Source organism: Sphaeramia orbicularis, chromosome 16 (genome assembly GCF_902148855.1).
Source record: "Sphaeramia orbicularis chromosome 16, fSphaOr1.1, whole genome shotgun sequence".
NCBI lineage: Eukaryota > Metazoa > Chordata > Actinopteri > Kurtiformes > Apogonidae > Sphaeramia > Sphaeramia orbicularis.
In genome coordinates, this window is record NC_043972.1 from 12,447,333 (window position 1) to 12,581,859 (window position 134,527).

The following is a 134,527-nucleotide window of genomic DNA, read 5'->3' on the forward strand; positions in this document are numbered from 1 at the left end:
TTTCTTGAGGCTCAGTGTGTGTGTGTGTGTGTGTGTGTGTGTGTGTGTGTGTGTGTGTGTGTGTGTGTCTGTCATCCTTCTGTATTTTTACTCAGTGAACAGACTAGTGTAAACAGTAACAGTTGATCGGTCCAATATTTTGTCAGATCTTATTCATCTTTAATCCAGTGTCCTTCTGATCCTGTTTCTATGTCCAGAACACTTTGGCGGTGACTGTTGGACAAATGTACAAACACACAACAGAATAAAAACGACCACATGTAGAACCTGTGGATCCAAACGGGTCAGTGCACTGGTAAATGTATGAACTCAGCTCTGATCAATGTCACCACTTTTGCTTGTACATAAAAACAGCCAACTTGGTTGTAGATCATCTATTAGTAAAAAAAAAAGAAAGAGACAGAAACAGCAGAGTGTAGAAACACATCAAATAGAAATAAGCCCCACCTCCAGCATGGTAAATCACACCTCCATCCTCAGCCTCAGTTTGGTTTGGGTCAGTTTGAGTCTGACTCCTGTTCATGCAGGTTCCACATACAGAACAATATGATCTGAAGTGGGTTGGACCAGAACAACAGGAACACAATAATCTGTAAATAATGTCAACTCCAAACCTTTGTCCATGTTTTAGAGGAAAAAAAGGAAAACTGCATGGTGAAAATGTTTACATCAACAAACTATCCTTTAGAAAATGTGAATAACATGAATCACCATGAACAACCTACATTTACTAAGAAAAATAATTGCAATTTTAACAATATTTAGCCTCAGTTTATCATTTATACATGTTTATTCTAACCCACAGATACACTGGATCTACAAATACACATTTAATAAAAAACAGAATATTAGAACTATTCCACTGGTTTAAATGAAGACAGTTCAGGTTGGTCAGATTTGTTCAGGTTTTTCCACATTTTTTTTGGAATGATATTGTTGTTTTATGTCCCATTTGTACTGTCTCACATATGTGTATAATATAATAATGTATATAACAGCTTACAGAGTTTTGTTATTATTACTGTTATTACAGTCAGACTTGGTACAATAGTCCAATTAAACTGGAAAACCATGCAAAAGGACAGGCATAAGAAGTGTCCAAATATAGACACAATAAAATCTAAAATATAATACAGAAGCACACACACACACACACACACACATACATATATACACACCCATATATATATATATATATATATATATATATATATATATATATATATATATATATATATATGTGTGTGTGTGTGTGTGTGTGTGTGTGTGTGTGTGTGTATATATATATATATATATACATATATATATATATATATATATATATATATATATATATATATATATATATATATATATATATATATTAGTGCTGGGCAACAATTGAAATTCTTAATCACAATTAATCACATGGATTTCTGCGATTAATCATGATTAGTTGCATAGTTATATGCGGGGGGGGGGGGGGGGGGGGGGGTGGCACATCAACAGCATGTATTGCCTTTAAGTGATATTTCACACTCGAAGTACTGCGGTGATAAAAAATAATTCCACATTGTAGTGCTTACAAACAACTTTGTCCTTCTCAACCCCACCATCTGAAGACATTTAAAACAAAAATGTCCATGGATATGACCGGTACTTTTCTCCATGTTTATGTCCCCACTAGTTTATTTCCGGTTGTGAGTGATTGACAGGAGTCTTAAGCCCACCCCAAATGCTGTCATTGGTTGAAACGTATGATGACTCCGATTGTCAAACCAACCCTGATCAACATCCCCCTCTTCCTGTGACCCATGGTTTACCTATGTGTATTCACAGAACCAGAGCAATGGACTTTCAAAATAATATGTGATGTTTAGTTATTAAAAGCAGCAAAGGGGGCCCTCTAGTGGTCGGAATAAATTGCACTAACGTATGTTTTGTACTTGCGGTGTTACCGTAGCCAGTTCCGACATAAGAAGGAACTAACAGACACGTTTCTTTCACTCTGTTTGTATTGCCCGAAAAACGTTTGCCTGTGAGTATTTTATGTTCAGTTGTTGTAAGAATGAATAATATAAAATATTTCTGATGTGAACCTTTGTTGCTGGATAAAAAGACGTTGTAAATCTTAAATTAATCTGTAAATGCTAATCGTTAGTGTGTCTATGGATTTTCCCATTCAAGTTAGCATTGAGCTAGTGATCTTTTTCCCATTCATTTAAATGTATAATGCCATGTAAATGTGCTGAGGCAATGACCAGAACTGAGACATATTTTGCATATATCCTGCAGTTTTACAGTGAGTCTCGAGTAAAAGATTTGGAGCGAAGTTTTCGGCATCCGGCTTTTCTTGGGAAACCTGTTGTCTATCTGCCAAGCTAATCGCTACACGCACACAAACAGGGGCAGAATAATGAGTTATAATAAAACGGCATTAACATGAGGTTTAAAAAAATTGTTGCCGTTATTTAATGAATGCGTTAACACGGTAATAACACATTAACTTGCCCAGCCCTAATATTTATATATATATATGTATATGTATATGTATATGTATATAGATAGATAGATAGATAGATAGATAGATAGATAGATAGATAGATAGATAGATAGATAGAGTATGACACAAGCAGAAAACATTTAATAACAGGTAGAATATTGTTGAAATTTCACTTATTTTTCATTACATATTTCATGTTCATATTTGTTCGGGTTTTTCACATTTTTGTAAATATTTGTAAATGTACATTTTTTCTTAAAGTCATTTTTATGTTTTTCCATTTGGAGTTGTCATTATTTCTCTATTATCTGACTGCTGGTCTGATCCACCTCAGATCCTTTCAGTCTGTATGTGACCAATGAAACTCAAATGATTGTTAGTATCTTCAGTGTTTATCTTCAGGGTTTGGTCCGTGGACCGAAGGTCTGACAGCTGGTCTTTTGACATTGATGGTTGTCATGGTAACAGTAGAGGGATCTAAAGCGGTTGAATGAAATTAATGTTAATGGTCCGTCCGTCTGTCCATCAGCCTTCGAAGGCCACATGTCAACACCTAACCAACCTGTCTGTTAACCCATTAACCAGTTAACCAGCCAAGAGGAGGCGTCAGTCAAAGCCTGTCTCATCAGGTTCAGACTAGTTTTACTGAAGGAAATGTGATCAAAAACCAAGTCCAAGTGGACAGACAGGGACTGGGGCTGGTGTGGACAGTGTGAACAGTGTGGACGGTGTGGACAGTGTGGACAGTGTAGACAGTGTGGACAGTGTGGATGGTGTGGACAATGTGAACAGTGTGGACGGTGTGGACGGTGTGGACAGTGTGGACGGTGTGGATGGTGTGGACAGTGTAGACAGTGTGGACAGTTTGGACAGTGTGGACAGTGTGGGCGGTGTAGACAGTGTGGATGGTGTGAATGGTGTAGAAAGTGTGGATGGTGTGGACAGTGTAGACAGTGTGGACAGTTTGGACAGTGTGGGTGGTCTGGACAGTGTAGACAGTGTGGGCAGTGTGGACAGTGTGGGCGGTGTGGACAGTGTGGACGGTGTGGACATTGTGGACGGTGTGGATGGTGTGGAAGGTGTGGACGGTGTGGACAGTGTGGATATTGTGGACAGTATGGATGGTGTAGATGGTGTGGACATTGTGGACGGTGTGGACGGTGTGGATGGTGTGGACAGTGTGGACATTGTGGACGGTGTGGATGGTGTGGACAGTGTGGACATTGTGGACGGTGTGGATGGTGTGGACGGTGTGGATAGTGTGGACTTTGTGGACAGTGTGGATGGTGTGGACATTGTGGACGGTGTGGACATTGTGGACATTGCAGACATTGTGGACGGTCCATGTGGATGTGGGTGTGGAGACACAGCCACTTCTCTTCTGTAATGGCCCAGCTTCATTTCAGGCCTGGTTCTGGTTCTGGTCCAGGTGGTTGGTCTAATGCGGTCCAGATGGGAGACGCTCGGCGTTCACTGGACACATTTTTCCAGAGTTTCGGTCGAACCGGGGCTTTGCTAATAAAAGCAGAGGAGATTTTCACAGTTCCGCAGACAAAACCTCGCATTTGAATTCTCCAGGGGGAACGGAGAGCGAGCGAGACCGCAATGTTATACTTTGTTTTTATTAAAGGCTGTGATTGACAGGTTGGAGGGAATTTTCCAGCATTAAAGCAGCGTCTTATTGGAGAGGACGGAGCGCAGGGACCTGACGAAGCCAAGCAGCGCTCTGGCAAACAGCTACTGACTGGAGGCTTGGCTTACAACCCCCCCATCCGCCCCCCCAGCAGCCCCAACCCTCCCCCCATCCACTCCTGGGCCTGAGCCAGGAGGCCAACCCCCCTCCAGTCCCGGTCCTTTATGGTTCTGGTTCTGAACACCGGCATATTAACACTTGCCTTTAAGTGGACTGGAGCTGGACCCAGACTGGTCCTCTGCTGTTTTTCCTCGGTCTTTGTGCTTCTGGTTTTCAGTCCAGGGACGGGGGCACGTGTTGGGACTTGGATCCGACAGCGCTGCTCATAAAACTTCCACAGCCTCCGGATTCACAGAACCAGTAAAAGGATGAAACGGGTCAGAACCGACCGCTGCATGTCTTAATCTGTCTGGATCCTCCTCCCAAGGCCACCAAAGACCCCTGGACCGGGTCAGGTCTGGACCTGGTTCAATCTGGACCTAGATGGTACATGTTCATCTGTGAACTAAGATAAAAGGCAACGGAAACAAAACCATTAAAACAAAATTCACTCAAACAGTAAAACAATTATTTAATAAAAGTAAGACAAATGAACCAGAATGGTGGGTTAGAGTTAGTAGGGTTAGGGTTAGTAGGGTTAGTAGGGTTAGTGGGTTAGAGTTAATAGTTAGAGACAGTAGGGTTAGAGTTAGTAGAGTTAGTAAGGTTAGGGTTAGTAGGGTTTGGGTTAGTAGGGTTAGTGAGGTTAGAGTTAATAGTTAGAGACAGTAGGGTTAGAGTTAGTAGAGTTAGTAGGGTTAGGGTTAGTAGGGTTTGGGTTAGTAGGGTTAGTAGGGTTAGTGAGGTTAGAGTTAATAGTTAGAGACAGTAGGGTTAGAGTTAGTAGAGTTAGTAGGGTTAGGGTTAGTAGGGTTTGGGTTAGTAGGGTTAGTAGGGTTAGTGAGGTTAGAGTTAATAGTTAGAGACAGTAGGGTTAGAGTTAGTAGAGTTAGTAGGGTTAGGGTTAGTATGGTTTGGGTTAGTAGGGTTAGTAGGGTTAGTGAGGTTAGAGTTAATAGTTAGAGACAGTAGGGTTAGAGTTAGTAGAGTTAGTAGGGTTAGGGTTAGTAGGGTTTGGGTTAGTAGGGTTAGTAGGGTTAGTGAGGTTAGAGTTAGTAGGGTTAGAGATAGTAGGGTTAGAGTTAGTAGGGTTAGTAGGGTTAGTAGGGTTAGGGTTAGTAGGGTTAGGGTTAATAGGGTTTGTAGGGTTAGTAAGGTTGGGGTTAGTAGGGTTAGAGTTAGTGGGTTTAGTAGGGTTAGGAGGGTTAGAGTTAGGGTTAGGGTTTCGGCTTCTCCTTCTTCTTCCTTTCATGTGTACATTTCAGTTTTTGGGGCTGTTCTTCTTCTTCAGTTCCATTTTGGATCACCATCATCATCATCATCATCATCATCATCATTTGACCAGACTGAGTTTCACTGTTTCACACATGAAACAAACAATGAGTTATAAACATGTACTTCAATACATATATGTCTGTTTGTGTGTACCTGTGTGTACTTGTGTGTACCTGTGTGTATTTGTGTGTACCTGTGTGTAGTTATGTATACCTGTGTGTACCTGTGTGTACTTGTGTGTACCTGTGTGTACCTGTGTATACTTGTGTATACTTGTGTGTACTTGTGTGTACCTGTGTGTACTTATGTGTACAGACTGACCACCTGTCTTTCTCTGGTTGTAGTTTTAGTGTTTTCTTTCATCCCCAGCTCAGAGCCTCTACCTCCTACTGTGGACCATGTGTGTGTGTGTGTGTGTGTGTGTGTGTGTGTGTGTGTGTGTGTGTGTGTGTGTGTGTGTGTGTGCGTGCGTGCAGCCCAGACTAACGTTCCTAAAGGAGCGTTCCTGTCTTTCCTCGTCGTTCTCCATCTTTGTTCTTTTTGTTTTATGGTGACAGTCGGAGCGGAGGCAGGAAGTTGGACCAACGCACCAGCGACGCCACAGGAAACTCCGACTCCAAAGTCAACAGGAGGCCACGCTTCAGGAGGAGCAGTACTGAGCATCCATCTTTAATTAATAGGCCTTATCCACCTGGGGAACTGTGAGCAGAATAGCATGGACGAGATGGAAAAAGAACAGGAAGAACTCCTGTCTACTCCACTGAGAAGAAGGAGGAGAAGGAGGAGAAGAAGGAGGAGGAGAAGAAGGAGAAGAAGAAGAGGAAGAAGAAGAAGAAGAAGGAGAAGAAGAAGAAGAAGGAGAAAGAGAAAGAGAAGAAGGAGGAGGAGAAAAAGAAGAAGATGAAGGAGAAGAAGAAGAAGAAAAAGAAGAAGGAGAAGAAGAAAAAAGAGAAGAAGGAGAAGAAGAAGAAAGAGAAGAAGAAGAAAGAGAAGAAGAAGGAGAAGAAGAAGAAAGAGAAGAAGAAGGAGAAAAAGAACAAGAACAAGGAGAAAAAGAACAAGAAGAACCTGTTGGAGAAGAAGAACAACCTGTTGGACCTGTTGGACCTGGTGGACCTGTTGAACCTGTTGGACCTGTTGGACCTATTGAACCTGTTGGACCTATTGGAACTGGTGGACCTGTTGGATCTGGCGGACCTGTTGAACCTGTTGGACCTGATGGACCTGTTGAACCTGGTGGATCTGTTGGACCTGGTGGACCTGTTGAACCTGTTGGACTTGGTGGACCTATTGGACCCGGTGGACCTGTTGGACTTGGTGGACCTGTTGGACCTGTGGACCTGTTGAATCTGTTGGACCCGGTAGACCTGTAGAACCTGTTGAACCTGGTGGACCTGTTGGACTTGGTGGACCTATTGGACCCGGTGGACCTGTTGGACTTGGTGGACCTGTTGGACCTGTTGAACCTGTTGGACCTGTTGGACCTGTTGAACCTGGTGGACCTGGTGGACCTGTTGAACCTGTTGGACCTGATGGACCTGTTGAACCTGGTGGACCTGGTGGACCTGTTACTAAAAGTGACTAATAAATCCACTAACGAAGCCCCTTCACCAAACAGACCTGGTGTCAGAGGACAGTTTGAGTCTCAGCACAATGTGAGTCACATGTGCAGAAGCATTTATCTGTCGGCCATCTTTAATGAGTCACCATGGTAACCCATCCAGGACAAACACTGTTGTATGACTCCAATTGTGGTCCAAGTACAGAGACTGGACTTGACCTTCCAGGACTGTCTTTGTAGTGGTCAGGGGGTCTGGAGGGTCCGTTTCTGCGCCTGCTTTGGGTTTCTGTCACAGGTCACAGTTCAGAGCCGATCTAGCAGATAAACGTTTGGATCTACATCTTGGGGGAAACTGTGTGTGTGTGTGTGTGGGGGGGGGGAGGGGGGGGGGGGGGGGGGGGGGGGGGGCTGGCGCTATGACGATGACTGTCCTAGGGACGATGTCGTAGTGAGTCATTAAAGACAGATAAATGCTCTACACTTGCACCAGAGCCTTTGATATACGAGAGTCGCCACACTTCCATAGACTCCAGGTGGAAAAAATGGTAGATGAAATATGGACCTCCTTCCTGTTTCTGGAGGTGGGGCCAATAGTTCCTCCATTCAGTGTAATGCCGTCTGAACACATTCATTTGTATTTGTGCTGATCTACCAACTCCAGCTCTAAGTTGATCAGATATGGTCATCTTTCCATTGGTTCAGTGTATTTTCCTGTATTAGTGACATTTCTGTTGTAAATTCTGTTTTCTTTGCTCTGTGTTGGCGTTTGGATCCATTTCTATCTGATCCAACTGTTCTGTTGGATTTTCAGCTGTAGTCCTATAGTTCCATAGTTGGACTGGTCCAGCTGTTCACATGGAACCACTAGAACTAGAATAATGGAGGTTCTAAGGTAAGGTACCGTTAGTCCAAATGTGGTTCTGTGGGTTTGATTGGAGTTGTTCTGCTGAACCTGCTGGTGTTGGGTTCAGTTTGTCAGATTAGGTCATGTGATCATTGGGAGGACAGTTGCTGTAGAGCTGAGCTCTGATAAATAAAGTTCATTAAAGTTATTATTCATGAGTTAAAGGAGGACAAACTTCTGTCACTGCATTTGGAAGATCCGACTCATCCTAGAAGAATTCTGTTGAGTTTGATAATGTTGAGTTTTTACTGAGTTTATGGTCCATGCTAACGCTAACATGCTAAGTTAGCCTGTGTACCATCCTGTGGTTAATGCCTTATTGTGTGTGTGTGCTAAGGCTAACATGCTAAGTGAGCCTGTATGCTATCCTGTGGTTAATGCCTTATTGTGTGTGCTAATGCTAACATGCTAAGTTAGCCTGTATGCTATCCTGGGGTTGATGCCTTATTGTGTGTGTGCTAACGCTAACATGCTAAGGTAGCCTGTTTGCTATCCTGTGATTAGTGCCTTATTGTGTGTGTTACCAGAGCAGAGCTGGGCAGACACACAGTGTTCACAGATAAACACTGTTTTCTGATTGGACCACAGTCCTCCAATAGGAAAACTCAAATGGTCCATTGTCTATCTCCATACCAGTCCAGTCCAATGACAGAATGAATGAACTGGTAAAGTTAACACCATTCATGGAAGTAGCCTATCCAAGCTAACACCAACCTTTAGCCCTAAATGTCAGTTTTCACAGTAATAACGTCAGTCCTTTCAGTGGTCAACCCCACTACTCAGAAGTAGAACACCCACAACAGTACACATAGTAGTGACACAATGGGCGGGTGGGGCTTATTTTAGATTTACCATCAGTAACACACCCACTTCTGTCTGTTCCACAGAAGAACATGACAGCAGGTTTGTTTGGAACTATTCAGACTGTCATGAACCATGTGATCACCGGAGCAGCCACATCAAAGTGTGTCGTAACTCTCTTTATATGGCTCTGGCATGTGTGACTCACATCGTCTGCAGACTCAAATCATCCCTTGACAAAACCATCAGATGAGTGACTACAAGGACCATAATGCACCTCTGCCTCAGGTCTTTCATACTTAGACCTGACAGTGAAAACCCTTGAACTGTTTATTCCTTGGATTCTAATAGTTTAGTTTCATCCTATTTCATTTATTTTAATGAAGCGTTATAAAGTTTGTCCTAAATGTTGTTTGTTAAAGGTTCTGTGTGTAGAATGTGTTTACAGTGGATTACAGCAACACCTTCTGTCTGAATCGTTGGTGTTTTTAAGGAACACAGACTCCATTTCCCAGGAGCACTAGCTCCTACTGTCATAAGGGCAGAACTGTGTCCAAGGTGCTTTGAAGTTAATGACTGCAGAGTGGACCCTCTTTCCAACTCTGCATTTCTTTTTTTCCACACAGTAATTTTCAGGTGCAAAGTGACATTTGAAACGAGACAACAAACAAACTTCATAAAGTCCGTTTGTGTCATAGTTTAGTAACCGGAGTGAAAACCAGCGTGAACCCAAACTGTTAGTCCGAGTCCTGCTTCTCAGTGTGTTTTCTTCTGGAGCTCCTCAGTGTTCCTCACAGACCGCTGGTTCACACCTGTCCCAATAATATCCATCTGCTGTAGCTTTAACACAAAGTATTCAGTCCTTTTCCTAAATGCCTTCAGTTCTTCTTCATCTTTCTCATTGTGCATTAGTTCAGTTCAGCTCTAGCTGCCTCAGCCTTCTGCATTCACAGTATTCTACTGGGAGAATGGTCTTGTTCCTGAGGGACACTTTAGTATCCAGGCCCCGGCATCAACTTTCAACTCCACACCAAGGTTAGAATAGTTTTGGATTTTTCATTATAGTTTAGTTTTATTTAGTTTTGACTTTTTTTTTTCTCTAATTCAGTTAGTTTGAATTCGTTTTTAGAGCAGGTTTGCTAGTTTTTATTAGTTTTCTTTTTTTTCCCTAAATGCTTAGTTTTAGTTTAGTTTTAGTATTCATTTTAGTTTTGTCGTATCTTTTCTCTTCTTCTCCATGGTATTCAAATAAATCCCAGACAGGACTCTGCTGCTTTCTCCCAACTTTAGTCTCCATGTTTCCAGGTAGAGTGGGGACCAGAAGATGACTACAAGTGATGGACCGTGACGTGTCATATGGTGCCAACAGCTAAAATGGCTCAAGTGAAATAAATCACTTTCATATCAATCCGACAGTGACAAAAGACAGAAACGAAGAGAATTCTATCCATAATTTTTATCCATTTTAGTTAGCTTTGTAAACACACAATACAGTTTCAGTTAGTTATCATTTTTTTGTTTTAATTATAGTTTTTATTTATTTCAATTAACAAAAAGGTTTTTTTCAATTCTAGTTTTCGTCATTTCGTTAGTTTTCGTTAACAATAATGACCTTGGTCCATCCAGAACTATTTCAGTGGTACCTTCCAAAGCCCTTAGTTTGGACTGAACCAATGCTCCAAATCCAACAGATTAGCCCCGTCCATCACAGAGCTAACCCTGTGGCTAACACACCAGTGTTTACCAAGTGTTGGACTGAGCTACCAACAGACACTAGAGTCCAATCCAATGTTCACATGCATCTGTGTGAAGAACAGAAGCATTCTATACCTGTGGAGAAGGCAGAGGGGAAACTGCAGCTGTGTTTTCGTTCCTTTAACTCTATCCTTAGTTCTATCCATGGGTTCAATGCACAGGTTTCCCTCTGTTTGAGTCTGGGCTCGTTCACTCTACCCTTTAGTTTTCGGTTTCTTTGTGCCAGTCCAGCTCCAGTTCCAGTGTCCACCATTACAACTAAAGAAATCCAACTAATCCCTTTGTTTAGTTCAAAGGACAGGTCTGACTCCTCACTCGTTCATCTTACTTCTTTCTACTAAATTCTGTCGGTCGGTGTGTTGTTGTCATAGTGACGTAAGTCTGCCATAAATCAGTCCAGTCTGGTCCAACCCGACCAGGGAAGATGGAAATAGCATTTGGAAATAACCTGTTTAGGTGACGATAACTTCATTTTAAACTGTGGACTACGATCAGACATATATATAAAAATAAGACTTTTACAGATCAGATTGAAAGTCTGAACAGGACCTTTAAACACACATGGTATTATTTCAGAACCAAAGGGATTCTACTGGATGCTATTGGATTCTGCTCTGTTTTCGTTACAGCACTCTGTGGTTTGGTAGACCAGATCCACCTCAGACCAGGTCCTCTGATCCTGGATCCACCTCAGACCAGGTCTTCTGATCCCAGATCCACCTCAGACCAGGTCCTCTGATCCTGGATCCACTTCAGACCAGGTCCTCTGATCCCAGATCCACCTCAGACCAGGTTTCCACAGGTCCATTATATTGTTACTAAGAGGCGGATGCTGGTCCCGGCTCCGGTGGCCCCCGGTCCCGGTCCAAAGCCGCCCCCTCCCTCCTTCAGTGGATCCACTTCCATGGATGTGAAAGCCAGAGCTCATTAGGGGCTGATCTGAATCCCAGACCCGGGTGAGGGTCCGCTGGTGCAGACGCCGGAGTGTGGAAAGGCTCATCTGTGTGTAGGCGGACGGAACCTGATCCGGTCTGTGTGGGCGGAACCGGTTCCTTTTCCCCTCGTCTCAGACAGACGTTCTGCTTTAGAGATCAGACCCAGACCAACCGGACCAGGACTCGTCAGGACAAAAACCTCCACAGTCCATTATCTGGGCATCAGGACCCGGACCCACGTTACCAGATGCTGGGCCTGGACCCTCCAGCCTTTAGGTTCAGCTCCAGTACCGGGTTTGACCCAAAAAGACCCAGTTCTACTTTAGTGTCAGTTCCAAATGAAGTCTTGTGTCTTTAACTTTTCTTAAGTCCTTTATCTGCATTTATTCTAATATTCTCTATATTTTGTGTTTTTTCAGTTTAAATCCTGTATTTAATTCACTGATTATTTAGATGTTCATTCAAATGAAGATGAAAGTCAAAGGTTTTAAATAAAAACAGAGGAAAATGAAGAAACAATGACTTTTTCCAGTCCAATCTGTCATTAACTGAACATAAACTTAAGGATTAAAGGCGGACATTTGGGTCTTTAGGGGTTAAAGTTGGACATTTGGGTCTTTAAGGGTTAAAGTTGGACATTTGAGTCTTTAAGGGTTAAAGGTGGACGTTTGGGTCTTCAAGGGTTAAAGGCGGACGTTTGGGTCTTTAAGGGTAAAAGGCGGACGTTTGGGTCTTAAAGGGTTAAAGGCGGACGTTTGGGTCTTCAAGGGTTAAAGGCAGACGTTTGGGTCTTTAAGGGTTAAAGGCGGACGTTTGGGTCTTTAAGGGTTAAAGGCGGACGTTTGGGTCTTCAAGGGTTAAAGGCGGACGTTTGGGTCTTTAAGGGTTAAAGGGGGACGTTTGGGTCTTCAAGGGTTAAATGCGGACGTTTGGGTCTTTAAGGGTTAAAGGCAGACGTTTGGGTCTTTAAGGGTTAAAGGCGGACATTTGGGTCTTCAAGGGTTAAAGGCGGACGTTTGGGTCTTTAAGGGTTAAAGGGGGACGTTTGGGTCTTTAGGGGTTAAAGTTGGACATTTGGGTCTTTAAGGGTTAAAGTTGGACATTTGAGTCTTTAAGGGTTAAAGGGGGACGTTTGGGTCTTCAAGGGTTAAAGGCGGACGTTTGGGTCTTTAAGGGTTAAAGGCGGACGTTTGGGTCTTTAAGGGTTAAAGGTGGACGTTTGGGTCTTCAAGGGTTAAAGGCGGACGTTTAGGTCTTTAAGGGTTAAAGGCGGACGTTTGGGTCTTTAAGAGTTAAAGGCGGACGTTTGGGTCTTTAAGGGTTAAAGGCGGACGTTTGGGTCTTCAAGGGTTAAAGGCGGATGTTTGGGTCTTTAAGGGTTAAAGGCGGACGTTTGGGTCTTCAAGGGTTAAAGGGGGACGTTTGGGTCTTCAAGGGTTAAATGTGGATGTTTGGGTCTTTAAGGGTTAAAGGGGGACGTTTGGGTCTTCAAGGGTTAAAGGCGGACATTTGGGTCTTCAAGGGTTAAAAGCGGAAGTTTGGGTCTTTAAGGGTTAAAGGGGGAGGTTTGGGTCTTCAAGGGTTAAAGGCGGATGTTTGGGTCTTTAAGGGTTAAATGTGGATGTTTGGGTCTTTAAGGGTTAAAGGTGGACGTTTGGGTCTTTAATGGTTAAAGGCGGACGTTTGGGTCTTTAAGGGTTAAACAGTTCCATGGGTGGCTGGTTCTGGTTCTGGGTATTCTGGTTTTTAAGGGTTAAACAGTTCCATGGGTGGATGGTTCTGGTTCTGGGTGTTTGGGTCCATCCTTGTGACCAACAGCTGTTTACATGTGACTGAACGGTGGAAAACACTTGGAGATGAGTGTGGTATGAACTGAACAGAGTGAAAGTCCAGAACCAGAACCTGGAGAACGGGTTTAGGGGACGGACATGGCACCGAGAGTCTGGAAGGAAACATGTGACCACGAGTCTGAAAAAACCATCTGTCAAACCCTGATCATTTTCCATAAAGGCAGTGGACAGAGGAGGAGAAAAACAACAGACAGAAAAGACAGAGACAGAAGAGACAGACAAAAGAGGCAGACAGAAGAGACAGAGACAGAAGACACAGAAGAGACAGAGAGAGAAGAGACAGAGACAACAGAGACAGAACAGAGACATGCCGACAAAGGACAAACGGAAAAGTCTGGAAGGAAAGGAGACAAGGAAAGAAAGAAGGAAGGAAAGAAGGAAGGAAGGGAAAGACAGAAAGTAAGGAAACAAGGAAACAAAGAAAGAAAGAAAGAAAACAAGAGAGAAGGAAAGAAAGAAAGGAAGGAAAGACGGAAAGAAAGTAAGACAGAAAGACAGAATGAAAGAAATAAGGAAAGAAAGAAAGGAAAAAAGAAAGAAAGAAAGAAAGAAAGAAAGAAAGAAAGAAAGAAAGAAAGAAAGAACAACAACAGAAAAAAGAAATAAACAAATAGAAGGAATTCTCATCAGTAAACATGAAAGTACAGAAGCAGACTGGAAACCCATCAGCAGGCAGACAGTACCCTGAGGAACCCCAGGGAAAAGAGAGGAAGAGGAGGGAGGGAGGGAGGAAGAGGAGGTGGGGGTTAAGGTAAGGGGGAGGACAGCAAAGGGACACGGCACACGTCCAACAGTACCTGCAGATTCCATTGACTGTTCTGTCCTCAAAGACCTCAACCACCCAATACTTCTACTAGTACAAGTGAGTACTTCTACTAGTACTACTGTAGTAGTCTGAGTACTTCTAGTGGTACTCCTCTAGTAGTCAGAGCACTTCTAGTAGTACTACGGTAGTAGTCTGAGTACTTCTGCTTGTACTACTCTAGTAGTCAGAGTACTTCTAGTGGTACTACTTTAGTAGTCTGAGTACTTCTGCTAATAATACTCTAGTAGTCAGAGTACTTCTAGTAGTACTACTGTAGTAGTCTGAGTACTTCCAGTCTAAATATTACAAAGTAAAGCTTCCTGTATGAGTCTGATCCCGCCCCTGCCAGTGGAAGCTCCGCCCACTGTTTGTTGCCCTTTGACTTTATTTGACGTTTCCAGAAATGCCTTTCCCTGTGTGGCCATGCCCACATTTGAAAACTGTGTGTTTATTGGTTGGAACTGGAAGCATTAACACCACCAACATATGAATGACATTTATTTCCACATATACAAACACTTTATTGGTCATGTTGAGTTATTTTCCAGCTTTCACAAAAGATTATTACAAATACCAGCACAGTCCCAAAGCACACGCCCACGCCTCCCATCCACAGGCCCTCCATGTTTGTACTGAAGCTGGCATAAACGTTAAATAACATGTTTCATTGTATAATATTATGTCACATAAATATACATTTATATTTCAGTTTAGTTTCATAATAAAACACAGCGTTTGATGAAGACTCATTTGTCCGTCCAACGTCTGTCGTCCAAAAATGTGCCACAAGAAAAGTCTGAACAATAGACGAGTCGATGGCTTATCACAATGCCGCAAACAGGTCCAAGTACCATAAACGGGTCCAAATACTGTAAATGGGTCCAAGTACCGCAAATGGGTCCAAATACCGCGAACTGGTCCAAGTACCGTAAACGGGTCCAAATACCGCGAACTGGTCCAAGTACCGTAAATGGGTCCAAGTACCGCAAACGGGTCCAAGAACTGTAAACGGGTCCCAGGACTGTAAACGGGTCCCAGTACCGTAAATGCTCCGGTAAAAGTGGACAAATGGAACTGCTGTGTCGTGCTCATTAAAGTCCTGAAGTGCTGCTGAAGTCTGAGGAGGACGGGGGTCCACCGGGGGTGCACCGGGGGTCCACAGGACATCCTTGGAGGTCGGACAGATCCAGGGTCCTCCTGTTAGCTCCGGATTGCAGACTTCCTGTCTCTGTCTTTATTCTGAAACAGAAGAAGACAAAGCGTCAGCATGACGTCCACTGACAAACACAGACATTTATTTAAACACTGATGAATCTACGAACAGAGGCTGAAAATGAACAGTTTATTCTGCAAGAACCAATGGAGAGAAAACAAAACTAGAAATACTATAGAAATACTTTATAAATACTTTATAAATACATTATAATACTCTAAATACTTTAATACTTTATAAATACTTCATAAATACTCTATAATACTCTATAATACTTTATACTCTATAAATACTCAATAAATACTTTATAAATACTCTATTAATGACAGTGAACTGCAGACATTGAATAAACCTCCGGTCACAGAACCCAACCATCTGAACCCAACCATCAGAACCATCGAATGATAAAGAACAGAACAGACACAAACACATTGAAACGGATTTAATTCTGATGGTTGAAACCAGGGAACAAATGTCAGGTTCTGGGTTCGCTTCTAAGACTAACGTCTTCTTACGACAAAGTTCAAAGTGTCTCAGAACCCCTGGACCTTCCAGTAACTTTTGTGTCTGGTTCTGGTTCCATAAACAGTTCCTGGACCTGCCCACCGTCCCTTTAATGGTTTTACCGTCAGATCAGTGACTTCATGAGCTGACGAACAATGGCGGAACCCAATTGGTTCTCATTTATCTGTGGAATCAGAGCACAGACCTCGGGTTCCTGGCCATGGACCAGACGTTATGTATCGGGCCAGGAAAATCACATCACAGTTTCCTCCAACTCACCTCTGACCCAGCGGACCGTTCACTACTGTGGGACAGAACTGACCACAGGATGGAACTAACCATGAAGAACCAACCATGGGACAGAACCAACCACGGAACAGAACTGACCATGAAGAACCAACCACAGAGAACCGACCACGGGACAGAACCGACTATGAAGAACCGATCACGGGACAGAATTGACCATGAAGAACCAACCACGGAAAAGAACCAACCATGGAGAACCAACCACAAAACAGAACCGACCATGGGACAGAACCAACCATGGAGAACCAACCATGAAACAGAATCAACCATGGGACAGAACCAACCATTGAGAACTGACCACGGGACAGAACTGACCACGGAACAAAACCGTCTACAGGACAGAACCAAACATGGAGAACTGGCAACGGAACAGAACCGACCTTGGGACAGAACCAATAGGGCTGTGCCAAAATAACTGATTCATATAAAAATCGCGATTCTCATTTATTACAATTCAGAATCGATTTAAAATGTCCCAAAATCGATTTTAAAAAATAAAACAAATCCGCCGGCAGTCTGCCTCCGTTTTGTACGTGGGACGTTCTGACGTCATCACGCAGCCGGTTCTGGAATGTACGCATGTGCAGTAAGCACCAAAACAAAGAGGAACCTAATCCAGGAAGGTAGGGTTAGTGGTTAGCAATTAGTGGTTAGCGCATTGACATGCCATCAAATGCCGTTAAATAACACATGAAAGGATGAAAATGCATACGTATAACACAACAAATACAATAAAGTGTGGTCCCATCCAACAGTATTTCATGAGCTTAGTCTGACAGCTGCATCAGCCACAGTTTAAGAACACTGTGACACAGTCAGACACCAGAGGAAAACCAACACATTCTGATGGACCTCAGCAAACTCCTGCCAAGCATGGATACATGTTTACAACTGAATACATATGAAACAGACATTTGAATGTGTGCCTTTGTCATTCTGCCTTTAAATCAGACTGGAGTAGATCATGAGGATCATTTACACACCTATAGACTGAAGCACCAATCAGTAGGAATCAAATCACTTTGAATCGGAAATCGATTTTGAATTGGATTGTAGCCTCAAAAAGACTTATGAATTGTGGTGGAAATGAAGTAGATCAGCTAATGAATCAGGAACAAAACAAAATGAAACAAAACCAAGAGTGACATGAACAGAGAAGAGTGAAGAAAAATGACCAACATTAGCAAACACATCCTGTTAGCATCCAGCCGCTAGCACCATTTGGAATATACTGCAGACTGAAGTTGTTCACTCATTCATTCATTCATTTTCTGAACCCGCTTTATTCTCACTAGGTTCACAGGGGTGGAGCCTATCTCAGCTGCCTGTGGGTGAAGGCGGGGTTCACCCTGGACATGTGACCAGTTCATCACAGGACAGACATATAGAGACACATTCACGCCTATGGACAATTTAGATTAATTCATGAACCTATCAGTGCATGTGTTTGGATGGTGAGAGGAGCCAGAGAACCTGGTGAGAACCCACGCAGACACAGGGAGAACATGTAAACTCCACACAGAAAGGCCTCGCCCCCATGGACTGGTGTTGGAATGGAACCCAGGACGTTCTGTGTGACACCTGTTTTATCCACTGGACCACCGAGTCCAGACTTAATATGTTATAAACAAAAACTAAACCTTTTTAAATGGCTCATATTACAGTATTACAGACTTCATTTTTAATAAACCAAATATAATAATAGTTGGACTTCTGCAGGGTTGCCCTTTGTCACCAGTTCTGTTCATAATTTTTATGGACAGAATTTCTAGGTGCAGCCAGGGGCCGGAGATTTGGGGACCACAGGATTTCATCTCTGCTTTTTGCAGATGATGTCCTGTTGGTCTCATTGAATCCGGACCTTCAACTTGCCCTGAGGCGGTTTGGAGCTGAGTGCAAAGGGAGTGGGATGATGATCAGCACCTCCAAATCTGAGGACATGGTTCTCGACCGGAAAAAAGGTGGTGTGCCCTCTCCGGGTCGGTGGGGAGTCCTTGCCCCAAGTGGAAGAGTTCAAGTATCTTGGGGTCTTATTCATGAGTGAGGGAAGGATGGAGCGTGAGATACACAGTCGCTGTATCAGTTGGTTGTGGTGAAAAAGGAGCTGAGCCGAAAGGCGAAGCTCTTGATTTACCTGTCAGTCTACGTTCCTACTCTCACCTATGGTCATGAGCTTTGGGTCATGACTGAAAGGACAAGATCCCGGATACAAGCGGTCGAAATGAGTTTCCTCCGTAGATTGTCTGGGCGCACCCTTAGGGATAGGGGGAGGGGCTCAGTCACCAGGGAGGAGCTCAGAGTACAGCCAGTGCTCCTCCACATCGAGAGGGACCAGCTGAGGTGGATCAGGCATCTGTTTCAGATGCCTCCTGGACTCCTCTCTGGGGAGGTGTTCTGGGCATGTTCCACCGGGAGGAGAACTCAGGGAAGACCTAGGACACACTGGAGAGACTATGTCTCTGGGCTGGCCTGGGAATGCCTCAGGGTCCCCCTGTAAGAGCTGGAGGAGGAGTCTGAGGAGAGGGAAGTCTGGGCATCCCTGCTTAGACTGTTGCCTCTGCGACCCGGCCCCGGAAAAATGGAAGACAATGGATGGATGGATAATAATAGTGTCATACAGGCTGTTCAAGAAGGTCTGTTTTAGGGTGGGGGGGGTCAGGTGGGCTGGTGAGTTTTTATACGATAAACTGGTCCTTGGTGTGAAAAAGGTAGCGAACCCCTGTTTGAGTGAATTGGAACCACAGTCTCCATATCCCAGCATTCATAGCAGCCACAGGACTGTGGAAGGTTTGGGCTAAAAGAGAAAAAATAAGAAATACTGAGTGTTTTAGTCTCATGATGTATAATCTGATAAAGAATGATCACTGAGGATGAACCAGAGGACAGACACACAGGTCATGTAATCAGCATGTTGACGCGGCGGTCGTTTGGATCAGATCTGGTCCCAGTTATTCTGATAATATTCGCATCAGTTCTGTCAGACTCATGTTAGTTCTGGTTCTGTTCAGTCCAGTTGGATCTGCAGTGGGCCAAACCAGGAACACAGTACAGAATCTATGAAGAATGATGACAAGTTTTACTCTGTTTTAGTAAAAAAAACCTCCCATTAATTTCAGAAAATATTTATATTTTACAAAAAGATGTGAATAACCTGAAAAAACAGAAAATTAGAAAAATTAGTGCAATTTTAACAATATTCTGCCTCGACTTATTATTTCTACATGTGCATTTACTGACATTATTCCACAAACGTGGAAACGGACAGAATATTATTAACATGTTGGAGTTTGGAACTAAAATAAGACCAGTTTCTATAATATTAGAGTTTATTATGAACAGAACTTCCAGATCAGTGGATCTACAAATGCACCAAACATTTAAGAACACACACAATATTAAAACAATTACACTTTTTAGGTTGGTCATATTTTTATTTATGCTTTTTTTTTTGCATTTTATTGTGAAAAGATAATTTGTAAATATAAATATTTTCATAGTGTAATGTTTTTGTTTTTTTTCACTTTCATTTTTTTCCACATAATTTTTCCAGAAGAACATGTGCATTTGTCAGTATTTATAGGTTATTCTGTTCTTATTTTACTGTCAATCCCATCGGTCTGTATGTGGAACCTGAACTCCAATCATTTGGACACTTTTGACTGTCCATGTCTTCTGTCTAACGTTTGCACTTTGGTCCTGTGGGCCAGACTGGACCCTTTGGTGGGCCAGATCTGGACCCTTTGGTGGGCCAGACTGGATCCTTCTTTGGGTCGGATCTGGATCCTTGTTTGGGCTGGATCTGGCCCCTTGGCCTCATGTTTGACACCCCTGTATAGCATCCTTTGTTGAGGATAAATGTCCCAAACCCAGACTTTCCAACTGTTATATCTGCACAAATGAAGAGTACAAATAAACTAGAGCTGTCAAAGCATTCAAATGTTTAATCAGATTCACCACAGGGCTGATGTGGATTAATTTTGATTAATCATGATTAAATATCCTTTATTTTTAATCTATATTAACTGTGTTTCATTTTCCATGAACAGACTTATTACAGAAGTGAACATATATGAACTTAATGTGTTTGTCGTTAGCTGGTTGACCCATTAGCCGTAGTACTAACAGAACCCAGACTAAGGTATGTTAGGTGTTAAGGTGGTATTTAAAGGTGGAAGTGCTTCAGTGAATATTAACCTCCTTGGTGCAGAGTGTGTCTACTCCTTTGTGTGGGTCAACTGTTCCATCTTTGTTTTTTCTCCTCATATTTCCATCTGGAGGGACAACGGGCTGGTTCTGTTCTTCCATCTTTATGGGTCAGTTCTACTCTTCCATCTTTATGTGTTGGTTCTGCTCTTCAATCTTTATGGGTTGGTTCTGCTGGTTCTGCTCTTCCATCTTTATGGGTTGGTTCTGCTGGTTCTGTTCTTCCATCTTTATGGTTCGGTTCTGCTGGTTCTGCTCTAACTCTAACTCTACGTGGACAAACTGACCCAAATGTGTTGGAGCAGATGTTCACAGTCATTCTGCTGTAGATGGTTCATGGAGTTCACATTTACAATCACATTAACCAGGACGATGGATTCATCTGAGTTAACGGGTTAATTTGGACAGAACTATAAAGACAAAGACGTAAAGATGTGAAAACCATCTGAAACAGTTTGAAAGTGAATGTTTGGAGGCTGGGAACACTCGTCTGGACCAGGGGACATTCACTGGGTTGGACGACAGGTTGGAAAAACCTGAGGATTTATCAAATAAAATAGTTTGATGCATTTGAAAAGACACAGATCTGTGAAAAAAAGAAACTAAATCAGAAACTGTCCATGACCACATGACCATGAACCATGAAATGACCGTGAAATCACTGACACGCCCCCAACGGCGGCAGTTTAGGAAGCACAGCTGTGGATGCTGAACCCAGTGGGGTGGGGGGGTGTTTTGACTACCAGGCTTAGAGGACGTGGACTAAACACAGACACATACCAGCTGGACCCTGGGGACACATTAGTCCAGCTCTGATACCGTCACCTGATGACGGCGGCGCTGACACCCGTCACAGTCGTGGACGGAGTCGCTTCTTTACCTACAACTGTGGATTTTCCATCCACGTTGTGTCAAACACAAACATCTAATTTAAGCTCTGGCTGCACGAGCAGACGAATGACTGGGTGGAAAAAATAATTCCACTTGGGCAGCGGCCTGACAATCGTATAAGGAGATTGGTATTCAGGCATGGACTGAAAACGGAGAATGTCCCTTTGGTTTATCGGCTGAAAAGATGTGAATATGAGTCAGAGTCTGTGGTGTCAAACAGACGCTGCAATTAGTCTCATAAACGCTCGTCAATCAGCCTGTAGGCGATTATAGACAAACCATAAAACACAGCAGGAAACAACACACATGGACAATGAAGCTAAAGGACACAGCTAACGAACACAGCTAACAGAGACAGCTAATGAACACAGCTAACGAATGTGGCTAACTGACACAGCTAATAAACACAGCTAACAGACACAGCTAATTAACACAGCTAACAGACACAGCTAACGAACACAGCTAACTTAACATAGCTAACGGACACAGCTAATTTAACACAGCTAACAGACACAGCTAACTAAACACAGCTAACAGACACAGCTAAGGAACGCAGTTAACAGACACAGCTAACATACACAGCTAATGGACACAGCTAACTTAACACAGCAAACGAACATGGCCATTGTGTGTCTCGGCCTCATCAGGAACATTCACTGCTTTGATAACACACGTCCTGACGACTTCTGAAAAACACTTGTTTTCTCTTCGGTTTTCTCTTCCGTGCTCAGATGTCGTTAACACTGCTGCCACACATGGACTTAATTACTGCCACTGTTTAATAAAGCCCTATAATGCCTGCCTTTATTTTGGGGGATGTCTATGACTTGGACCTGGATGTGACCTCATTAGTGGTGACATAACGAGGTCTTTGTGATGACACTCGACTGTTTGGTTCATTTCCATGGTTTACGGGTTTGAATGGATGAACCTGTAGATGGATTTGGACCCAGATGTGGATTTGGGTTTGACTGTGCCCACTGAGCGGCCCCCCCACCCCTGACAGCAGACTGATAGTTTTACTAATAGATTTTGTTAGTTATCTGAGCCCGCTCCTTCTGCTGGTGTTAAATTAGGCTTTAACTGCTTCCATCTGGTGGAAATATGCAGACGAGTGGATGAACGAGCGGAGGCTCAGGTCGGACCCAGACACAGACGTGGGTCCAATAGATCTGACATCCTCCTGCTGCTCATTAACAGAACCTCTTCAAACCAGTGACTGCCAGTCCACGCCTCATTATCAGTAAATGACACTCATTTACTGGGACACGACGCTGACGTCAGGGTTTTTTCCAGTACAAACTGAATCCAGCCCAAACCGCAGTCGTTAGTCGGGTCCCGTGGTCTGGGTGCGTTTAGGGCCTCATAGGTGAAGGTTCCTTTGACTCTTTAAAGAACCCGAGCAGCGCCAGCGCAGTGGAAACCCAACAGGACAAACAGGAGGCTGATGATCCCTCTGAGCCGCCGCTGCCTCGCTCCCTTCTCCATTTCGGTTTCCACAACTTCCTGCACACCATTAGTTCACAGAGTGTTGAAAGCGCCGTCGCGTCCACAGCTGCTTAACGCACAAATCAGATGCCTTTTTTTTTTGTCTCGAAAGCAGCGGCGAGCAGCAGAGAAAACAGCCGAGGCTGAGGAGGTTCCTCTGGTCACCAGGGCGTTCCATGGCGGTTTGTGCAGCGTTGCCTTCAAAGAGTGACGGCAATGTGTTTCTAATCACAGCAGCTGAATTCAACAGACGAGAACACACCAGAAATTAAACACACCAGCACTTAAACACACTAGCAATTAAACACACCAGAAAGCATTTACACAACAATTAGCTCATTTGTTACAGCGCTTTTGTCTGTCTATGACTCACAGACTCAGACTAGAGGCAGTCTGGCCACTGGGTGTGTGTGTGTGTGTGTGTATGTATCTGCACAGTTCTGATAAATGTAGATGTTTTTTTTCTGTACACACACACACACACACACACACACACACACACATACATATATATATATGAACAATTGGTGAAAATGGGAAACAATCACAACCAATCCAGATGTTTAGACATGGTGTGTGGGGTTCCACAGGAGTCACTGTTAGGTCCCAAATTATTTATCATGTAAATCTATGACATATGTAAGACACCACGAATACTCACATTCATCTGATTTACTGATGACACAAACATAATTGGTTCAGGTGAGAATTTACAGCAGCTTTTGGACACTGTCGCTTCAGAATTCATCAAAATCCAAAACTGGTTTGATAAAAACAAGCTGTCACAAAATCTGAGCAAGACAAAAATGATGGAATTCAGTAACAGAGAAATAAATCATTAAGTACGAGTACAGATATAAGGTGTTGATTTGGAAAGAGTACACAAAATCACATTCCTTTGGATGATAATAACTAACACGATCTGCTGGAAGTCTCACATTAAATACATCTGCACTGAAATATGCACAAGCATCTATTTAAGGGACAAAGAAAGACACTTTTAGACAACAGATCACTAAACAAACTAAACAAACCACTAAACAAACTAAACAAACAACTAAACAAACTAAACCACTCAACAAATTAAACAAATTAAAACTAAAACCACTAAACAAACTAAACAAACCAAACAAACCACTAAACAAACTAAACAAACTAGTAAACAAATTAAATAAACAACTAAACAAACTAAAACCACTCAACAAATTAAACAAACTAAAACTAAAACCACTAAACAAACTAAACAAACCAAACAAACCACTAAACAAACTAAACAAACTAGTAAACAAATTAAACAAACAACTAAACAAACTAAAACCACTCAACAAATTAAACAAACTAAAACTAAAACCACTAAACAAACTAAACAAACCAAACAAACCACTAAACAAACTAGTAAACAAATTAAACAAACAACTAAACAAACTAAAACCACTAAAGAAACCACCAAACAAATTAAACAAACTAAAACCACTAAACAAAACAAAGAAACCACTAAACAAACTAAACAAACCACTAAACAAACTTAACAAACTAAACAAACCACTAAGTCATGATCATTTGTCAATGGGTATTATTATATTAGTGTATACAGGAATAAGGATGCATTATTATTATTATTATTATTATTATTATTATTATTATTATTATATTCATATAAAATAATTGCTATATAGAGATCATAAGGAATACAGATTGGGGGTAAGAGTATATAAGTGTTTACTTCTTCCTACTCCTTTTTGAGCATGTTTAATTTTATTTATTTAATTTTATTTATTTTTCTCCTTTTGTTTACTTATCAAACTTTTATGTATCATTACTGATATTTTGTTGGTTGATTTTGTTTTGATTTCACTGTCTACATGTTCCAAATAAAGATTTCAATCAATCAAAAAAATAATAATAATAATAAAAATAAATAAATATATATATATGTGTGTGTGTGTGTGTGTGTGTGTGTGTGTGTTGAACACACCCCGTGGTCTGTGCACACACACACACACACACACACACACACACACACACACACACACACACACGGTTGTCTTGTGTCTTTAACTCCGTTCAGACTCTGATCCTCCGACATCGTCCCATATTCACCTTCTCCTGTTCCTTCATGTTCATTAAAACTCTTCATATTAATAAAAACTCTGCTCATCGTCTCTGCTTTGATCATTTTACACATTTTTTTAAATCCCCAGAAATTCCAAATAAATCTCCTCCTTGAAGCTCCAACGACCCAGAGCTGAGTTCATTCATCTAAATTTAACCCTTTCAGTGTGTTCACAGCAGCTGCTTCAGTCTGAGGATGGCCGTTAATCGTTAATGGTGCCGGCGTTAACGGTGCCGGCGTTAATGGTGACAGCAGACATGCCCACTGTGCTGTTAAATGACTAAACAAACCCAACTGTCCCCTGATGGTTCTGAGTGGAGGAGGTGGACGCTGAACCCAAACACCTGAGGCTCATTTAAGGTGAATCTAAAGCAGATACTGAAGCTGAAAAACATCTGACAGTTTCATCCCATGTACGGGTCAGAACCAGGACCTGAAACCTCAGTATCACAGGCAGCAGAAAACCAGATCCAGACCAAGATCCAGACCCAGACCCAGACCCAGATCCAGTTTGCTCCACTTTTCTAAATGTAATAACACTTAAGGACAGTTCAAGTGTCCCACCAGCAGCAGATCCTTTAAATGTCTGATCAGGGAACAAAACAGCTGGTTTTCCTGCAGCGTCGACTGTCGAGTTCAGCAGTCGCAGGTTCAATCAGATCTGGATCTGTTTTAGTCACAGTTTTATGGTGAAATAGGCTGACTCTCGTCAGAATTAAGTCACTGTGTGTTTTCACTGTTCGACTGAATCTGGACCAAAGCAGATACAGTCAGACTGGAAAGGGGCGGAGCCTCAGCGGCAGCCTAACCCTATCTAACACTAGACAAGTCAGCTCAAACAACAGAAAGACCCGCCAAGACAGCATTCAGAACCAGCACTGACCCGACCCACAGAGAACCACTGACACTCCGGTTCAGGTCGCAGATGGAGAACACATGGAACCCACAGGATGGACCGTGACTGTTCTACGTCAGAAATGAACATGGATGACCGACCTCCCAACACAGACACACACACACACCCCCCATCAAAAATAAAAAGACAAAATACAACAAAAAAACAAACAAACAAAGGTTGGAACAACAAACAGGTTGGAAAAGCTGAAGGTGAAAACAAGGAAACGAGTCTGAACCCAACCCTGGATCAGAACCACAACCACAACCAGTCCCGTCTTTCAGACCCTGAATTGTTTAGCGACCTACAGCAGGTGTAAATATTCACGTCACCGTTTCTTCTGATCAGATCTGTCCAACTGGATTCAAGCCGTTCAAGCTGCTCAGACTCAGGTCAACATTCAGGACATTATTGATCAAACACAGACGTTCACGTTTGATCAATAAAAAGGTTCACTGTGAGATTTGGATTTTATTATCGTCATTAGTCTGAGTTTTACACTGCACAAAATGAATATCTGACAAAGATAAACTGACTTGAATGTGGAATATTACAATAATAAGATCATATTTTAGATGTATTTACTTATTTAGACTTAATCTTGTTCAGATTATTTGACTTGTTCCAAGTATTTTCATCTTGTTCTACTAAGAGATTACAACTGATTTAAACAATATTTATAATAAAACCAGCTCTATTAGTGTGGAGGACACAAGAACCGTGTGTGTGTGTGTGTGTGTGTGTGTATATATACACACACATATACATATACACACACACACGTATATATATGCATATACATTTAAAAAAATCTTACCATGAAGACTTGAAACGAGTATATCATGCTTAAAATCACAAATTTCTCTTTCTATAATCCTTAGGTAATATTGTCTTATTTTAATTTAACTTAATAGGTGTAATTTTTCTTGATTGTAAGATTCTTACAAAAATTTTAGCAACACATTTACAACTGGTCTTACCAAATATTATTCACCACAATCAGGTTGGTTTCATGAAGAACAGAACTTCAAAGGATAATGTTAGACTCCTGCTACACTTAATGTGGTTGAGTCAATCCCAAAATGTTCCTATAACTGCTATCTCTTTAGACGCAGAGAGGGCCTTTGTCTCATTTTGGCTTCAACTCTAACTTCATTAAATGGATAAAAATATTGTATAAAGAACCTAAAGCAGCAGTGATGACAAATGGAGTAATCTCCCCTTTCTTCAATCTGACCCGGGGAACTAGACAGGGATGTTCATTGAGTCCATTATTGTTCATCATCTTCTTAGAGGTTCTAGCAGTGTGTGAGAGCACACCCTGGAATAAGGGGAGTACGGGAAGGAGATAATGAACATAAATAATTATTATATGCTGATGATATTTTAGCAGTAGTATCTGATCCTTTAACCTCTCTGCCACATCTGATGGACACTATACAATCCTTCTCAAAATTTTCAGGCTACTCCATTAACTGGAGCAAATCTGAGGCAATGCCTCTCTCCAAGTCATGTATTTCATCTATGGTGGAGAAGTTTAATTTTAGATGGGTATGCAAGGGAATGAAATATCTTGGCATCAAACTTTTTGAGGATATAGACGAAACTGTGGCACTAAATTTTAACCCCTTACTTCAGAAGATAAAAACAAACCTTGATAAGTGGGGAAAATTAAAACTCACATTGTGGGGAAAAAATAGTGTTATAAAAATGATAGTTACCCCACAGTTCAGTTATGTGGCAATGATGCTACCAATTAAAATCCCATCTACTATTTTTAGACAAATGGATGATGTAATAAAACATTTTTTAAGGGGTGGGAAAAGACCACGAATAAAACTAAGAAAGTTATGTGCACATAAAGAGAGGGGAGGGCTGGGCCTCCCAGATCTTAGATTGTATTATTTAGCTTTTGAGATGGCCAAAATAGCAAGATATTGGCAAGCTACTGAGGATAAAGCAGCTGGGATGGAGGCAGAGAAGGGGATATGCTCAACTTTTCAACCTATGGAGGTATTATCACAAAAAAGGTCTAATATCACAAATCCAATACTTCTACATTCAAAGGATGTCTGGAGCAGAGTACATAAAATGTTTAAATTGACACACTCTACAAAGATACTCATCGTTGTGGTATAATCCTGATGTTTGTATTGGGAAGAAATCTGTATATTGGAAACAGTGGCACACTGGAGGTTTAAGAACCATTAATGATGTATTTGAAGATGGGGTGTTTTTGTCATATGATAAGCAAAAGCAGAAATTTAATTTGGTGGGAAAAGATAACTTTTGGAAATTTTTGCAAATAAGGAGTTGCATTTTCTCAAAGAGATACAATATTACTGATAACATGGTGATAGAATATGTGAAACTTCCACTTGGAAAATGAAAAGCCTCACAATTTTACAAAACTGCTAAATCTTCTCTCACCAATGACTAATGACTCTAACCAGTTAAAGATGATTTGGCAGAGGGACCTTGGTGGAGAGACTGAAAATGATAAATGGGCAATAATTGTGGCTGATTGTGGTAAAGATGTGAGAGGGGCAAGGGGTAAACTTACGCAAAATAATGTAATGCATAGATCCTATTACACACCATCTAGATTGTATAGGATGAAACTATTGAGTAGTGATTTATGTTGGAAATACCAAGAGAAAACTGGAACTTTCCTTCATTGTATGTGGGAATGTGTTTGAATCAGACCCTTGTGGACTCATATTCTAAATATTTGAAGTAATTGGCTCGGAGCAGAAATCTCCTCAAACTCAGAGCTCTGCTTACTGGGGGATGAATCTCAGTTACCCAGTATAACCAAATGTAACCTTTCAGTAATTTCAGTGGGTACAACAACAGCTTGTCGAGTCATTCTAAGACACTGGAAAACATCAGAAACTGTGGAGATGAAAGAATGGGTCTGTGCAATGACTGAAACTGCATCCTATGAATGTATGCTTAGATTAAGTGATGACAGAGGGATATACCAAGCCTCTGAAAAGTTCAATAAAAAGTTGAATTTCAAAAAAAAAAAAAAAAGGTGTAATTTTCTTCCTGCACCGACAGATAATTGGACTGAAATAAGACATTTGAAATAAAAGAGTTGAATTGTCTTATTTTTGTACAAGCCTTTTTTACAGTGTCAATATATCAAAATAAATTAAACTGAAAATATGTGAAAAATGTAAATGAATAAACAGAATCAGTGGATAAAATGTCCAGGTATCAGTGCCTTTGAGCTGATTCTGTAAATTCGTGAATGCTCTGAGTTCCTTCTGTTCAAAGGGAATGAGTTTAATGGAAAACAGTCGAATATGTGACTGTGAAGAACGGTGGACTTTTGGACGTTTTTCAGTTTGTGGGTCATTTTCTCTGCAAGCGTTTACATATACTGTTACAGCTCCGACTGACAGCACTGACCTCCACTGGGGGGGGGGGGGGGGGGTCAGGACTAGAGTCCACACAGCGGAGGGAAGGTCTGGGCTGATTATCTCAGAGGTGGGGGGGGTCTGGGTTTGGACACCGAGGATGTCTAAGTTTTAGGGGTGTGTGTGTGTGTGTGTGTGTGTGTTTTGGGGGGGGGGGGGGGCTCTCCCAGCTGAAGGGTCTCTGGGTTTAGACTCTAAGGAGGGTATTAGCTTTCACACACTGCTGGGGTAACGGGGGAGTCTGCCAGATGTCAGCTCCTTACCCATAAATCCTGCTAAATGGGCAGCGGCCACGTTAGTGGGGGGTGGGGGGGTCACCTCTATCATCTTCTGCCGTGTTTGTTGAAGTCGGCACTGGACTCACATAAATTTGATTTCAGTCGGTCATGGAAATCCAGAGGTGATTTCCTGTTATTTTTCATGGGGTTGAGTTTGTTCATGATTACGTGTGTTTCCTCAGAATCCATCAAAGACCAGCTCCACCCCTCCTGAGACCCCCCCTCCAGATTTTAAATAAAGACAAACAAACGCCCAAGTCGCAGTCCAGCGACTTTGAAACCACCTGCCTGAGCAAAACCCCTCCCACCGGGCCCATAACCCCACCACCATTCCCTCCGATGGGACCCTTTAAAGAGGCGGTGCTTTGAACGTCCCTCTGGACCAATCAGGTTTACAGCCTCGGTCACTGATCCGAGGTCAGCTTTAAACACCACACTGACCCCAAACACCGCCCACCTCATTAACCTGAATCACACGCCGTCTCTCCTCATCAGTGACATCACTGATTCATGATTATTACGGTCTGGAGGCTGGGCGGATCCTGTTCGGACACATGTAGGTTCTACGGGTTCTGTCTTCTTACCATTTTCCTTTGGTTGCTGAGGCAGAAGGTACAGATGTGTTTGGGCTGAGTCGACTGGTCGGATCCTCGGGTGGGGGAGGAGTTCACATGGAAGAACGGCGGTGAGGGGGCATGGCAGGGCTGTCCATCATGGAGACCCTCCCCCAGGAGCAACACGTTTCCCAGGTGACTGATGTAGCTGCTTGCCAAACGTAGAGTCTCAATTTTCGACAGTTTCCTGAAAATCGAAGCAAAGACTTAATCTGATGGATCACATGACACGGAACCGCAGATAGGGCCATTGTACAGTAAAGAACTGATGGAACTGAACTCAGAGCCACCACCGGACTGTGACGCTCTAATAGGAAAGAACCAGAATTTTAATGGAACAGAACCTGAACTTTAACATAACAGAATCAGAACTTTAACGGAACAGAATCTGACCTTTAACTGAAAAGAATCAGAACTTCAGTGGAACAGAACCAGAACTTTAATGGAACAGAATCAGACCTTTAATAGAACAGAATCAAGACTTCAGTGGAACAGGCTTCATAATCAACTGAAGAGTAAATCAATTCAATTTGTGTCCAAGAAACCCACTGTCAGTGACAGAACGGACTCCAGTTCTGTTGTGGTTCTCTGGTTCTGTTGTGGTTCTATGGCTCTTTCTGTTTTCGTGGTTCTGTGGTTCTATGGTTCTGTCTGTTTTTGTGGTTCTCTGGTTTTGTTGTGGTTCTATGGTTCTGTCTGTTTCTGTGGTTCTCTGGTTTTGTTGTGGTTCTATGGTTCTGTCTGTATTTGTGGTTCTCTGGTTCTGATGTTCCTACCTGTCTGCAGGTTCCGTGGGGATCAGCGTGCGCAGTGCTGTGAACGCCGTGTTGACTGAGTTGGTGCGGTCCCTCTCCCTGGCATTGGCGGCGGTTCTCTGGCGAACCTCTGTGGGCATTGTGGGAGGTGACACTGGGGGGCCCAGTCGGCCGACTCCGCCCCCGCACAGCTTCCTCTTCCTGTTCACCTTGATGTGGAAGGCAGATGGCGAGGATGATGACAGCCGGAAGTTGGAGGAGTTGGGGTTCCTCTCGTCGGAACCTGACCCTTCGCTGCCGTTCTCATCGTCGTCTTCGGAAAGGAGGGCGATGTCACCGTACAGGAAGCGGCCCGCGGGGGGCGCCGTGCGAAGCATGGCAAATGTCATCTTCACAGAATGAATGACAGTCTGACAGCTGACAGTTGCCGGGGCGACGTCCTCCTGCTGATTGACAGGTTCCTTGGCGTCTCCGCTTTGCGGAAACTGTTGTCAAATGTGACGCAGATGATCCTGAAGCTGCAAAGTTTCAATCTCCGATCACGGATCTGGATCTGAGGATCTGGACCCTGAGAGACCGGACCATAGACTGGATCTGAGGAGGTTCAGGTCCAGGTTTGGATCAGAAAACCGTCCACGTCCACGGGGTCGAAGGTCAGAGTCAGGGTTCTTCCTTTAGTCCCTTTGAGGATAATTAAAGGTTCTCGTAGACGTCAAACGACTGTCCCGTTTCCCTCCGTCTCTGTCTGTTTCAGCCTCCACGTGTGCTTCTGTCTGAATGTTTCCGTCCGCCTCTGGTCTTATAGGCGGTGGGAGGGGCCGGCACACTCCTGGGCCCCTCCCCCTGGGCACCTCCCCCTGGGCGGCCCGGTCCCTGGGCTGCCGTCTAGTATCAGGCCAGAGACCGGAGGCAGGAGCCAAACTTCAGCCGGAGTTTGTTTTGGCTGCAGGCGCACGGTTTCAGGGGAAATCCACCCCAAAACAGAACTCACATCAGAGTGAGTACGGGGTGGATGGACGACCCCGGAGGACAGGGACGACCCTGGAAGACAGGGACAGCCCTGGAGGATTACCCCAGACGATGAGGACGCCGGTGGGGGTGGAGCAGTGGCGTCCACACAGAAGGACAGGTCCAGGTTGCGTCCCTCTGCTTCAGTCAAACTGATGGTGTTTGATGAACTCAGACACCAAAGGTTTAATGGGACCTGATCCACTTGTGTTGGAATTTAAGGGTTTAAGGTTGAACAGACGTAAAAACTAAAAAATAAAAAGACCAAAACAAAAAACAACAAAGACACCCCCCCCCCCCCCCCCAAAAAAAAAAAGAACCTCAAACCTCCTCCAGGTTTCCTGTTTCTTCTTTCCAGACTTTATCTTCCAGAGGTAAATCCTGGGCTTCAGCTGCACAGCGGATGTGCTGTTCAACCGTTTTCTGGACAGAGGCAGACACGTTGGAGTTGCACCCCGCACCCTCCCATTGACTTGACCAAACACTTTTATCTGTAAAAGTTGAAACACCGGAGGCAGTGTAGCCTCCAGGGGTGGAGAGGTTTGGGTGATGAGGGTATATGTGTGTGTCTGAGGGGGAGGGGGGCTATCTGTGTGTGTGTGTATATTTATATGTGTATGTGTGTGTGTGTGTGTGTGTGTGTGTGTGTGGGGGGGGGGGGGGGGGGGGGGTTGGAGCTGAGGTCCACTCACTTACACCCCTGTTAACAATCTGTCTCCTTCTGAGAGGAAAGAAATGAAAACAGACAGTAGAAGGACTGAGCAGGATGAACAAACCAGAACCCCCCATCTTCCCCCCAACCTCCATATCTGTCGTGTTTAGTGATTCTTCATGCTTCTTTGTGTTTTGCGGTTCTTCGTGTTTCTTCATGTTTTGCGGTTCTTCGTGTTTCTTCGTGTTTTGCGGTTCTTCATGTTTCTTTGTGTTTTGCAGTTCTTCGTGTTTTGCAGTTCTTTGTGTTTCTTCGTGTTTTGCGGTTCTTCATGTTTTACAGTTCTCCATGTTCCTTCATGTTTTGTGTTTCTTCGTGTTTTGCGGTTCTTCGTGTTTCTTTGTGTTTCACAGTTCTTCGTGTTTCTTTGTGTTTTGTGGTTCATCGTGTTTTGCAGTTCTTCATGTTCCTTCGTGTTTTGCAGTTCTTCGTGTTTTGCGGTTCTTTGTGTTTCTTCATGTTTTGCAGTTCTTCGTGTTTCTTCATGTTTTGCAGTTCTTCGTGTTTCTTCGTGTTTTGCGGTTCATCCTGTTTCTTTGTGTTTTGTGGTTCTTTGTGTTTCTTCATGTTTTGCAGTTCTTTGTGTTTCTTCATGTTTTGCGGTTCTTTAGTATGTCCTTCGGTTCTTCCTGATCTTTGTCTCTGTACGGGGTGTGTTTCAGGAGCGGGTTCTCTGACTGTGGTCCATCATTACATGCGTTCTCATAGCCGTTCTCCAATTTGCATGTCCTCTGGGTTCCGCTGCTGTTCTAACTCTGTATCTGTTACCTTCCGAGTTGTTTCCCCGAGGCTGAAAAACATTTCCTCTGAAATAGCCTTTTTACAATTGCACTGGGCTGAAAGGCAGAAGAACCAAAATCAGAACATTAGAACACAGTCATGGAGACATTTCCATAAAAGTCCAGTTTATGGAAAATAAAAACCTGAAGTGAAACCTACACGCTTTATGACACGGAACAACAGAGCTCACATTATATTTCCAAAATATTACTGAACCAAGAGTTGGACCTGGTTCTATTCTGGTTCTGTTCTGATGTGACTCTAAATGACACCGAGTTTATTCAACATTATTAACGTTTTAAACAAAAACCTGTTGTTTCAGATCAAGGCAACAATTGAATATTAATAAAATTATGTTTCGATAAAAGTATTTCAATTTAAAAAAAACACATGAATGAAACAAATGAAGCATGAATAAAAGCATCTTATGATGTAGATTTGACGTGTCCGGTTGGATATAAACTCCTGGACCTGACGAACTTTTACACAGAACGTAAATATTACTGTCACCAATGTAATATTAATATGGAGATGAAACATGTATTTATACAGAACCATATGGAACCATGAGAAGCATGAAGGAAAAACAAAAGACACTAAATAGACGCACACACTCAAGAACCACATGTACTATCAGAAAAGTAGTCCTCAGTTCCATCATCGGTTCTGTCATAAGTTCTCAGTTCTGTCATTGGTTCCATCGTCAGTTCTCAGTTCTGTCGTCAGTTCCATCGTCCGTTCTCAGTTCTGTCGGCAGTTCCATAGTCAGTTCTCAGTTCTGTTGGTGGTTCCATCATCAGTTCTCAGTTCTGTTGTCGGTTCCATAATCAGTTCTCAGCTCTGCCGTCTGATTCCATCATCAGTTGTGCCGTCAGTTCTGCCATTATATCCGCAGTCGGTTCTGTCATTGGTTCTGTTGTTGGTTCCGTCATCGATTTCATCATTGGTTCCGTTGTCAGTTCTGTCGTCAGTTCTCAATTCTGTTGTTGGTTCCATCGTCAGTTCTACCGTCATTTCTGTCATCGGTTCCTTCGCCGGTTCTGCCATTGGTTCCTTCGTCGGTTGCATCATTGGTTCTGTCATCGGTTCAGTCGTCAGTTCCATCATCAGTTCTTCTGTCGATTCTGTAATCTGTTCTGTTGTCAGTTCTGTTATCGGTTCTGTCATCTGTTCTGTCATCAGTTCTGCTGTCGGTTCTGTCGTCTGTTCTGTTGTCAGTTCTGCTGTCAGTTCTGTCATTGGTTCTGTTGTCTGGTATTTTTAAAGCCTGTGGTGGATGCAGTTCAGGGTGGATTAAACCCCATAAGAAAACAGTAAATATTCTAAACTAGAGGTTTGTACCTTTAAATGAGGCGTCATGGGTTCATTTAGTCCCTGTGGTTCTACTGGAATCAGACGGTCAGTTCTACTGTTCTACTGGACTCTGAATGGTTAAGGTTTGTTGACGCTCAGATCCACCATCATCATGATTTTTCAGATGGAGGAGTTTCCCTTTAAAAACGCAGCAGCAGCAGCAGCAGAACAGTAGTAGGACACCATCTGATAGTCATTAGCCCCCCCCATCCACATCCCCAGCCCCTCCCCCTCCCTCCCCCGGCCCCTCCCTCTCCTCTGTCCTCCTCTGGGCTCAGACGTATTATTCATTAGTCTGATGAAAAACACCCTCGGCCTTCGCCAGGCCCCGCCCACACGAACCACTCTGGCGCGGGTCACGGACCTGTCAAAACTCGGAAGCAGGTCTGGACCCGGTACTGGTCCACAGTTACCGCCGTCTGCAGCCTGAGTGACAGAGAAGGGGGCGGAGTCTGTGGTCTGGACCGGAGCCAATGAGCAGACGTCTGCAGAAGGTCATTACCAACAGAAACTGACAGAACGAGGAGGAGGAGGAAGAGGAAGGAGGAGGAAGAGGAGGAGGAAGAGGAAAGAGGAGAAGGACGGAGGGGTAAGGAGGAGGAAGAGGAGGAAGGAGGAAGAGGAAGGAGGAAGAGCAAGAGGAAGAGGAGGAAGGAGGAGGAGGAGGAGGAAGGAGCAAGAGGAAGGAGGAGGAGGAAGAGGAGGAGGAGGAAGAGGAAAGAGGAGGAGGAGGAGGAGGAAGGAGGGGTAAGGAGGAGGAGGAAGAGGAGGAGGAAGAGGAAAGAGGAGAAGGAAGGAGGGGTAAGGAGGAGGAAGAGGAGGAAGGAGGAGGAGGAAGGAGGAAGAGCAAGAGGAGGAAGGAGGAGGAGGAGGAGGAAGGAGGGGTAAGGAGGAGGAAGAGGAGGAAGGAGCAAGAGGAAGGAGGAGGAGGATAGAGGAGGAGGAGGAGGAGGAAGGAGGAGGAAGAGGAAATAGAGTGAAGAGGAAAGAGGAGGAGGAGCAAGAGAAAGAGGAGGAAGGAGGAGGAGGAGGAGGAAAAGGGAAGAGGAGGAGGAAGGAGGAGGAAGAGGAAAGAGGAGGAGGAGAAGGAGGAAGGAGGGGTAAGGAGGAGGAAGAGGAGGAAGGAGGAGGAGGAGGAAGAGGAAAGAGGAGGAGGAAGGAGAGGGAAGGAGGAAGAAGAGGAAAGAGAAGGAGGAAGGAGAGGGAAGGAGGAGGAAGAGGAGGAGGAAGAGGAAAGAGAAGGAGGAAGGGGAGGGAAGGAGGAGGCGGAGGAGCAGGAGGAGGAGGAAGGAGGGGTAAGGAGGAGGAAGAGGAGGAGGAGGATAGAGGAGGAGGAGGAAGAGGAAAGAGAGTGAAGAGGAAAGGAGGAGGAAGGAGCAAGAGGAAGAGGAGGAAGGAGGAGGAGGAGGAGGAAAAGGAAAGAGGAGGAGGAAGGAGGAGGAAGAGGAAAGAGGAGGAGGAGAAGGAGGAAGGAGGGGTAAGGAGGAGGAAGAGGAGGAAGGAGGAGGAGGAGGAAGAGGAAAGAGGAGGAGGAAGGAGAGGGAAGGAGGAAGAAGAGGAAAGAGAAGGAGAGGGAAGGAGGAGGAAGAGGAGGAGGAAGAGGAAAGAGAAGGAGGAAGGGGAGGGAAGGAGGAGGCGGAGGAGCAGGAGGAGAAGGAGGAGGAGGGAAGGAGGGGGGAGGAGGAGGAAGAGGAAAGAGAAGGAGGAAGGAGAGGGAAGGAGGAGGAGGAGGAGGAGGAAGCAGAAGGAGGAGGGGGAAAGAGAAGAAAGAGGAGGAGGGGGAAGGAGAAGGAGGAGGAGGAGGAGGAGGAGAAGAGGAAGGAGGGGGAAGGAGGAGGAAGAGGAGGAGGAAGGAGGAGGAGGAGAAAGAGGAATAAGGAGGAGGAAGAGGAAGGAGGGGGAAGGAAGAAGAGGAGAAAGAGGAGTAGAAAGAGGAATGAGGAGGAGGAAGATGGAGGAGGAAGAGGAGGAGGTGGAGGAGGAAGAAAATAGAGTCTGTGGTTGGAGACGGAGGGAGAAAAGCAGGAGAACGGTGGTGGTGGCGTTGGCGTCCTGCCAGCTCTCAGACTACTTGGTGGATTGTATAAGGAAAATGGTCGGAAGTGCTGCCCCCCCTCCCCCCCAGACGGAGCTGTGTTCCCAGGAGAACCAGACTCTCCAGCTGGCCTTATTAAACCCAGAGCAGAAAAAAGAGGAGGTCACACAACTGGAAGACATCAGCTGAAGGCTCCACTCTTTCCATTCATAGAGGTTTTATGACGGACTTTCTCACAAACAGCCGCGGTGCAGCGGGTTCACACACGCAGGGACACGCTATTGTTTGATTGGACGGCCCTCAGACCGCCGTCCCTCAGACCGCCATCATATAACAAAGCAAATGCTGGGAAATTAAAGTCTGTGACTTTTATCAGGTTGGTCTAAGGGCATCCCAACAGCGCCACCATCTGTCCTAACGCTGCCGTCCATCCATCGGTCCCAACTCCACTGCTGTCCGTCCGTCCCACAGGTCTGGTTCTGGTCCATGATCCACTGTTTGAATTCACTTCTTTCCACGAGTCCAACACAGTCACACATTCAGCTTTGTCCTTGTACAATTCAAACATTACATATAAAGCACAAATAAACATAGAACTATTCATATATTCGTTCTAGTAAATATTTACCATCATCATCATTAGAAGCATGACTTCCTCTAACTCTGACCCAGGAGGTGCTGCTGAGCACAGGGAGTCAAAATTCTACTGAAATCATCCTCCACAAACACCTGAGACAGAAGACATCTGGGTCCACCCCCTCAGTTCTTCTGTCCAATGAGAACAGTTGACAACTTTAATAGGGATGTAAGGATTAGAGGTTTCGGTGCTACGATCATCGTCAGAGAAATAATTGTGGTTTCATGATTACTACGATTATTTTGCGGGGGTTCATACGTGGGGGTGTGGTCCAGATGAAACTTAATGTGTGATACTAATTGGTCTCCACCTCCTGGTGCTGTCAATCATCAGACTATTTCAGTTTGTGATCAGAGTGTGTTTCCTGCATCAGTCCACAGGTTCACCTGCTGAAGTTTGTGCAGAAGATCGGCCTAACTGGACCAACACTCTGCAGACACACTGGTGGAAGGGGTTGGACCATGGGAGCCTGAAGCTGTGCAGATGACGGCAGAGAACAGAAACTGAACGGAAACTAAAGTGAGCCCCCATCCAAAGCATATTTATGGTCTGAACTTCAGACACGTCTGTGTCACACAGACGTCCGCTGGTTCCTTCTGTTTTCACTGGTGGAACATTAACGCAGCTTCTGGAATGTTGGTTTGGTTCTGTGCTGAAGCGCCTATTGGCCTGTCTTTGGTTCCACTCTTCATCATCTGTACTTAATGAGACAGTTTTTGGCAGGACCTGGACCATTAATTAACCGCGATGCCTAAAACCCCGATTAATCGTAACACCATGACATCATTACAACTCTAGGGTTTAACGTATGATGACGGACCGTGACATCATCCGTTGGTTTTGAGATGATGTTTTCAACACATTCATTTTCAGTGTGTTTGTCACCAGAGCTGGAAGTGACCATATTTGGGCAAAAGGGGTGGAGCAACAGTAGTGATCAGAGGTCAACTGATGGTAAACTGACTCAGTAATACAGTAAACTTCACCAAACACTGAGCCAGAAAGTCATTTCACAGCTCGTTAGTAGAACCTGTTAATCAAAACTACAGTGGAGCTGTCCGTCACGTGAAAATCCCGACTCAGCAAGCTGTCAATCACATGTGAAGTCCACCATGGCAGTGACAGCCTCTACTGGTGGTCAGCGGTATTACAGCTTTAACATACGATGCCCCTGCAGTTCAACCCAAACACTCACATGACCATGACTGGACATCATAAACAATAAATAAACAATAAACAAACAACCGCAGGTACGGCACAGATCCAGGCTGATGACCACAACACCAGACTGCACATGTGTGATCAATTTGGCCCCTCCCCTATTTACTGGCCCCACCTATCTATACTGGTTCCTCCCATCAGTACTTGCCCCTCCCATCTGTACTAGCCCTTCCCATCAGTACTTGCCCCTCCCATCACTACTAGCCCCTCCCATCAGTACTGGCTCCTCCCATCTGTACAGTTAGAGTGAATCTGGATGTTTCTAACCACTGATCCCAGTCTAATACCCCTTTAGGTCAAAGGTCACATGTGTACCAGTGGTGTGGACTCCTGGATGGCTTGTGCTCTGAGTACATGTTTTGTGTATTTGTATTTGTGTACCTCTTGTATTGTTACTGTGCTACTCATGTACCTGAGGATAAATGTAAATTCTGTGTTTTCACTGGTTCAGACAACAAAAACACTGCAGCTACAGTCGGAGGCAGAGCAGCGGTGGCACAAATCAGCTCTGATGTCATCAGTGCCGATGAGGCAGTGGCACCGACACGACCTCCTTAGAGTCTTATTTATAGGTTATTCTGCCTATTCGAAAAAAAATCAGTGTCATTGGACCAATATTCTGTCTGTTATTAAAGGTTGTGTGCATTTATAAATCCACTGGCATCTATAAGTTATAATGAACATGTGTAAATAATCAACTAAGGCCTAATATTGTTAAAATTACTCTTATTTTTCTCAGAATGTTCAGGTTGTTCATATTTGTTCATGCTATGTTCATGTACAGTTCGTAAATGTAAACATTTTCACTATGGAATTGTACTTTTTTCACTCAAAAACACAGTTGACATTATCAGTTCTTATCCTATTGTTTATTTTATTTTATATCATATTAGGCTGAATGTAGCCCTGAATCTATACATTTTGTCATTTCATAAGAACTCCCACTTCATTACACATGTTCTTTATTTTGTTTTCATCTCATAAAAGTCAGCTGGGGTTCTTTTTTAAGACATTCTTTTTTTTCTTTTTTTTTTATGTTGTTTGTGTCTTTTATGTCATTTTCATCTTATCGTCTGAATCTAGTTTTGTATGTGTTGTTTTCGTTCTGCCGATAAGAGGGAGGTGTTAGTGTGGGGGTGGGGGGCGGAGCCTGGTGGGACGGAGGAAAGTGAGAAGCAGGAGAGTAAATGTGATGAAGTTGTGAGCGTGTGTTTGATGAGTGTGCATTTGATGTTACAGTCTTGTAAAGCGACAGCTGGAAAGGGGCGGTCCCTGGACAAACGCCGCAGACGGCCTATAAACCACACCCACACACACATGCAGTCTTTAATAAAGCTATCACCAGGGAAACGGATCAGACCAGCCAATCAGAGGCTGTTTTAGGGTGAGGGTGAAACGGTCACGCTCACATTGGTACAGATTCACCGGGAAATGAGTAACAAACGACGGCAACCAAAGAAGAAGGAGGAGGAGGGAGGAGGAGGAAGAAGAAGAAAGGAGGAGAACGAGAAAGGAGGAAGAGGAGGAAGAAATATGGAGGAGGAAGAAGAAAGGAGGAGGACATGAAGGAAGAGGAGGAGGAGGAAGACTCAGATGGACTCATTATTAAAGCCTACCACCTGTGACTTTAGACCTGGACCCAGACCTGGACCCAGGTTCTTTAGGGTTCTTTTCTGTGGTTTGTGTAAAAGCAGAAGCAGGTGCAGGACAGTTAGTGTTTATGAAGTGACTCTGTTCAGACTCTGATCCAATTGAGTCAGAACCACCAGAACCTCCTGTTTGGACCTGAACCACAGCTCATCAGTTCTATTGAATGACATCATCTGCAGCTGACGGCGTCCAAACAGTCCAGTTTTAGAGCAGGGCGATGATATAACCCAGTCCACATGAGTCCACAAGAGTCTGTCCAAGGATGGTCTCATTATCACAAACGATGCAGCTGGACCAGTGTGTGCAGGCGTGTGCCTGCATAAATGTGTGTACGTGTGTGCATGTGTACATGTGTGTGCATGTGTGTGCATGTGTACATGTGTGTGCATGTGTGTACATGTGTGTGCATGTGTACATGTGTGTGCATGTGTGCGCATGTGTGTGTACATGCGTGCACATGTGTGCACGTGTGTGCCTTTGTGCGTGTGTGCATTTGTGTATGTGTGTGCATGTGTAAATGTGTGTGCATGCGTGTGCGTGTGTACGTGTGTGCATTTGCGTACATGTGTGCACGTGTGTGTGTGCATGTGTGTGCCTTTGTGCATCTGTGTACATGTGTGCATTTGTGTGTACGTGTGCATTTGTGTGTGCGTTTGTGTGTATGTGTGTGCATTTGTGTGTGCGTTTGTGTGTATGTGTGTGCATTTGTGTGTACGTGTGTGTGTTTGTGTGTATATGTGTGTGCATTTGTGTGTATGTGTGTATGTGTGTTTGTGTGCACACTCGTGCAACCGTTTCAACTCCACGCTTCGTTCAATCCCCAGTAAATGAGTGGTTTTTCCTCTAAACACACTAATGACATGGTTGGGGTTCAGGTTAGCGGGGGCTGGGTTGGACCGAAGTCCTGGACCCACATGTTCCATGTGCATGAAAACAGGGGTGGGGCCAGATGAATGGGGGGCGGAGCCAGAGGGCTGGGGGGCAGGACTGGACCACCACTAGTTTTATCAGTTTGAATGTGAGTCGATGTTCTAAATATGGTTTAAAACCACAGAAGAAGAATGTACACAAAGTCCAAACATGTTGCTTCTGGGAAAAGAAAACTAAGGAAATAAATGTGACAGGATTTTCATCAGAAACAGTAAACTAATGAAAAATAAAACTGATTTAATCCAATATTTCATCTAATGCTCAGATACACTGAATGAATATGTCCTTACTTTAAAATATGAAGTGTGTTTTAATGGTTTCTAAAGGTCGATCTTAATGTTATATGGGATCAGATAAATACATGTCAGCCTTGTTAATACTTGTTAAATATCCTGTTCATCAGTGTAATTACAAACCAAATGAAATCTCTTTTATATAAAACTACATCATAAAAAAGTTATCTGATGACACTTTACCTTTAGAGGCTGGTCTAAACCAGACTCTTAACCCTTTATCGGGCAAGTGACCATTTTTGGTCATTTCTTCCAACATTAAATATGGGTCCAGTCCTGTGCCTCATGTTGGTTTTAATAAAATTCTACCGTTTCAGATTCTATAAACATGCTGAAGCTGTAAATAGTCAATATGAGTGAGTTTGGTTCGTTTATGAGTTTAGAACAGCTGGTTTACTGCATGTGTTTACGTTTTACCACAATATATTATGGCAAGAGGAGGAAGACTGTTGTCATGGCAACCAACAAGGAAGTAGATGACGACGTCCAGTTTCAGAGTATTTCAGTGAGTGTCCTATAAAGGGTTAAGGACGGTGAAGGGACAAAGTCCTGAAGGTCTGACGTCTGTCCAATCAACGAGGACACATCAGTAACACCACCAACCAGGTTTAATTCACCTGTACTGGTTTAATTCATCTGTACTAGTTTAATTCACCCATACTAGTTTAATTCACCTGTACTGGTTTATTACCATTGTCTATAGTTGTTTGGTTCAGTGGTTCCTCCGTCTTTCCGTTGGTTCTAGTCCTGGTTCTGGTTCCTGACCCGGTTGTAGGTGTTCCTCAGGTGTTTCCAGAATAATTCTGATTAATTTTTATTGGCTCTGCTGTTGTTCTGGTTGAAAGGAGGAACGTTAATGATGTTCATTGTGTCTTAGTCTGTTTTCTACCACATTCATCAGAACGTTTCCCTTCATAGTTTGTTTTTTTTTTTTTTTTACTTTTGGTCTTTAACTTCAGTCCTACTGTGTAAATGTTCAACATGTGTTTTAGACAAAAATTTCCAAAAAAGATCAGGTCCAGATGAATGAGAAGATGATGGTTGACATGGGTTTAAATGTTCTTTAGTCTGTTGAGTGGTTCCATCAGGTCAAAGGTCAAACAGGAGCTCAGTATCATATGTTTGGACCAGGAACACGTTTCCTGTTGGAGTTTACGTCTGGACTTTGGTTTTCTGTCAGAACATTCAGGTCAGTGTTTCATCAGGAGTTCGGAAAAGGAATACAATTTATTTAAGGTGTCCTTTAACTGATTCAATAAAGGCAGGAGGAGGAGGAAGAAGAGCAGGAGGAGGGGGAGGAAAAGGAGAAGGAAGAAAAGGAGGAGGAAAAGGAAGAGGAGGATGAAGACGAAGAAAAGGAGGAGGAAAAGGAGGAGGAAGAGGAGGAAGAGAAGGAGGAGGAGGAAAAGGAGGAAGAGGAGAAAAGGAGGAGGAAGAGCAGTAGGAAAAGGAAGAAAAGGAGGAGGAGGAACAGCAGGAGGAGGAGGAGGAAAGAGGAGGAGGAGGAAGAGGAGGAAACAGAGGAAGAAAAGGAGGGGGTGGTGGAGGTAATAGGAGTAGGAAGAGGAGGAGGAGGAGGAAAAGGAGGGGGAAGAGGAGGAGGAGGAGGAGGAAAAGGAGGAGGTGGAGGTAATAGGAGGAGGAAATGGGAGGAGGTGGTGGAGGTAATAGGAGGAGGTTCTGTGACAGTAGCCTAGCTCTGACATGTTCCTTCATTCTTCATTCAGTCCAAACTGGGAACAGCTGGTAGAACCATCAGCACCAGACAGAACACACACATGTTTAGTCAGTTTCAAACAGGAAACGAATGGCCTTTACTCACATCAGACGCACACTGAAATGGATGCACTGACACAGACACTGAAACAGACGTACTGACACAGACACTGACACAGATGCACAGAAACAGACACTGAAACAGAAACTGAAATAGAAACAGACACTGAAATAGAAATAGACACTAAAACAGATACTGAAAACAGACACTGAAACAGAAACAGACACTGAAAACAGACACTGAACTGAAACAGACACAGAAATAGACACTGAAACTGAAACAGTGAAACAGAAACAGACACTGAAAACAGACACTGAACTGAAACAGACACTGAAACTGAAACAGACACTGAAAACAGACACAGAAACAGACACTGAAACTGAAACAGACACTGAAACAGACACACACTGAAACAGACACTGAAACAGACGCGTACTGAAACAGACACTGAAACAGACTGAAATTGAAACAGACTGAAATTGAAACAGACGCACACTGAAACAGACACTGAAACAGACTGAAATTGAAACAGATGCACACTGAAGTGGAGCCAAGTCCGAGCCACATCCTTACATCAATGTGTCCTTACGTCAGTGTGTCCTTACGTCAGTGTGTCCTCACGTCAGCGTGTCCTTATGTCAGCGTGTCCTTACGTCAGTGTGTCTCCTGTCGATTGAATAAAGGTTTGCAAAGATAAGAGCAGCATCTGAGCGTCTCCCACACCAGACCCAGTCATGTGATCACTAGTGATGTTACGGCATGTGCTGAGGCTTCGAAGCGTGTCGACTAATAGAGGGGGCGTTTACACGAAGCGCGTATCAAGGCTTGTTTCATTTAGGGGAGGAGCCGAAAATGATGACGTCCAAAGCCTCGCTGCCTGGCTGTACCATGTGACTGCATCACAAAGTAGTTCAGATTTAGCCGCGAGGTTTGACAGCAAAATAAACCCTCAGGCTCCACTCAAATTGTGGGGTTTTGATGGAGAGTTACAGTCAGTGCAAAGTCTGGATCAAGTTTGGACAGAGTTTGGATAGAGTTTAGATCGAGTTTGGAGAGAGTTTGGATAGAGTTTGGATAGTTTGGATGGAACTTAGATAGAGTTTAGATAGAGATCATTTGGAGATTTAGGAGTGAGGACAGGTAAGTGCATGGAGCTAAAAAGAGGAGGAGTTCTCCTGTGTGGGAACATTCTGATTTGATAACTCCTAATAAGGTAAATTAAATCTAACATTATTTCAGAAACATATGGTTTGTTTATCTGGAGTACTGGGAGAGACAAAAAATACTGTACCCCAATTTATATAATGTTGCTCTTGCGTTTTTGTGCGTCTTCTGTACCATGTGAAAGAGTGTTTTCAAAGGCTGCAGAGGTTGTGTCAAAAAAAAAAAAGAAAAAGGAATCACTTCAAACCAAAAACTGTTGAGAAACTGAATAAAAATGAATAAAGTCTCCCCTGTCCTGTACGTCATTGTCCAAGTTCCACAAGCATCAGTGCCCTCTTCCTCTGCCTGTTTAAGTTCATGACATTTTCCTAAAGTGACAGAAAAACATTACACAACCTACCATTATGGGCACATTTACACAGAATACATTCAAAAATATTTTCTTATACATATGTGATCATTTATGTAGAGAAATTATTTGGTCATGCATGTTTTGTTATTCATACTCATTCCCAAGAGCCATAAAAGACACAAAAATTCAATCCATCACATGTGGTTCAGATCCACCTGTCCAGTAGGTGGGTTCATGTGCACCTGAAGCTCCGACAAATGAACCCTTTCTGGACCAACTGGCTCAAGTGGTTCAATGCTTCATGGGGCTTCACCTCACCATCACTAGTGATCATGTTTGACACTGACGTAATGATGAGGCTCCACTTGGTTCTTGGCCGATGGAAACGCAAACCAGCTCTTTGGAGGCACCAGGTTGGAACCATGGTTCTAATAGTTTTGGATTTTTCATTATAGTTTAGTTTTATTTAGTTTTGACTTTTTTTTTCTCTAATTTAGTTAGTTTTAATTAGTTTTTAGAGCAGGTTTGCTAGTTTTTATTCGTTTTCATTATTTTCTAAATGCTCAGTTTTAGTTTAGTTTTAGTTTTTTTTATATCTTTTCTCTTCTTCTCCGTTGTATTCAAATAAATCCCAGACAGGACTCTGCTGCTTTCTCCCAACTTTAGTCTCCATGTTTCCAGGTAGAGTGGGGACCAGAAGATGACTGTAAACTGCAAGTGACGACAAGTGACGGACCGTTAAATATCATATGGTGCCGCTAGCTAAAATTGGTTGAGGGAAATAAATCAATTCCGTATCAATCCGACATTGACAAAGACAAAAATGAAGGGAATTTGATCCATAATTTTTATACGTTTTAGTTAGTTTTGTAAGCACACAATACAGTTTCAGTTAGTTATGGTTTTTATCTTTTAACTATAGTTTTTATTTATTTCAGTTAACGAAAATGTTTTTACAATTCTAGTTCAATACAGTTTCAGTTAGTTATCATTTTTTTCTTTTAATTATAGTTTTTATTTATTTCAGTTAACGAAAATGTTTTTACAATTCTAGTTTTCATCATTTCGTTAGTTTTCATTAACAATAATAACCTTAGTTGGAACCAGTTCAGCACTGGTTCCAGCACCAGTACCGAACTAGCACCAGATGTTTTTGGTAGAAAAGGGGTCTGGGTCTCCTCCTCAGTCCACTGCTGCTGGTTTTTGGCGTCTAGAACTCTTTCTCTAAAAACTAAACAAAAAACCCGCTGGTTGTAGTTTAAAAATGCCAGTTTATAGCTTTCACTCTTCCTGTATTGGTCCGTAAACCCTGCCCATGTTGCGCTCTCCGCCCGGACGTTCGAGGGACATGGCTGCGCTGTATGTGGTGTTGAAATAACAACGAACTCGTTGCGTTTTTCTCACTCGTACGGTGTTTATTCAACAGCCGCCATTACAACACTCACCTTCACGGTGCACATGCGCACAACTACTTCCTTCCAGACAGTATAAATCGATCAGATATGAAACATCGAACAAACTGTATTTTACTTGTTTTAAACAAAACCTTTTCTAAATGCATTTAATTTTTAAACAAAATATGTAACGACTTTAATTACTAGTTTAAACATAAAATTTAATTTATATAAACCTATATATTCCCTTATTAATTAAATATAAATGTAATTATACAGTACCTGTGTACTTCAGCAATGACACATATAAATCTATAATAATAACTGAAAACAAATAAATGTATTAATGACCTATGAAGAACATTTCAAAAAAAATTAATGCGCCAAGGCATTTTAACCTGTCACACCCACTGATGATGCATGGGGTCGTGTCATTGGTTCTTAGTCTGGCTCCGGTTTAGTCTAGCTGGAAGTTGTTTGTAGCATATATAGTACTGCAATTTTGTAATAATAGTAGTAGGATAGGCTAGGATCAGAAGTATTAGGTTCAGCTCAGAGGACAACGGTTTAATCAAAGACAGACACAATACTGCAGTGCTCCATGGTCATGTACTTTACAGTGGAAGATATTAACATTTACAATATGTACAAAGTGTACTTCAAGTTGCACATAAATCCAACATAAGACACAGTTGTATTGTTTGAACCAAGATCCCCAAAAAGCTCCCATACAGCCACACAAAACTCAGAGTTCATGTCCATCTGGGGCAGGTGTGTATGTGTGAGTGTATGTGTGAGTGTAGGTGTGATGGAAGTAACTGCAGTGCCTCCTACCACACCGGTCCAAGCCTTCCTTCAGTTAGGGCTGGTTTCTTCAGGCTCACGGCTCCAACGACCTGGTCTATGCAAAACAGAACCAGTAATCAGTAATACAACGTACAAGTACCAAGTCACAATTAGTCAGATTATAACTTAAATTTCAGAATCATGTACATGAATAAAGTTTAAACATGATATCATGAATTGCGTACAGATAACAAACCACTTTTAATTGGCGTATTATCTGTATGATTATAAGTTTTCAGCATATATATTTACGCCGCATAAAATAACACGCCATCAGCGCAATTAGCAGTTATGGGATATGGTTAGCAGTTAGCGTGATTAGGATTAGCGGCTAGCACATTGACATGCCATCAAATGGCATTAAATAATATGTGAAATAATAAAAATGCATGCGTATAACACGCCAAATGCAATAAACTGGTGTCACATACAGTGTGATTTCATGAGATCAGTCTGAAAGTTTAAATACTGCACAGAGCAATATACACGCATTTCCACAAAAAGAAAATGAAGAAAAAAAGGACTTGTTAAATAGATTTCACAAAACAATGCAAACACAGTACAACTAGCGTCAGCACCAGCTAAAAGGTTTACATAATACACAGGAGCATTAGCATGTTAGCTCCAAACAACAAACCATGGTAAATGGAAGCGCTAGCATTAACATGTTAGCTACAAACAACCAAGAGCAAATCTTACCAGTTCTTGACACTCATTAAATGAGACCGTGCAGCTTTTCTGGACAGTGAAGACATCTAAACGGTTGGCAGGCATAACACCACCAGACCGTTAAAGAATGACGGGCTAAATGCCTACCGGTAGCAGCTCTAACCTGCCGGTTCCACACCTGCGTGGTATTCGCGGCAGCCCTATTTATAAAGGTTAGCGGACCAAATCTCGCGATAATTGTGTAAAGTCTCGCAATATAGTTTAGACATAGCGCAGGGACCGACAGGAAAGACAGATATGGACCAGAACACCGAATGACTTGGGTCACAGGGTGTTTGCCTGGAACCTGTTTGGAACCACTTTGGGACCAGACTGAACCGGTGCTAAATCCAACACTGGCTCCGAACCGGCTCCGAACCAGTTCGGTAGAAAAGGGGGCTACAGGGCCCAGCTTCCACAGACTGTGGTCTGGCAGTTTGGGAGTGTCTGAGCCCCTCCCTTACTTTTCTTTTTTTTTTTTAGCCCCTCCCTTACCTTTTTTTTTAGCCCCTCCCTTACCAGTAAATGGATCACAGACTTCCAAACTGCCACATCCAGGTGTGTCTGACCACAGCATCACAACAGGAAGTAGCAGGTACACCAATAATGAAAGACAGGAAGTAGTGGAGCTGTGCTCAGAGCTGTATGACCCAGTAGACCCCCAGACTGTACCAGACTCACAGATACCCCCTTAAATGTTTTGTATATTACGTGTCGCTCGGTTCGCTTAGGTTCAATGTGCTGAATATTAGAGGAAATGCGTCCCATGCGTTGCCTACATGGAAAGCCTCAGTCCAGCCTGTCTCACTTCTGTCCTCCTGTGACTCAGCTGTGGAAAAGGTGGGATGACCCCCTCACCTGTCTGATGTCTGTGTCAAAATGTCCACAGTCTTCATGTGCTCTTTGAACCTTCTATTTTTCCTCCGTTTTCACTGTGAATCATTTTTAAAACCTGAGACTAAAGGTCAAAATGTCAAAACAGACACATTTAGAAAATCCCTCCTTCTGTGGATATATGTTTGATTGACTGAAAGTGTTAAAGTGTTAGAAGAACAGATGACGGACCAGGCTGTGGTTCCGGATCCTTAACTGAGTCCAATCCTGTGACTCCACGGATCAGGAATGTGTCCTTAACTCAGCTGCTCCGACCAGAACCTGATCCTAGTCAGCCCGCTTGGACGCCACTCAAAAAGAGATGTAATTTTGTGTGCTGCCACTAGACGGGGAGGGGGGAGTGGGGGAAGCGCCAGCCCATAATAACCACCAGACATGACTCATTCAGCGTGGAATACCAGCGCAGCCACAGACAGGTCTCTGGCAGAAACCTGAGCCGCAGCAGTTTGTGAATGAGACGAACTGAGAGAAAACAGCAGAAACCAGCCGTGGTGCGTTCACGGACTCAGGACTTTGACAGAGTTGACAGTGTTTGGTTTGGACGGAGCACATCCAGCGTCTACCAGGAGGAACACCGCATCCTGAGTCCGTACCTCGCATGGGTCTGGGTCTGGGCCTGGGTCTGGGTCTGGGTCTGGGTCTGGGCCTGGGGCCTGGGTCTGGGATCTGGGTCTGGGCCTGGGTCTGGGAATGGGCCTGGGTCTAGGTCTGGGCATGGATCTGGGCCTTGGTCTGGGTCTGGGTCGGGGGCAGTGCTACTTTTATGGCACTTCCCAAATGACTTTTCTCTATATTTAACCCTTCTGAAGTGATTTATCTCCATTTATTGTAAAATTTTTATCTTTATTTTAGATTTTTTTTTTTTCAGTGAAAATCATATATTTACTTATATTTATTTCACTGATAATGTAGATCACGGGTCAGTAACTGTTGCTATCTGAACAGCCATCTTTGGACAGAAATTGAAAAAAAAAAAAAAAAATCTATCTGGAGCCAAAAAAAAATCCATCTTATTTCTGCCTCAAAGTGGTGACAGTGAGAAGGTGTGAAGACGTTCTTTGAAATGGAGTAAACAGACGAATGCCCTCAGTGTCATTAACACTAAAAGAGTAAAAAAAGAAAGTGTAGAAATAGAAGACTTTGGATTCTAGTCGACATTCTTACAACTGCAGAATATCAGAGTGATTGAATGGATGGAACAATAAAAGCACAATATTTAAAATATTCATGTTGTTCATGAGTCTGGATCTGGATCTGAGTCTGGATCTGAGTCCACTGGACCACAAAGTCCACTTTATTTTATCCATGTGAATCCATACGTTCCGTGTACGTTCCAGTGTCGTACCTGAGTCCAGCTGAGAAGATGGTCCTGGGCCTGGACTGCGTGGACTCCAGAACAGACTGAAGTGACCTGATCACCATGACAACCACAGATGGCGTGAACACACCGTACCGGTTTCATCCACTGTTGAAGCTCAGACTCATCTTCTGGACTGACCCGCTCTGGGACATTTGAGGAATGAAGGTTCCTGTTCTTGTCTCTGTCCAGAACAGTAGGACACATGGACAAGTATCTGTTGGAGACACATGTTGGAGACACATGGACAAGTATCCGTTGGAGACACATGTTGGAGACACATGGACAAGTATCCGTTGGAGACACATGGACAGACCCGTCCCTCAGCTGATCACAGGAGGGTTTGTCACTTCCACATTTGTCCGATGGCATCAGAGCTCCTCCCATGGCGCCACCTACTATTTCTACGGATGGAACCATAAACTCAACTCATGATTCAATACGATTTCCGATTCTGGGTTAACAATACGATTTTCTCACGATTTTTTGAAGAGAATGGATTTACAGACAAATTATGACTGAAAAATATTCCTGAGGTTTGGGTGGAACTGCAGAACCCAAACTATGGAATGAATGCACATTAAAAACATATATATTTAATTATATAGAAAGAACGGAATATATTTTCTCTAATCTTTAACAAATGAAGCAGAATTCCTTTTTATTTGTCGGAGGTAAACTGTGCAAAGACAGATTCAGTGTTTGACAGCTGACGTCACACTCACATAAAACTAGTGCATCGTGGGTAGTTGTGTCCATTTTGAAGGTAAAGTGATAAACCCAGCTGTGTCACAGATCACATGACAGAGTTCAGGACTGTTTGTTTGTGTGTTATAAAAGAGCCCTGTTCTGTTTGGATCATATGTTCACATGTGAACGTCCACCTCCAAATGCTTTAGTGCATATGTATGAACACAAACAGACCGTCTTCACTGTTTACAGGTCACACACTGACCTGGTTTTCTGACCTTTACTCTGACGTCTGTGTTCGTATACTTCTGTGGTTGAAATGAGTCCAGATCCGACAGCAGTCGTTGAAGTGCCCATGAGCCTCAGGAGGTTTGTCCTGTTTAACCTGTTGAACAGAGTCAGTCCTTCTGCTTTAAACCTCATAGTTCATGTCCATATCAGACAGAGGAGACACCAGTGCTGTGTCCTCTTTACAGATGTTTGTTTCAGCTTCTACCGACAGGTGTAGTTTAAACAGACATTAACTGAACACAGAACTAATCCAGGACACATTTGGGAAGTTTCCCTTGATTCAGTATCTGTTCGTTCTATTTCCTTTCTTCTCCATTCATAAACAGTGTTTGGCATTGTTCGCTGACCCACTGAAATGGCGTCGGGGGCATGTCTGTGACATCGGTGTCAAAGAATTGACACAAACCTACAACGTAGAACAAGTGAAATCAGAAGTAGATTACACCCTCTGCGGTTTAAAAAGGCATCGTGTTTAATTTTTTGTCTCAGCTGATTTAAATGGTCACACATTTGTATCAGTTTTTAAGTGTCTTGGTTCATCGTTACATCCAGAACTGTTTCCCCCTGGAACACCCACATGTTTGTGAATTCAACATCTGCAGGAAACATGTGATCACATCCAGGTACAGCACAGACCTGGACACTCAGTCTGAAAATGTCCTTAGAAGCCAAATGTGGCGCAGGAACCACAGGTTGAAAATCTCAGATGTAGATGTTCATTAAAGCTCAGATTAAAGATGAGGATTTTACATGTATTTATATATACACACACACACATATATATATATATATATATATATATATATATATATATATATATATATATATATATATATATATATAAAAACAGATCAAACTGAATAAACAGTGTCTTTTTCAGTCCAATCTGTCATTAACTGAACATAAACCCAGTGTGTGAAGATGACAGTGTTTCCATGGTAACTACGGAGCCTCTGAATGTCCAAATATGGTCATATCTGATGACCATGAAAAGATGAACTGTATTTTACACCAATTATTGACATGGATTGATAGGATTAGTGGATCAACAGGAATTAAACAGTTTAGATCAGTAGATGGTTTAGGTTAAAGGTGGACTTTGGGTCTTTATGGATTAAAGGTGGACGTTTGGGTCTTTATGGGTTAAAGGTGGACGTTTGGGTCTTTAAGAGTTCAAGATGGACGTTTGGGTCTTTAAGGGTTAAAGGTCGTCGTGTTCCTCAGACTGGAGAGAACAACTCAACCTGAAGACTAACACATGTTGGATGGTCCAGTCCTTATTTGTGTCCGTGGAGTCGGTCCAAGGCTGGGGGGGGCTCGGGGAGGGCTGGGGGGCGGTTGAGCCAAGAGTCTAATCTGTGGGCACAGGAATAACATAAGAATCACATATTGGACGACTTAAAGTATGGCAGGGGAGCGAAGTGAGCGCGCTCACATTACATGAAACCAGCAGGCAGGAAGTGTTTTGCAACAGCGGAAAATCTTCAGGTCCAGTCGACCACCAGACGGTCACACTTCATCTGGAGGCTGCGGTCGGCGGCGGATGCCTCCGTCCGACCCATGGATCCACTCGTACATTTGCCTCCTTCTCTGTTTTCCCTTTTTCCGTCAGAGTGGACCCGAGCTCTGACAGAACCAACACTTATCCAGTCCTGCTCTGCTCGGTTCTTCATCAGTCTTTTGTTTCTCCCTCCTGGTGTTTTTCCTCCTCCTTCTCCCTTTCTCTCTCTCTCTTTCTCCCTCTCTTTCTCTCTTTCTCCCTCTCTCTCTCTTTCTCTCTATCTCTCCCTCTCTCTTTCTCTCCCTCTCCCGCTCTCCCACTCTTTCTCTCTCCCTCTCTTTCTCCCTCTCTCTCTCTCCCTCTCCTTCTCTCTCTCTCTCTCCCACTCTCTCTCCCTCTCTCATTCTCCCTCTCTTCCTCTCTCTCTCCCTCTCTCTCTTTCTCTCTCTCTCTTTCTCCCTCTCTCTCCCTCTCCTTCTCTCTCTCTCCCACTCTCTCTCTGTTTGTGGTCAGTCACACTTAATCTAGCTCCATCCATCTGTTTCTCTTCATTGGTTCCGTCGGTTCTGTTTCCTATTAACATTACATCAGGCTTTGACCTATTAGTGCGCTGTCGTCCTTTTGAAGTCATTGTGTGGTTACAGGTTAAAGTCAAAGCCTCAAACACTATTCAAGGAGGTTCTTAAAACCCAGACCCAAATGGATCCAGATCATTAAACCCTCGGAGTGTTCTCGTCATGTGGAGGCAACTCATAATCCCACTGAGCGATCTGTGAACTGGAGGAAAGTGGAGGAAAGTGTAGGTTGAACTCATATCCTGCGGACTGTCGTTGTGTTTGACGGTCGATCTCTGGTCTTTATTAAAGTTCAAAGTCCAGTTCTGTTCCCACCAAACACAAAGACGTTTCAGATCCAAATTAGCGACAGAACCACTTCAACGAACATTACATTTATTAAATCCATTTAGTCTACACCTGATCCCAGGTGGACCGGACCTAAAGTGGTCCAGGTTCTGCAGATCCTTGGTGTCACACCTTCTCCGTCAGGTCAGGTCCAGTTCGTCGTCTCCCAATGAAGGTTCCATGAACAACCATCAACTCAAACCTTCAACCGTGTGCCATCATTACTGCCGGGTCAGCGCCGGGTCAGTGCCGGGTCAGCGCTGGGCTAAGTAGCCAATTGGCAGCGTCCTGACGCTAAACTGACGTTTATTGGCCGATTGGCAGCGGATGTTAAAGTCGTTTAGACTCATCAGGGTAAGTGGACTCAGTCGGACTGTGGGCGGGGTCACATCTGGGCTCACTATACATTAATCGAAACCAATGGGCCTGGATCCATTGCAGAACCCAACGGGTCTGGGCAGTCCATCACCGTGGTCTCCATGGAGACGTCAGAGTGCAGCAAAGGCATTATACGTATCATTACTCCATGACTAAACTAATGAACGCTCAGATGTTCATGGTTTGTGTGGGATGGGAACCTTCAGCTGGACACAGACGCATCAGCTGGACACAGACCCATTAGCTGCGTACAGACGTATCAGCTGGGCACAGATGCATCATGGGTAAAACTTCAGTTACACCTAGTTGGACATTTACTGAGTCAAACTTAACGACTCCTCCTCCTCCAGCAGATTCACTCAAAGGTCGATTAGATCTTTGACAATCACCTGTAAAACCTATGCATTCAACATCGACCAGAACCCAAGTGTTCGATGGTCAAAGAATTAGGAGAGAACCTGGAACCTGTAGAACCGAGGAACATCCAAAAGGAAACCCTGTATGGTTTGACTGAATGTCAAATGTAAGAAAATCCACAGATGTTGTCGTCAAATGTCGCATTTGGTCAAAACCTGACAATATTCAGTAATGATAAAATAAAAACAAATAAAAACAATTGGAAATGATAGAAATAGTTACTGATTAATTTCCGAGTCAATAGCTGATCAATAAATCATAACAATGCAGTTCTAAGATAATTCTGTTTAGGAAAAAGAATGTTTGAAATCAATGGATAATGAACGTTTAAAAAACAGTTCACAGACAAGAAGAGTTCTATGGCATTATCAGATGTTCTATGTTCTATATGTTCCATATGTTCCACATGTTCTATATGTTCCATATGTTCCACATGTTGTATATGTTCCATATGTTCTATAAGTTTGATATGTTCCATATGTTCCATAAGTTCTATATGTTCCAAATGTTCTATAAGTTTTATTAATCCTATATGTTCCATATGTTCTATAAATTATATATGTTCCACATGTTCTATATGTTCTATATGTTCTATATGTTTCATAAGTTCTGTTTGTTCCATATATTCCATCTGTTCCAAAAGGTTCTATATGTTCTATAAGTTCTATATGTTCCATATGTTCTATAAGTTCTATATGTTCCATATGTTCTATATTCTCTTCCTCCTCCTCCTTCTCCTCCCCTTCCTCTTCCCCTTCCTCCTCCTCTTCCTTCACTTCCTCCTCCTCTTCCTCCTCCTCCTCTTCCTCCCCTTCCTCTTCCTCCTCCTCCTCTTCCTCCCCTTCCTCTTCCCCTTCCTCCTCCTCTTCCTTCACTTCCTCCCTCCTCTCCTCCTCCTCCTCCTCTTCCTCCCCTTCCTCTTCCTCCTCCTCCTCTTCCTCCCCTTCCTCTTCCTCCTCCTCTTCTTCCTCTCTTTCCTCCACCTCTTCCTCCCCTTCCTCTTCCTCCTCCTCTTCTTCCTCCCTTTCCTCCACCTCTTCCTCCTCCTCCTCCTCCCCTTCCTCCTCCCCTTCCTCCTCCTCTTTCATCCTATTGTCGACTCATCACCACCTGAACTCGTCCGTTCTGCTCTCGCTGAATGAACAAACTGGAAAAGGTCAGTGTTAGACTGGATTCATCTGCTTTTAATCCTCATCGCCATTTTATCCTGGTTTGTCCTGGTTTATCCTGGTTTGTCTGGTTTGTCCTGGTTTATCCTGGTTTGTTTGGTTTGTCCTGGTTTATCCTGGTTTGTCCCGGTTTATCCTGGTTTGTCCTGGTTTATCCTGGTTTGTCCTGGTTGCTCCAGATTCTTCCCAGAGCTGGAGTCAGTGGAGATGTGTCCAGGTGGAGGTGTGGTCCTTCTGTTCTTCATCCTCACAGCTTTACCAGGTAAGAACCTTCAATATGAACCTAAACCTGGACCTAAACCCTGGACCTAAACCCTGAACTCAGCAGATGTTTGACTGATCTTCACCTGTTTCACACCAGATTCTGTGAAAAATGTGGACTTAAATGTGTTTGTGTGTGTGATTGTGTGTGTGCGTGTGTGTGTGTTGCTCCAGGTGCCCTTGTCTTTACTCTCAGGTTATTTATAAGTATTGATTGTCTTTTGTGCAGCGTAGTCAGTCAGACAGGATTCAGCCTCACACAGCGACACACGGGCTGCACATACACCTCCTCATCCACCCCCTCTTGCACCTCCTCATCCACATTCTCATGCACCTCCTCATCCACCTCCTCATGCACCCCTCCCCCCTGTGCACCTCCTCATCCATCCCCTGATCCACCTCCTCATGCACTTCCTCATGACCAGTTCCAGTGAGGACAGTGAGTCCCCAATCTGAGGTCCAATGTGATCTCCAGGGTCTGTAAGGTCCAATGTGATCTCCAGGGTCTGTCAGGTCCACCTGTGCATGAACAGTGAGTGGACCTGCTTTGTTCGGTTCCATGAAGTAATGGAACTAATGTAAGGAATGATGTTCAAAGGGATCATCTGGATGTGGACAAGGGGTCTGGACCAACACGCATGGGGATCTAATGGGACCAAAGGAAGGTTCTAATAGGACCAAAGGAAGGTTCTAAATGGACCAAAGGAAGGTTTTACTGGGACCAAAGGCAGGTTCTAATGGGACCAAAGGAAGGTTCTACTGGGACCGAAGGCAGGTTCTAATGGGACCAAAGGAAGGTTCTACTGGGACCAAAGGCAGGTTCTAATGGGACCAAAGGTAGATTCTAATGGGACAAAAGGAGGGTTTTAATGGGACCAAATACAGGTTCTAATGGGATCAAATGCAGGTTCTAATGGGACAAAAGGCAGGTTCTAATGGGACCAAACACAGGTTCTAATGGGATCAAATACAGGTTCTAATGGGACAAAAGGCAGGTTCTAATGGGATCAAATACCAGTTTTGTTACTGTTGGGTAAGGAACCAAATATGGTAACTTCATTAACCTTGATTTTCTGCATGACAATAACAACATTTGAAAAACTTTAAGTCTATTTGTGTCCAATAACACACTAAGGGTGGAATGTTGAACTATAAAGGGTTAACGTCATTGGCATGATGAAAACATTTACATCTACAAACTGACCTTCAAGCTGAAACAGATTAAAATCAGTGTAATTGGACCAATATTCAACGTACAGAACCAGTGGATCTCCAAACAGAACCAGTGGATCTACAAACAGAATATTGGTCCACTTTCACTGGTTTATTTTCACACATTTCAGGTTCAACCTCATTTTGAATTTGATTCTTTTTTTAAAGGATAATTTGTAAATGTCAATATTTTCATGTGGTTTTACTTTCTTTTTTGAAAAAACAAAAACAAGATAAACATATGTAGTTGTCATTATTTCTAAGTCATGTTCTTATTTTCCTGGTTCTGATCCACTTTAGATCATGTTGGTCTGAATGTGGAACCTGAACTAACATGATTCTGACACATTTATTAATATTTTCAGTCTCATTTTTTCATATCACCTTCATCCCATGGGCCGGACCGGACCAGATCAAACTGGACCGGATCGGACCGGACTGGACCAGACCGGACCGGACCGGACCAGACCCCTTGGCGGCCAGTTCTGGCCCATGGACCATAGATTTGACCTCTGTGTGTCTTGCAGGAGGCCACAGCAGGTGGAGCGTTTCATTTTCCAGGAGGGAGATCTGCGTGTGGGCGGGGACAACTGTCACTCTGCCCTGTCGCTATGACTACCCATCAGGTAACAGCAGACACAGAGATAAAGCCCTGCCCCCTTGGGTCACATTGGGGGGGGGGGTTTAAACCAGAACCGTTAAACCAGACCAGAACCGTTAAACCAGACCAGAACCATCCAACCAGTCCCACAGATCCAGGTGGTACCTGATGGGTCGCTGTTTCCTTGTTTGACTCTAAATCACATGTTTATTAAACTCAGACAAACGTTGTTCATGTAAATGTCAAGGGTTCCCATCTCTGCTTTGACAGACATTCATATTGTTTCCAGATTCAGTTCCCATCATGCACAGCGAAGGGGGCGGGGCTTCAGGTCTGTTCATTTCATCAAAACACATTAGACTTTGACTGTGATGTTTTTAGACCAGAGTTGATCGATATTTGCCAACGTACGCCTTAAAAACACAGAAATGTTCTTTCATCAAGATCAAACTAATAAATAGTAAAGAAACGTGAAACTGAACTGTTTACAGATGGCAGTACTGTGTACTGTGTGCAATGTACTGTGCACTGCAGACCGTGTACCGTGTACCGTGTACTGCGTACTGTGTACTGCGGACCGTGTACTGTGTATGTGTACTTCGTGTACATGTATGTTTGATTCTCAGGACACACGGTGAAGCGGGTCATGTGGTTCCGAGTGTCGGCCGAAGGTCAGAGGGAGTTCACCCACCACACCGACAGGAACCAGATCAGCCCATCGTACCACGGACGCACACGGTACGACAAACACAACTGCCACAGAAGCATGAAGTACACACACATACATGGACCCACTAGAACCAGTTACAGAACCAGCTACAGAACCAGTTACAGAACCAGTTACAGAACCTCCAGAAAACACCAATGTACTGTTCACAAAGACACAGAACCATAAAACCATGTGATCTGAACAGAAAAGACACAGACACCACTGGATCAAACCAATCAGCATTCTTCAACACATAGACCCGCCCCCAAGAATCTGAAAAGTCCCACCCTCTACTGGGAACTTATTTCAGTGATAATTTGGGGTCAAAGGTCATGTCAGTGGAAATGCACTGAGCTGTTTCAGAGTCCTAGTAGATGTGTTGGAAACGGTGCGTTCAGGGTCCTGTGGTTTTATCGTGAACCCGCTGACCCGGTTCCAGGTACATCGGGGGCAGTTACTCCAGCTGCTCAGTCCAGATCCGAGGGGTCCGACTGAGCGACGCCGGTCACTACCACTTCAGGTTTGAGACAGACCAACCGCTGGGGAGATGGACGTCCCCCGACACCATCACCCTGGACGTAACAGGTAGGTCTGCACACAGGCTGCAGGTCAAAGGTCAAAGGTCACCTGCACTGACATGACCCTGAAATGTGTCCCCCAGACCTGCAGGTCCAGGTCCACCCGCCCAGGCCCAGCAACATGTTTGGCTTTGGAGAGACCGTGTTTGTGGGCTGCCAGGCCCGAGGATGCGGCGCCCCTGGGCGGAGCCTCGCCCTCTACAGGTGAGAGGAAGTAGAGTACGACGCCACATGGAGGGCGGGTCTATTAGACGTTACGCAGAACCATGTGATCCATCCACAGGAACGGACTGAACCTCGGCACCCACGACAAATGGATGACCATCAACCGCTTCGACCAGCACCACGTAGGCGTCTACACCTGTCGACCAATACCACCGCAGAACGTCCAGTCTCCGCCCATTACCATCGCTCTGGATGTGAGTACACAATAGGACATGCCTCCCCACCCCTGACCCCCCCAGGGTTAGGGTCATCTGTATTTTTCTTCAAGACCCCCAGCAGCTCTCTGAGCCATCTCCTCGGTCCCCTATCCTCATCTCCTCTGTCTTCATCTCCTCTGTCCTTGTCTCCTCTGTCCTTGTCTCCTCTGTCTTCATTTCCTCTGTCCTTGTCTCCTCTGTCCTCTCAGATGCTCCTCGCTCCACCTCTATCACTGTCTCCTCGGTGACGGAGGTGACGGAGGGTCAACCTGTCACTTTGAGCTGCAGCAGTGACGCAGCTCCACCTGTGGAGAGCTTTGCATGGTTCAAAGGTAAGACCGGGTTTAAGACCAGCTTTAAGACCGGGTTTAAGACCAGCTTTAAGATGGGCTTTAAGACCAGGTTTAAGACCAGCTTTAAGACCAGCTTTAAGACCGGCTTTAAGACCAGCTTTAAGACCAGCTTTAAGACCGGCTTTAAAACCAGCTTGAAGACCAAGTTTAAGACCTGCTTTAAGACCGGCTTTAAGACCAGCTTTAAGACTGGCTTTAAGACCGGCTTTAAGAGCAGCTTAAACCCTTTAACACCAAACGTATCATATTTGATCCATAAGTTTTGAACCCTCTACAGCACAGGTGTCAAACATGCGGCCTGGGGGCCAAATCTGGCCCGCCAAAGGGTCTAATCTGGCCCCTAGGATGAATAACACTGAAGATATTAAAAATCAAAATAATTTTAATTCAGGTTCCACATACAGACCAATTAGATCTCAGTTGGGTCAGATCAGTAAAATATTATCATAATAACCTATAAATAATGAAAACTGCAGATTTTATCTTTGTTTTAGTAAGAAAAAGTTAAATTACATCAAATGTTTACATTAATAAACTATCCTTTTACAAAAAATGTGAATAACCTGAACAAATATGAACAACCTGAACTGTCTTAAGAGAAATAAATGCAATTTTACAAATATTCTGCCTCTTACTAAATGTTTTGTGTATTTGTAATTGTAATGTAAGTCATAACGCACATGTATAAATGATAAACTGAGGCAGAATATTGTTAAAATTGTACTTGTTTTTCTTAAAACATTTCAAATTATTCATGTTATTCAGATTTTTGAGGAAATGTTGTCGATGTAAACATTATCATCATGTAATTTTACTTTTTTCACGGTTTTTATTTTACTAGTTTGGCCCATTTGAGATCATATTGTGGTGAATGTGGCCCCTGAACTAAAATGAGTTTGACACCCCTGCTCCACATGGATCAGTGTGATATTTAACACCTGTTCCATGTAATACACAGATAATCCACCAGGGGGAGGAGTTCACTCACCAGAGGCCTTTCAGTGACACTACAAGATGGTTATTAATGAGTAAGAACTGTGAGCATTTATAAAAGGAATAATTAATTAATTAGACATGCTTGTGTTCTATTATGTTTTAGTTTGTTCAAAAATAATAATATTTGAACATTGAGACCTGATGGATCAAATATGATACAAAACTGAAACTCATACATGGAAATTGATGTCTGAAAAATGTTTTTTTTTGTTGTTGTTCTGAAGGACCAATAAATGCTCCAGGTTCAAAGAACTAAAGCTTTCTGTCAGTGAGTTTCTGGTCCAGACTTTCCAGGGTTCAGACCAGGTGGGTCCCAGACCTTCATCCAGGCCTGCTGTGTGTTTCCTCAGACATGGACACTGGAAGCATCCCCGACAGTTTCAGGCCTCAGCTTCAGCTTTCACGAGTCCGTCACAGCGACAGAGGAGAATACGTGTGCGTGGCCAGAAACTCCCTGGGGAGCGACCGATCCAAACCACTGCTGCTCAACGTCACATGTAGGTCCAATGTCCATGTCCCTGAACTAGGATGCACATCTACAGGAGGACATGTGGAGGAGGCAGAGCCTCATGACAGAGAGTTAGTCTGGGAGGTGGACTGAGGAGCAGGTCTGACAAAGGACTAAAAGGGTTAGGGGTTAGGGACAGGGATAGGATTAGGAACAGGGACAGGGTTAGGAACAGGGACAGGGTTAGGGTTAGGAACAGGGACAGGAACAGGGACAGGATTAGGGTTAGGGTTAGGAACAGGGACAGGGTTAACCTTAGCCTTAAGCCTAAGCTCCTTTTGTTCATTTGTCATTTTGTCAGATTCTCCAAAGAACACTCGTGTTGTGGTCCGTCCCCCTCGTGACATCAGAGAGGGGGCATATGTTAACATGAGCTGCATAAGCCACGCCTTCCCACCTGCCAACAGGTATGACCCCTCTACACAGGAACCACATGTTTCAGACTTCAGTCATGTCTTCAGTGTTTTTGGAAACACTGTTGTGATGTTTGACCATAGTCCATGTAGGCGGGGTTTCAGGTGCAGGGTCAAAGGTCAGAGATAAATGGATGACACTTGACTGTGAGAATGAATGCAACTTTGATGCTGTTGTCTGGTTCCAGAGGAGGTTGGACAGGAAGTTGTTCAATTACCAGAAGGTTTTAGCTCCACTCTCTGACGTAACATCCTCATCCAGTCAGACCCACCACTCACCTCATCTTCATCACCTCCTCCTCCTCTTCATCTGTAGGTTTGCTTGGTATCGTATCCATGGCGACCAGGTGACCGCTAAAGGGAACTTCCAAAACCTGACGTTCCCATCAGTGCACGCTCACCACAGCGGTCAGTACTACTGCACGGCGTGGAACATGTTGGGTTCCCAGACGTCGCCACCAGCCGCCCTCATGGTCCTCTGTGAGTAGACCTGGACCCTCATGGTCCTCTGTGAGTAGTCCTGGACCCTCATGGTCCTCTGTGAGTAGACCTGGGCTGGGTGACCTTTGACCTGGTCTTGGTGGTCTCTGTGGGTCCTAGTTCCATTAACCCTTGGTCTCTCCGTGGTCTCTGCAGATCCTCCTAAAAACACCTCAGTCCTGGCCCGTCCATCCAGTGTGGTGGACGCCGGTCGACCTTTGACCCTGACCTGCAGCAGCCAGGCCAACCCTGCGGTGGACAACTTCACGTGGCACCGTCTGGCCCTGGACGGAGGTTCTGTTCAATGTGAGCGTCACGGTTCTGCTCAGGGCCGGGTTCACCTGAGGAAACCTGAGAAGTAAGTGTTGGCGGCCTCTAGTGGCAGGAGATGCTAAAGGTTCTGTGTGTGTTGTCTAGCCTGGGGGGGGACCAGGTCCGGTCCAGTCTTCACCTTCTCTGAGGTTGGACCTGGAGAGAGTGGACAGTACTACTGCGAGGCTCGGAACCGGATTGGCGCCCACAGCTCCCCAGTGCTGACCGTACGGGTCAGAGGTATGACAGCGCAAAACACAACACAGCATAACACACAACACAACATAAAACACAACACAACAACAAAATGTGATGCAAAACAACCCAATGAAACACATGTTCCAACAGTCACTGTCTGTTTCAGTAAAACTGAAGATCAGATCAGTTCAGATCAGATCAGGGGCGACACGGTGGTGCAGTGGATAGCACTCGTACCTCACAGCAAGAAGGTCCCGGGTTCGATTCCAACACCAATCGACGGGGGGTGGGACCTTTCTGTGTGGAGTTTGCATGTTCTCCCGGTGTCTGCATGGGTTCTCTCCGGGTACCACAATCCAAAGACATGCCCTGATAGGCTAATTGGTTAATCTAAATTGCACATAGGTGTGAATGTGAGAGTGATTGTTTGTCTCTATATGTCAGCCCTGCGATGAACTGGCGAAATGTACAGGGTGTACCCCGCCTTCACCTGTAAGTAGCTAGGATAGGCTCCAAGCGACCCCCGTGACCCTAGTGAGGATAAAGCGGGTTCAGATAATGAATGAATGAATGAATGAAGATCAGATCAGACTATGGGGACATTTCCCAGTTTAACAGCAGCACAAACAAACACACAAATGTAAAGAACACACAGGTTGAAACAAAAAGGTGTTGTTCACTGTTTTGTCATCAGTCAAAGATTTCTTCATGTACTCTTACTTCATACTTCGACTCCACTGTACTTTAACTTCATACTCTACTGTACTTTTACTGTACTTTTCCTCATCTATGTCCTAGTCTCTGTCCTTGTCTCCGTCCTTGTCTATGTCCTCGTCTCCGTCCTAGTCTCTGTTCTTGTCTCCGTCCTAGTCTCTGTTCTTGTCTCCGTCCTAGTCTCTGTCCTCGTCTCCGTCCTAGTCTATGTCCTTATCTCCGTCCTCATCTACATCCTAGTCCCTGTCCTAGTCTCTGTCCTCATCTCCGTTCTCTTCTACATTCTTGTCTCTGTCCTTGTCTCTGTCCTCATCTCCGTCCTAGTCCCTGTCCTTGTCTCCATCATGTCCTCTTTTTTCCACATGCGTCTCTTGACCTTTTCTCCTCTTCCAACACAGGTCGTCTGAAGGTCATCGCCTTGGCGTCGGCGGTGGGCGTGTCCGCTGGACTCATCACGCTGACAGTGGCCGTTATGATCAGGTGACCAGATGACTTCCACTTACATCTGTACCGTTAATGAACAGGTGTACCGACTTTCTTCTGTTGATGAAACCGAAACAGTGACTATATTTGATCATCACATCATCTCCAAACAGAAAACGACATTATCATCAGTTTATTTAACAGCAGTTTTACAACAGATGAAATAAAAGTGGATGTGAATCTGCTGAGGTTTATATTCAGACCATGATTCCAGACGATTTTATCACTGTTTGACCTTAATGTTCATGTGTAAGAGGCGTATGTCGCTCATGTTTGTCATCACAGCGTCTGACGAAGAATCCAAATGTTTTTAAAGATCCACATAGAAACAAAATCCACAGGAAATGGAACTGAAACCAAACATATGAGCAGCTGTTCACATGAAAGTTAGACCCTGGTTAGACCCAAGTTAGATCCAGGTTAGACCCAGGTTAGACCTTGGTTAGTCCCGGGTTAGACCCTGGTTAGACCCCGGTTAGACCCTGGTTAGACCCAGGTTAGACTCCGGTTAGACCCTGGTTATATTCCGGCTAGATCGCTAAAGGTCCTGTAAGCTCCATCTGAGCTGAAGTTCTGGAATAACAAACAGAATAGTGTTGAGGGGCGGGGTTCTGCAGGGGGGAGGGCTTTATTCCAGAGACTGTTCTGTGATAAATTACGAATGCCTTCAGGGACGTCTGTCCGTTTGTCTCTGCTGCTGTATGTCTGACTGTTTGTTTGTGTTTGACAGTAAAAACATGCACAGAGTGGACATGGAGACGATGGACGTCGTATCCAAGGTAACACCTATGGTTTCTGACCAAGTCACCCCTTGGCCCCTCCCCCTTGGCCCTCCCCCTTGGCCCTCCCCCTTTAACCCCAGTTCTAAGGGATAGTGGTGTAAAACATTCCTCTCTGAAATTGTCCAACCCTTCCAGATCTGTTCCGTCATCGTCAGTCATCGATGTCACTATAAACAGATGTTCTAACTTTGTTTGGGACAGAATTCTCCATGTGGTCAGCAGCTATAACCGTCTCTGTTATATGGGCTTTGGACATCTGTTTACCACTATCAACCACAAACCACACAAATGTGATCTATAACACACTGAAACGACATTAAATGGACAAACACATGATTCAGTTATTTCTGTAGTAAATCTGTCCATTTGTGTGTTTCTTTGGTCACTGCTGCTCTGTTTTGCTGTGTTTACCTCCATCTGATCCATGATTGGAACTGAATTATGGGAAATTTATCAGACCCCTGTGTTTGGAGGGTGGTCCTGTAGAGGGTCAAACAGCCTCTCCCCCTTAGCCCCTCCCCTCAGACTCATCAAGAATCGGGACACCCATACCCCTTCACGTGAACATGCAAAATGGAGGGGCCAAAGGATGAATTGGGATTGGGCCTTGGACTTGATGACTCCAGAGCCCCACCCTCATGTCCACTGTTTGTCTGTTGTTCTGTCTGTCCAGCGTCCGTCTGTATCAGATGACACCGTCTTCTACGAATCAGACCATCAGACGCTTCCAGTGAGAAAAGACAAGATGGCCGACATCCCGGTACGAACGCCAGCGTGTCGACATAAAAACTAAAAAAAGACAAAATGCATTAAGACTGCCTAAAGTTAATCTGAGTCTAAATATGGGGTTAATCTGAGTCGAAACATGAGGTTAAACTGAGTCTAAACATAAAGTTTATCTGAGTCTAAATATGAGGTTAATCTGAGTTTAAACATAAAGTTTATCTGAGTCTAAATATGAGGTTAATCTGAGTCTAAACATGAGGTTAATATGAGTCTAAATATGAGATTAAACTGAGTCTAAACATAAGGTTTATCTGAGTCTAAACATGAGGTTTACCTAAATCTAAATATGAAGTTAATCTGAGTCTAAATATGAGGTTAATCTGAGTCTGAATATGAGGTTAATCTGAGTCTAAACATGAGGTTAATCTGACTCTTATTTTGGGTTCTTGTGAGTTTACAGGAGGAACCAGAGGACCTGAGTGACAGTTCTCATCCAGCCATCGTCCCTCTGAAAGACGCTCCACCAATCACAAAGGACGAAGCCTGCGTCCAGTCACACAACTACATCACCGTCCATTACTCGAAGGCGTCCAGGTAAATGCAGCACAGTGTGGTTCTCATGTGGTTCTGCTGTGGCTCGGGTATGGTTCTGGTGTGGTTTTGGTGTGGTTCTGTTGTGGTTCTGGCTTTGTTTTGGTGTGGTTCAGGTGTGGTTCTGGTGAGGTTCTGGTATGGTTCTGGAATAGTTCTGGTGTGGTTTTAGTGTGGTTTTGGTATGGTTCTGGTGTGCTTTTGTTATAGTTCTGGTGTTGTTTTGGTGTGGTTCTGGTGTGGTTTTGTTATAGTTCTGGTGTGGTTTTGGTGTGGTTCTGGTGTGGTTTGGGTGTGATTCAGGTATGGTTCTGGTGTGATTCCGGAGTGGTTCTGTTGTGGTTTTGGTGTGATTCTGGTATGGTTCTGGTGTGGTTTTGGTGTGGTCCTGGTATGGTTCTGGTGTGGTTGTGGTGTGGTTTTGGTATGTTTCTGTTCTGGTTTTGGTGTGGTTCTGTTTCATATCATCATCATTTACTCAAACATACATGACACAGATTTCATTAATTCGATTGGATGAGTCATGCTCTATTTGGAGATGAAGGCAGAGTCAGAAGGAAAATAAACCAATCAGTGCCCTTGACTTGTATCAGGTGGAGCCTGTGTGCTCAGTGGTGCCCTCTGCCATGAGGCAGGAGTCCTGTCGGACCCACCAGGGCACGGATGAAGTTTATGACTGACCAGTTTGACCGGTGGCGTCCAAGTCCATCAGAGGAACCAAAGGCAGAACCCACTGATACAACGGAGGTTCAGGTTCGACGGCACCACCTATGAAAATAAAAACATCACCTAAGAAAACAAAAACACCACCAAAGAAAATAAAAACACCACCTAAGGAAATAAAAACACCACCTCAGAAAGCAAAAACACCACCTAAGAAAATAAAAACACCACCTAAGAAAACAAAAACACCACCTAAGAAAACAAAAACACCACCTATGAAAACACAAACACCACCTAATAAAAACACCACCTAAGAAAACAAAAACACCACCTAAGAAAACAAAAACACCACCTAAGAAAACACAAACACCACCTAAGAAAACAAAAACACCACCTAAGAAAACACAAACACCACCTAAGAAAATAAAAACACCACCTAAGAAAACACAAACACCACCTAAGAAAACAAAAGCACGACCTAAGAAAATAAAAACACCACCTAAGAAAACACAACCACCTAAGAAAACAAAAACACCACCTAAGAAAATAAAAACACCACAGAAGAAAACACAAACACTGCCCAAGAAAACAAAAACACCACCTAAGAAAATAAAAACAAAAAGTCACAAAATATGGAGATAAAACCCACAATTTTATTAGAATAAAGTCATCATATTTTGAGAATAGAGCCATAATTTTATGAGAATAACATTGTATTTTAAAAACAGGTGTATAAATATCCTAATTTCCAGAATACAGTCATACCCACTGGTCTCCTAATGAAGAACTGTGAACATTCTCTGAGGTTCTACTCTCATTTGGGGTTTACACACAAAGGCTAAATACTGAGCCTATTGGCCCTGTCCACAAAATATTGAGCCTATTAACCCCACCCACCAAATACTGAGCCTATTAGCCCCGCCCACCATTAGTATTAGTCATCCGCTCCAACAGAAGTTGATGCTTTATTTGTTGCGTTCGCTGTAACTGGAAACTCTGACATCAATAAGGACTATGACTTAAGATTTAGAAATGAGGACTTTTCATTGCACTATTGAGAATTTATTTTCAAAATATTATGACTTTAATCTCATAAAAGTACGACATTATTTTCGTTAAATTATGGTCAACCACCTAATGATTAATGAATTAATCAATAATTTGTATCCCAAATTTACACCAATTTATTTCAAATTTAAATATTTTCCCCCAAATTTAAAACAGATTTTAAAAAAATAATAGTAATAAAGAAAAAGATCATAAAATGGAAAACAGCCTCAGCCTCTTTCATATTTTCATTCCTTCCTTTCTTTACACACCTGGAATTATGTGTTCAGCTTTTTGACCTGTGGTAGGACACACCCCCTGCGGTAGGACACGCCCCCTGCGGTAGGAGTTGTGTTGAGCAGAGGTTCTTCCAGCTGCGGTGGTTTAACGCTTTGGTTCCGTCATGGTTCTGCTGTTTCAGTGTTTATTGGTGAATGATGATGACATCAACGGTGTCAGCTGAACCTGTGCATCCAGACACTCATACACACACACACACACACAGACACACACACATTTATATACACACACTCACGCATACATACATATACACATGTACATTCAGTTATGACACTAAAAAATAAGTTTATAGAAGAGAAGAACAACAAATATAAACACGTGTTTGATTTAACCATGATTTGTTTTTGTTTTGTTTTTTTAATTTGATGACAGTGAGGCTCTGCCCCCTGATCCTTACGCCTCTAACAGCTGCTGTTTGTGTCTGCTCATGTTCAGTGTGGACCAGGTACAGTTCACCAACCTGCCACTGGGGGGAGACAAGAAACCAAAGGATTGGACCAGAGTTGGATACACTTTACTGTCACAGCATCAGCACTGAAGGAGAAGAAGGAGGAGGAGGAGGAGAAGGAGGAGAAAGAGAAGGAAGAGAAGGAGAAGGAGGGGAACACCTGAGCAGGTACGAACATGTCCAGAACAGGTCACATGGAAAAACATCCCATAATCAACAAACTCAGAAACAACAGCAGAACAATTGAAGGAAAGAGGGCGGAGGGTTCTGATGTCAATCTAAACCACCCAGAACTCTGCAGTACCAGTACCACCCAGAACTCTGCAGTACCAGTATTGGTACGACCCAGAACTCTGCAGTACCGGTACTAATACGACGGTATTCTAAAACTGACTGACAGTTTGAACAGATTCAACCTGTTTGTGTTGGTTTTGTTCTGGTGGTTCTGACTCAGTTTCTGTTTTTTCCAGCCTTTTCCACATCACCATCACTTCAACCCTCATCACAGACTCTGGACCTTCTAGACCCTCTGGACCTTCTGGATCCTCTGGACCTTCTAGACCCTCTGGACCTTCTAAACCTTCTGGACCATCTAGACCCTCTGGACCTTCTAAACCCTCTGGACTTTCTAAACCCTCTGGAACTTCTAGACCCTCTGAACCTTCTAAACCCTCTGGACCTTCTAGACCCTCTGGACCTGGTCCTGATGTCCAGTATTTGCTAGTTTCTGCTTCATATCAGAGCATTTATTCAGTTCATGGACCCGTTAAATCATCGTTATCTTTAATGTTCCAGTAACTAACGACTGATGCTTAAATTCTAAAAGTTAATTATTGCTGGTTCTGTTGATGTGATGAGGATGTGAATGATCCCAGATTCTGGTCATGAACTGCTTTGACTGAAACCATGAAAACCTCCTGTTTTAATAGAAATAAAGACAAATGTCTCCTAGTGTTTGTGTCTCTGCTCCATTTGTGGAAAACCTATAAATACAAGTAAAAGGTCAACAGCCAGGGTCAAAGGTCAACAGTTCACATTTTATATATATATATATATATATACGAGGGCTGTTCAACAAGTTCATGGCCTCACCCAGAAATATTGGTTGTTATAATACAGGATGTTACATTCTTTCGTGATGGGATAGTGATGCTTGAACATCGATGGACCAAGTGCATTGCTGTAAATGGAGATTATGTTGAAAAATAAAATATAAATTATCAGTCTGTGTTGTTCTGTTCTGGGTGAGGCCATGAACTTACTGAACGGCCCTCGTATATATAAATATGTATATATGTATTTATATATATATATATATATATATATATATATATATATATATATATATATATATATATATATATATATATATACATATATATATGTATATATATATGTGTGTGTGTGTGTGTGTGTGTGTGTGTGTGTAAAAGGACCTGGAATCTGGGACCTGGTCCTAGTTTTTCAGTTTCTTCTCCGCTGAGGTTCCAAAACAGGTGAACAGATACTAAACTGTGTAAACACTGTAGACACTGATTTGCCAGAGTTGTCTCTGCGTCATGTGCGGCCCACCATTAAAACAAATTTTTTGGAAGTGTACAGTAAATCTATCAGTAGGTTAATCCATGATGAACATCCACAGAACCACACTGTGGAACCACACCGTGGTCAATCCAGGAGGTCCAGTCAGTTCTGTCCTGAGTGGACGATGAAAACATTCAACATGAGCTTAACAGGACAACAGGTAACAAACGAGTTCATTAGCAACTCTGCGCAGATACACAGAAGTTATCCACAGCAGCGCTATGATGACCAGGTACTGTAAAGTGGGTAGTATCCTGGAATGGAACTGGTCTGGAATAGGACCTGGTACCAGAGTCCAATCCACTGGAATGGATGAAGTTCATCCATGCTGACCTTGAACATGCAGAGAAAAAAAAGTTTGGTTTTGAATAAAGGCTTTAATAAAGCTGTGACTATTTTATAAAATAAATAGACTTAAAGAACGACAACAGGAGACTGAATTAAAGCAAGGATTCAATAGAATGACACTTTACAGATGATCAGGTTCAATATCAGTCAAACATCCTGATTTCAGTGTAAATACATTCATTTTATTCCAACAGTAAAACAACAGTAAATATTTTTGGTCGTTTGTTATTAATATTTCCTTCAGTAAATGTGTTGTTACTGTAGATCATTGAAACGTCTGTAAAAAGTCTAAAATAAAACATCTATTTACAAAATCACAGAACCCTGAAGGTCATCACTTCATGTCCAACCGTTCAAAAACACACAGATCATGACATTAATGCTGTCAATCATCTGTCTATGTGTTTCATCTGGAGGTTCTAGTGGATCTAGAACGTCTACACTCGTGTACATAAATATTTTGACGTTTCCTCTGTTCACGTGGATCTGAAATGAACCAATCAGGTTCAAGTCTGGACTTTAAAAGATCCCATTAACTGTGGAGGAGTTCCACGGCTTTAGGTGGAATGTAGATAGAAACAACAGGTGGAGAACACACTGAGCTCAGGAAACGGCCTTTATGTTCATCCAGTTCTTATGGCAGTTGGTCTGGGATTCCTACATGTGTTATTCAACATCATCTGATCATTTGTCCATTCAGGCCCAGATCTTCAAATCACATGACCCTGACCCTCAGTCTGTGGTTGGACAGGAGGACAATAAAGGCGTGAACAAACACAATGTCACAGAAAACAGGCCAATTCAAAGGGTCTATGTGTAGATTATATGGTCATGAAATCAGGTTGGATATAGAAAGAACCAACAGGTGAATAATGGAACAGAAGGAACCCAACTAGGATGTTCTTCGCCTGATCTGAACGTTTCAGTTCTTGAAGAACAAACCGACAGCGACTGTGGTGACGACGACCATGACCACGGGTTAAGATTCACCAGGATTTACATCCAGTATTTAAACAAACCTCCTATTTATGAGGATCTGAGTTAGTGTTGACATGGACGTGGACGTAACAGGCTGATGTTTGGTTCAACCTGTTCAGTTTCCTCCAGAATCTGATGTACGGGGCTTAAAACGGAACAGAACAAAACAAACACAAACCATGAAACAAAAGGGAAAACCATGAAAAGGTGTTTTATGGGTTTGAAAAGTCTGAGACTCAGATAAAGGTTCAATCCCAGCTCTCATTTGGAGATGGAGTCGGCCACGCCTCTGCGTGGGCGTTACCCGGGTCAGGGAACTGAGCCAGTAACATGGATCTAAGGGTGTATTCACACTTGCTTTGTTTGGTCCGTTTAAAACAGACCAGAGTTCGTTTGCTCCCTTGGATCGGACCTTTTGGGCTGGTGTGAATAAAAACCACGGAACTCTATTCCAGACCAAACAAGCGAACCAAGACCCAGCTGAATAGGTGGTCTCGGCGCGGTTCCATACAAACCCTGGTGCGGTTCGTTTGAGGTGTGAAAGCAGAGGTGTGAAAGCAGCCCGGACCCAATCGAAACAGTTGTTTTTTTTTTTTTACTGTTGTGTATTAGTGCATTATTAGTTCATATTGTCACTGTAGAAAGGCAGAGGTCAAAGCCAGTATCATTTTTGTTTATGTACCTGGTAATTGAGCTTCAGTGTGGGTATGGGTTGGATTCAGTGCTTAAGCAAAACAGCAACATGCGGACATTTCATTTTCAGAACTCAGGTTAAATTTGTCTGTTGTGCTTGAAAAGAAAAATAATAAACGACTTCATCACCCCTGGCAAACTTTACCTGCGTTAAGGAATTTTGTTCCTGGCTAAACTGAACGGATATAGGATAGCTACACATAGGTAAGCAGTATGTAGCACTGATGCTTTTTTATAACAGTCTTTTGATATACTACATACCTTTTACGTCATGCATGAAGAAGAGCGACAGTCACAACATGATTTGCACACGAGCGCTGTCCTCCGTAGTCGTCTGTCTTTGTCTTTGTCGTTGAGAAATGAATTCTACAATATTGTAAACCTGACGTTGCATGAAACGCTCCTGCTGCTCAAACATTTGTGCAAACATCTGCATCTGTAAAAAGCATATCGCTATGACGATAACAAAAACAGCATGCAAAATTTCCATGATCCTCTTCTTTCACTTTGGACTGAGCACTTCAATCGACACTGCTCATTTCTGTCCAATGGCTGAATGACCTCAGCACACGTGGTTTTGTTTATAGATTTTGGTCCACTTACAAAAATGTACAATGTGAAAGTGAACCGCACCAAAAAAAAAAAAAAAAGGAAAAAGAAAAAACACATTTGGTCCGGCCCAAAGCAAGTGGACTATCGAACTTTCCTGGTGTGAATACACCCTTAGATCAGACCTAGACCTAGATGTGGAGGACATTTGGATAAAGCTGTGAGACAGGGACAGGGGACCCGCCCACCTGATCACTGCTGACTATCTGCTGCACCCCCATGGCAGAAAACCACTGGTGCATGACAAAGGTTTTACACATACTGGACAGACAGACAGACAGACAGAGAGATGGACGGACAACCAACTGATGAAAATACCCTGTGGCCGAGAGTAAAAACTGAATAAACAGTGTCTTTTTCAGTCCAATCTGTCATTAACTGAACAGAAACCCAGTGTGTCCATCCACTGGCATTGATCCAACTCGATGGGTTTTACTGGTGAATCAGTGTTGGAGAAGATGACAGTGTTTCCATGGTAACTACTGAGCCTATGAATGTCCAAATGGGTCATATCTGATGGCCATGAGAAGATGAAGAACTGTATTTCACACCAATTATTGACATGGATTGATAGAATTAGTGGATCAACAGGTATTAAACAGTTTAGATCAGTAGATGGTTTAGGTTAAAGGTGGACGTTTGGGTCTTTAAGGGTTAAAGGTGGACATTTGGGTCTTTATGGGTTAAAGGTGGATGTTTGGGTCTTTAAGGGTTAATGTGGACGTTTGGGTCTTTAAGGGCTAAAGGTGGACGTTTGGGTCTTAAGGGTTAAAGGCGGACGTTTGGGTCTTTAAGGGTTAAAGGTGGACGTTCGGGTCTTTAAGGGTTAAAGGTGGACATTTGGGTCTTTAAGGTTAAAGGTGGATGTTTGGGTCTTCAAGGGCTAAAGGTGGACATTTGGGTCTTTAAGGGTTAAAGGCGGACGTTTGGGTCTTTAAGGGCTAAAGGTGGACGTTCAGGTCTTTATGGGTTAAAGGTGGACATTTGGGTCTTAAGGGTTAAAGGTGGACATTTGGGTCTTTAAGGGTTAAAGGTGGACGTTTGGGTCTTTAAGGGTTAAAGGTGGACGTTTGGATCTTTAAGGGTTAAAGGTGGACGTTTGGGTCTTTAAGGGTTAAAGGTGGACGTTTGGATCTTTAAGGGTTAAGGGTGGATGTTTGGATTTCAGATCCACTGTGGACATGAACAGCATTCAACAGTAGAGTTGCCGTCCAAAAACTTACAGACATGAGTGTATTACAGACTTGTTTAACCCTGTGTTTACTGACGGGGACATCTGGGACTGTAGACAAAGACACATGGACACGTTAGGACGAGCATCATCACTGTTACAGGTGAGTAAATGTTTTTCTTCATTTCTCAGTTGAGTCTGTTTTATAGCAGAGTCACATTGAGGAGGTGGACACAGTTAGTTTAAGGACAGAATGGGGACGTTGGACCTTAATGAGCAGGAGATGTCCTCTACCGTCCTCTACTGTCCAACCAGATGTTTCCACCGCATGGCACTGCATCAACTCTATTCAACTCCATTGTATTTGACTACAATAATACCAATAATACATTTCACTCTACTGTATTTGACTCTGATGTATTTGACTCTAATATATTTAACTGTAATGTATTTGACTCTTTTGTATTTGACTCTTTTGTATTTGACTCGACTGTATTTGACTCTCATATTTGACTGTACTGTATTTGACTCTACTGTATTTGAGTCTTTTTTATTTGACTCTACTGTATTTGTCTGTACTATATTTGACTCTACTGTATTTGACTCTATTGAATTTGACTCTTCAGTATTTGACTCTACTGTATTTGACTCTTTTGTATTTGACTCTACTATATCTGACTCTTTTGTATTTGGCTCTACTGTATTTGACTCTTTAGTGTTTGACTCTGCTGTATTTGACTCTATTGTATTTGACTCTTCAGTATTTGACTCTTTTGTATTTGACCCTACTGTATTTGACTCTACTATATTTGACTCTTTTGCATTTGACTGCAATGTATTTGACTCTTTTGTATTTGACTCTACTGTATTCAACTCTTTTGTATTTGACTCTTTTATATTTAACTCTACTGTATTTGACTCTATTGTATTTATTTGACTGTACTGTATTTGACTGTACTGTATGTGATGCTTTTGTATTTGACAGCTGTATTTGACTCTATTGTATTTGACTCGACTGTATTTGACTCGACTGTATTTGACGCTACTATATTTGACTCTACTCTATTTGACTCTACTCTATTTGACTCTTTTGTATTTGATTGTACTGTATTTGACTCTTTTGTATTTGGCTCTTTTGTATTATACTCTACTGTATTTGACTCTTTTGTATTTGACTCCACTTGCGTCGGGTACCAGGTTCTTCGTGTTCCGGTGCAGATTTGGTTCGATTCGTCTGGTCGTCATAGCAACACCATCTTCAAACCCACACACAGGAACAGTGAAGGACATCGAGCAGGTGCTGATGATACGAGACGTCAGAACTCAGCGGGTTTGTTCGGTTCATTAACGGTGACACAGTGAAAACCCGAGGGGTGTGAGAAACCAGAACCAGTATCAGGTTCCAGGTTCTGGACGAACCAAACAGTGGAGTAGAGTGAGGTGGAGTTGAGCCAGTACCAGGCAGTGGAGGCGGAGCCTCATGTCCGGGCCAGTTTGTGGAAGCCTGGGGAGTTCTGGTAGTTCTGAGGACAGAAGACGCACAAGTACAACTTCAGTTTCTACAAGGTTCTCCAACAGAACATCAGCAGGACAACGGCTGCATTTGGGTTCAACAGTATCTATGTGGAGTCACGGTGGTTCTGTCCAGTCCACCAGAACCTGAGGTGGTACCGAGGTCCGGATTAGACACAGGCCCAAACGGAGCCACGACACGGATGTCGGAAAATCCAAGTCTGTCCGATAGACGTCTTGATAAACATTCACCATCTGAGTCAGTTTCATCAGGTCTGAACAGAACCAACACAACCAACACAACCAAGAAACATGACAAAAGGGGCGGAGCTATGAGACCCAGTGAGGTCAGAGGTGAGCTAATGCTAAGTGTTACCTTAAGTGCTAGCTTACGAAGAACGGAGTAACATTTCACATATAGTGAGTTGATCTGTTGACCTTATATAGACCTCTCAATCAAACCTGATCAGGTGGAGGTCAGAGGTTCTGTTGGACCTGAGATCTGATTAATGAAGATGGACCCGGTCCAAATGAGAACGATGAGTCCAGAATGATTCCAAACGCTCAGTGGAGGACAGGGTTTTATGGAGCAGCGTCTACTGACCAAACCGGGTCTGGATCCAAACACCTGCCTTACTTTAGCTTCACTGAGCGTAAGGACACAAAGGACGGGAGGACAACCACAGACTAATGACACGGCTGGTCAGGGATGTTCTTACTCTCATGGCGGTGGAGATCCAGGGCAGGAACCGGGACACTCGGGTGTAGACGCCAGGCTTTTTGGGCATGGCACAGCCCGTCCCCCAGCTCACCACACCCAGAAGACGATACCGGATGGTCTTGGACAAACAGTCCTCTGCCACAAAAGGACCACCGCTATCCCCCTGAAACCACACAGGACGCCCACAGTCAGGACAGGATGTCCACAGACAGGACAGGACGTCCACAGACAGGACAGGACATTCACAGACTGGACAGGACATCCATAGTCAGGTAGGACGTCCACAGACAGAACAGGACATCCACAGACAGGACAGAACGTCCTCAGACAGGACATCCACAGACAGGACAGAACATTCACAGACTGGACAGGACATCCACAGGCAGGACAGGACGTCCACAGTCAGGTCAGGACATCCAGAGTCAGGTAGAACATCCACCTGACAGGACAGGATATTCACAGACAGGACAGGACATCCACAGACAGGACAGGATGTCCAAAGACAAAACGGGACAGGATGTCCACAGACAGGATAGCACGTCCACAGACAGGTCAGGACATCCACAGACAGGACAGGACGTCCACATACAGGACATCCACAGACAGGACAGGATGTCCACAGACAGGACATCAATAGACAGGACAGGATGTCCACAGACAGGACAGAACATCCACAGACAGGACAGGACGTCCACAGCCAGGACAGGACATCCACAGACAGGGTGTCCACAGACAGGATAGGACGTCCACAGAAAGGACAGAACGTCCACAGACAGGACAGGATGTCCACAGACACGACAGGACGTCCGAAGACAGGACAGGACGTCCCCCCCACCCCGTACACATTGGACCTTTGACACATTTGACCTTTGACCTCTGCCAGCTGACCTGACAGGCGTCGGTGCCTCCTTTCTCGTATCCGGCACAGAACATACTGGTGGTGATCTGGTTGTCGTAATAGTCCGGGGCGTTGCAGACGGCGTCGCTGATGATGGGGACGTTGGCCTCCTGGAGGACGTCGGCCAGATGACCTGAGGAGAACCACAGGGATCCACATTAGGCACTGGCTAACTGCGGACAGTGTAGAGGTCAGAGGTCAAAACGAACGGTGGAACGTGGACTGACCGTAGTATCCCACGTTTCCCCAACCTGTCACCGTCCCCATCTGTCCGTCAACCAGCCTCTGACCGTACGCCGGCAGGCACACGGGCTGGACGTACTCTGAAAACACAGGAAGTACAGGAAAATGCATGAAAGCACACATTAAACAAACAAAAACACACAAAATACACATAAACCATACAAAATCACATGAAAAACACACATAAACCACACAAAAACACACATAAAACAAACAAAAACAAACATAAAACAAATAAAAACTCACATAAAACACACAAAAACACATAAAAACACACATAAACACACATAAAACATACAAAAACACATGAAAAACACATATAAACCACACAAAAACAAACAAAAACACATAAAAACACACTTAAACATACAAAACACACATAAAAAACATAAAACATACAAAAACATAAAAACACACATAAAACATACAAAAACACATAAAAACACACAAAACATACAAAAACACATAAAAATACACATAAAACACACGAAAACACTCATAAATCATATATAAAACATACAAAAACACATAAAAATGTACATAAAACAAACAAAAACACACATAAAACACACATAAAACACACATAAACATAGAAAAACATGAAAAACATAAAAACACATAAAATATACAAAAACACATAAAAATACACATAAAACATAAAAACCACACAAAACATACAAAAACACATAAAAACACACATGAAATATACAAAAACACCCATAAAACATACAAAAACACATAAAAATACACATAAAACACACAAAAACACTCATAAAATATATAAAACATACAAAAACATAAAAATGCACATAAAACAATCAAAAACACACATAAAACATACAAAAACACATAAAACACATAAAATATACAAAAACTCATAAAAATACACATAAAACATAAAAAACACACATAAAACATACAAAAACACAAACACACACAAAAAAAAGGTTAAGGCGTTTTCTTACCATTGAACGTCAGAGGCTGAGTCAATGCCAACACGGCGATGTCCCTGCTGTTGTCGTCGATGTTGGCGTCCACGAAGGGCAGGTAGCTGCTGTGGTAGACGATGGTCTTGACCTCGGCCACATTGGCGTTAACAGGTTTGTTATAGATGGATCCAAGAAGAACACGCCATCGGTTCACGAAGCGGTACCGTCTAATGAACAGGGATATTGTTAGGACCAAGGTTAAAAACAGGGTCAAGAACAGGGTCAGGGTCAGGAACAGGGTCAGGAACAAGGTCAGGGTTAGTGCCAGGGTCAGGGTTAGTACCAGGGTCAGGGTCAGGAACAGGGTCAGGAACAGGGTCAGGGTTAGTACCAGGGTCAGGGTTAGTACCAGGATCAGGGTTAGTACCAGGGTCAGGAATAGGGTCAGGGTCATGAACAGGAACAGGGTCAAGAACAGGGTCAGGGTTAGTACCAGGGTCAGGGTCAGGAACAGGGTCAGGAACAGGGTCAGGGTTAGTACCAGGGTCAGGGTTAAATGGTTCAGGTCCGGTAGATGGTTCTTACTCGGGGAAGCAGTGAGCCGCAGATACGATCCAGCGGTTGGAGATGATAGAGCCTCCACACTGATGGACGCCGTCGTACTGCAGACTGACCTGCCACGGCCAACTGCCCTGCCTGGCGTCGACACCGCCCACGATACGGTCTGCAGCGAAGCTCCGTCTCCCGCAGTCTGACCGCACAGAGAGGAGGTCAGCTGATCAGGGAGAGTACAACTACCCACAGTCAGACTAATCCTCAAAGAAGAGTTAGTCTGGGAGGGGCTGGACATACCAACAGCCAGTCAGCAACCACCACAGTCAAACATCACAGTGGACACCCTTCAGGGGGGCGGGGCAGATTGTTGTTCTATGAAACCACACTTGACTCCTCCCCCTGTATCACACACATGTCTGTGACCGTGTCCCTCCCTTTCCAGCCAAAGCATGAAGCGGATCTGAACCACATACATCTAGATCTGATCCAGATGGATCTGAACCAGGTGGATCTTGTGAATCAACGGCAGAAGAACAAATACATGGAAAAGAAACAGCAACATGACAGTCATGTTACAGAGGGTGGAGTCATGTGACAGAGGCCCGAGTCATGTGACAGAGGGTGGGGTCATGTGACAGAGGGCGGAGTCATGTGGGGGAGTGTCCGTCCATCTTTTCTTACCTTGGCACAGCAGAGTGAGGACTTCTCGACTTTCACAGTCACTGAAACAACAGAAACAACTGATGACGGACAGGAAACACAAGGACAGAGGACACAATGGTGGGAGGAGTCTGTTACCATGGGAACAGCGAGTCCTTGATCTTCTTGCCGTAGCTGAGCTCCTCCTGTCGGATGCAGAAGAACTCTCCTCCATCTCCACTGGCGTCTGTTACTGCGGTAACCGAGTAGTTCACCACGCTGAAACAAAGAGGGCGTCAGTGAAAACACGTCAAACCACAGCAGCGGAACAGCCGGCATCGACTCACCTGACAAAACCCACTTCCTCACAGCTGATGCTCGCCAGCATCTGATTGGCCGAAGAGGAACAGACCTGGCGCCACCTCTTCTGCGCGGAGTCGAACACCCGGAGGCGCTGGTCGGCGGAGTTTACCTGAACTGAGAGGAAACGGAGTGTCGGTGTGACGCTAACGTGAACCCAACACCATGTTTCTGATGATCTGAGGAGGTTCTAACATCAGCGACGGAACCATCTACTGATGGAAAGACTGAACATCAACCCAATACTGAGACCTACATGGACACGAGCCACACACAAGACACGTGTGTGAGGGATGCGTCCATCGCCGCAGACATGTGACGGTCTGAAAGTGTCAGTGTGTTACTCACCATCATACAGCCCCGTGTCTTCATCCATCGTACAGTACGTAACTATAGAAAGAACAGCACAACACGTCAGTGAAACACAGAGACACAAACCTGCGGACGCCATGTGAACAGGAATGAGGTCTGACCTACGGCCCAGACAGCGGCAGCGGTGGCGCCCACGGTCACAAGCATCACACAGACCCCGACCACACGACACGGAGTCAACACACAGGTCAGCGATATGCCCCTGTTACCTGCAGACACACACATATGAGCACACAACAGACACACACATATGAGCACACAACAGACACACACATGATCGCACACACAACAGACACATACATATGATCACACAACAGACACACACATATGATCACACACAACAGACACACACATGATCACACACATACCAGACACACAACAGACACACACATATGAGCACACAACAGACACACACATGATCACACACACAACAAACACACAACAGGAGCTGAACAGAGTTGCAGAATGTGGACACATGAAGGTAAACAGGTGGTTTCAGCTCTGTGAGCCAAAGGACAGAAGAACAGGACATGAACTGGCACCGATACAAAGGACAAACCACCGACACACAATCAATACAGTCTAAAGTCCTGCACACACGGATCCGGACTAGGACATTGTCCATGTCCAGACCTGATGATCCAACACCAAGACCTGACCTGCAGTCCACAAAACACAGGTCTGAGAGGGATACCAGGTCTGGTAGGGACACCAGGTCTGAGAGGGACACCAGGTCTGGGATGGACACCAGGTCTGGGAGGGACACCAGGTCTGGGAGGGACACCAGGTCTGAGAGGGACTCATACAGGGAGGAAAACCAGCAAAACAAATGCACTTTGTGAACTCTGCAGGTTTTTACTGCATCAGCTTAGACTTCAACCACTGTCCGTATAAAAACTAAAATCAAACCTGTGTCCCTTCTAGTATTATTATTATTATTATTATTATTATTGTAACTGTTGTTGTCAGTGCAGATGTGTTTACTGTACAATATGAGCAACAAAACAAACACGCAACAGACACACAACATTACTTTAATGAAATATTTAATGCAGTTAAATGAGTAAAAACTATTTATGTTACTGTGAAGTTCAGATTATTATTTATATCAACATTTTAAAGTGTTTTTTGAGTAGGACTTGGATTGTATATTATCATATTAATGAGGTCTTTGTTTAATTCCCCTCATTAATTACACCTGGTCCTTAGTGGAACAAACCAGCACCTGACTCTGACTTCAAACTGATCAATAACTGATCGATAATACCTTTACATGTTCTTTAATCCATATACTGTATTTGATTTATATGGACACAGTAAACACACACTGAAAATGACACCATCACTGAAAACAGGCTGTTTCTGAAACCAGTGAAACAGGAGAAATGAATATGTCCATGTGTCAGGAAAGAACTGGACATAATGGAAGGACACACAAGGTCAAAGGTCACAGAGCACATAATGGAAGGACACAAAAGGTCAAAGGTCACAGAGCACATCCAGCCATGCCCGGTTCCATCTCAACACACTCCAGTTAAAAGGTTTTCATCACATTTCTACATTTCTCTAACTCTAACCCCTAACCCTCAGTACATGGTATTTGACAGGGTGTGAACGCACCAGAGGAACCACCACTAAACACACCAGAGGAACCACCAGAGGAACCACCACTGAACACACCAGAGGAAACACCAGAGGAACCACCACTGAACACACCAGAGGAACCACCAGAGGAACCACCAGAGGAACCACCAGAGGAACCACCACTGAACACACCAGAGGAACCACCAGAGGAACCGCCACTGAACACACCAGAGGAACCACCAGAGGAACCACCACTGAACACATCAGAGGAACCACCAGAGGAACCACCACTGAACACACCAGAGGAAGCACCAGAGGAACCGCCACTGAACACATCAGAGGAACCACCACTGAACACACCAGAGGAAACACCAAAGGAACCACCACTGAACACACCAGAGGAAACACCAAAGGAACCACCACTGAACACACCAGAGGAACCACCAGAGGAACCACCACTGAACACATCAGAGGAACCACCAGAGGAACCACCACTGAACACACCAGAGGAAGCACCAGAGGAACCGCCACTGAACACATCAGAGGAACCACCAGAGGAACCACCACTGAACACACCAGAGGGTTCATAAACCCCAACTTCTTGTCAAAACGTTCCGTTGTTTTTTTCTGAAAATTCAGTACATTAAGGTTTTTGATCAAACACTGAGGACGCTGTCTTCTGTGTTCCCTGTTTTCTTAAATCTTAGAACATGAATTATCACCAAAACAACTGATCCATTTTTCATTCGAGCGTCTAGACTTCAGTGTGTGGTTTGGTCTAGTGTCAGTTTGGTCCAGTGTCGGTTTGGTCCAGTGTTGGTTTGGTCCAGTATTGGTTTGGTTCAGTGTCAGTTTGGTCCAGTGTCGGTTAGGTCCGGTTTTTACCAGGGGCAGTGAACGCCTCATTGTGCTGAAAAGGCTCTGGTGTTGAACGACCGTCCCATAAATGAACGTTTTTATCCCAGAAACCCGACGCCCACTGATCCACTGACCTTCACTTTCCTCTTCTATCTGCTGACATCATCTCCTCTCTCCACTTACACAGACCCATGGTTACAGCCCCCCCTCCACTGCCCCCCCGCCCCCCCATCATACGGCTGTGGTTTCAATGTTTGACTTCTAGACCGAGTCACAGTCCGGATCCAACGGCCCAGGTCCGGGTCCAGGCCCTGGTTTCCAGGCCCAGGTTTCCAGAGGCTCACCTCCCTGCTCCCACAGCTCCTTTCTTCCTCCTTCCTGCTCACCCCCCACCCCCACATCCCCCCCACCTGGTCCAACCAATCACGTCGCAGGACAGAACAAGTGCTCTATTGTCCAGAGTCTGCACCTGAGATGCTGTCCTCCACCTGGATGTGTGTGTGTGTGTGTGTGTGTGTCAATTGTCCACAAAGTCAGAACAGAGACGTGGGTGGAAAAGAACGACTGAGAGTCATCAGAGGAAAATGAACTGAAAGAATCTGAATACACTGATAAACACAGAAGAAGAAGGAGAAGGAGAAGGAGAAAGAGAAGGAGAAGAAGAGGGAGAAGAGTATATGAGCTGAAACATAAAAACACAAGACAAAAAACACAAAAAAGATGAGATTAAAACGACAGAGATGGATGTAAAAAAAAACAAAAAAAAAACACAAAAATACAGTAAATGACATAAAATCAGGTTTTGTAGGTGGTTTGGATGGTGGTGGATCATCTTTTAGGTTCTCATGTGGTTCCGTTTCTGTTCCTTCAGAGGAATACTGTCCTTTAAATACTTTTACAGCAGTACTTTAGTGGAACTGTAGTACAAATACACCAGTACTTCCATTCTCTGGTACTTCAGATTTCTGCTCCTGTTTGCAGATAATTATCAACTATACTGTATGTTCATGTGATATTATGATATTATTATATATAACTTCAGTTTTCCCAGCATGAATTGTTGCTCTCCTCTCCCTCACCTGACCACACCCATCAGCGCCACCTGTTCACAGCTGTACCTAATCATCTGGCCACAATACGAGCAGCTCCAGGTCACTTACTCCTCCTTCTCTTGTCTGTCCTCCTCTCTGTTCCTTTTCTATTATTAGTACTAACAGTTACAGTAGTAGTAGTATATCCACTGTTAATACTTGTATTTGTAGTAGTAGTATATCCACTGTTAATAGTTGTATTTGTAGTAGTAGTATATCCACTGTTAATACTTGTATTTGTAGTAGTAGTGTATCCACTAGTAGTACTAGTATTTGTAGTAGTAGTATATCCACTCTTAGTACTAGTATTTGTAGTAGTAGTATATCCACCGGTTATACCTGTATTTGCAGTAGAAGTATATCCACTGGTAGTACTAGTATTTGTTGTAGTAGTATATCCACTGGTAATACCCATATTTGTAGTAGTAGTATATCCACTGGTAATACCTATATTTGCAGTAGTAGTATATCCACTGTGAGTACTTGTATTTGTAGTAGTAGTATATCCACTGGTAATACCCGTATTTGTAGCAGTAGTATATCCACTGGTAATACCTGTATTTGTAGTAGTAGTATATCCACTGTTAGTACTTGTATTTGTAGTAGTAGTATATCCACTGGTAATACTAATATTTGTTGTAGTAGTATATCCACTGGTAGTACTTGTATATATAGTAGTAGCATATCCACTGGTAGTACTAGTATTTGTAGTAGTAGTGTATCCACTCTTAGTACTAGTATTTGTAGTAGTAGTATATCCACTGTTAGTACTAGTATTTGTAGTAGTAGTATATCCACTGGTAATACCTGTATTTGTAGTAGTAGTATATCCACTGTTAATACTAGTATTTGAAGTAGTAGTATGTCCACTGTTAGTACTAGTATTTGTAGTAGTAGTATATCCACTGTTAGTACTAGTATTTGTAGTAGTAGTATATCCACTGGTAATACCTATATTTGTAGTAGTAGTATATCCACTGTGAGTACTTGTATTTGCAGTAGTAGTATATCCACTGGTAATACCCGTTATTTGTAGTAGTAGTATATCCACTGGTAATACCTGTATTTGTAGTAGTAGTATATCCACTGTTAGTACTTGTATTTGTAGTAGTAGTATATCCACTGGTAATACTAATATTTGTAGTAGTAGTATATCCACTGGTAGTACTAGTATATATAGTAGTAGCATATCCACTGGTAGTACTAGTATTTGTAGTAGTAGTATGTCCACTGTTAGTACTAGTATTTGTAGTAGTAGTATATCCACTGTTAGTACTAGTATTTGTAGTAGTAGTATATCCACTAGTAGTACTAGTATTTGTAGTAGTAGTATATCCACTCTTAGTACTAGTATTTGTAGTAGTAGTATATCCACCGGTTATACCTGTATTTGCAGTAGTAGTATATCCACTGGTAATACCCGTATTTGTAATAGTAGTATATCCACTGGTAATACCTGTATTTGTAGTAGTAGTATATCCACTGTTAGTACTTGTATTTGTAGTAGTAGTATATCCACTGGTAATACTAATATTTGTAGTAGTAGTATATCCACTGGTAGTACTAGTATATATAGTAGTAGCATATCCACTGGTAGTACTAGTATTTGTAGTAGTAGTATGTCCACTGTTAGTACTAGTATTTGTAGTAGTAGTATATCCACTGGTAATGCCTGTATTTGTAGTTGTAGTATATCCACTAGTAATGCCTGTATTTGTAGTAGTAGTATATCCACTGGTAGTACTGGTATATGTAGTAGTAGTATATCCACTGGTAGTACTAGTATTTGTAGTAGTAGTATATCCACTGGTAATACCTGTATTTGTAGTAGTAGTATATCCACTGGTAATACCTGTATTTGTGGTAGTAGTATATCCACTGGTAGTACTTGTATTTGTAGTAGTAGTATATCTACTGGTAATACCTGTATTTGTAGTAGTAGTATATCCACTGGTAAAACTAGTATTTGCAGTAGTAGTAGTATATCCACTGGTAGTACTAGTATTTGTAGTAGTAGTATATCCACTGTTAGTACTAGTATTTGTAGTATTAACAGTTTTGGGTATTGGTACAAGTTCTTGGTAGTTCTACTTGTCACAGTCATTCTAGTTTTTGGTTCTAAAGTGGACTTTCCTAAACCTTGTGATTGGTTGATGAGACGCAAACCCAGACAGTGGGTGGAGCTAAGGATGACTGTAATGTGGGTGTGGTTGGAAACAGGCTTCTGACTTCTGACTCAGAACACCGCAGCGGTGACGTTGTCATGGCAACAAAGCAAAAATAAGCACAACAGAATCAGGGGGATAACTTGCCCCAGGTTCAGGATGAACTCCAGGGATCTGATTGGTTCTCCTGACACATGACAGAGAAACACGTCACATTCTGGGTAAACATGGGTTCTACAACTACAGGCTGTTCCACCCGATCTGAACCAGAAAAGACCAGGTCAGTCCAGGACAGACCAGAACAGACCAAGACAGACCTGAACAGACCAGGACAGACCAGAAGAGACCAGGACAGACCAGAACGGGCCACAGGGTCTGTCATCAGCAGATGAAGGGTGGAAGAACAGAACTCCATGACTGGAACATCAGAGAACATCAAACAGAGAGAACCCAAGAACCAGAGGAGCCCAGGTCCGTCTGACTGTCTGGAAGGTAAGAGTCCACTGTGGTGGATCCGGTCCATGTTCCTGTGGTTCTGGTGACCTTTATCTGTTCACTTGGTTCCAGACTCAGTTTAAACTGTGCAGTAAAATCATTCAGATCCATTAAATTAGAAAAACACTTCTGGAGACCTGGAGGTTCTTTAGTTCTGATGTTGATCCAGATGGTTCTGACTCGGTAGAACCACGGTGTGAAACAGTGGATCCAAGTCTCTGAAACTGGACCTGAACTTCAGGCTTAGATCTGTTCTGCAGAGGAAGGGGGCGCTGTTTCTGGATTTAGTCTTTGGTTTGGACTGGGAGGAGGAACCTGAAGAACCCAGAACCTTCCACCACCGGAAACCAGACCGGACCTCAGTCTGGACTGGACTGGACCTCTGTCTGGACCAGACCAGATCAGACTGGACTGAACTGGACCAGACCGAACCTCCATCTGGACTGGACTGGACCTCTATTTGGACCAGACCGGACCTCTGTCTGCTGAAGGTTCAGTGTTTCTGAAACTGAATGAACTTACTGCATCTTAAGGTAAAACCACGTGCAGTGACATGGACTTATTTCTATGATTGATGGAACAGTTGAAGTTCTAACCAGAACTACGGGTGGAACCAGAACCAGACCTGAGTCCAGACATGAGAACCCTGATGTGAATCAGGTCCAGATCAGGAGGCGAGCGGCTTCAAACCAACCAGCTAATGTTTAACAGGATCGCACGCATGTCTGACAAACACACAGACCCGCAGAACTGCAGACCCGCAGAACCACAGAGCTGCAGAACCACAGAACTGCAGACCTGCAGAACCACAGAATCACAGAACCACAGCAGCAGCACCACCTTTAAAGGGGCCCACACCCAGACCCCCTAACTCAGACTTGGACCCCCTACATACCCCTTCCCCCCTCCCTCTTTAACCCCTCCAACCTGAGGGTCTCTGTACCCCTGACTCACCCATCCTCCCCTCAGTCCCCCCCCCCTCCCCTCCCCTCCCCTCCCTCTTTAACCCCTCCCACCTGAGGACTGAGGGGAAGATGGGTGAGTCAGGGGCAAAGAGACCCTCAGGTGGAAGGTGTTAGAGAGGGGAGGGGCTGAGGGGAAGCTGGGTGAGTCAGGGACACAGAGACCCTCAAGTGGGAGGGGTTAAAGAGGGGAGGGGGGAAGGGGTATGTAGGGGGTCCAGGTCTGAGTTAGAGGGTCCGGGTGTGGGCCCCTTTAACGGTGGTGCTGCTGCTGTGGTTCTGCGGTTCTGTAGGTCTGTGGTTCTGGAGGGGTCCCCTCCCTCTTTAACCCCTCCCACCTGAGGATCTCTGTGCCCCTGACTCACCCATCTTCCCCTCAGTCACCACCTTCTCTGCGTACATCTGGAACCACAAACACCATACAAACACCAGGACTTCCTGTTCGTCTCCTCGTGTCCTCAGGGTGGGAGGTGTCCGTCCTAAACATCCGATGAACATATGAAAAATAAAACTATCATCAAACATCGCACACATGAACAGTTTTACATTCGTCTATTTTCCATCGAACTTCAAACTGTGTGAATATAAACATAGAAATGTGTCTAATAGAAAAATGACAGTTTGACCCAAACTCTAGTTTTTCTCTGAATAGTTGTTGTTGTTGTTACAGGTGGTTTTTCGTAGTTAAATTGGTATATGACACAAAACTGTCATGGAAAGACCTTTGAGTCCAACTAGAGTCACATGACCAAAACAAACAGATGTTGATGGATGTTAGAACAAGAGAAGAAGAAGAGTTGAACCCAAACGTGTGTGTATGTGTGGACACACCAGGAAACCACATCAGTTTAGAATTTAGTAGGAGATGGAGGGGGAATCAGCATTCTAGATTCAAAACAACACAGATTTATGTTCATGTTTATGGAATGACTTCTACTGACATCTACCAGAAGAAAGAAACTAATCAGCACATTTGGGATTGAATGGAAAAACCAACATTATACACTTCTGTTTAGAACACATTTAGGAAATTTGGGGAAAGTTTAGCACAGATGGACGATGGAAAGGAGACTAGTGTGACTGTTTTTACACTAAATATAATGTCAGTAATAATCTGCAGATACAATAGCTCATCTTCCTCATCTTCATCTTCATGTTGTTTTGGAGTTCATATACAAATATGCAAGTGTCTGAATACTGAGAAAACATGTATTATTATTATTATTATTATTATTATTATTATTATTATCATATGATATTCTGCATTTTTAGTGTCAGTTTGTGTAAAACCATAACACATAGTTAGTCGTCAAATGTCTTCAGATGCATTTAATCACTCATTCATCCATTAAAACACAGAAACAGACACAAAGCAAGCCCATGTGCTTTTACTGTTTTTATATTAAACTGAGTCTTTAATATGTGGAAGTGGACCCTCTGTGGTGGACTGGACCGGACTGGACTGGGGGGTTTGTTTCCTGGTGTTTGAGTTCATCTTTATCTGTGTTTATCTGTTGGGTAACTGCTTCACATTCTGTCCCCTGTCTGTCTGTCTGTCTGTCTGTCTGTGTATGTCCCCTCAGTGCCGTTAAACAGGTTTCAACTCTTTCAGTCCTCATTAAATCAGTGTTAAAGGTTTAAAACCAACAGAATCCAGTCAGTTTTTTCACGGCTTTAGTTTCACAGTTTGTTCCTGTTTTTCACTTCATATATATATATATATATATATATATATATATATATATATATATATATATATATATATATATATATATATATATATGTAGAACAAAACCCCCAGGATCCAGATTCATGGACTCACCTGTTGGTGGACTCAGGTGGACTCAGGTGGATCCGGGCCTACGGGGCCAGTCTCTCCTTTGGTCCGAATTAAAGACAAGATAATAAAGTCCAGGTACTGGATCTGAGGAACAGGTTCACGAAAACCCGGTCCCTCTGGATCCGTGTTTGTCCTCGGGTTCGTGACCCCGAGGGGAGACGTGGACCTGGACCTGATTCAGGACTTTCAAAACCTACAATTCAACCGAACCCACCACGGTCCTGATCCGCTACCGAACACCAGAACATCAGGAAGTCCACGAGGACCGGGTCTGGAGAACTTAGTCCGCTTAGTGCTCCGAAGTGGTCTAAGCTGGTCCCGCTCTGAGCCGGATCTGCGCAGACCGGAGGGCTCGGTGACGTCACCACGTCTGTGGGACGTGGAGCCGGTCCCAGAGGACCCTGAACCGGACAGGTCTGACCGGGTCCGGCAGACCCTGATCAGAGGATCCACCGTGGAGGACCAGAGTCCGGAGAGACCAGGATTCAAACAAAACCACATGGGCCGGGTCCGGGATTCAAAACCAGGATTCAGGACTTGGATCAGGATCAAGATCAGGATTCAGGATTAGGATTCTTCAAACTACAATTTGACAGATTTTATTTATTTGTTTGTTTGTTTGTTTGTTTGTTGCCAAAAGATTCTAAATGTCATAAATGTCTAAATATTTGCCTCAAATGGAACAAATATAGAAATAATAACTTTATGGTAAAAACTTCAGTTTAAACAAAGAGATCAGTCATTTGTAAAAGTACTTAATCTACAGGTAAAATTGTTTCATCTACTGGTAAATTTACTTCATCTACTGGTAAAATTACCCTGAAAGTACATGGACACGCCCCCGTCCCAGTAATTGGACACGTCCACAGTGGGTTTGGGTCCAGATCCAGGCGTCAGTTCATCTGGTTCATCCATCAGTAGTAACATTCAGTAGCACTGATCCGAGCCCATGAGTACACCATAGTACAGGTAGTATTTGTACATGTGGGTATGACCTGGACCTGGACCTGAACTGAACCATTCCAGACTTGAATGGACCAGGAGATCCATCATGAAGGAAAGATTTCATCAGGTTCATGAAGTAAAACGGAGCAGATGGACAGGAGTAAAAGTACATGAAACTGGAAGTACTGCAGTAGAACTGGACAGGAGTCATTAATGCCCCTCCCACTGTGAGGTCAAAGGTTCAGGTGATAATAAAAATAATAATAATAATAATAATAATAATAATAATAATAATAATAATAATAATTATTATTATACATTTGATTTGTAATTCACTTTTCATTCAGTGAATCTCAGAGTTCTACAGTAGAAAAAGACAGAACCCCCCCCCCAGAAAAACAAAACATTGACATGATGAGGATGATTCCATTTTGTTTCCATTTTAGGTTCTGAACCAGAGTTCTCCAGTGGGTCCTTCAGTGGTTCCTCCAGTGGTTCCTCCAGTGGGTCCTTCAATGGGTTCTCCAGTGGGTCCTTCAGTGGGTCCTTCAGTGGGTTCTCCAGTGGGTCCTTTAGCAGGTTCTCCAGTGGGTTCTCCAGTGGTTCCTCCAGTGGTTCCTTCAGTGGTTCCTTCCTTGGTTCCTCCAGTGGTTCCTTCAGTGGTTCCTCCAGTGGGTTCTCCAGTGGTTCCTCCAGTGGTTCCTTCAGTGTGTGCTCCAGTGGATTCCCTGCAGTTCTCTGTGTTGAAGCGTCATCAGCTCAGTTTCCTGTTTTCAGACTCAGTAAAAGGGAAGTTGAGTCAATGTGAGGAAGGAGACGCATCAAACACTGAGTCACACAAAACAAGCAGAAGACAGAGACGAGGGGGACGAGGAGGGACGAGGGGGGACGATCCAACAGAAAACACCAACAACCACCAGAAGATGAAGAAGAGGATGAGGATGGTGGAGGCGGGTGTGGCTTTAACCCCATGGCTGGTTTTCTGTCTGTGTGTACGAGGTCAGAAAATATCAAACCCAGACTTAAATCTGTGTGTTTGTCCTCAGATCTGTCCAACCTCAGTCACATCCTCAGTATCATGAATCCATTAGTCTGTGATTATTCAGCTGAACCTGTTCCTTCACAGTGGACAGTTTAAAGTGGACTCCTACATAAACAGTCCATGTGTTTTACAGACAGAACCAGTAGGACACTGGGACAGTTTAGGAAATGTGTCACATTATGGGAAGTAGAGTTCCAGTCAGCTGCAGTAGAAAGAGGAAATGAAGACATATATACATGTAAATACTAGTACAAATGTATAAATACATGTAAAAACTACTACAAAAGACGGGGAGGAGAGAGATGGTTTGGGGGGGGGGGGGGCAGATGGTGATGATGATGATTATGGTGATGGTGGTGACGGTGATGGTGATGATGATGATGATGGTTATGGTGATGATGATGATGATGATGATGATGACGACGGTGGCGATGGTGATGGTGATGATGATGGTTATGGTGATGATGATGATGATGATGATGATGGCGGTGGTGATGATGATGGTGATGGTGATGGTGATGATGATGATGATGATGATGATGATGATGGTGATGATGATGATGATGATGATGATGATGATGATGATGATGGTGATGGTGGTGGTGATGATGATGATGGTGATGATGATGATAATGATAATGATGATGATGATTTCATGTCTGTCATATCTGACTTCAGGTGTCCTTACTGCTGATTGGTCAGTTAATCTGCCCACTGATCCAATCTGCGCTGTGATTGGCTCGTCCGTGGTCATCCCGTGTTCCTATGAATTCCCTCAGAGCTCCGATGGGGAGGGTCCGGTCCTGCAGGTAAAACCACACCCACAGCAGCAGGTCCAGGTTTATCCCAGGTTTAGATGGATCCAGGTCTGGATCTAGATCTGGACACAAATAGAACATGACTGTTGTTCCTGTTCATCATCAAGAATAAAACAGAACCAGGATCCACAGAACCAACAGAACCACCAAACCCTGATGTGTTTGTCCATTCTGTGTTCTTTCAGGGTTCTGACCCTGGAGGACGTCAAAGCTCCAGGGTTCTGTCTGAGATGTGGTGTCTGGAAAACAGCCGCTGCATCACACCGAGGTACACAACAACATACACACAACACACAATATAATACAAACAACAACAAACAACAACACACAACAACACACAATAACACAAACAACGACACAAAACACACACAATAACACAAGCAACAACACACACAACAACAACACACAACAACGCACACAACACACAATAACACAAACAACAACACACAACAACACACACACAACACACAATAACACAAACAACAATACACAACAACATACACACAACAACACATACACAGCACACAATAACACACAACAACAACAACACACATACAACACAAACACAACAACACACACAACTACACACAACATACAAATACAATAATGCAACAAAGGCAACAACACAAAAAATACACAGCCACACATGTTTGTATTCAATGTGTGTGTGGATGCGTGCATGCATGCGTGTGTGTGTGTGTGTGTGTCATCCTGTTCCAGGTATGTGTTCCACAGCGCTGGGATCTTTCCAGACCCGTTGTACCAGGGTCGGGTGGAGTTCCAGGGGGGACCGGGGACCCACAACTGTTCCCTGAGGATCTCTGACCTGCGGCCGTCGGACAGCGGAACATACGTGTTCTACGCCGTTGTTGACCACCCCACCCAGAAGATGCCGGAGCAGAGGGGGGTCCAGCTGCTGGTGGCAGGTTCAGACAATGACTGTAACATCACCAGCCTTAGCATCAGCAACATCATTAACATCAGTAGCATCAGTAGCATCGTTAGCATCAGTAGCATCAGTAGAATGAGTAGCATCAGCAGTATCATTAGCATCAGCAGCATCATTAGCATCAGTAGCATCATTAGCATCAGTAGCATCAGCAGCATCAGCAGCATCATTAGCATCAGCAGCATCAGTAGTATCAGCAGCATCATTAGCATCAGTAGTATCAGCCGCATCAGTAGCATCAGCAGCATCAGTAGCATCAGTAGCATCAGTAGCATCAGCAGCATCATTAGCCTCATTAGCATTGGTAGCAGCAGCAGCATCATTAGCATCAATAGCATCATTAGCATTATCATCATCATCATTAGCATCATCATCATTAGCATCATTAGCATGATGCTAATTCTCCCCTTAAATTTCCAATCCAACTTTATTTCCAACCTCAGTGGAGAACAGTTCTCCACAGAAGAGGAAAAACACGAGTACAATTAATCAAAGCAGTAAGAAACAATCACATCAAATAAATAAAATAAGTTCAAATATAAAAACTGAAACAAAATGTTACAAGTGTGTCAAAGAGAGAACAGGAGGGTTTAAAGAAGAGATGTGAAAACAGGCAACAAGTCTGATTGATATACAGAGGAACGACAGTCCACAGTCTGGGACCAGGAACAGCAAAGACCCACAAAGACCCAAAGACACAAAGACCCACAAAGACCCACAAACTCCCACAAAGACACAAAGACCAACAAAGACACAAAGACCCACAAAGACCCACAAAGACCTAAACCCACAAAGACCCAAAACCCACAAAGACCCAAAGACCCACAAAGACCCACAAAAACCCAAAGACCCACAAAGACCCAAAGACCCATAAAGACACAAAGACCCACAAAGACCCATAAAGACACAAAGACCCACAAAGACACAAAGACCCACAAAGACACAAAGACCCCATCCCATCGGAGCTTAGGCTTTGTTCTGGGCACCACCAAGAGCAGCTGATCAGAAGATCTGAGAGAATGAGTGGGTGTGTCAGACCTCAGAGAGGAAGGGTGGTCCAGGGTGGACCAGGGTAAACCAAGACCACGGAGGGATTTAAAAACAAATCCAATGATTTCAACTGGATTCTAAAATGAAGCAGCAGCCAATGGAGCCATGCTGAAACTGAACAAATGGGTTCATGTTTGCAAGAACCAGTTCAAAGACGCACAGCAGCGTTTAGTTCTATTTGGAGATGAGCCATGGAAGACCCCCTAACCCCCAAAATCAGAACCTGACATAGTCCAGCCCAGTGGTGGTGGTGAAGCAGGCCTGGGTACCTGCTTCAGATGATCGGCTGGACTTTGACGAATTGCCTTCAGTGAAAAAAGGTCGACTTCACGACAGCCTTGACTTGACCATGAAGGCTAGAGTCTGAGTCCATTAGAACCCCAGGGTTTGATGGTGTTCTGATCCAAATAACCCAGAGGAGAACCCAGTCACACAGCCAAACACCAAAACCTCAGTCTGATCCTCATTAAAGTTTCAAAAGTTTACATTTAAACAGTTCCATCTGTAGATGATCCAGAAGATCCACTATAAACACTGAGACATTTACATTTTACGTCTGAAATCAGACCATGCTTGTGTTTGTTTGATTTTAAAGGTTTGTTTATTTTTTCAGACATAAAAATCACAAAACAACCGCCAACAAAGTAAACAAGTAAACAAACCAAACAAACTAAACCAACAAGGACATTGTCCTCTGAGGCCAAAGGCATGTGTCATGTGATCTGCATGGTGTTTCCAGACGGAGCTTCATCCTGGTCTTTGTTCTGTTTCTGAAGCAGAACTGACACTGTCAGATGTAGACCCTCTGGTCCTGGTCCATCAGATGTAGACCCTCAGGTCCTGGTCCATCAGATGTAAACCCTCTGGTCCTGGTCCATCAGATGTAGACCCTCTGGTCCTGGTCCATCAGATGTAAACCCTCTGGTCCTGGTCCAACAGATGTAGACCTTCTGGTCCTGGTCCAGAGGTTCAAGGGCTACAAACCTGGTCTTTTGGTGGGTTTCGTTCTCCATTCTCCGCCCCCTGCCTGACCACATTCTTATGAAACTGTTGTGAAACGTTCGAATGTTGAGTCACTTCTGTTTCTGTTGTGACACCGTGTCATCGACTGTGGTTTGAAACATGAGCCTGAAACTCACAGTGGAAACGCCCAGATGATCCTGGTCTGAAACCGGAAGACAAACGTGGTCTGACACATGTGGGTTTGGACCCGTGTGTCAGAACACAAACCACCCAAAACTTTAGTTTGTTGTTTTGTTTCTGTCAGAGGTTGGACACTACTGATCAATAACTGATCAAGTCAAACATGAAGACAAATACCAGAAGTTGGATTCTACGGCATTGTGAACAAACGAACTGTGAAAGAAATACGAGAATGAACTGAAACCATTTAACCAGGGTTTATGGATGATCCTATTTACGAAAGGGACAGTGAACACTTCACATCTGATTATATCAGTTATCCACGACCATTTAGATCATGTGGACCATGTAGACTATATGGACCATGTAGACCATGTGGACCATATGGATCATGTAGACCATGTGGACCATGTAAACCAAGAGGGCCATGTAGACCATGTGGACCATGTGGACCATGTAGACCATGTAAACCATGTGGACCATATAGACCATGTAGACCACGTAGACCATGTAGACCATGTGGACCATGTAAACCATGTAGGCCATGTAGATCATGTGGACCATGTAGACCATGTGGACCATGTAAACCATGTAGACCATGTGGTCCATATGGACCATGTGTTGTACTGTTTCCAGTTTTGATGCTAAGAACTGAAAACCTGTAGAGCCTGGAGCTGATAATGTTCAAACTGATTTGATTCATAACTGTTACTGTTACATTTATAAAAAAGTCAAATCAATACGTCTCTTTATACCAGAAACATGTGAACTCAGTCTGCTCCTCCTCTTCCTCCTTCTCTTCCTTCTCTTCCTTCTCCTCCTCCTCTTTTCCTCCTCCTTCCTCTTCCTCCTCTTCCTCCTTCTGCTCCTCTTCCTCCTCCTCTTTCTCCTCCTTCCTAATCCTCCTCCTCTTCTTCCCCCTGTTCCTCCTCCTCCTCCTCTTCCTCCTTCTTCCTCTTCCTTTTGCTCCTCTTCTATTTGCTCCTCTCCTCCTTTTTCTCCTCCTCTTCTTCCTCCTCCTCCTCCTCCTCCTTCTCTTCCTTCTTCATCCAGACTCGTCCGGTACTGTGGGGGTGTTGGGTCCATCCAGTGATGTCACAGTGGGCGGGGCCATTACTCTGTCCTGCTGCAGCCTCCCTGTCAACCCTGAAGCCCAGGTCACATGGTACAAGACCACAGAGGCGGAGCCAATGCACAGCGGCAAGGCGTGGAGCATCAGAAGAGCCACATGGGACGACTCCGGCAGCTACTACTGTCAGATCCAGAGCAGAGGGAGGGTCCAGAACTCCACCCAGATCAGGGTGGATGTACAGTGTAAGAATAGACATACACACACATACATACATATACACACACACATACATATACACACATACACACATATACACATATACACATACATATACAAACACACATACATACATGCATGCACACACATACGCACATATACACACATACATGTGCATATACACACACACACACACACACACACACACACACATACACATACACACACACATATACATACACATACACAAACATATATACATACACATATACATACATGTACACACAGAGGTCCAGAAGGTTCCCAGGTGGTTCCAGACCAATCAGATGGGCCCATGTTGACCCCTGAACAGAACTTCAGTCTGCAGATCCACTCCCCCAGCCAACACTGGTTCTTCTAAACCTGACCCAGACTGTGGCTCTGGTTCTTTTGTGTATGCCACAGAAACTTCACTGAACCCATACCCATCATAGACTCGGTCATCACACTGTTGTAGATGATGGTGATTATTATCAGACCTTTCATTTTCAGTTCATTATCTTTAAATTATCATTAATTATCTGTAAACTCTGTGTTTTTTTAATGTGTTTACAATCCAATCTGGTCTAAATGGACAAAAATATTAATGAGTCTGATTTTCCCACATTTTAATTGACCTGAAATGACCTTAAACCAGAGCAGTGTGGTTTATCAAACTGACTCTACTCTGACCTTTGACCCCTGTCCAGATGCCCCTCGACACACCACTGTATTCATCTGGCCCCCAGAGGAACTTCCTGTGGCTCTGACCTGCAGCAGCGACGCCAACCCCGCCGTGGCGGCATTCACCTGGTACCAAGACGCCGCCTGCAACCCTACGGCCGACCTCAGCTTTTACCAGGGAAGGCGAACTGCCGCCACACCCACAGCCACTGGTCACACTCTGAGCAGCGTGAACATCACGGCTGACGCTAATGGACTGTACTGTTGTGTAGCACGAAACAAACACGGTTGGGAGAAGTACACGGTGGAGGTCAAAAGGTCACCAGGTACGAACACAGGCTGTCAATCAAAGCTGTTAGAGGAGGAGTCAACTGTGACGCAATCTGTCAATCACAGCCATTAGAGGTGGAGTTAACTGTGTTTCTCCTGTCACTCACAGCCGAGACCTCATCATCATCAGGAGGGAAACTGATCATTGTCATTATAGTGACTGTCGCCGCCCTGCTGGCCGTCATCGCCATCGCAGCATTCTTTATGTTGAGGTAAAGTCTCATCTGCTCCTTTAGATCATGGGTTGGGGTGGAGGGGGTGGAGGTGGTAGAGGGTATGGAGGAGGTAAAGGTGGTAGAGGGGGTGGAGGCAGTAGAGGGGGTGGAGGGAGTGAAGGGGGTGGAGGTGGTAGAGGGGGTGGATGGGGTGGAGGAGGTAGAGGGGATGGAGGGGATGGAGGGGGTGGATGGGGTGAAGGATATGGAGGATGTGGAGGTGGTAGAGGGGGTGGAGGTTAAAGCAGGTGTTTCAGGTTCATATGATGTGGTTGGTCTGAAGTGTCCAAGTCTTCAGTCACTCATTAACCAGAACTAGTTAATGTTCCAGATATAACCTGTTCACTGTCATTTCAGGAAACAGAGGTCGTCCCGTCACCACTCCTATGTCCTCACTGAGACGACGTCTTCAGCACCGTAAGGACGGAAAAAAACCTTAAATATTCAATGCATTTTAACCCTCTGGTATCCGGGTGCGCCTTTTGGGCACACTTTGCACTTTGTGTTAAAAAAACTTCATATTATTTTTCACAATTTAAATAAGGTTAGAATTCAAAAGTTGTTCATTTTTGCATGATCTTTAAAATTCTGGCCACCAACTAAAATTTGCAAATTGTAAACAAAAGAAAATTACAAGACTAGCATCTGTCTCCCAAGTGTGCCTAAAACGCACTATTTCTTCCATTTGATATGTATGATTAGGGCTGACCTTGATTTACAAAAATAAAATAAAATTAGAGCAGAAAAATAAATCAATATATAATATTTAATAGTTTCATTTATAGATGTGCATTTTACGCACACTTGGTGACAGATGCTAGTGTTTTTGTACATTCCATTATTCCACAAGTGTGCAAAAAAAGGCACACTTGGTGCATAGTAAGGGCCTTGCTGGTCAGGATACCGGAGGGTTAATCAAATACACTTGAGCAGTTTATTAAAGGACTGGTTAAGAGTTGGTTAAGGGCTTGTTAAGGGATGGTTTAAGGCAGGTTAAGGGTTGGTTAAGGGCTGGTTAAGGGCTAGTTAAAGGTTGGTTAAGGGCTAATTCAGTGTTGTTTAAGGGCTGGTTAAGGGTTGGTTAAGGGCTGGTTAAGGTGGTCCTTAAACCTGAACCACAGTCTGGTCTTCTGTCCAGAACCAGAGTTTGATGGAACATCCTGCTGTGTTACTAATGATCCAATTAGAGCCTGCTGGCGTCTCAGTGAGGGTCACGGGGTCACAGATGGTGATAAGGCCTGAGGAAGAGGACGGAACCAGAGGACAGTGACTCCAACAGCAGGACCATCATTTACAAACACAACTTCATCTACCAGCTATTTTTAGGACCAGACTGGGGTTTAGTTTAAGTTAAGTTTAGTTTAGGGTTAGTTTAGATTCAGTTTACGTTTTCTGTTTTTATTCTTCTGTTTTTATTTTTCTGTTGTTTTTTTTGTTTTTGTTTTTTTGGGGGGTTTTTTGCGGTTTTTATTTTTCTTTCTGTTTTTATTTTTCTGTTTTTATTTTTCTTTCTGTTTTTATTTTTCTGGGGTTTTTTCTGTTTTATTTTTCTGTTTATATTTTTCCTGTTTTTTTTTCTGTTTTATTTTTTTGTTTAATTTTTCTGTTTTCATTTTTCTGTTTTTATTTTTATTTTTCTTTCTGTTTTTATTTTTGTTTTATTTTTCTTTCTGTTTTTATTTTTCTGGTTTTATTCTTCTTTTTTTCTGTCTGTTTTTTTTTTTTTTTTTTTTTTTTTTCTGGTTTTATTTTTCTGTTTTTTAACACCAGCTCTGTCATTTTAACTGTCTCTGTTGTTTCTGTTCTCCACTGTGAACTAATTCAATGTGGATTCAAACCCAGTTAAAGGTCCGTTTGTATCAGTGATGTTTGGTTTCATTTAGTTCTGTTGAATTATGGACCAGTTGAACCTCCTCCTGCTCAGACTAAGTTCATCTAAAACATCAGTTGTAACTGATTGTGTTTTTCTGTCCTGATGCTGATTTGACAATAAAACATGTTGTGTTGTTTTTTTGTTTGAATCAGTTTCACCTGTTCCTTCATTTACTGACCATCAGTCATTTTATTTATAGACACAGTTCATTCAGGTTCAGTTCAGTCTGAACTCTGTAACGTGTCATAGATTTTATTTGTGTATCTTTTTGTTCTTGTTTTTGCTGAAATTCAACAGTTTTAGGTTTAGAATAAAAGTTCATTAATAGTCAATACGTGTGTGTGTGTGTGTGTGTGTGTGTGTGTGTGTGTGTGTGTGTGTGTGTGTGTGTGTGTGTGTGTGGTTTGAACAGCAGGGGGCAGCAGATCCTCCTGGACCACAGACACCAGGCAAGGCTAGGCAAGTTTATTTCTATAGCACATTTCATGTACAAGACAATTCAAAGTGCTTTACATAAAACATTAAAAGCATTACAGCATGGAAGCAATAAAAAGTATAGGCATGAGAAAACAAAAAAACCCCAAACAAACAAACAAAATATCAGATAAATAGATGAAACAGATAAAACAGACAAGCAGATAAAACAGATAAAAACTTTTAGCTTAAAAGGAACAGTGCAGATCTGAACTGATGAATCAAAACTCTATTCAAACGCAGCTGAGAGCAGGTGGGTCTTTAACCTGGATTTCAATAAACTGAGTGTTTCAGCTGACCAGGGCCCTCAGAGGGTGAGACGTCCACAAACAGGGCAGAGCATGTTTCCACGCTGACGTTAACATGAACAAACAACTGTGGAAGTGTTTGGTGTTCCATAGCAACTTCACAGCTGGAGTTCACATGTTTCTGCTGCTGTTGGAACCACTTAGAGGAGACATAGGAGAACGGTGGAGGATGTAGAGAAGGTTATCAGAGGTCAACAAAGGTCAACAGATGTCAACAGAGATACGCAGAAGAACAGCTGATACACCCAGATGTTATCAGTCAGATGAGTGGATGTACAGAACATACAGGAGCAGAACATACTGGTGCAGAACTTACTGGTACAGAACATACTGATGCAGAATATACTGGTGCAGAAGATATTGGTACAGAACATACTGGTACAGAACATACTGGTGCAGATCATACTGGTGCAAAACATACTGGTGCAGAACATACTGGTGCTCCTTTATGGAAACAGGAAGTAGGTGTTTATGGAAACAGGAAATAAGTTCAGTCCATGTATGTACAGACCATCTGCAGGTCTGGAACAGGGTTCTGAGGTGGTCTGGGTCCACTAAGGTGGTCTGGGTCCACTAACAGCACGGATGCGATCAGGTTATCAGGTCAGATCATGTAAATGTTCATTAAACTCAGTTAATTCAAAGGTTCTTTTATCAGAAACAGAAACAGTGTCTTTTTCAGTCCAATCTGTCCTTAACTGGACATAAACCCAGTGAGTCCATTTAGATAGATAGATAGATAGATAGATAGATAGATAGATAGATAGATAGATAGATAGATAGATAGATAGATAGATAGATAGATAGATAGATAGATAGATAGATAGATAGATAGATAGATAGATAGATAGATAGATTTTGAGCCTTTGCACGTTACATCACGCTCTGTTCGCACCGCAAACGAGCGCCATGACGGACGGCGGAAGTGCCAGACTGCACACTGGACGGCAAACCGGCTAATATAGAATTTGATCTGAACATTCTCATTTTTGTTTGTTTTTAACCCTGCTTTACACGTCCAGCGGTCACACACAACAGTTCCATCCATGGTTTCAGCTGGGTTCCAGACAGAGCCTGGATATGATGGACCTGATATTACAGATAGAACAGGCTCTGTTTGTGTCATAGCATATTAGCTCCACCAAATGCTAGCTAGGTGGTAGACTGGGTTAACTGCTATAAGCCACTCTGTTCCAGTGGCTGTCATAAGTAGCCTTCAATATTAGCTCTATTGTTGTAGTGTCTGCCTTTGTACCAGCTACACTATGCTCTATGAAATGCTGTCATTGTCATGATGCTGTTTCATAGGTTGTAGTGGTGGAACTGTACATATTATTGTGTGTAGACAGTAGAAATTCAGACACTTCAACAACAGAGCTAATACTGTAAGACACTGATGATAGACACTAAAATTATTACAGTGTTAGTTAATTAGAGCTGCTTTTGGTTACAGTCTATTTGAGTTTGGATGGCATGCTGGGGGAAACATGTTAAAAACATATACAGCTAGCTAGCTAACGTTAGCTGTATCTTTCCTTAAGCATTACGAGCAGCATTGTACCAGTGGTGCCATTGTATGATAGCATGAAAGGCTAAAATCGCCCAGCATACCTCACAACATTTGAATACGGACATAAAATTGTGCCTAGTAGATAGTAAGGTAATGTTTCTATTCATTTGGTGAGTTTGGTGGCAATCGGGCCCGTGAAGGTCTGTGGTGAGCTCGGACTTGATCCGAGGTGAGCTGGGACCCAATCCAAGGTGAGCTGGGACCCTGTCTGTGGTGAGCTCAGACCCGGTCCGAGGTGAGCTGGGACCCTGTCTGCGGTGACCTCAGACCTGGTGCGAGGTGAGCTGGGACCCAGTCTGCAGTGAGCTTAGACCCGGTCCGAGGTGAGCTGGAACCCGGTCTGCGGTGAGCTCATACCCAGTCCGAGGTGAGCTGGGACCCAGTCTGTGATGAGCTGGGACCTTGTTAAAATTGTCCAGCATACCTCACAACATTTGAATACGGACATAAAATTGTGCCTAGTGGACAGTCAGGTAATGTTTCTATTCATTTGGCGAGTTTGGCAGCGATCGGGCCTGTGAAGGCTGAGGAAAACCCGTACAAATGCCCTCCTGTGCTGCAACATCAATCGGACGGACACCAGACGAACACAGAACGTACATTATATAGTAGGATGAGATCCATTCCCCTGCCGTGAGCGCAGTACAGTGACTGGGTAATCTAACCTGAGACTAAGAACTGGTATCATCCAGACTTTAGTCTGCTTTTAGATCAGCACCTGTGTATGGGGACACTGCATTTAGAACACAATGGGACAGATCGCGTGCTTTGAACTCCAGTAGACTAGAGGATTTTGCTAGATCCATAAACACATCAGGAGGGAGAAGGTATGGGTCGGAAGCTAGCCTTGCTATCGCTAGCTTCTCCAAATAGCATTCTTTGTGCCGTCCAGTAAGGTGAGTCACTTCGCAGGACAACTCCAAAACATTATTTTCAGTGCTGGTAGACATAATGAGTCGCTCATTTGTTTATTTATTTGTTGTGTTGCTTTTGCCGTCCACCATGGAACTGCACCCCTAGTCACGTGATAACTGTGACGTTGATGCAAAAAGTCAATACATAAACCCAGTGTGTACATATATATATATATATGTGTGTGTGTGTGTGTGTGTGTGTGTGTGTGTATATATATATATATATATATATATATATATATATATGTGTGTGTGTGTGTGTGTGTATGTGTATGTATGTATATATGTATGTATGTATGTATGTATGTATGTATGTATGTATGATTGTATGTATAAAGCCAGTGTGTCCATCCATTGTCACTGATCCAACTCCATGGGTTTTACTGAAGAGGACACTGTTTCCACAGCAACTACTTAGCCTCTGAACATACATATATGATCATATCTGATGACCATGAACAGATGAGCGGACAGATGAAGATGCATGAGTCCAGTTTAGAAACCATCAGTTTAACCCTGACACAGCTGGACCAGAACAGTCTGTCTTATCTTTATCATCTTCCTCATCTTCATTTTCTCTTTTCATCTCCTGCTTTTACATGTTCACATGGCTCTGGTGTTTTCATAATCATGGTCATTTTCCTGTGAAGAAACATGTACATGATGTCACACATTGAAGAAGAACCACCAGAACCATGGCTCCTTCCTTCCTCAACCCGATCTTCATTTTCTCACCTCGTCCTCTGCAGAACATTTCCATCTAAAAACACAGATATGAGACTGTTAACAGACAGAACCTAGACCATGAACATCTGAACTGAAGCTGAAGCTGAAATGTCCCACCTCCTCCAGAGAACCACTGCTGGAACCAGAACCAGCACCAGAACCACTTTGACTCCCAATCCAACTCCAGCAATAAGACCATTAACTGTGAACAGTGAAAGGAACTGAAACAAGTTCTCAACACAAGTATTCAGGTTCTACTCAGGTTCTACTCAGGTTCTCAGGTTCTACTCAGGTTCTACTTAGGTTCTCATGTTCTACTCAGGTTATCATGTTCTACTTGGGTTCTCATGTTCTACTCATGCTCTACTCAGGTTCTACTCAGCTTATCATGTTCTACTTGGGTTCTCATGTTCTACTCATGTTCTACTCATGCTCTACTCAGGTTCTACTCAGGTTCTCATGTTCTGGGGTTCTTCTACTCACCGTCAGCTTCATCCATCATCAGCATGACCTCAGTGGAACTGTTTTCCCCCAGTTTGTTCCAGACCTGGCAGACATAGAGTCCAGAATGGGACGAGTCCACAGATGACAGGGACAGCACCGGTCCTGAACCCACTGGGACTCCGGGCCCTGGTCCTGGTCCAGAGCTGAGAGTCCTCCTGTACCAGGTGTATCTAAGGGCAGGAGGGTGGGCATGGCTACTGCAGGTCAGGTGGGCTGAGCTACCAGGGGTCAGAAGGACCACAGGACCTGGAGGACCTGGATTCACCACAACCGTCACATTGAAAGGTGGATCTGTAATAACAGAACACAGTTCTGAAATGCAGGTGCAACGTATAGAATCAAGATTAACAGATCAGAGTCTTGGATGTATTCAGTCTCTTTGGGCTTTAAACCTTGGGCTCGTGGTCATAACACAGACCCTTCATGGTTCTACTCACAATGAACAGACCCTTCGTGGTTCTACCCACAATGAACAGACCCTTCATGGTTCTACTGACAGTGAACAGACCCGTCATGGTTCTACTCACAGTGAACGGACCCGTCATGGTTCTACTCACAGTGAACGTCCAGATCCACAGGATGTGATCGCGCCCACTCCTGACCTTCTACTGCACATGAATATCTCCCACCATCCTTTGCCTGGACCTGGGACGGTGGCTTGGCCACTGGACGTCCATCTTTGAACCAGACCACGTTGGAGAGGCCACAGGACGTTCCACACTCGAAGGTGACGGTGTCTCCAAGGGCGACCGCGGTGGGCCGAACCCTGGCAGTCAGACCTGCAGATACAGACCAGACCAATGTCACCGACGTCTAAACCCGAAGGTGGCACGTCTGCAGCGTCCATACCTGACACGGACAGGAACACTGACACTTTACTCCTCCGTCCAAACCGGTCTGTGCGGAAGCTGAAGTAGAAGTGTCCGTGGTCCACATCCTGGAGGTCATGGATCACCAGGCTGCAGTTGTTCTTCTTGTCTCCAACGTACTGAGCCCGCCCCTGGTACGAGGTCAGGGTGGAGAGGACAGAGCGAACCCACTGCCCGCCATGTAACCCCCCCTTGGACCACTCCACCATCTCAACACATTCATCCTCTGGGTAATGGAAGGAACAGCCGAGGAGAACCGAGGACCCCCTGAGACCACAGGGGTTGGGGTCTTCAAAAGACACCGACCACCCTGCTGAACCTGCAGAACCTGAACCGACACCAGCACCTGAATTTAGACACAACGTTCACAGAGACAGAAGACGAATCAACCTCAATATGACAGTAGAACCAGGATCCAGAACATGTTCAGTCACACTTTAACTGATTCTGCTTCAGTCAAAGAACATCACGGATGTTCTACTGCTTGAACGGAACGTCACCATCACGATTATGGAGAAGAGAGCTTTTTATTTTACATCACACAACAGAGACAGCACTGGTCAAAGTTCCCACTGACCATCTAAGTGTTCCAGAAAGGGTCACAGTTCTGTAATGGTTTTATTGGACCTTAGTGTCGACCATCATATCCTTCTACAACCACTGGACTAATCAGGTGGTCTTAAAGTATCGCATTAATGTGGTTTAAATCTGATCGAACAGATGGTTTTCTGTCACATCTCCTGTCTACTCTGCTCTCTCTCTCTCTTTCTTTCTCTCTTTCTCTCTTTCTCTCTTTCTTTCTCTCTTTCTCTCTCTCTCTTACTTCTCAGCCACACCTCCTCATTACTCTGCCTGTCACACCTCCTCATCAGTTTATCACTCTCACCTGTGAGCCCGGCTGGGCTCATTAGGTAGAGGGTATATATTCACCTCTCTCTTCTCTGTTCTCTGCCAGATTGTATCTACCACTGTGTGTTACTCTCCAGCGTTTTCTCCTGTCTGTTTTTCTGATCCTGACCCTGTTAGTTCCTGACCTGCCCTGCCTGCCGCCTGGAGATTCACCTGCCCGCCTGTTAGACCACGTCTCCCTGTCTGAGCCCCCGGTAACCGACCAGCCCTGTCTGACCACGTCTCTCCGCCTGACCCCCGGTTAACTGACCTGCCTTCTGTCCTCTGGCCTTGTCTCCTGCCTGCTCCCCTCTGGACTCGTTTGGATCTCCTGGTTTCGGACCCCCGCCTGTCTCTGGTTAACCTGTTGTCTGTCCCTTGTCGGTTGCTTGTCTGCTTCCTAATAAAGACTGTGCTCACCAAGCACCTTAAACTGCACTTGGGTCCTCCGTTGTACTTGTTTCAGTTTTCAGTTTGTTCACATTCATAATGAATCTCAGTGCACTTCAGTTAGTTATGGAGTTCCTCAAGGCTCAGTTCTTGGACCAATTCTGTTTAACTGATACATGCTTCCTTTAGGAAACTGAATAAGGAAACACTCCGACAACTTTCACTGTTACGCTGATGATACCCAATTATATTTATCCATTAAACCTGATGAAGCTAATCAGCTAATTAAACTACAGCTAATTAAACTACAGCTAACTAAACTAAAATTAAACTACAGCTAATTAAACTACAGCTAATTAAACTACAGCTAACTAAACTAAAATTAAACTACAGCTAATTAAACTACAGCTAACTAAACTACAGCTAATTAAACTACAGCTAACTAAACTAAAATTAAACTACAGCTAATTAAACTACAGCTAACTAAACTACAGCAAATTAAACTATAGCTAATTAAACTACAGCTAACTAAACTAAAATTAAACTACAGCTAATTAAACTACAGCTAATTAAACTACAGGAGTCCATTAAAGAGATTAAAGATTGGATGAACATTAACTTTCTGTTGTTGAACTCAGGCTAAACTGAAGTCATGTCCTCCTCTCTGCTCCTCCTCCTGTCTGTCCTCCTCTTCTCCTCTCCTCCTCCTCTCCTCCCCTCCCCTCCTCCTCCCCTCTCCTCTCCTCCTCCTCCTCCCCTCTCCTCTTCCTCCTCCTCCTCCTCTCCTCTCCTCCCCTCCCCTCTCCTCCTCCTCCTCTCCTCCCCTCTCCACTCCTCTCCTCTCCTCCTACTCCTCCTCTCCTTCTCTCCTCTCCTCCCCTCCCCTCTCCTCCTCCTCTCCTCCTCCTCTCCTCCCCTCCCCTCCCCTTTCCTCCTCCTCCTCCTCTCCCCCCCACTCCTCTCCTCTGCTCTCCTCTCCTTCTCTCCTCTCCTCTCCTCCCCTCCCCTCTCCTCTTCCTCCTCCTCCCCTCCTCTTCCTGTCTTCTTCTTGAAACTTCAAAATGCAAATCATGAGCAGATGCTCACAGTCGACTGAATGATGCAAAAACCAAACAGAAAATAGAAATGAACACAACCTGGTAAATGGAAGTAAATGGAAGCTGCTGCTGCTGATGAACCACCTCCGAACCCACCTCTGAACCCATGGACCTTCTGCAGTTCACATAGAACATCTGAGGTTCTGCACAAACACTCAACAGCGCTGAGCTCATCTTTATGTTCTAACAAACTACATTTCACAGATTGAAGTAGAAAAATCAGATTCTCACCTGGATTCAGCATCAGAAGCAGCAGCACAAACATCTGCACAAGAGGAAGAAAAATCAATGGAACAGGTTCAAATCTGACACGAGTGATAAAAGAAGGAACCAGTGTGACCTGAAACAGACCAAAAGGGACGGAAGGACTTTGTTATGGTCCACATGTGACTCCGCCCACCTACATGTCTGTGGGTGGAGGGAGGGGCTGGAGGAGGGGGCTGGTGTGTGGGTGGAGGGAGGGGCTCATCATTATCCAGTAGGGTTTTTCTTTTCATTGAACGTGTTGATTTTTTTCACAGAGAAATAGGAAAAGACAAAAGTGAAGGAAACAAAGGAGTGAAGGAAACAAAGGAATGCAGGCTGATGGTTTAATGTCGAACTCACACATGAATAAATGTGTTCAATACATGATAGAGTTTCATCTATGAATCCTTTCATCATCAGTCACATGTTTAACTCAGGCTTAGATTTAAATCATTTTCTCTGTCAGATTCATAAATACTGTCTTTAATTTGTAAAAATGAGTTTTGTAAACAGTTAATTTTAATTAATAATCATCAAATAGTTACAATAATTGAAAAATCAGCAAGGTTTAGACTCACCTGTCCAATCAGCATCCTGACTGGACACACCTGTCCAGTGTCTCAGAGAACAGAAGAACTCATTCACAAATTTTAACCACATCAGATGAACAGGAGTGTTTATGAAGAAGAAACCAAAGTGCTGCATCTTAAAGAAGGAGACAAAGAAGGAGACAGAGATAGAGACAAAGAAGGAGACAAAGAAGGAGACAGAGTTAGAAACAAAGAAGGAGACAGAGTTAGAAACAAAGAAGGAGACAGAGAAGGAGACAAAGGAGGAGACAAAGAAGGAGACAGAGAAGGAGACAAAGAAGGAGACAGAGATAGAGACAAGGAGACAAAAAAGGAGACAGAGAAGGAGACAGAGAAGGAGGCAAAGAAGGAGACAGAGAAGGAGACAAAGAAAGAGACAAAGAAGGAGACAGAGATAGAGACAAAGAAGGAGACAAAGAAGGAGACAGAGAAGGAGACAAAGAAGGAGACAGAGAAGGAGGCAAAGAAGGAGACAAAGGAGACAGAGAAGGAGACAAAGCAGGATGTTGGACAGGAGACCTAAGCAGAAGGAGAGGAGTGGAAGTGAAGGAGGAGGACACACCTGACCCTGATTGGCTGTACTTTCCTTCCTCTGCTCTCATTGGTCGGTCGGTCCTGTTGGTTCCTCCCTCTCTGCTCTCATTGGTTGGTCGGTCCTGTTAGACAAGTTTGATCCTGGATCTAAAACCTGAAGGCGTTTGTGTCTTTAAGTCTTCGTGTCAGAGGAAAAGGAGAATGAAATGAAAACACTGACACTTGTTCCACAGGTAATCTGAACGTCTTGTTTCCTGGTTTTTCATGTTAATCATCTGATCTGTTTTCAGATTTATTCACAGATCAAACATGAACTTCAGCAGCTTTTCGTTTCTGTTTGAATCATAAATTAAACATTTGTGTTACAGATTCAATCTATCCAACGGGTCTGAGTGAAGATGAGGAGGATGAAGGTCCATCACATGTTTCTGCTGGTGTTTGTTCTGCACATGACCTTTGACCTTTCAGGTAAACATGGCGTTCACTGACATTAAGTAAATCTCAGCTCTGTGTAGGATTTAGGCTTAAATCTGTCTTATTTGAAAAACAAATCCAGTTCAGTCACTGGAGGCTTTTACAGCTTCACTTCCTCATTTCTGCGTCTCCAATCCTGCCCCGTGGCGAAGCAGAAACCGGAACGACCAGTCTTTGTACTATTGATGATGATGATGATGAAGACGAGGATGAAGACACTGATGGGAAGAAGTGTCAGTTTACAAACAAGATGGAGATGATTTGACTTTGATTCTAAAACTGTACAGCAATCGATCGAAAGAATTAAAGCAGTGACAGATTAAGGAGAGTCAGTAGAACCAAGCACGGTTGACCTTTGACCCCAGAGAACCACAGAAAGACGGTTCTGACCTTTGACCCCAGAGGACCACAGAAAGACGGTTCTGACCTTTGACCCCAGAGGACCACAGAAAGACGGTTCTGACCATTGACGCCAGAGAAACACAGTTCTAATATTAAATCACAAAAACACAACCTTCATCATGTGGACGAGGAAATTGAGACTAAAACAACTGCTGCTGGGAGTTTATCAGTAGTTTATCAGTAATTTAGTTAATCAGTTTATTATACCCATTATTTACCATTATTGACCATTATTGACCCATTATTAACCATTGTTGACCCATTACTGACCCATTATTAACCATTATTGATCATTATTGACCCATTATTAACCATTATTGTCCCATTATTAACCATTATTGACCCATTGTTAACCCATTATTGACCATTACTGACCCATTATTGACCATTATTGACCCATTATTAACCCACTGTTAACCCATTATTGACCATTATTGACCCATTACTGACCCATTATTAACCCATTATTGACCATTATTGACCCATTATTAACCCATTACTGACCATTATTGACCCATTGTTAACGCATCATTGACCATTGGTAATCCATTATTGACCATTATTGACACATTATTGACCATTATTACCCATTATTGACACATTATTGAATATTATTGACCCATTATTGACCCATTGTTAACCCACTACTGACCATTAATGACCCATTATTGACCCATTATTATTCCATTATTGACCATTATTGACCCATTATTGATCCATTATTATTAATAATGGGTTAATAATGGGTCGATAATGGGTTAATAATTTTGACCCATTATCGACCCATTATTAATCCATTATCAACCCATTATTGACCCATTGCTAACCCATTATTGACCCATTGTTAACTCATTATTGACCATTATTGACCTGTTATTGACCATTACTGACCCATTATTAACCCATTATCGACTCATTATTAACCCCATTATCAACCCATTGTTAACCCATTATTGACCCATTGTTAACCCATTATCGACCCATTATTAACCCATTATCAACCCATTGTTAACCCATTATTAACCCATTATTGATCCATTATTAACCCATTATTAACCCATTATTGACCATTATTGACCCATTGTTAACCCATTATTAACACATTATTGACCCGTTATCAAGCCATTCTGAACTCACAGTGCTCAATCATCAATACAAAGATGATACAGACTCTAACTCTGTCTCCATTACTCTCTGCTCAGCTCAAAGCCCCTCCCCCTCCACAACCAACACGACAACCCTGCCCACTTCACCACCCAACCCCGCAGACCTCAGATACACCACCCGTCCCTCTGATGTAGTGGCGGCGGTCGGAGAATCCGTCGTGTTCCGATGTGGTGTTCCCAAAACCTCCTCAGGCCTGAGCTTCACCCTCTACGGATCCCATCGGAACTACACCCTGAGGTGTCCTGGTGACCATGTGGAGGACATCCCACAGGTGGGTTTAGTCTGGGCTCAGGCTGGGTTTAGACTAGCCTTTGGCTGTGCTCAGGCTGGGCTTAGACTAGGCTTAGGTGGGGTTTAGGAAAAAAGTAGAACCGGGTACCAGATTCCAGGTTCTTTTACATCAGGGGTCACCAATCCTGGTCCTCGAGGGCCGGAATCCTGCATGTTTTAGATGTATCCCTCTTCCAAAACACCCGATTTAAATGATAAGCCTATCATCAAGCTCTGCAGAAGCCTGATAATGACCGTCAGGTGTGCTGGAAGAGGGAAACATCTAAAACATGCAGGATACCGGCCCTCGAGGACCAGGATTGGTGACCCCTGTTTTACATGAGGGAAATGCAAAAAGGCAGAGTCAAGTCGAGTCGAGCCAGTATCATGAAGTGGAAACATGACATACGTCTGGGTTTAGTCTGGGTTTAGTCTTGGTTCAGTCTTGGTCTAGTCTGGGTTTAGTCTGGGTCTAGTCTTGGTCCAGTCCAGGTCCAGTCCTTATCTGGTCTCAACACTTCGTTAAGTGTAAGTGTTCTGGTTCTGCTCTCTGTTTGAGGTGTTCTGGTTTGTGGTTCAGCCCAGTGGGTTTGATCCAGTTTAATTTTAGACTCAGACGTGTGTCTCAGATGTGTCCTCACCACATATTTGACCTGTTTTTAAGGCTTTTTTATTAAATACATTGTGTTGGTCTGTATGAAGACTTTGAGGGGTCAAAGGTTAGCCCCGCCCTCTGTCTGTGTCCTCAGGCTCTGGATGGAAGCTGTGAGATCAAAGGTCCAGAGCTATTGGCCGTTTGGACGCTGAAGGGGGCATCGTTCTCTGATAACAGGACCAGGGTCATGTGTCATCAGTCAGCCAATCCTGACGCTCCGTCAGCTCATCTCGTGGTTTACGGTTAGACCTCCTCCATTTCCTCCATCGCCTACAAATCCGATGATCCTCTGCTCCAGAGGCCTATACACTGTCCTGTGTCACCCCCAGATGATGGCTCGTCCTACTCTGTCCTGATTGGCTGCACCATCGGGGGTTTCTTTGGCGTCCTGTTGGTGTTTGGTCTGTGGTTCATGGCGCTGCAGAGATCGGAGACCCTGCGCACGTGTTTCGGTGAGTTTCAGCCACGCCCCCAGTCACATGACCAACCTCCACCTGACCCCAAAGGTCAAACACCTGACTTTTGACCTCATGTTTGTGTTCACAGGAGGAAAAGAAACTGAAGAGGATTTAAGCTCCATCGTAACCAAGGAAAGTCAAGTCAAGTGAAGTCGAGGAGGACTTATGTCCACCTACATCCACCTATGTCCATCTACATCCATATACGTCCACCTACGTCCACCCACCCAAGTTGGTGAACTGTCTGTCTCTCTGTCTGTCTGTCTGTCCCCCCCCCCCGATCTGGTCATCCAGCTGTAGACTCTGTTTGCTCATTTGTGATCCATGTATTTTTTTTTTTTTTTTAATTTTGTGTTACATGTTTTGTTTTTTTTTATTTTATGATCCATGAATTTTTTAAATTTTGTGATCCATGTTTTTTTTTGTTTTTTTTTAATGTTGTGATCCATGTATTTTTTTTATTGTATTTGTGATCCATGTAAATATAGTAAATAAAAACTGATGGCCTTCTTTCATTTAATCAGTCCAGTATCTGAAGGGGAGGGAAGCCATTTGGTTTTCACTGTTTTTCTGTGAGGTCAGCTGTTGTTTTTTTGTTGTGTGTTAGCTGAGTAAGCTTCCTGGTTATATGTTTGTTGTTTTGGCCACGCCCACCCTGATGTCTTTGTTCCTGATGTGCTGATAAAACACTCAAATATCATGTTGGACTGGAGTTGGACAGACTTTTCTTTGGAGCTGGAAGAAGGAGGGGAGACATTTTGGGCCGGATCTATCAAAGGTTTGCGTGTATTAAAACGTGTGCAAACTCATTGCACGCGCAAAAAAATGTACAAACTGATTTACTAACAGTGTGCAATAAGGGTTGCGTCTTTCAAAGGTGCAAAATAGCGCATCTGCATCCAGTTAGTACGTTTGCCTCAATGAATATGCAATATGGGGTGTTTACACACAGTTGTGCGTGTTGTGGGAGGAGAAAATGTAAATATATTAATTTTGCACTCGCAAAGTGATTTATCAAACCCAAAAGCAATTTTGCTCATAGAAACTGCGTCTATATTTAACACGTCTCAAAAGGAGGTGCAAACGGTTTGGATACGTAAGTGCGCACACATGGCTGCGGTTAGGAGACAAAGAAATGATGAAACCAGATGCAGAGAACATATTTTTCACCCTCATGTGAACATTTTTGGAGTGATGGAAGAAAAAATAACTGAGACATATGCGCCCCCCCCCCCCCACACACACACACACACACACTTTACATGACTCTTTTCCATTCCTGATGATTGTGATTAAAAATACGCCGACTTATAGCTACAGCAGGGGTCTCAAACTCTATTTACCTGGGGGCTGCTGGAGGTAGAGTCTGGGTGAGGCTGGGCCGCTTCAAGTACTCCACAACAAGAACACTTCCTCTGAACACAAACGCTTCTTCTGAACATGAACATTTCTTCAAACATGAACGTTTCTTCAGAACAGGCTTCCATTGACTACTTGTTGCTACCAGACGTCTGTCAGTTCTTCCTCCTGCACAGATGAGCCACATTTGGCTTCGGGGAGGAAGCAGTTGAGACCCTCAATATGTCTTGCAGATGCTCATCATGTCGAGTTCAATAATGACGTTTGATGTTGTATTCTTTGTGCACTGCAACTTTTTCTGTGTATATAAGACCCCTCGGGGTCCTCCTGTGCTCAACAAATAAATATTCCATCTCCCACTTCTCCTGGAATTGTCTGTGCTTGTCGCTAATCTTTCTCTCCATGGTAGGTTTTGAAAAAGCCATGACTGGGACAGGATACATTTGTATGTCACTTACTTGTCACGTCCTCCTTCACTAATCGCGCATATGCGAGGTGCGTTCACGGCGTCGGAATTCTGAACATCAACATTAATGAAAGGGAACGCAGGAAGTAGCTATAAATAATTACTTTTTTAAATAAATTCCCCCACAAAAAATAGATCCTGTGAGAAAAAACTTGTGGGCTGCACTAACATTAATCTTTGGTATCAAGTGGGGGGCCACAAATTCACAAACTGCGGCCGCGAGTTTGAGACCCCTGGGCTACAGTGTGACAAAATTATGTGCGCCTGACAGTCCTTCTATCCAAATACAACCCCCCACCCACCCCGCGTGCACACGCACGCACACACACACACACACACACACACTTTTAAAATGAAAAATAAATGAATGAATGACTGAGTCATGCAATACCTTCTATGACAAAACTCCTCCAACGTTACATTTCCGTTCCTCTGGATCATTCAGCGCACCGTTCCCATTAGTGCTGGTTTATCCCACAGCAGTTTTTCCAGCATATTGTCTCCAGTAGCACACGCAAAACCCTCATTTAAATAGGGCGGTCTGCAAGACTTTGCACCTGTTGTAATTTGAGCAAGCAATCTTGGTAAATCACCCGCAAACCGTGGTCACACCCCACATGCAAAATTCTAGATTGCGCAAGCAAATTACTACAAGCAAACTGGGATCTTAGTAGATCCGGCCCTTTATGTTCTGCTCTGGTTCCCCTAGCCTGGGGCATAACACGTCCACCTATTTCCATATACGTCCACTTACATCCATATATGTTCAAATACGTCCAGCTACATCCATATACGTCCAAATATTTCACCTACATCCATATATGTCCAAATATTTCCACCTACATCCATATATGTCCACACACATCCATATTCGTCCACCTACGTCCATCCACGTTCATAAACATCCATATACGTCCACCTACGTCCATATACGTCCATATACGTCCATATACGTCCACCTACATCCATATACATCCACTTAACTCCATATACATCCTTCTACGTCCATATACGTCCACTTATGTCCATATACATCCACCTACATCCATATACGTCCATATATGTCCACCTATATCCATATAAGTTCATATATGTCCACCTACGTCCACCTGCGTCTATATACGTCCACCTATGTCCATATACGTCTACCTATGTCTATATACGTCCACCTACATCCATATACGTCCACTTGCGTCCATATATGTCCACCTATATCCATATATGTCCACATACATCCACCTACATCCATCCACGTCCATATACATCCACCTACATCCATATATGTCCACTTAAGTCCATATACGTCCACCTACATCCATATACGTCCACTTAAGTCGATATACATCCACCTACATCCATATACGTCCACTTACGTCCATACACATCCACCTACATCCATCCACGTCCATATACATCCATCTATGTCCACCTATGTAAATCCACATCCATATGCATCCATATACATCCATATATGTCCACCTACATCCATTTACCTCCACCTGCGTCCATGTACACCCACCTACATCCATATACGTTCTCCTACACCCATATACGTTCATATATGTCCACCTACGTCCATATACATCCACCTACATTCATATACGTTCATATATGTCTACCTACGTCCACCTACATCCACCTACGTCCACCTACATCCATATACATCCACTTACGTCCATATAAGGCCACCGACATCCACATACGTCCATCCATATACATCCACCTATGTCCATATACGTCCACCTACGTCCATATATGTTCAACTACATCCATATATGTCCACCTACATCCATATATGTCCACCTACGTCCATATACATTCGCCTACATCCATATACGCCCATATACATCCACCTACATCCATATACGTCCACCTACATCCATATACATCCACCTACGTCCATATATGTCCACCTACATCCATATATGTCCATATATGTCCACCTACATCTGTATACATTCGCCTACATCCATATACGCCCATATACATCCACCTACATCCATATACGTCCACCTACGTCCATATACATCCACCTATGTCCATATATGTCCACCTACATCCATATACGTCCACCTACATCCATATATGTCCACCTACATTCATATACGTCCACTTACATACATATACGTCCACCTACATCCATCCACGTCCATATACATCCACCTATGTCCATATACATCCACCTACGTCCATATACGTCCATTTTTTATTCTGTTTTTATTCTATGTTATTCTGTTTTTGTTCTATTTTATTCTGTTTTTATTCTATTTTTTCAGTGTTTATTCTATTTTTATTCAGTTTTTTTTTCTGTTTTTATTTTATTTTGTTATGTTTTTATTTTATCCAGTTGTTCCTCCAACAGCATGTAGAGGCAGAAATCCTCCCAGTCTGGATGTTCAGTAACAGGATAAAATAAATAAATGGACCTCCATAGTTTGTCCAGCAGAGGGAGGCACTTATTCCACAAAGTCAGGCTCTTTCACCACCTAGAATAGAATAGAATAGAATAGAATAGAATAGAATAGAATAGAATAGAATAGAATAGAACGTCATCATCCTTTCACTACATTGACTATTCAGCATCATCTTCTACATCAGTTAAAATAATAATTAAAAAAAAAAAAAAAAAAAACTATTGCAAATCCAATGGATCTGTACGGTGGCCCAGAGGTGCAACAGGCCAAAAAATTATCCACTAGACGAAAAAAATTATCTACTACAAGAAAAAAAAAGAGAACAGCCTAAAAAAATTATCCACTAGATGAAAAAAATGATCTACTACAAGATTAAAAAAGAGAACAGCCCAAAAAAATTATCCACTATAAGAAAAAAAAGAGAACAGCCTAAAAAAATTATCCACTAGATGAAAAAAATTATCTACTATAAGAAAAAAAAGAGAATAGCCCAAAAAAATTATGCACTATAAGAAAAAAAAGAGAAGAGCCTAAAAAAATTATCCACTAGATGAAAAAAATTATCTACTACAAGAAAAAAAAGAGAACAGACTAAAAAAATTATCCACTAGATGAAAAAAATTATCTACTACAAGAAAAAAAAAGAGAACAGCCCCAAAAAATTATCCACTATAAGAAAAAAAAAAAAGAGAACGGCTTAAAAAAAATGATCCACTACATGAAAAAAAATTATCTACTAAAAGAAAAAAAAGAGAACAGGCAAAAAAAATTATCCAGTACATGAAAAAAGTTATCTACTACAAGAAAAAAAAAGAGAACAGCCCAAAAAAATATCCACTATAAGAAAAAAAAAAAACATCATCCACCTTTTCAATTACGGGGGCGCTGTTTACCCGAAAGGTGTCTTGCTTTAAAATTAAGGCCACCACAAAAAATAAAAGGATAGGCTGAAAAATGTTAAGGCTTTCGGCTAATGTGGCTAATGCTAAGGAAGTACCCCACCGGAAGTGGAGGTCGTGCGCTAAAAAATAAAGTTATTTTAAAATATAGATATTTACATTAATATAGTTTGCAAAGCAGTTAAATGATTAAATACGGTTCCAGTGTCTGCTCAAGGTTAGGCATGGGCGTTAAATGGTTAAGGTTAGGGTTAGGGTATGGTTGGGGTTAGTTTTCAGTGGTAAATGGCCCTTGTGTGCACTGTGTGAAGGTTCGTTGCTAAGCTAATGCTAACGCGAAAAGTTGACGGCAACTTTGTGTTATTTTATTTTGAGAGGAGGAGAAGAGGAGCTTCCTGTGGAGCTCCACTATCATGGCATCGCCCATTTGTTTGCAGGTAGACCTCTCCTCCTCAACTCAAACGGAGTGTCTTCACTAACACTAGATCAAGAAGGACATTTTGTGGAGATAAAGATGTGTGCCGTGGTACCGCAGTGCCTCGGCACCTGGCAACAAGCTGAGCTGTGGTACTGAGCCGTGGTACGCGGTGCCGTGCTGGGGTACCTGGCACCGAGCTGCGGCACTGCGGTGCCACGGCAAGTGGTTGGCACCGAGCCGTGGTACCGCGGTACGTCGCGGCACCAGCCGAGGTGCCACGGCACCTCGCGGCATCAACCGTGGTGCCACGGCACCAGGTGTCGGTGCCGCAATATGCACTCGCTGTCTCTCAACAAATGGGCGATGCCATGATAGTGGAGCTCCACAGGAAGCTCCTCTTCTCCTCCTCTCAAAATAAAATAATTTTTGAACTTCTTGTAGCGAATATTCATCAAAAATTATATTGAATGTCAGGCAGTTGAACAATTCAACACTGTAATCACACAATTGTTTACTCGCACTGGTAGTTCACAAAGTTGCCGTCAACTTTTCGCGTTAGCATTAGCTTAGCAACGAACCTTCACACAGTGCACACAAGGGCCATTTACCACTGAAAACTAACCCCAACCATACCCTAACCCTAACCTTAACCATTTAACGCCCATGCCTAACCTTGAGCAGACACTGGAACCGTATTTAATCATTTAACTGCTTTGCAAACTATATTAATGTAAATATCTATATTTTAAAATAACTTTATTTTTTAGCGCACGACCTCCACTTCCGGTGGGGTACTTCCTTAGCATTAGCCACATTAGCCGAAAGCCTTAAAATTTTTCAGCCTATCCTTTTATTTTTTGTGGTGGCCTTAATTTTAAAGCAAGGCCCCTTTCGGGTAAACAGCGCCCCCATAATTGAAAAGGTGGATGATGTTTTTTTTTTCTTATAGTGGATATTTTTTTGGGCTGCTCTCTTTTTTCTTCTCATAGTAGATAATTTTTTTCACCTGTTCTTTTTTTTTTCTTATAGTGAATAATTTTTTGGGCTAGTAGATAATTTTTTTTGCCTGTTCTCTTTTTTTTTCTTTTAGTGGATAATTTTTTTGGCTGGTCTCTTTTCTTTCTTATAGGGGATTTTTTTTTCATCTAGTGGATCATTTTTTGAGGCTGTTCTCTTTTTTTTCTTATAGTGGATAATTTTTTTGGGCTGTTCTCTTTTTTTCTTGCTGTAGATAATTTTTTTGTCTAGTGGATAATTTTTTTAGGCTGTTCTCCCCTTTTTTTTCCTTATAGTGGATAATTTTTTGGGGCTGTTCTCTTTTTTTTTTTTCTTGTAGTAGATAATTTTTTTCATCTCGTGGATAATTTTTTTAGGCTGTTCTCTTTTTTTTCTTGTAGTAGATAATTTTTTTTCCGTCTAGTGGATAATTTTTTGGCCTGTTGCACCTCTGGGCCACCGTAGGATCTGAGGTTTGTCTCTAAATAATAGTAATAATAATAATAATAATAATAATAATAATAATAATAATAATAATAATAATAATAATGTTTTATTATATATAATTATATAATAATTATAATAATAATAATAATAATAATTATTATTATTATTATTATTATTATTATTATTATTATTATTATTATTATCATCTGCCTCTGTTTAATCTGATGGTTTTTGTACAAACTGCTGATTTCTTCACTTTTCTCAAAGGTTGTTGTTTGAGGTGAACTGAACCTCCTGTTTATATGACCTTTGACCTCCTCTGACCTCCTCTGTGCTTTGAATAATATCATCACATTCTATCACGTGTTGTGTTTGTTGAAGTTGTCACTGTCATTGAACTCTGACCTTTGTCTTTATGTTTTACTGTGTTTGTTTATGTGTACGCTGTGTACTGTATGAGTACTGTGTGTACTGTATGAGTACTGTATGTGTACTCTTTTTACTGTATGAGTACTGTGCATACTGTATGAGTAGTGTATGTGTACTCTGTGTACTGTATGAGTATTGTATGTGTACTCTGTAGTGTATGAGTACTCTGCGTACTGTATGTGTACTGTATGAGTACTGTGTGTACTGTATGAGTACTGTATGGGTACTCTGTGTACTGTATGAGTACTGTATGTGTACTCTGTGTACTGTATTAGTACCGTGTGTGTACTGCATGTGTACTCTGTGTACTGTATTAGTACTGTGTGTATACTGTATGTGTACTCTGTGTACTGTATGAGTACTATATGTGTACTCTGTGTACTGTATGAGTACTGTGTGTACTGTATGAGTATTGCATGTGTACTCTGTGTACTGTATTAGTACTCTGTGTGTGCTGTATGTGTACTCTGTGTATTGTATGAGTACTGTATGAGTACTGTGTGTACTGTATGTGTACTGTATGTGTACTCTGTGTACTGTATGAGTACTGTATGTGTACTCTGTGTACTGTATGAGCACTGTATGTGTACTAGTTAATAATCTTTGACGTATTCTTTTTCTTTTGTTTGATGGTTAAACTGTTTTTCCCACAGTAATAATCTGTCGTTCTGAGCACTTTTGTGTACTTTTGTGTGTTCTTGTGTACATGTGAGCACATGTGTGTATATGTCTTTGTCTTCAGTGTTAGTCCTGGTTCCAGTGGGTTCTCCGTGAGTCCTGGTTCTATGTGGTGACCCCTGACGCTGTGCTGGACTCATGGACTCAGCGGTGAACCTGCTGTGGTTGAAAAAACAGACGTGTTGACTCAGCTGTCGACGTTCAGAGGAGGCAAAACACAACCAGGAACATGTATGACATAAATACAGAGGACGGGGACGGTGTCCATAGAGGAAAAGGACAGTGTCCATGTAAATGGGGATGGTGTCGGACGGGGATATGTCTGTGGAGGAAGGGGACAGTCTGCTGGGGTCGAACCCTCATTGAATGTTTCTGACTCTTCCCTTATTCCAGACTCCGCCCCTATCCCAGGCTCCACCCCTATCCCTGTGCTCTTGGAGCCTGTGTCAGCTGTTGTTTCTGTTGTTGATGCATAAACATGGCGTCGCTGACTGTGGAACCTGATGAATCCACTGTTCAGTGACCTTTAACCAAAACCTGCTTCATCCTGTTCAAACTGTCAGTGACTCTAAACTGACTCTAAACTGATTCTAAACCAGTGGTGATCTCTCAAAGACTCCAAGGGAAGCTTGGCTTCCCCTAAAAATTACGAAAATTAAATAGTTAAATATGTACAGTTGTGTTGACATTTCATTGGCTACAAATGTGTTAGAATATGTTCATCTCAAGGATGAGTCTGTTCAGAATCAGCTTTATCACAAATCAGCAGACTCGATGTTGTTCACTTCTCATCCATTCCCGTTACGATCCCATACGATCTCTGCTCAGTGCATTTGCCCGTAGACACCCGGTGTCCATGGACTTTAACGGGACTGAGTGGAACAGTTTTTTTCATTGCCTCAAAACTGGACGGTAATTGGATAAATGCCACGATGCCTGGCGTCTCCGGGGGTGAATGGAGTTGTGGGCGGAGCTTGGCCGTGCTGAACGCCTGGCTTCCACGTGCTGATTGGAGGATCAGTCAAAAGGCTGAATCCCGTTTGATTGACAGCCCTTTTCAGATCTACTCCTTTACTTGACAGTTCAGTTTAATACTGTCGCGCATTCTGCTGTGAAATCGAGAGAGAAACTACTACGAAATTACTTGTTCATTTCTTGCACTATAAATAAAACACACTCATTGTACTTCCTTATTTCAATTGAACATAATTTCAGCGTTTTCTTGTTTACTTGGTATGATAAGGTCACTGACCATTTTCTTAAAAAAGAACGGAGGGCCGAATTTATGTTTAAATAACCTGACCTTTTTTTTTTTTTGATGTGAGCTGACAATTAGCTTCCCCTCTCTGAAAGACGAGCAGCCACCACTGCTCTAAACTGACTCTAAACTGACTCTAAACTGGTGGAATTTAAAGTTTAAGACCAACCAGTGCAAATCCACCGATCGGCCTTGGTGGAGGTCTGCGCTCTCCAAGTGCTTCTACTTTAACCCTTTATTTATCCCTTTATTTAACTCTTTACTTATCCCTTTATTTAACCCTTTATTAAACCCTTTAATTATCCCGTTATTTAAGCCTTTATTAAACCCTTTACTTATCCCTTTATTTAACCCTTTATTTAACCCTTTATTTATCTCTTTATTTAACCCTTTATTAAACCCTTTATTTATCTCTTTAGTTGACCCTTTATTAAACCCTTTATTTATCCCTTTATTTTTCTTTTATTTAACCCTTTATTAAGCCCTTTATTTATCTCCTTATTTAACCCTTTCCCTTTATTTATCTCTTTATTTAACCCTTCATTTATCCCTTTATTTATCCCTTTATTCAACCTTTTATTTATCTCTTTATTTAACCCTTCATTTATCCCTTTATTTAACCCTTTATGTATCCCTTTATTAAACCTTTTATTTAACCCTTTATTTTTCGCTCTATTTGACCCTTTATTCAACCCTTTATTTATCTCTTAACTTATCCCTTTATTAAACCCTTTATTTATCCCTTTTTTATCCCTTTATTTAACCCTTTATTTATCTCCTATTTAACCCTTTATTAAACCCTTTATTTATCCCTTTATTAACCCCTTTATTCAACCCTTTATTTATCTCTTTATTTAACCCTTTATTAAACCCTTTATTTATCTCCTTATTTAACCCTTTATTAAACCCTTTATTAAACCCTTTTTTTTATCCCTTTATTAACCCCTTTATTCAACCTTTTATTTATCTCTTTATTTAACCCGTCATCTATCCCTTTATTTAACCCTTTATTTATCCCTTCATTAAACCCTTTATTTATCCCTTTATTTAAGGCCAGGGGAACCTCTTCATGGTCTTCATTCAGATCTGGACCTGTCAGTCTGGTGATGTGTTCAGGGTCCATATGCAGCTCCATCTGGTCTGCTGTGTGTTTTGTGTGTGTTTTGTGTGTCTGTCATCACCGTTGAGTGTCAGATTATTGTATTATCACCTCCTGCTCTGGATCAACTGTCAGACTGAAACTGTCAACAGTAAAAATAGGCACAGGTGACAACAGTCATATGACCTGACATAGTTGAACACATATGGACACAGTGGTCCAGAAGACTGACACACAGACAGACAGATGGACACTCAGACAGACAGACAGACAGATGGACACATAGATGGACAGACAGACAGGTGGACACACAGACAGGTGGACACACACACACACACACACACACACACACAGACACACAGACACACAGATACACAGACAGACAGACACACAGACCCACAGAAAGACACAGACACACAGACAGACACAGACAGACACAGACACACAGACAGGTGACTGTCCTGTGCGTTTCCAGGACATTTCAGGGTTAAAGTTGTTGAATCCAGTTGATGTGACGCTGAGATGTTATTGTTTGAACTCCACTGAACGGAGGCTGGTGTTGATGGAATAACAGCGTCCATCATGTGAAGGTGAAAACACATGTTTCCATCATAAACACAGAGGAGGAGCCTGAAGCGTAGAACCAGGTCAAATAGATCAGACAGCCTCCAATGGACACAGTGTCCTGGACCTTCAGCCTCTGCACCTGGACCAGCTGCTCAGGTAAGGACTCAACAAGGTGTGTGCAGGGGGGGGGACAAAAGGACCACATGGACCTGAGGCCACGTCACAGACCAGGACCAGGACCAGAACCAGAACCAGGACCAGGACCAGGACTAGGACCAGCCCAGACCCTGGTCTGAATGGGATCGGAGGTGGAAGTCAACACATTTTAGTCCTGTTGATTTCATTTGTAACTTAAAAAAGCAGATTTTTTAAAATTGTAAATTCATGGAATTATGTGGATTATAATAATGAACCCTAAGAAGAAGAAGAAGGAGAAAAAGAAGAAGAAAAAAAGAAGAAAAAGAAGAAAGAATGAATAAGAAAATGAAAAAGAAGAAAAAGGAGAAAAAAAGAAGAAGAAAAAAAGAAGAAGAAAAAGAAGAAGAGGAAGTTTCTTGGTGACCTTGGTTACTGACCGTCTGACCTTCAGACTGAGGTCACAGATGAAAAACCCTAAAGAACAGGATCCAGCGTCTCCTCAGTATTATTGAATGTCCATGTGAAGATCAAACTAATGTGAGACTGGATCCAGTTTAAGGTTTTGGACCAATACAAACATCCACATGAAGAATGAAGAGTTGTCTCTGATTTGAAAAATACTGAGACAGTTTTAAGCACTGGTCCAACCCAGAGAAGAGGCTGAGAACATGTAGAGAATGAACCTCCACGAGGAACTGAAGAACCAAAGAACTGAGGAACTGAGGAAACAAGGTCAAATGGAGGATACATGACCTTCAATCACAGATTCAGGAGGTGGAAACATCCAAGAAAGAAAGACAGACAGACAGACAGACAGACAGATGGAAAGACAGACAGACAGACAGACAGATGGAAAGACAGACAGACAGACAGACAGAAAGACAGATGGAAAGATAGACGGACAGATGGAGGGGGTTGTGGGTCTGAATCCTGGTTTATTTGTTCTTCTTCGTGCTCTTGTTTCTCTAAAACCTGCTGCGTTTAAACCTGATCTGATGTTTACTCTGAAAACACCCATGATGCATCCTGCTGCTGAGACGTTGACCTCTGACCTCTGGACCCACTGAGTCCTGTGTGCAAATGTGGTCCACTGATAGTGTCCTGGGTGGTCTGACTAAGCCTGCCCCTGACCCCATTCCTAACCCTGACCTGTGTCTGTGTCTCTAGTGGACCATGGGTTCCGGTTCCATCTGCGTTTGGACTCTGATCACAGGTAAGACACACACATGCATCAGCAGAACCTTCAGGTGTCCAACATACGGCCCGTGGACCACAATCAGATGCCACAGGGCTCCCATCCAGTCCAGGGTCCAGGATGTTCTGGTTCCACATCCAGCCCAGTTTGAACGGGTCGGACCAGAACAGTAAGAGCAGAAGAACTATAAATAATCACAACTTCAGTGATTCTATTTACTGTGAGGTATTCCAAAAGTACAAGTACAGGATGAAACGTTCACCTTTAACAATGATCACGAAAAGATGGAAAACATGAAACAGATTCAGTGGAATTGGACCAGTGTTCTGTGTATTTGCGGACCCACTGTCAGTTCTACTGTACATGTGGAAATGATCGACTGAGGCTGAATACGGATCAGTTTACACCAGTGTGGGTCAAACTGGGGGGGGGGGGGGGTTCTGGGGGGGTGGAGTCTTCCCAGGGGGATCACGGGATCACTCCTGGGTGTTTTTTGTTCTTCAGGTTGGAACATGTATCAGGTGGAACTAATGTTTGATGGTTGGAGCATCCTGGACTCATTTTGTGGACGGACACCAAACAATCTGTTACCATGGTGATCTGTCACTAGACTAGACAAAGAGTTTAGGTTTGGACAGTGGACAAGGACTGGACTGGAAAAAACACATGGACACAAAGGTTTGTGTTTTGGACCACTTTGGACAGTTTGGACTTGAATGTTCTCAGGTGTCCAATGGAAACGGGCTCATGGACCCAATGATCATCACATGATCATCTGTGGAACCAACATGTGTTTGTTGGTCTAAAAAAAGGAACTGTATTGTCAGAGTTGGAGATAATTGCACATTTCCTTTTTTTATTTGGACAAATATTGTCTCGGAGCAGTCTGGTTGAGTTTATTTGTATTATTCAAGCAAAAAATTTAAGTTATTTTTAATTAGAAAAAAAATTATTTAAGGAAAAGAAAAAAGTTTTGATATAATATTGATGTTTTAGTCAATAACAGTTAGAATTGGATGACTGGTACAGTGGAGGTTTATGGTCCAAAGGGGGACTGGAGGTCTGGAGGTTTATGGTCCTCCAAAGGGAGGACTGGAGATTTATGATCCCCCAAAGAGGGGACTGGAGGTTGATGGTCCTTCAAAAGGGGGGGGGGGGGCACTGGGTTAAATCAGATTTTTTGGTCTTAGTTTCTTGTTCATGTGTTTCCTGTTTTTGTTTAAATACGTTCTAAACATGTTCATGGTGCAGATGAAGGTCTTGGTTCTGATCCAAACTGTGTGTTTTCATTCTTTCCAGGTGATTCTGTTTGTATTTGTGTGTTCATGTTGGTCTGAATGGACCTGAACTACAGCTGTTGTTTCTATCTGGTTTGACTGTGGAGGTTCAGGGTCGATCCTCACTAATCTGAACGTGTGTTTGTGTTTTGGTTCCAGTTCTTCTTTCTCTTCTGGTGGAAACTGAAGCCAGTGAGTCCACTCTGAACCTGTTCATCTATAAAAGCCTCTAACATGCGTCTGTACATGATTGTCACTCACTTCTTGTCTTTTTCTTCTTCTTCTGTCCTGCTCCTCTTGCAGATCCCTTCTATTACAGTAAGTCCAGCTCCGTTCTGCTCATACACTCCTTTTTTTTCCCATGATGCCACGGTGCTGAGGCCTGCCTTGTCTTCCAGACTATGAGCGTCTTCGTATCGGAGGGCTGGTCCTCGCTGGTCTGCTGGTGTCTGGAGGAGTTGGAGTCATAGTGTGTGAGTCAAACGCACCAGAACCAGCAGAACCAGAACCTGACTGGGTTCTTCTGGGTTCCTCTGGGTTTTTATGAAACATTCGATGCTTTTTCTTTCAAATGCTCCAACTTTTCTATTTCCTGTTTCAGATCACAAGTGTCACAGGGTGCCAAAGTAAGACCTGGTTCCTCTGTCATTCCTTAAATTCTTTGACTTCACCCTCCTGTGTTTGTCCTGTGACCTCCCCCTGCTGCCATATTAACACCTGCCCCCCCCCATTAGGAAAGCAGATGAAGACAGTGAAATCTGAGCAGAGGACCAACCGGTTCCATCAGGAAGAGGAGGGGACACCATGAGGGGGCGGGGCTAACCTGTTCAGACCTGCACACCAGGACCAGGATGGAGACCAGTTCAGTCAACCCCCACCCGCCCCGCGCCCCTCCAACACACACACGCGCGCGCGCGCACACACACACACACACACACACACACACCTATATCAGGTCTACATGTCCATTAATATGCGTTAATGTGTATTTTATTGCGCCATAAACTGTGTCATGTTTCAGTTAAAAAAAACAATAAGGATCAAAACAGTAAAAACGAATTAAATAAATGAAATTAATGAATTGAATAAGTGAAATGAACTAAATGAACTCAATAAAACCATGTTTTTGGACCCACTTTGGTTCTGGTTTGTTTGGTTTTTTTTAGTCTTTTTAGTTTCGGTTCTTCACTTCACAGATGATTTGATGCTTTTTTTTCCTCTTTTTTCTCTGGTTTTCTTTCTCTGTCCGGGTTCTCGGGCCTCTTCCATCCCATAATGTCACTAAACGCGTCCTCGCTCCTCCTCCTGGTCTCGGCCTGATCCAGGATCCGTTTCCACGCCCTGTTCATCCTCCCGGACGGAGCCGCTCTGGTCCTGGATCAGGTCTAGACCCGGGCTTAGACTCGGCCCCTGTAAAACCGAGCCGACCTGTTGAACGCGTCATTGCGCAGGGTGTTGGCGCACAAAGCGGACGTGTTCAGACCTGCTCTAGTCCGGATCCTGGTCCCGGTCTCTGCTGGACTCCGTCCCGGTAAGTGGCTTTAAACATCTGAGGTTTAACCACGGAACCGGATACGAACCGGACCCCTCTGGTCCTGAACGCCTTCAAAGTTTGGTTCAGTTTTAAAGATGCGGAGAAAAAAACGCAGAAAAAGACTCAGATTTTAACGAACTTTGATTCAATAATTTTGTCAGTGAGTGTAAAACTCAGACGGAAACGGAACCACGTGATGTTCGGTAGAAAAGTCTGTAAATTCTAAACCTGTCCACAGATTCGGTCCAGACCTCATCCGTCCCCGTGCGCTCCGGCACGGTGCGGCACGGCATGGCACGGCGCGCGCCCAGGGCTCCGCTCACGCGCTTTCAAGTATTTATCAAACAAACAAACAAACAAACAAACAGGAGGTTGTTACTGACCCGGATCTGAGTCAGACAAATAAAAACCTGAATTCGTGGCTTTATTTCAGTCGAGGTTCGGTCCAACGGCTGGTTCGCGGACCGGAGGCGGACGGTGGACGGTTAGTTTTGGTCCGTGTGTTTTTGACTGATGGTCATCACGTGATCAACTGGATCCTGTTAATGCCAGGGTTATCGACCAACTCAATATGTTACATGTCATGAGATAACTTTTGTTATGATTTGGCGTGATTGATTGATGAGATATACTGATCCAGTGGATCTGTGTGGATGGGTCTGATGGTTCTGTTTGGTTTCATCAGCTGTTCAGAACAAACCTCGGATTCACATCAGGCATTGAACACAACACAAACATCCTCCAGTTCATCTCACATGTGAAGAACCTCATGGTCTGATCTGAGTTTTTTCTGATCCAATAAACAAACAGCGTGGATAGTTTGACACAGTGGATTTTGTATTTACAGTTGGACAGAGTCTGTGTTCAGTTTGATCAGTGTTTACAGATATTTAGTTCAGGTCCTGTAGGAGCACAAATGGGAACGTTTCCTCCCTTTATTCAACCGCTGTTACCATGATAACATTCAGCTAAACTAACCAGTGGCACCAAATAAGGAAAAAGAGGAAAATATTATCAAACACCGAGGTCACGAAGGGTGAGTTGATCTGTTTTTATCACCAACATGTGAAAAACAGTCACTGAATGAATGTGTTTTTACATCTGTGAATCTGAACGCATTCGAAGTGTTCCATGTGTTTGTTCACAGTGCATCAAATACCTCATACTGAGGGTTTGGGGTAGGGTTAGGAGTAGGGGTAGGGGTTAGGGTCACGTGAACCTTGGTTTTGCTGTAAATAAACATGTGATCAGATGATGTTAAATAACACAGTAAAGGTCCAGAACGTGTATCAGAACAAACATGATGTACGACGCTATCATGAGGTCAGTCAGTGATTGTAAACATAATAATTAAGTCTGAGTGGAGCAGTGTTGATTCTGTTAAAAATGGGAAAGGACCCGTGGGTTCCACCACCAAGGGTCCAAACCCTGTTAAAGCTCCTGACAAACCAGGTCTGACGGGTCCACGTGGTTCTGATGGACCATTGTGGAATGTTTGAGCTGCAGCAGCTGTGTGTGTGTGTGTGTGTGTGTGTGCGCGTGCGTGCGTGCGTGCGTGTGTGTGTGTGAAGGGCGCTGATAAGGACGGTGCTGATAACGGGTCGAATGGGAACCAAGGACAGAACAGACCAAAGAACCTGAGTGTGGATCTAAGTGGTTCTGAAGAACAGGTGTTTGATGAAAGTCCAGTTGAAGGTCAATGATCTGTGATGTTTATTTATGATGAACTGTCGGAGTTGGTCCGATCATCTGATACAGGAACATGTGGTTTGGGTCTACATGAATGTGATGGTTCTGGTTGAATCTGGGTCAATACCAGGTGTGACGTCAGCATTTGAATGGACGGTTCTGTTGAGGATGATCGATATGGATCCAACTCTTCTCCCATGTTGGTTCAGGTCCTGAATGGGTTTGAGCCTCATGAGTCTGAGTCCAACATGGACGTTCCACAGCCGTGACTTTGTCTTTGAGTCACATTCACCTTTGGTCACATGACCTGGTCTTAAAAAAGCCGCTGTGAGCGAGGGAAGTGTCCGACAGAGACAGAGGGACAGACAAATAAATTTAGAAACCTCCAGCAGAACACATTGATTTTCTGTGGACGTGAGTGTGACCTTCAGTAACCCCTGCACCGGCCGTGAGGCATTCAGGGGTAACACAAAGCGTGGGATATAAGAGTGAGTCTCAGCAGGAGTCAATGTGATGCGTTTATGGAAGGAGGTGGAGGAGGAGGAGGGAGGGGAAGGAGGAGAAAGAGGAGGAGAAGGAGGAAGAGGGCGGAGGAGGAGGAGCATTCAGACACAGTGTAGTTACTCTGTGAGTCAGAGCTGGTGAATGCTCCACACCCACCCCTCCTCCTCCTCCTCCCTCCCTCCCTGTTTCCCAACCGCACCCTCCCCTGGTGCTCCCACCCCCACCCCCACCCCGTTTCCCAACCACACCCTCCCCCCTGGCGCTCCTCTCTCTCTGCGTTCTCAATCTGATCTCTTGTTTCTCCTCCTAATGGATACAACTCTTCTGTTTCATGTTTGGATGTTTTTACACATTTGACCTGTGTTTTCTCTGTTTCCTGTGCAAATTCATGACTGTAACGCCTCCGTTAAAGTTCACAACATTTACTGTTTGACTTTATGGATCAAATCCAACCTCAACTACATCAGGTGACATTTAGCTGAAACAGGTTTTTTTTTTAACCCATTTTTGAATCTAATGAATGATAGGAGCAGGTTTTAGTCCTATTTACTTCTATCATCATCATCATCATCAGGAAGAGCAGAGAGGAGGACAGACAGGAGGAGGACAGACTGGAGCAGAGAGGACTGTGATACTGTTTTTATTCAGTTTTATCTCAGGTTTTGTTTTTTTTGTTTTTTTTTAAGTGTGTTTATGTAGACGTTGTGGTTGTAATGATCCAGATTCTGCAGGTCCAGGTGTGTGTCCTGGGTCTGCGGGTCCAAGTTTGTGTCCTGGGTCTGCAGGCCCAGGTGTGTGTCCTGGGTTTGCAGGTCCAGGTGTGTGTCCTGTGTCTGCAGGTCCAGGTGTGCGTCCTGGGTCAGCAAGTCCAGGTGTTTGTCCTGGGGCTTGAAGGCAGTTCTGATTTGGTTCTGTTTGGTTCTGGTGTGGTTCTGTTAGTTCCCATGGGTTGAGGGTTTGTGTGGAAGATGTGACCTACAATGGAATCCACTGCTGCTAATTTAAGACTCAACTCTGCTGCTGAGAATAGGCAGCTGTCATTGTGGAGGAGGAACAGTGGGGGTGGTGGTCAGTGGTGGGCGGGGCTTCACAAAATAGAAACAGGGTCAAAGTCCAACGTTACACCAGCGACTCAGCCAGAGGAGTCTGACACTGACAGAACGCTGAGGAGTAACTGACGGAACAGAAGGATCAATCAGTCCAATTGTATTTATATAGCATCACATCATAACAAACATTATCTGATGACAGACAGGAGGAGGAGCAGAGAGCAGGACAGACAGGAGGTAGGAGACAAGAGGAAGGACACAGGAGGTAGGAGACAGGAGGTATGAAAACAGGAGGTAGGACACAGGAGGTAAGAAAACGGGAGGTAGGACACAGGAGGTAGGACACGGGAGGTAGGACACAGGAGGTAGGAGACGGGAGGTAGGAGACGGGAGGAAGGACACAGGAGGTAGGAAACAGGAGGTAGGACACAGGAGGTAGGACACGGGAGGTAGGAGACGGTAGGTAGTGTCTCCTGGTGGAGGTGTTAATGGAGTGGATTCAGGATTAATATCATGTGAAAGAACAGAGACATGAATGAGTCCAACTGTAGAGACCAAGGAATAAAAGGACACTTGAGGCGAGGTGGAGGGTTTTTAAGGACACACAGAAAGGATTAACGAGCAAAGAAAAAGAGGCAAGGACGAACCCAAATGTGGACAGAGACACAGAGGACTGAAGAGACAACAGGCATCCAATCAAAGTCCATTAAGACGTAATTGAGTTTTAAAACAGCGGAGACACAAAGAAAACAGACACAGGACGATGGAGACGCAACAGAACAGTTTATCTGGGACCAGTGGACGAACGGACCAGTGGACAAATGGACCAGTGGACAACACTCTGTGGGAAATCTGCACCAATGGAAACTGTTTAACACCAAACCAGTACAGAACGGATAAACTGAACTCAGACCGTGAATAAAATAAAGGAAAAGATCTACTTTTACAGATAAGAAAAACATGACACAATGAATCTGAATCTGGTCTGAATCTGGTATTAAAGTGCTGTTGAAACCTGCTTGGCTTTTGTTGATCTCTAAACCTGCCGAGGTTCTTTGTCCTTGTGTCTGAACGCAATGATCTGAAGCCCTGCCCCCTCCATTTTCTGACTCCGCCTTATGCAAACATTGATTTTACTATGAAAACCTCAGATATGATCAGGGAGGGGTCATGTAGGCTCCGTTTGTTTACTCACCTTGTCTTTCAGCCTGGTTTCGTAGTTTGTCCTGTTTCGTCCTCTGTCTCTGTTACACCCCCCCACACACACCACCACCGCCACCACCCTCCCTCCCTGAGTCTTTATCTGGAGGTGAACTGGGCTCTAGTGGCGTTGGCGTGGTTCCATCCTCTGCATTCCCCGGCCTCGCCTGGCGTTGCCATAGAGAGGAACCAGAGAAGCATCCTCGTCCTGCTCGTCCTTTTCTCTGTCCAACATTCGTCCAAATACCAGCTTGGTGTCCTCGAGACCTAAAGGTTACACTGGTTTTACTGCAGGACAAGTTCATGTGTAACATCTTAACACACAACCTGCACTATTCAGCCAGTACCTATCCAGAATTTAGCCTGTACCTATCCAGTATTTATCCAGTACTAATCCAGTATTTATCCAGTACTAATCCAGTATTTATCTAGTACCCATCCAGTATTTATCCAGTACCCATTTGGTATTTATCCAGTACTGAGCCAGTATTCATCCAGTATTTATCCAGTACCCATCCAGTATTTAGCCACTACTGATCCAGTATTCATCCAGTATTTATTCAGTACACACCCGGTATGTATCTAGCATTTATCCAGTACCTATCCAATATTTATCCAGTACTCATCCAGTATTTATCTAGTACCTAGCTTATATTTATTGTCTTGTATTTATCCAGTACTCACCCAATATTTATCCAGTACCTGGCTTATATATATATATATATATATATATATATATATGGTCTTGTATTTATCCAGTACCCAATCTGTATTTATCCCATATTCATCCAGTATTCATCCTGTTTCATTCTGCTTTCATCCTGACTACTGATGAACTTTTTTGTAACAAAAACTATAGATAAAATGTTGAAGAAAACAAAACAGAACGAGAGACCAGAGGTGGTGTTGTGGATGCAAACTTTTTCATTGCAGGTTCAGGCGTGTGTAATTTGACTGAATATTTCCATACATGTGTTTAATATCCTCTGTTGTGTGTCGTCGTTGTTGTCGGGCTGTGTTTGCTTTGGCTCTAAGTGGAAAAGTCCAGTTAGTGGAAAATCACTGCAGTGTCTCCACCCATTCCCTGAACACAGCAACAGAACACGTATGGAAGAACATGCAAACATGACACATAATAAACCATGGCATCAGAGACACCGAGGTGTTGAAATGTCTGAAACCTATAACATGCACAGTGTCCTCACCCAAACACCCACAAACAGGTTAGAATTGTTAATTTTTAATGTAATAAAAACAAAAAACAAACTTTAACACAGACTAAACAAAAACCCAATTATCTTCATAGAGTCATCATTCATTGTTGCTCAAAGTCAACCCAGAGTTGAACAACCTGAGAAAATAAACCTTATAGTTCCATTTATGTATTATGATGGCGTATTAGCGCCACATAAGAAAATAAAAACAGGTGTCACCACAAGAATAGTTGTAAAATATCAAGATAAAACCCATAATTTTACGAGAATAAAGCCATAATATTATGAGAATAAAGTCCTAATTTAGCCCCGCCCACCAAATAATGAGCCTATTAGCCCCACCCACCATCAACTCATTAGCATTAGTCGTCCGCTCCAACAGAAGTTAAAGTTGATGCTTCGTTTGTTGCGTTCGCTGTAACTGGAAACTGTTATCAACAAGGATTATGGTTTATGATTTATAAATGAGGACTTTTTATCACACTATTGAGAATTTATTTTCAAAATATTACAACTTACATCTCTCTTTTTGTATTCAACTTTATTCTCATAAAATTACAGGTTTTATCTTGATATTTTGTGTCTTTATTGCTGTAGTTACAGGTGTTTTTATTTTCTTATGTGTCCCGTATACTCCGTCGTACTATATAGAATACAGAAAAAAAGTAAAACTAAATAATAAAATGATGACTGAGGCAGTGTTGTGACTCTTCCTGCACATTTACTGAAGTCCCTCCAGATTAAATCAGACTCTTTATTATTATATAATTTAGAAAACATGAACTCAAATGATGCATTCCAGGACTGTGGAAATTATTAAATTCAGATAAATACATGCTTTATTTATGGTAATGGTGTATTTTTATGTTAATATGAGTGTTTAACACTCAAAATAACATGAAGTGAATAAAGGTGTTTTATTGTATTAATGCTCAGTTACTTAGAAATACTGGGCTTTTATTGTGAAAGGTGCAGATCATGAAAAACCAGTCAGTCAAAGAACTTAGAGCAAAGAGTTTAATGGGAAATAAATCAAATAAAGTCAAAACTACATCTCAAATTACACTCAACGCGCCTCAAATGTCTTAGATTTAATGGGTTGGAAGATGTGGAGAAATCGACGTTAGAGAATAAACATGTGTCATTAACCCAGGAAGTAGAAGAACATTACATCAGAGAGCAGAACCAGGAACAGAACCAGGACCGGGACCATCAGTAACCACCTCATCAGCAGCAGCTTTTATTGTCAGAACTGAAAACTAAGTGGACTGAGCTGATGGGGTGAGGTGGGCGTGGTCCTCCATCCCATCATCAGATGAGGTTTCAGTGTGTGGGTCTGACCACTCTGCGCCTCTGAGGCACACGATCACATTTCCCTGAGAGAGGAGAAGGATGGAAGGAGAGGAGCATCCATGTGTTCGACTGCTTTTACTGACCATCATTAAACACAGCATCAGGACCGTAACATCTGGAACATGTAATCAGATTACTGCTGTCAGCTAACCTGATTTCGTCCATTAGTGCTAAAGTCCTGTTGACACGCGTCTCTTTTCCATCATCCATCTGTGCTAAACTTTCCCCATATTTCCTAAATGTGTTCAAAACAGAAGTGTGTAATGTTGGTTTTTCCATTCAATCCTAAATGTGCTGATTAGTTTCTTTCTTCTGGTAGATGTCAGTAGAAGTCCTTCCATAAATATGAACATAAATCTGTGTTGTTTGGAATCTAGAATGCTGGTTCCCCCTCTATCTCCTACGAAATTCTAAACTGATGTGGTTTCCTGGTGTGTCCACACATACCCACACGTTTAGATTCAACTCTTCTTCTCTTGTTCTAACATCCATCAACATCTGTTTGTTTTGGTCATGTGACTCTAGTTGGACTCAAAGGTCTTTCCATTACAGTTTTTGTGTCATATACCAATTTAACTACGAAAAACCGCCTGTAACAACAACAGCAACTATTCAGAGAAAAACTAGAGTTTGGGTCAAACTGTCATTTTTCCATTAGACACATTTCTATGTGCAGTTAAATTTGAGGGTCAGTAGTTGGTGTGTGTTCACATGTGAATATGAAGTTATGATTAGATGGACTCAA

General features: G+C 43.3%; 6 protein-coding genes across 8 annotated transcripts in view; 3 read left to right on the forward strand and 3 right to left on the reverse strand.

Annotated features, from left to right (window-relative positions):
* Window positions 1-14,669: 14,669 nt before the first annotated feature.
* On the reverse strand, window positions 14,670-31,599 carry LOC115435137 (basic helix-loop-helix transcription factor scleraxis-like). Its single transcript, XM_030157351.1, has 3 exons — window positions 30,867-31,599; window positions 30,061-30,277; window positions 14,670-15,399 (listed from the first exon to the last, which is right to left on the reverse strand). The coding sequence occupies exons 1-3, from the start codon at window positions 31,232-31,234 to the stop codon at window positions 15,361-15,363; spliced, it is 624 nt and encodes a 207-aa protein (XP_030013211.1). The 5' UTR covers window positions 31,235-31,599; the 3' UTR covers window positions 14,670-15,360.
* Window positions 31,600-73,428: 41,829 nt separating this feature from the next.
* Window positions 73,429-88,746, reverse strand: hpn (hepsin). 2 transcript variants are annotated; one of them, XM_030157339.1, is made up of 13 exons: window positions 88,691-88,746; window positions 87,234-87,347; window positions 79,815-79,922; window positions 79,690-79,731; window positions 79,329-79,458; window positions 79,141-79,260; window positions 79,024-79,064; window positions 78,373-78,538; window positions 77,824-78,014; window positions 76,843-76,938; window positions 76,606-76,748; window positions 75,716-75,880; window positions 73,429-75,007 (listed from the first exon to the last, which is right to left on the reverse strand). In XM_030157339.1, exons 2-13 carry the CDS (start codon window positions 87,268-87,270, stop codon window positions 74,963-74,965), a joined length of 1,284 nt encoding a protein of 427 aa, XP_030013199.1. In that variant the 5' UTR covers window positions 87,271-87,347; window positions 88,691-88,746; the 3' UTR covers window positions 73,429-74,962. The 2 variants fall into 2 exon arrangements, with proteins under 2 accessions (XP_030013199.1, XP_030013200.1); XM_030157340.1 differs by lacking the exon at window positions 79,815-79,922.
* Window positions 88,747-90,476: 1,730 nt separating this feature from the next.
* Window positions 90,477-98,600, forward strand: LOC115435130 (sialoadhesin). The gene is made up of 9 exons (XM_030157341.1): window positions 90,477-90,652; window positions 91,374-91,504; window positions 91,699-91,781; window positions 92,234-92,439; window positions 95,709-95,969; window positions 96,672-96,971; window positions 97,085-97,187; window positions 97,548-97,607; window positions 98,378-98,600. Exons 1-9 carry the CDS (start codon window positions 90,577-90,579, stop codon window positions 98,430-98,432), a joined length of 1,275 nt encoding a protein of 424 aa, XP_030013201.1. The 5' UTR covers window positions 90,477-90,576; the 3' UTR covers window positions 98,433-98,600.
* Window positions 98,601-102,667: 4,067 nt separating this feature from the next.
* On the reverse strand, window positions 102,668-107,759 carry LOC115435132 (B-cell receptor CD22-like). 2 transcript variants are annotated; one of them, XM_030157346.1, is made up of 8 exons: window positions 107,628-107,759; window positions 107,035-107,068; window positions 104,409-104,756; window positions 104,117-104,338; window positions 103,539-103,850; window positions 103,173-103,257; window positions 103,065-103,089; window positions 102,668-102,971 (listed from the first exon to the last, which is right to left on the reverse strand). In XM_030157346.1, the coding sequence occupies exons 1-8, from the start codon at window positions 107,640-107,642 to the stop codon at window positions 102,933-102,935; spliced, it is 1,080 nt and encodes a 359-aa protein (XP_030013206.1). In that variant the 5' UTR covers window positions 107,643-107,759; the 3' UTR covers window positions 102,668-102,932. The 2 variants fall into 2 exon arrangements, with proteins under 2 accessions (XP_030013206.1, XP_030013205.1); XM_030157345.1 differs by lacking the exon at window positions 107,628-107,759 and having other exon boundaries at window positions 104,409-104,774; window positions 107,035-107,102.
* Window positions 107,760-108,343: 584 nt separating this feature from the next.
* On the forward strand, window positions 108,344-112,109 carry LOC115435136 (uncharacterized). The gene is made up of 6 exons (XM_030157350.1): window positions 108,344-108,406; window positions 108,542-108,641; window positions 110,252-110,487; window positions 111,236-111,383; window positions 111,471-111,593; window positions 111,688-112,109. Exons 2-6 carry the CDS (start codon window positions 108,572-108,574, stop codon window positions 111,747-111,749), a joined length of 639 nt encoding a protein of 212 aa, XP_030013210.1. The 5' UTR covers window positions 108,344-108,406; window positions 108,542-108,571; the 3' UTR covers window positions 111,750-112,109.
* A 14,547-nt stretch (window positions 112,110-126,656) lies between these two features.
* fxyd3 (FXYD domain containing ion transport regulator 3) overlaps window positions 126,657-134,527 on the forward strand; it is a 17,066-nt gene continuing 9,195 nt past the window's right edge. The window contains exon 1 of the mRNA XM_030157355.1: window positions 126,657-126,770. The gene's annotated coding sequence lies outside the window, so the exon portion shown is untranslated. The remainder of the gene's footprint in view (window positions 126,771-134,527) is intronic.

What these genes read in the sequence shown, in the direction of transcription:
- LOC115435137 (XM_030157351.1), bottom strand. Translation starts at nt 31,234, where the DNA reads ATGACATTTGCCATGCTTCGCACGGCGCCCCCCGCGGGCCGCTTCCTG. An exon ending in CCCACGGAACCTGCAGACAG is followed by an intron (nt 30,278 to 30,866) that starts GTAGGAACATCA and finishes TTCGATTTTCAG; the next exon opens with GAAACTGTCGAAAATTGAGA. An exon ending in TCAGCAACCAAAGGAAAATG is followed by an intron (nt 15,400 to 30,060) that starts GTAAGAAGACAG and finishes CTTCTGTTTCAG; the next exon opens with AATAAAGACAGAGACAGGAA.
- hpn (XM_030157339.1), bottom strand. Translation starts at nt 87,270, where the DNA reads ATGTACGCAGAGAAGGTGGTGACTGAGGGGAAGATGG. An exon ending in GGTGACTGAGGGGAAGATGG is followed by an intron (nt 79,923 to 87,233) that starts GTGAGTCAGGGG and finishes GTGTGTCTGCAG; the next exon opens with GTAACAGGGGCATATCGCTG. An exon ending in AAGGACTCGCTGTTCCCATG is followed by an intron (nt 79,065 to 79,140) that starts GTAACAGACTCC and finishes CTGTTGTTTCAG; the next exon opens with TGACTGTGAAAGTCGAGAAG.
- LOC115435130 (XM_030157341.1), top strand. Translation starts at nt 90,577, where the DNA reads ATGAAGAAGAGGATGAGGATGGTGGAGGCGGGTGTGGCTTTAACCCCA. An exon ending in GGGAGGGTCCGGTCCTGCAG is followed by an intron (nt 91,505 to 91,698) that starts GTAAAACCACAC and finishes GTGTTCTTTCAG; the next exon opens with GGTTCTGACCCTGGAGGACG. An exon ending in GAGACGACGTCTTCAGCACC is followed by an intron (nt 97,608 to 98,377) that starts GTAAGGACGGAA and finishes TGATCCAATTAG; the next exon opens with AGCCTGCTGGCGTCTCAGTG.
- LOC115435132 (XM_030157345.1), bottom strand. Translation starts at nt 107,068, where the DNA reads ATGTTTGTGCTGCTGCTTCTGATGCTGAATCCAG. An exon ending in TGTGGATCTGGACGTTCACT is followed by an intron (nt 103,851 to 104,116) that starts GTGAGTAGAACC and finishes CTGTTATTACAG; the next exon opens with ATCCACCTTTCAATGTGACG. An exon ending in AATGTTCTGCAGAGGACGAG is followed by an intron (nt 102,972 to 103,064) that starts GTGAGAAAATGA and finishes GTTTCTTCACAG; the next exon opens with GAAAATGACCATGATTATGA.
- LOC115435136 (XM_030157350.1), top strand. Translation starts at nt 108,572, where the DNA reads ATGAGGAGGATGAAGGTCCATCACATGTTTCTGCTGGTGTTTGTTCTG. An exon ending in ATGTGGAGGACATCCCACAG is followed by an intron (nt 110,488 to 111,235) that starts GTGGGTTTAGTC and finishes CTGTGTCCTCAG; the next exon opens with GCTCTGGATGGAAGCTGTGA. An exon ending in AGCTCATCTCGTGGTTTACG is followed by an intron (nt 111,384 to 111,470) that starts GTTAGACCTCCT and finishes TGTCACCCCCAG; the next exon opens with ATGATGGCTCGTCCTACTCT.